The sequence below is a fragment of the Ciconia boyciana genome, chromosome 1 (assembly GCF_034638445.1).
Source record: "Ciconia boyciana chromosome 1, ASM3463844v1, whole genome shotgun sequence".
Classification (NCBI taxonomy): domain Eukaryota; kingdom Metazoa; phylum Chordata; class Aves; order Ciconiiformes; family Ciconiidae; genus Ciconia; species Ciconia boyciana.
This window is the reverse complement of record NC_132934.1, coordinates 17,596,665-17,724,808: the sequence shown is the minus strand read 5'-3', so window position 1 is coordinate 17,724,808 and position 128,144 is coordinate 17,596,665. Positions and strand designations below refer to the sequence as shown.

Below are 128,144 nucleotides of genomic sequence, written 5' to 3'. Positions count from 1 at the left end.
GAGTGAGCTGCAAGAGTGTGAAAGGATTTCAGCCATCATCCAGGCAGGCACGTTGTCACCTGGCTGCTCCGATGCTGGGATGCCAGGGCCAGTAGCCTGGAATTAGAGGGTAAGGAAGCCAAACAGCTGGGATCCCTTTCTAGAGAAGGGGACATTGACAAAGTGATTGGAAAAGGGGCAGAAGCCCTCAGCCTCTGGAGGCCACTCCTGTCAGCTATGAAGGAAAGATATCCCTTCAAGGAAGATGTTGTATATCGCCCAGGCAAATGGACCACCGTGGAGAGAGGTATCCAGCACCTGAGGGAATTAGCCCTGCTGGAGGCGATTTATGGTGACCTGGACAACAAGCAGTTATCCAAAGATCCAGGTGAAGTCAAGTGCACACGACCCATGTAGCAGAAGTCGGTACAGAGTGCACCAGCATCGTATGCCAACTCATTGGCAATACTGACCTGGAAAGATGAAGAGTTGCATGAATTGGCTGGTCAACTCCAGCAATATGAAGAAAGTCTCTTCCTCCCTCATCTTGGCTGAGGAGAAACTGGTCCAGCAACTCACAGAGGATAGATCCTACTCCCCACCTCAGCATCTCAGCTATTAGGAGTCAGCGTTCTTCTGCTCGAGAGAGAGGATATAGAGGGTACACACCATGGGGCACCCTGTGGTTTTACCTGCGTGACCACGGAGAGGACATGAGGAAGTGGGATGGAAAACCTACCTCGACCCTAGAGGCATGGGTACATGAGTTGCAAGGAAAAACAATCACACAAGGGGGTTCTTCCAGGAAAATTGCTGCTCCCGTTTCCAGTGGGCAGTTCCCCAGACAGAGTAGAAGGGCTGATCTTACTCCTGACCTTAATGAAGGGACTCCTGACTCATATGTACAAGAAGCGGGTAACAAATGCTATGAACAGGACTAGAGGGGCCCTGCCTCCAGCCAGGTGGAGGAAAGGGACAACGGGGTTTACTGGACTGTGTGGATTGGATGGCCTGGCACATCAGACCCACAGGAGCATAAGGCTCCAGTAGACACCGGTGCACAGTGTACCCCAATGCCATCGAGCTACACAGGGGCAGAACCCATCTGTATTTCTGGAGTGACAGGGGGATCCCAACAGCTAACTGTCCTGGAGGCCGAAGTGAGCCTAACTGGGAAGGGGTGGCAAAAGCACCCCATTGGGACTGGCCCAGAGGCTCCGTGCATCCTTGGCACAGACCACCTCAGGAGAGGGTATTTCAAGGACCCAAAGGGGTACCGGTGGGCTTTTGGTATGGCTGCCTTGGAGACGGAGGAAATTAAACAGCTGTCCCCCTAGCCCCGTCTCTCAGAGGACCCTTCTGTTGTGGGGTTGCTGAGGATTGAAGGACAACGGGTGCCGATCGCTACCACAACAGTGCACCGGAGGCAATATTGCACCAACCGAGACTCCCTGATTCCCATCCATAAACTGATTTGTCGACTGGAGAGCCAAGGAGTGATCGGCAAGACTCGCTCACCCTTTAACAGTCCCATATGGCCAGTGCGAAAGCCTGATGGAGAGTGGAGACCAACAGTAGGCTATCGTGGCCTGAACAAAGTCACGCCGCCGCCGAGTGCTGCCGTGCCGGACGTGCTGGAACTTCGGTGCAAACTGGAGTCAAAAGCAGCCAAGTGGTATGCCACAACTGATATCGCTAATGCGTTCTTAATCCCTTTGGCAGCAGAGCGCAGGCCACAGTTTGCTTTCACCTGGAGGGGTGTCCGGTACACCTGGAATCGCCTGCCCCAGGGGTGGAAACACAGCCCCACCATTTGCCATGGGCTGATCCAGACAGCACTGGAACAGGGTGAAGCTCCGGAACATCTGCAATACATTGATGACATTATCGTGTGGGGCAATAGAGCAGAAGAAGTTTTTGAGAAAGAGAAGAAAATAGTCCAAACCCTTCTGAAAGCTCCTGCACCGAGCTGCTGGGCGCTGCTGGAAAATCACTCAGCAGCAGCAAAACTCCCAGCACTAGCGAGTGCTCACCAAAGCCGGCTGGAGGGTTTGCAGCAGAAAGGCAAACAGGCAGGTTCTGCAATGACATGATTACTCAGAAAGAAAAAAAAAAAAACAAACCACGTTTATGGCACATGGCAAGCCACCCATAATAAAATAGCTGTGCTGGAGCGAGCACCCTGAAGGTACAAAGAGATACAAGTGCTCTTCAGTCAAAACAGCTGCGTTTCTAGTGCATGCTCATCGGATTTAAAAAAAAAATGAAAAAAAAAAGAACCTACAGCAGTAATTTCATTAGTTATAAAAGCAGAACCCAAAAGACCAGCATGTTTTAAGAGGGGAAAGAATACCTGATTTTAAAGGAAATAAATATCCCTTTCACCTGGATCTGTTCCATGTGATCCCTTCAAGTTAGGAACATCCTGCTGAATCCAGTACAAAAGAGCCGCAGCTGTGGTCGGGAGCCAGCGAAGTGAACAAGTTTCCAGGTGAAGCAGTAAATCAGGCGTTGACTTTGAGAAAAATTGGTACATTTTATTACATGTTTCAATTTTCTGGATAAAACAAATGAGAAAGCCTGGAATGGTTAACTCCTTCACTTCCAGCTGCACAGGAAACCGGTTTCGGGGATGGAAAGGGTTAGGGAAAAGCCCTGCTGGCTTAGGGTTAGGAGTTAGGACTAGGGTTCATTCCGCTGGCATGAAATGGCCAAACTAATGGGAGCGAGCGGGTGGTCAGGAGGGACTGAGCTGCTGGGCCACCAAAGCACGCCTGACAAGCGGCTCTTCTCCACCAGGCTGTCCAAAGGAAAACACTTTCCTGGCTGATCTCACCTAGGTTCTGCCAAGCAGAAACCAAAAGCAGCTTGTATATTTTCTTTCTCGCTCACTGGAGTGACATGCCAGCTTCCCGAGTAGCCATCTGCCCCACGCATGGCTGCGCCGCGGGCAGCGCTCTGCAGCAGAGCCAGTGCCATCGCAACCGAGCTGACCCCAAAGAGGTTTCTGTTGACGCTGGTTCCTCTCGCTGGAGCAGACCAGCAGCAGAGCGCTCCTGTTTCACGCAGAGCGTTTAGCTTGCCTCTGCAGGCGATGCAGATACATGCCACCCGTCCCTCGGGATTTGCCGCAAGCTCCATTTGTGTTAAACCTGCCTCTCTCTAACTGGAGAGGAGCCTTGCCTCCGCTGGGCTGGATTTTCGTAGCAGGTGCTCAGTACAGCAGCATTAGCTATGGGAATGAGTTACGGCCGATACCCATTGCAATTAAGGGGTTCGATAGCTGTGGCACACAGCACACAAGCAGAGCTGCTTGCTCTGACTCCCAGGATGAACCTTTTGTGCTCAGAGAGTATTTGCATGTTCCTTCTGATCCGCCAGTGATGCTCAGCCTCGGGATTCAGAAAGGAGGTAACTTGCAGGGAGCCACCTTAAAAGCCGTCAGTCCCAAATCCTCTCCTCTCAGTAGCAAATTCTCCTGCTTTCTCTGTAATTCAAGCACTGCTGTTGTATTGCAGCGCAGAGAAGACACACCAGATGAGAACAGTCTCTGCTCCATGAAATGGCCATGTGGCTTAAATAAGGTTCAACACCTGGCTACTAATCAGTTCACAGAGATTTTTCTTGTGCTATCTCCTTCACCCTAAAAGCTAGGTGTAAAACTAGCTCAGTGTAAAAATCTTATACCATAAACCACCTTCTTAAATATTTAAAACCAGTGTAGGCTATTCTAATTCATTTCTATAGGTATTACAATCGCAGTAAGTACTAATAGTACATAAAGTGATCTTCAGTTTAAAAGTCATGCCTGAAACCTTTCAAACTTGTAATAAATCGATGACACAGTTTTACTACGTACAGCAAATTTGCTAACAGAGTTCCTCTGCCATGGAGCTGGTTGGTGTGACACAACCTGTAAGTCCTTCACATACTCCCAGAGAGGAGCAATAAATAAAAATGTGTGAACAGTAGAAAAACCCACCTTAAGTAACTAGGTTAAAATAAAAACTACCTTTAATCCAGCACCGATCTTAAATCCACCAGATGCCTCATAGCTAGTTATCTCATTTTTGTGTACCAGTCCTTTTTATGTTTATAATCCATCCTTCTTTGATGTTTATAATTTTATACAAAGCCTCGTGCAGCATAACGAAGCCATACCAGATGGGCTGAGTTCGCTTTGCCATCAGGCAGGAGCTGCAGCAGAGCTGGGGACGTGGCCTTTGACATGTGATCTGTGCTACTACTCATCCTTTTTTGAGATGCAAATTTCCCTGAAGTCCTTCAAATAAGAGAAGAAGTGTTATAGTGCTGGTTCTAACTCCTCAGTCTCTCCTCCTGCGTTGCAGTGAGCAGTGGGCACAGCCCAGGATTTTCCTGCTGTGCTGGCGTTCATCAGCCCTGGAGAAAGCAGCACACTGGGAGACAGAGAGGGAATCTCTACAGCACCTGCCCCAGGGGAGAGGAGCACACCGGGCATCCTCCCCGCTCCAGAGGACGTGAGTGAACCTCTTGTCTCTGTTCTCACCAAATTTCATTAAAATCGGAAGAGAACTGGATGCACAGAGGGATTAAACAGCTGGCTCCCCTCAAGTCGATGCTACGTATCTCTGAGTCTCCTCTTTCCTGCCGAGGGGCTTTCTCAGAGCAAAAGAAGAAAAAGAAGAATTCGCCATTTGTCCACGAGTCCAACTTGAAGTTTGGCAGGACAACCCGGACGGCCCATCCGCCAGGCAGAACTGCGTAACAGCTACCACCGACACTGCTTGCAGAGTACGTCCAGCTCATTGCAACCCCAGAGACAAGCCCCGGAGCCCTGCAGGAACACAAAGCACCAGAGGGATTTCCATCATGAGCCTCCACAGCACTACTGGAGAAATCCAGGACGGAGCAGTCAGGTCACTTCTCCCTTGATGAAACTTCTTGCTGGAAGTAGGTCTCCTGTTGCTTTTCCCCACAGGAACTGATGTGCTGTAATTACAAGGCTGGTATTTTCCTGGGAGCATCCTCGAAAGCTGATGCTACTGAATGGGAGTGGTGCCACTCAATTATCGAAGTCCAGAGCAGGGCAGTGCCTGGGAAAATTTCATTTCTCCAGGTAGGGTCTGATCAAGGAGAATCTCTCCATGTATTTCATTGTTTCTAGGACCTTAAAAATTTCAGAGTGAGTTTGAAGCTCTTTTGTATTGAAGAAATCACTCTATATGCTGTAAAATTGCATAGAATTAGGAGTCCGTTAACTTTTTCCATTCTCAAGTTCCTCTAGCTGATGCCATACATTTAGTAAAACACAAGACATTTTAGAAAATAAAAAAATCCTAGAGATTCAGCAAACCAAACCCAGAAGTTAGTGTTCATCAGACCCCTCATGCACCCAAATAAGTGCCAGAATCTGGTGCTAGTTCTCAAAAAAACCCAAAAAACAAACAAACCAAAAACCACCTCCTTTTTACCTCCAGCCGTTCAAGAGCTAGATGAAGTTTAAGAGTGACCCTGAAAGCGAATGACCAGCACAGCACGGCGCAGGGGACGGAGGACAGGCAGGACCTGAACTCTAAATAAAAAGCGTGTGTTTGCCCCGCTGCCGGGGCTGACACTGGCCTGAATCGTACCGAGGTCGCTGCCCAGCCCCAGTGGAAGTTTGGCTCTAAAAAGCTGCTGCTTCTCAGCCGGCTCATAGGTGTGCTGAAACGACAGTGCGGCTTGATCCCTGCCTTGAGCAAACCCACCGAGTGACAGTCCTTCCAAGGTATTGCCTCAGCAAAAATCTAAAGTAAGGGAGAAACTTCACGACTATGGGTGCGTTAATTGCTCTTCCTATAGCCACCACCTCCCAAGGATGGGTCGTGCACGGCTGGAGGGACGAACGTGATGGTCCTGGTGCCTCCTGGTGCTGAAGCTGGAAACGGCACGCCGCTGCACCGCATCATCCCCGCGTGCCACGCACGGTGGGGTGATACCACACTGAAATCAGAGACATTTGGAAATTCTGGTTTGGGAATAAAGGCGGAAGGTGAAGGTGTATCCTTAACTCTGAAACGGCACGGCCCTGAAATCCAGGCAGCAGAGGCCGCGCTGTGAATCTTCACTGTGGTCCCATCCCCTTACCCGCAGGGGCGAGTCAGCACAGGCGGTTGCACACAGCCACCTCCCAGCTTCCAGGGAGGGCTCAGCCTTGTCCACAGGGGCTGAATTGTGAGATATGTGTATATATATACACACACACACATATATATGTATGAACTTAAAGGTTGCATCCAAAAAATTGTTGGTTTTGCTTTTAAGTATGCTGAAAAGATAAAGCTATTGTAAAAAGGAAAAAAAAAAGCTTCATAAAAACAACACGTCAGCTTTGTTCCCCGCGGTTTGTAGCTAAAGAAAGGAAGCACGTGAACACTTAATTTTGAAGCAGGCTGAAAGCTTCTTTCAGTTCTACAAGCCAAAATGAACACTAAGAGCCAATGCGTTTACTGCGGGACAACAAATACTGAGCTGCCCCAGCGTGAATGAAGCCCGTCACAACGCCTGTGCGACATCTCACCTCTCCAAAGAAGCTACCCAGGTGAAAACAGAATCAGAGGACAACCCTGCTCTCCTTGCATGGGGGACAGCCCTGTCCTGCAGCTCTGCAGAACCAGCTGGGGCAGGAACACTGCCGAGAAGGAACAAAACCAGGAGAGCAATTAAGACAGGTTTTACACAAGCGCTTTTGGAATAAAACTGCACTTGGAGTGCAGTTTTTCAGCCATTATACACTCAGCAACACAGGTTTCAAACATATTCACAGGATACAACAGAGACTTCAACTCAGTCCCAGCCTTTAGCTGACACCAGTCATGGTTTTTCAGTTACATGATCCAAATCTTGTTATTATGTTCTCTACTTTGGAAAGGAAAAGTCCTTTTTTTAAATAGTTATTCACTTGAGTCTTTGAAACCAAATATTTCAAGACCTGAAAAGCTTAATGACAACTTGAAAGTGAAATCACCTGCTTGCAGTTTGTTGCCCAAAGTGGGAGAAAAATGACAAAAAAGTGAAAAGGCAATGAGTTTGGAAAAGCATGTCGATGCTAATCTTCTGCAGTAGAGAAAAAAAGAAAATTCACCTGCCAGTCAAACTGCTCTTACCCAGTTCAAGCCAAACCTTGGCCAAATTCCAGCCTTGGCAAAGGCTGCGTGAGAGATGGTGTCAGTGATGGTCCCTGGTGGGGAGCACGGCTGCCCGACCCCAGGCACCGACCTCGGCTCTCACCTCGCTCTTTACCTTCCTGTTTCCAAGCTGTTACAGCTGTGCCCCTATGCATTTTCACAACCGTTTCGCGATGGTCCGGGCTGGGCTGCAAACCTCGGGGCAGGCTGAAGCATGGGATTCAGGCACTGCTCTCAGCTCAACACTACTGCACGCCGGCTGGGCAGGACTGGTGTTACTGAAACCACTGTCCTCTTTCCAAACGCAGTCAGAAATGGTGATGGTGCTGCTCATCTTGCATGTAACAGCCAGATTTGGTGGTAGAAATGTGCCTCTGTAGGCTGCTCTGCCAGACTCCCCTGAGAAGCTGTGTCCCTGTGCAGGAGAGAATAAAATCCCCCTTGCCAGAGACCCTACTTATGAGAGGAGCAAGGAGCTCACGCAGGAGGTCAGTAGTTAAGTCACCCTTACCCAGGAGAAACACATGGGACGGAGAGAGAAACATAGCACCCCCTCTGAACAGTACAAGCTGTTTGGAAATGCTCTTTTAAACATGCAAGCTTCATGTTGCTAGACGTGTGCAACCTGTAGTAAAGCATCCCATGCAAGAAGCTATTTGCAATTTGAATTTCACAAATGCCTGCTACTTCCTAGCTCCCAGTGGTACGGTGAGATTCACTGGGGGCAATAGCAGCAATTGATTTGTCATGTCAAAGGTCTTTGCTCATCACCACGGCAAGAGGCTGAGCTGCACTGAAGCCGAGAAGAAGCCTCCATCCTTCTCAGACAATGAGTCTCTACTAACTAAACACCACCTGTACTCACCTCTTCCTCAGATGAGGTTTCTTCAGTAGAACCGTGAGGTTCAGCTCTGATGATAAAATCAAAGTCCCTGAGCCTCAAAAATGAATTGAGACCATTGCTAGAGAGGTGTCCACCAAAGAGCAGCATGTTAGCTTATGAATTTTAGCCATCCTGGATTGTGGCTGATTCCAATTTTAAGGATGCTTAAAGAAAAAGAGGGAAGCGGAGCATTTGTTAAAAAGCCCGTGTCCTACAGGAGCTGTAGCAGACGCTCGCTGTACCCCATGCCAGCTACGCTACAAGCAGCATTGGCTAAACTTTCCTGCTATGAGGCACCGGCTCAGCGGCTCCCAGCAAACCTGGGATCTCATGGCCAGAACTCCTAAATTCACCATAACAATGTTAAAAGCACTGAGGACTTCTGCACCGACTGCGCCTTAGCCAAGCGAGCACCCCGAGTCCCCCAGGCTCGGCATGCGCCGGGCATCATACCAGCAATCCAGCAGCAAAGCCTTCCCAGGGATAACACACTGGGAGAATCTGTCCTCAGAATGGGATTTATAAAAACTGAGCTCACCTGATAGAGATAAAAAGGAAAAGAAAGAAAAAAAAAGCTGAGGAAGAGTGAAAAAAGTTCTTTTCTTTTCTCTTTAACGGTTAAGGAAACGCATTCAAGCTGCAGGGAAGCACATCCCCTGATGGATGAGCCATCCCCTGGAGGTAGGTGCTTTCTCCCTGTGCTCGTAGCTAGCAACACTTTACCCAGGCAGTAAAGCAGAGCTCAAACCACCCAGCAGCTCCACCCATCACTGAAGTAATGCTCACACCCAGAAAACCACAAGTAACTACTAAGCCTATAGGGCAGGATGAACATTTTCTTGCAAAAAAAAGCAAATTTATCAAAATGATTGTGGGATTTTTTGTTGTTCTGAAAGTATTTGCAAAGCCTATTCAAATTTAACTAGTAGTTTTTTGCCTATAAAACTTTTTCGGACCAGGTTCAAAAGACTCTCTAAGAGCAAGTGAGTTTAAAACCAGGATGGTGGGAACCAGTTGTATGGATCTTGGTTCCTTCAACCTGAGCTCCAAGCAGAGTTCGGTACCTCAGTGTCCCCCAGCTGATGGGCTTTCAGTGGGTTTGGGCAGGCCCAGAAGCAGCCATTTCTAGGCAGCTCTGAGAACTTACCTTGTGAACACTTTAATAAGTCCAGGGGTCACAGGTACAATAGATAAATTTTGGAGTTTTAGAGCCAAAAGAATGTACGCATTTAAATCCTTGGAGGCATGTAGGACAGGAAACACTGCCTGGTAGAAACAGGAAAACTAAAAGGAGGTAAGGACTTATTAAACAAGATAAATGTTCATGATTGGAAACTACTAGTGTCAAACAGAGCTTTAAGCTAAACAAAATTACCAGCTGGGGGTATCACTGGTTCTGCAGTCATTTACCAGCTCTAAAGATCTGACTTTAATTTCCAGGTGGTGGCAACCACAACAGTATCTACTCAGCAACTTCAGGACTCTAAAACCCAGTAACTCGCATTCTTTTGAAGAATGAGGAAACATTAACAGTGACCTCAACGCAGACCAAGCTCCCGAGGGAGGGTGCAGCCCCCCAGGCCCGGCAGAGCTGGGCTCCTTGCCTGCAGGAGGTGGGCACTGGTGGAGGGTCTTCACCAGGAGCATTGGCAGGAGGCCAGCAGCCTGGGCCACCTCAGAGGTGACAAGAGAGACATTAATTGGACCTTCCCTCAAACCCTGCAGCCTTGAGAGCCCAAACCCGTCGCGGTACCGGAAGAGGGACAGGCAGAGTGACAGCAGCAGGACACTCCCTGCCACAGGGGACAGCAGCTCCAGCTGCTGACCCGCCCTGGCGTCTAGGGAGGTTTGCTGCTCACCAGGCCCTTCGATCCAGGATGGCGTGGGGAGACCCAGTGGTGGACTGGGTTGGCAAGCTAAGGCAGCAGGGTGATCCAGGCAGGAGAGACCTTGAAAACAACAAAACAGGCAGGAGGGGCCTCTCTAGGTGCCCCTCTGAAGCGCCTGTACGCTACACATGCAGCATGGGGAACACGCAAGAGGAGTTAAGAGGTCTGTGTGCAGTTGCACGGGTTGATCGCATTGGGATCATGAAGACATGGTGGGACAACTCACACAGCCCAAGTGCTGCCATGGATGGGTACAAGCTCTCCAAGAAGGATGGGCTGGGGAGGAGGGACATCATCCTGGATGTGAGGGAGGGGCAGGACAGTGTGGAGCTCTAGGCTGGGGGTGGACAATGAGCCAGCTGAGAGCATGGGGGTTAGGATCGGAGGGGCGACCTACATGGCTGACATTGCTGTAGGTGTCTGCTACAGTGTGATCAGGAAGACAGACAAGTGGAAGAAGTCTCATGTTTGCAGGCCCTGGTCCTCATGGAGGACTTAAATAAACCACTCTGATACCTGCTGGAGGGACAACACTGAAAGGCACAAGCAGTCCAGGAGGTCTCTGGAGTGCTGATAACTTCCTGACACACACATGGAAGAGCTGATGAGGGGGGATTGCAGCATCCGTCATACAAGGAGAAGCTGGGAGAGCTGGGGCTGTTCAGCCTTGAGAAGAGAAGGCTCGGGGGACCTTATCAGTGCAGGTTGTGGAGTCTCCATCCTTGGAGATATTCAAAACCTGACAACATGGCTCTGAGCAACCTGCTCTAGTTGCCCCTGCTTTGAGCAGTGGAGTTGGACTAGATGATCTCCAAAGGTCCTTGCCAACCTCTGCAATTCTGTGAATTTTAAAAGAAAGTGAATTTTGAAGACACAGAAATGGCTGTCCTTTTTCACGTCCTCACAGTTGAACCTACCTCTACCAGTACAGTATCAAACAACAAACATACCTGAGAGTGTTGTGAGATGAAGTAATAATAAAAACCACACTGGTATAACACAAAACATTTGTGAAGATTTTAATTGGGACATTGACTGGAAAACTCATATGAGGACAACGTGGAGCATTAACTCCTTAGTAATTAATTCCACATTTTGCAAAGACAGAAGTTTCAGGAAAGATAAGGAAAACATTAGGAAAACCACGTAAAAAGTCATGACCAGGACCCATAATGCAACTAACCTAACACAAATCAGGAGTTGATGTGAAGCATGAATAGTCTTTACAGTTAACCTGCGCATGGACAGACACTCTGAAGACAGGCTTTTAAATCAAATTGATTTTGGCACCAGTGAAAAAGGATGGCTTTTTTCCCCCCTCAAGCAGATCTACTGTTATATCAAATAAATGCATAAGATTTTAACAGTCTAGGTTTTTTCCACAGGGCTCCCCTAACAGTGTGTTTAACTTTCCCAGACTAGCAAGTAGACACTGAAGAGTGTCTTCTCCCCCTTTTACTTCCACACTTTGAAGAAAAGAGACTACCTTTTACTTTTCTTACCAGAAGAAATAAAACAAATTATTAGAAGATACTAAGACAACAGAAAAGGATGTACATGTAATCCAAGCCTTCCGACCTCCTGAAAAGACATTTGGATGAGGTGCTTAGGGACACGGTGTAGTGGTGGACTTGGTAGTGTTAGGTCTACAGTTGGACTTGATGATCTTAAAGGTCTTTTCCAACCTAAACGATTCTGTGATTCTGTTCATGGTACAGCTTTCCTACCACCCAGACTGGATGCAAATCTCAAAATTCTGCACCCATCTGGACAGTCTTGCTCCTGCACAGCTGTACTTTAGGGACAGTTACCTTCTACTACCATGTTGAAAGACAGGAATTAATTTTTGTTGACTTGCTGTAATAAAGTTTCATTACAAGCTTAGGGTGTCCTCAATACGCACCCAATCCTTATAAGCGTAGATAATTTGGACGGAGGTATTCAGCTCTTCCTAATACCACTTAATTTTGACACGCTGCAAGATCCAATTATTATCGGGTCTATATTAAGTTAGCTACATAATAAGGAAATGCAGATGAATTTGCATTTTTCTGAAGCACACCACCACATTCTCTTCTCCAGGAGACAAACCAAACAGCCTCTGCCCTCAGCAGTTAACAAAAAAATGAGTCTGTTGTGTGAAAAAATTTAACAATCAAGACTGTTTTAAAGCCCCTAGATTTGTAATTCTCAGTCACGTAAACATCTGAAACCACTACTTAATACAGCTTAAGAATCCAAAACATTTCTTATAAAACTATATAAAATGAAAAATAAATATCTGTTGCTTGGAGTTCATTCAAAATGCTGAACTTAAATATCATTCATTCCTTTTTCAGAGTTCAAAGCACAAACATACATTTACTGTAAAACAACATATGTACTTTACCTAGGGACAGCTATCTTCAAGTAAGAAAAAAAAAAAGTATTTCACTTACGCATAAAAGATAGATTTATGATTTCAGACATGATTTTTATATTAAAATTCTTGTATGTGTAACTACTATTACAGAACAACTTTAAGACATCCCTTGATAAGTATTAACATAAATATCACCATCCAGTCCAGTAAAATTGTACCAAACTGGCTTTAGTTTTAAACCTGTTCAGTGCTAACAGTCAAGAGCTGGGACTCGATGGCCAACTGACCTTTAAAACATACAGATCAACAAAAAAATACGTTAATTATTGTTTTTCTTATTCTCAGGCAGCAAATTCTCCAAAGTCCTTCAACAAAGAAACCCACGTGTTATGTTGCTGGTTCTATCTTGTCAATCTCTTCCTTCTTTGGACCCTCCTCTCGGTTTTTGCCCTGTTGCATGGTATACACTGATGGGCCCATCCTTAGGATCTTCCCACTGCCCAAGCACTCGTCACCCTTGTAGAACACAGCAAACTAGGAGGTAAACACAGGCAGAGTCTTTTCAGCAGCTGCAAATGGCATGGTGAGCAACTGCAGGCTGTGCAAGACCTGCTGGACAGCGAGTGTATTCACTTATATTTGTTCTGACTAAATCTTAAAAAAAAAACAACAAAAAAACCCCCAAAAAACGAAAAGGATTTGTTGGCTTACATGAGTGTAAATATAAACATGTTGGTGGAAATTCCATCATGAACTCCTACAAGATTATCTCAAAACTCTTCAGTTACTGAGGTGGAATGGATTGTGCTGGAAAGCTTCCTTCCCCAAAGGGGATGACATACATAACATCATCTGCACCTTCACTGGACCTTCCCCAGACAAGTGTGCCCAGGCTACAGTGGCACTTCTCAAAATAGGAAGGAGACCAAGGACCACTGGAGCAGATCATCTGGAAGGAAGTAACTGGAGCTCCCTGACATGCTCAGCAGGTTCTTGCAGGAGAGGAGGAGCACAGACCTCCTGGCCTTGTCTCTACCTTGAGTAAAGAAGCCGGGTACAGGCTCAGCAGCTCCTGGCAGTCAGGGGTTTCTCATGCCTATCATCAGCTCTGGCTGGAGTCTTCTCAGCTCAGCTCACTTCTCTTAAGTGTATTCCTCTCTCCATTACAAATAGCTCTCAGACAATTTCCCTCCTGATGTGTCCCACAGACCCCCAAGTTTTGGGGAGGGAGAGGGAGGGTAGAACGTATACTGGGAGAGTGCATGCAGAAAATGCTTGAGCGCCACTGGTTTACGATGTGATGGAGTATCTTTACATTAGCTGTGTTAAAAGGCATCACTACACAGTACCTCTTCTCAGTACTGTTCCGGGACAATGAAATTCACGGGACACAGATCCTCACTAAACAGATTTGAACACTAAAAACGTATTAAGCAGCCAATTACCAAATTAATACCTTTTAAAATCTATTTCTTGAAGACAACAACAGATTCCATTTCTGCATATACAATTGATTACCAGAGATGTTTTCAAGTATTTCTAATACTTGTAAGCCAGTTTCTCAGACTATATGGATAACAACAGACCATTTAAATCTAGAAACAATCTCCTTCAAAATAGTTGATCAATAGTCAAAACAGAGCTAACTGCTCTCACATGCAAATAAATTAACTATTTTGCTCCAGCTAATAAAAACACTACTCTGCTTTATTAGCCAGATAAGCCAAAACACAAAAAAGGAAAGAAAATAACTTCTAATAACTTACCTGCCCAGGTGTAATAGCTCTTGCTGGCTTCACTAGTGTCACCCACACACTCCCATCTTGATTTAGAGTCAGCACGCAAGGCACTAGAGTAGAAAATGGCCAAACACCTACCCATTAATCCTTATGTTCACATTAAAAAAGAAAAACCTTCATCACTAGGTTAAGCAGATATAGGTCAAGATACTACTACACAGAATTGTATAAAGACACTACAGAAACAGAAAGGCAAGCCAAAACATTTCAACTATTTCTGCAAAACTACACTGAACACACTACCACAGTTTCAAAAACTGAGTAAACCGAAAGAAGATTTGATTACCCAGTGCCATCTGGTGCCGAAACCTGAAATGACATTCCATCATTTTATCTCTAACGAGCTCTGCAGGAGGTTCCTCTGCTATCCAGTGCACTCGGTTTGTCCGCAGTAGGTCTCTGTACAGAGCAGGGTGATCTGTTGACGGTGCCTTAAAATACAACATTTAATGCTCATGTTTTTGCCAGAGAGTCTATAACTTGTAAAGTAAAGCATGAAATATAGAAGAAGCATCACGCCATATCAAACTGAAGGCAAAATGAATAAGAAAGCAAGCATTTAGTAGCACTTAATCAGCTTCCAGATGGAAGTCTTTAATGAAAAAAATATGCTAAAGCAAGCCTGAATTATTTGTCAGTCTTCTACATCTCAGAGTCATGTCACTTCTTGTGTTCTTTTTCCTCCAATCATATTCCTGCCTTCTTCAGGCTGAGTTCAGATATCTACTGTCCTCCTTATTCTACCTCAACAAGACGCTACCTCCCTCTTCTCCAATTTCTCAACTCAACGCCTCCCCAACAAAGGTGCTGCACACACACAATCTTACTGTATGGCATAAAAAAAATTTCTTAGTGGTCCTGCCTGTTTCCTCTCAACTGTCATTTGATTATGATTTCCCCCCCCCCAGGCCCATCAACAAGTAGCAGAACACCTCATTATAATCACAGCAGTATCAAATAAGAATAACAACTGCATGAACAGCAAGAAACATTAATGCCAGCAAGCTGCAGAACTCCCAGCCATCTCATATGATTAGTCATTAACACATCAAATATTTTCAGTATTATATATATTCTGCCTCAGTTTTCAAAATGATAAAACTGTATTACTGGCTACTACTTCTTTTACTAGAAAAAGAAAGTAGCAATACATAGTAAACCAAGATAATACACATTTTATATACTGTGTCATAATAACTACAATAAAAACCCCATGTTTTAGAGTAGAAAATGAGAGCTCAGTAGATTGGCTGATTCTTTTCAGCATTTGCCATTTGTTTGGAAAAGTTCTATGCCAAAATCTAAAACAATTTTCTACTCAAGAAAAGCCAGTTTGGACAAGATGTTTCAAATCTGCTGATGCTGCACTAGTTAGTTCTTGTTTCCCCCAAGAGGAAAGCCGAGAATTCTGCCCAGGTTAGAGTCACATTCCATACAGCAGGAGTCACAAAATGCTTGCATTAGTCATTTGCAATACCTGTGTTAATTAACTCACCACAAAGACGTCTCCAGTGCTGACATCTTTGTCTACAACGAACCAAGCATCCTTCAGGCCTGCTAGTCTAGCCCTCTGGCCTATTGTGTAGAGGAACCAACCTAAAGAAATACGAAAATGTAATGCTGCTAGCAACTTTTAATCTGTTACTTTCAGAAAAATGTTAAAATAATTTCCCCAAAACTTTACCACTAAACAAAGAATAACGAACTAAGTTTTCTTAGAGAAGTGTGCCAATTACAAACTAAACTAACATCTACTTGAAAGTTTTCATCTGTACCTGAAGCACATGATTTCAAACTAATTCGTTTCAATTGTGGTATTCTTAGGGTTTACAAAAGACAAGCATTTATTTATTTCAGCTTCAATTTGTGGTTTTGCTACCACTCAGTCTCACCAGTTTCACTTACTTTTATGTACTAGTAGAACATACTACTTCCATAAATTACTTGGGAGAGGAACTCGGTTCTGGCAGCTAGAACTGAGGCGAGCAAAGGAAGGACACACAGAAGGAAAGGAAAAGGTAAGCTGTCCATGTTTGGTGATGTCCTACTGTACATCACTGAGGTGCATGGTGTATTTTTTCTGCAAACTTTAGGTACTAAAGAATCTGGAACTGAAGCACAGTCATTTTTAAAGAATTAAATGAACAATGGTCTCTCGGTATTAAATTAACAACCACCTAGTATCAACAGAGTAACCCTAATAATTATCATTTACTTTCCTGCAACAGGGAACAAATAATCAAGAATCAGTTGTAGTTCAAGGTTCTACTACTGTGTAAAGCAAGTTTTCCACGATTATTAGAGTTATCAAACTGGGAAAACCCTGTAGACTGGTTTGGAACGTCACAAAACTTGTCCCTCCAAATATAAGCAGTATTGTTTCATTTATCTAAAAGCAGTTATTAAGGTGGGTTAGCCAATTACCTTTGTGTGTTCCCATCACCTTCTTATCTTCAATGGAAACAAAGTTACCTGGTTGAGGTTCTAAATACTACCAAATAGGAAGAGATTAAGTCACAAGATGGCCCAAAAAACCCTTACAGTATATTTCAGGTTCTGTCACTACATTCTCTTGAAGTTGGAAAATAACTTTTCAAGAAGCAAACTCTGCCCAAGCAGCTTACTGCCTCTTCCCTGATGCTGCTTTAGAGAGAAAAGTAGGAAGGGCAGTTCCTATCAGCAGTAATTCTGGGCTTCACTCGCCCCATCCTCACTTATGCCAGGGGACAGCAGGATTCAGCCATTTGCCCCTCTCACATCCCAACCACTTGTCAGAGCCTAGCAGGCACAGGAGTGCAAGTTCACGCACTCCTTTCGCTACAGAAAGTGACTGTTCGCTGGTGGAGGGGCAAGATACTTCCTACAGGCTGTTGGCACTGGCTTCTGGGTAGGCTTGGGACTGCAAAGGGAGTTGGGGCATTGCTACTTAATGTGGGCCACAAGCTGTTGGAGGTTTTTCTGTAGACAGTGTTATAAATTACTGCTGAAAACCAGAACAGAACATAAAGATTGTCATAGATTTAATGTTGCTCACCTCAAGTAGGAAATTTTCAAAGTTTCTTTCACCAATGAAACACACTCCCATACTCTGAAAAGGAAACGTGGTATCGAATCCATAAAAGCAGAGAAAAACATTTGAAATAATGTATATTAATAATCTGTCCAAGATGGATTTCCCCCTGCCCCAGGTATCCCAAACTATGCTAGGCATCTCATAAAATAAACAAAACCACAACGTCTGCTCCAACATAGGTAAACTAATTCTATACAGTATCAGTGAGAGCCGTAAGCACAGAAGAGAAGACAAATAATAGGAAATAGAACACATGTTCAATAAATAAATACATTAACCTTGATGACTATATTGTATGTATATTAAAAACAGAAGTCTCTTTCAGATTAAAGTACAAAAGTAACACAAATTATAGAGTAATGGTACATCTCTTAAAAAAACTTTCAAAAACAAACAGGCTTTCCTTTTCCTTTCAGTTACTGCCTACATTCTTCAAACGCCCATTTACAGTGTACGAATATAAACATTAAAAATGATCAAGACAGCATCAGCAATATAATTGCTGCCTGCATTACATTTTTTTAGGATCAACTCATGAAGTGTTAGTTCTCAGAGAAACAGAATTTTTTTTTCAAAGGAGTAACTGTGGAAAAGCAGTATGATCCAATTTCTATAAAGACATTGAAAAACAATTACAGTGAGGAAGCCTTTAAAAGCTATGGAAAATAAAGACCAAAGGCTTCTCACCTGCTGTGACAGAGAACACTTTCCTTAAGGCTCACAGCATCCTAACCCATTCACCTTCACTTTAGTTCTTCTGAACTACTGAACTTCTGAAGTAGTATATGGTAGACAAATTATCTGCGAGCTAAAATACACAACTAACCACAAGCTCATAAAAGTACTTTTAAGCAAGCAGACAGCTATAAAGCTGCTTCCCAACCTATTCAATGATGGTGCTCGGAAACAGATGAATTGTCACAGATTAAAGTTCAAAACATTTAGGAAAGTCTATTCTAGAGAGAAATACAAATCAAAAGAGTTTAAGTGTTACCATGCCTCTTTTTTCTTTAGCACATGATGAAGGCCATGTTCCGCTGCTATCTTCTTTACAAAACTTTTTGTTAAATCCCCTAAAGGGAAAATGGTTTTCCTCAAAGCATCCTGCGAGATCTGACTTAGAAAGAAGGTCTGGTCCTTAAAGAGGTCAGCCCCTTGAAGGAGTTTCACAGCTGCAAGTGCAGAACACATAAGGCATCTCAACATAACCCCCTTCAGTAGTTCAACTTCCTTTAGTACTTTGTTTGACAATCAACATTTCAGTTTTATTATTTCAAAATATGTGTTAAAGACAGTATTTTTCAGGTTTTTCAAAATGTAATTGAAAATGTTGGGGTATTTTCTCACCACTAAAAAGATCTAGAAAGATTCTCATTTTGTACAACGCAGAATCTTACAAAGTCTTACACTGCCTCATCAATATGCATGTGCATATTGTGGCAATTACAATGCCACAATACTGCATGTGTCATTGGCAAGAACATCAACAATATGAAAAATGAAAACCATTTTCACATTTCATGTGAAAAAGAGAATGAAGACTCAAATATCTTAGAGTATACTGTTCTTCAAAAAGACATTCAGTTTTGCCCTGAAATCACACTGCTATAAATGAATGATTTGAACGATCAGCAGAGTTATTCCCAATGCTCAGAGAGGAGAGTTTGACTTTTTTCTTTAAAATAGATGAAGTCTCCTGATTGCCCAGATGAAATAAAATTGGTATAGTTTTTCATGTTCTGTCCACTCCCTTTAAGAGCTAATAGCTCTGCTGTTGTACAAACTCTACTTATGTGTTTCTTGACTCAAACTAACACTAACTACAGGCCAATAGTTCAGTCACAACTAGTAACACAAAATTTCAGTAATAGGGCAGGAAGCCTGCTTAGAACATCACAAAATACTACAACTGTGAATCAGTCTGTCACAAGTACAGATGGCTGGTCATGCTGGGGCCATTTCAACTTGCCAGCAATAAACTTAAAACAAAGAAACAAATAAACCCCCTTAAGTCCAGAACAGACAAATGAAAGCAGGGAAGCTGTAACACAAAAACATCACTGTGGCAGCTTTGCATCGTGGTAGTTTGCAAGTTTCTTTCCCTTGGGGTATAGCATGCTTCTCATTATATATCAGAGCTTCATCTGAGTTACTCTACTGCGTTATGGCCCACTGCAGAGCTATTTGGGAAACCTCCACATTGCCATCCAAGCCGTGATAGTGCCATGCAGAGACATACCCCAAACAGCATTCATCAAGCTGGCTTTGCTACTGATAACAAGAGACCCACTGCAGTGCTGAGATCAGCCTTTGATTATGTACAGCCACAGGCAGACTACTAAAGTGAAGAGCAAATCCTGCACTGCTGCTACTAGTACCTGTGCTGACCCGAGAATCGTAGCCTTAAAAATGTCTGCACATGCTGCACTTGCACTTTTCAATTGCAATACATGTCTGCATGTATTGCACCTTGATCTACGTGGGAAAACCAAGCTTCTATAGGAGAACAAAGAAATAAGGCAGAAGAGTTGAATTACTGAATGAGAACATGATTTTTTCCAGTAAAATAACATCCAGTCCAATTACTATATAAAAGTATGTTAATTTTCATGTTTCAAAGCCTTAATTCTAAAATTCCACTTAAGCATATCCCCATGATGAATTCTATCTATACTATATACTGAATAGCCAAAGAATACGTTCCCTAAAATAGAACATTAAAAAAGAAAATTTTATGTAGGTCATGGAAATGCTTGAAAAAGATTTCTTGAAATACTTCTCCACAGTATAGAAGATAGCCCTGTCTCCTTAATCCACATTACAGCTCCTCCAGAATGTTGATTACTACTGAAATGCTTATTCTTACCTCTGCACCTGGATTAGAACTCTGAAAATAGAAAATGTAATACTTGACTAGTCAGGGTAATTTTCAGTAATGTAAATCCCCTGTTTTGTGCAATCAACCTTCTACAAAGGCTGGGGTTTAAATGGTAATCATTGTGTGTAAGGCAACGAATTTCCCTGTTTCTGTGACACCAGTTTAAATTTCTCTTTCATATCTAGGATGAAATATGAAATGAGGAAACTACTTACTATTTCTAACTTCAAAACGGTTTCTGAAAAGCCTTTGTGGTCTTTTAATATGTTTCTGTTGAAACACTTCCTCATCCTCTAGTGAGGTCCTAGCATAATGCCCAGTAGCAATTGCATCTGCTCCTATCAAGAAAAAAAACAAAAACAAAACACAAAGACACATACTTGAAATTCACAGTTTAAAACAGGATTATAAACATCCAGTAAGAAAAGCAGAAAGCAATGAAGGAAGAAAACCTATAGAGAAAGTCTTACACTAACAATAATTGTACTCCTGATATTTAAATAATGTACACTATTCATCAGCATGCCAGCACGTGTGCTTTTGTACTTTAAGGATCACATAAGAATGTAAAACTTAATGCTCAGGTCAATGTATGTCCCTGAATTAAATCTGTTCCTACATATGAGCAACCTAATCTAGTGGAAGATGTCCCTGCCCACAGCAGGGGGGTTGGACTAGACGACCTTTAAAGGTTCTTTGCAACCTGAACCATTCTATGATTCTATACGTACAAGCAAACTTAAAACCAAATAGTTTGCAAATATTGAAATACTGCCACAGAGATATGTGAATTAGGCATGCATAGGAATTTGTGTTTTTCCCCACCTTTTCAAGAGTTTGTATCCTTTAAGCATTTCCATGGCACACACTCTGTATTGACACACTCGAAAATGCCTTACCAAGGTTATCCATAGCATAATGAAGAAAGTAGTTGAATTTGATGTGCTTGTTACACACAATATCAGGATTAGGAGTCCTTCCCAATTCATACTCTTTTAAGAGGTCACTGTAAAATAAAGATTCAAAGGTATATCAACATTATTAACACTGCCTAATACTATCCGAGACCGAACGATCTGTTTAAACATGAGAACTTGAGACCCAGTCATACTAAGCATTTCATGTAAGAAATAAAATACCCATTAGATTTTAACCTGTAAAAAACAATGCTTGGAAGATTTTGTCCAACGTGCACTGAGGACATGGTCAAATGATCACTCACAATCTTGTAACTGTTGTTTTATTAAATTAGTACTGCCTCAGGGGAGACATGGCTGCCCACTGTGCACATCCTACTCATCTCTTACGAAATATTTACTTTCAGAATTAAACAACCCTGGTTAATTTTTCAAAGTGACAGTACAGTGGAGTACACACCAGGAGTTACTGTGTCTCAGCTGAATGGACAATAACTTAATCTGTAATAATGCCACCATAAGCAGTCATGGGACTTAATTTTATAGAGTTTTTTTCCTGTCTTTTTTTTTTTCCCTTCAAGAAATTCAATTAGTTTCTCAAAGTCATGCTGTAGTTTTACACTGTCGCATAATTAAAGTGTTTACCATTATTTGCTTGAAAACATTGAAATAATAACTAATGAAATTAAACCAGCATACAGTGATGCACTGAGATATCAAAAGGCCTGATCACTGCATTATTTTGCTTGTCCCCAGTAGTGACTGAAGTCAAGAGGAACTGAGGGCATAGACTGGACTCAAAAGAACACCAGCAACCCCAGTATTTGGTTTTACTTTTCACCATCTGAAACAGAATCAATTGCTTCTTCCTTACCACGTTATACATTACATCCATAAATAGAAAATAAAGCAACATATCTTTTATTTTGTCTAACGCCTTCTTAACAGTTCTGAATTCAACAATTCATACTAATAATTAAATCACCTGGGTCTACCCAGAGCTGCCTCCCTCTTGCTGGCTCAGCACTGTACTCTTACGAGAACACAATACTCCTTTGTAAATACTGCAGGAGTCCACTGGAAGCTTTATAAGAGACCCAGCATAAAGCCAGGCTCACATCAGTTCAGAACTTCAAGTAAAGTACAGAACCAGAGAAAAGGCAATGAAGGCTGCCTACTGAATCTCTGATGTAAAGATCTGAAACAGACTTTGCACAAGCCATGGGAAAGACAAGACCTGGAACAGTTCTCTTGATAAAAGGTGTTTTTTGATTAATAACCCTTTAAAGACCGATCCAGAGGAGTAAATTCAAGGTTAGTGATGACAGTAATAATAATAAATGTTGAGAAGCAAAAGAAAAGCTGATCTTCTATGATCTTTGATTCACTGTCATTTACAGACACCCCACACCCCTCAAGAGTTTCGATAACATGTATTCATTCTCTCATACCAGGAGGGAAAAATCAAGTTAACTTTCCCAGAACAGGGCTGTTTTCTTCACTGACTGTACAAAAGTTTAGTGCTCAACTTGATGTCACTTCAACATGAAGTGGAAGTAGCATGACTAGTTATTCCTCAGTTTCTTCTACGACAAGGTAACAACACCACTACTTAAAGATCAGGGAACAACTTTTATGTACTTATGTTGAGTGCATAAAAGATAAACTACGTTGTTATACCAATACTTCCCTTCTTCTCCCATCTCTCAAGAAAAACTCTCAGCTTTTCCTACGTAGAACTTTCTTCCCTTAAAGGGGAACAATTTCACAGAAAATCTGAACACCCTCTTTAGAGAACAGTTTCAGATTTGTTATACTTTTAAAGAAGCAAGGCTAATTCACGATCACTTTGTGGTAAACTGGATTCAGTATATATTAATGTAAAATGCACTGCATAAATTACACACACGGACAATAATAGCACCCCATTAAACACTTTTTTCTCAAGTTGTGATAAGGCTGGACCAGTATGCAGGAAGCAGAAGAAATGAGCTGCAACAAAGCAATTGCTACGCACTCGTAATAACTAGGGAGGAATCACCTATTAATCTCAAAAATAACAAACATATTAAAACCAACATATAAATTCTGATCTTAAATATGAATGACAGAAAAAATAATTCCTCCAACATTTAACAGGCTTCAGTACTTTCTCTTAGCACTGATAATACTGCAATAAGTTGCCATTACCCATTATCTGTCCATCCTTACTTTTCACAATAACACGGTACTACACCAATATACTGAAAGACCACCTATTTTAAACGTGTTTCTACCTGAATACTTCATTCCAGTATTCTTTCACGTAGGAAACCTGGTGAAAAGGAATATCGAGCTTCTGACAAACCCGGTAAGCATCTTCGCAATCTCTGTCAATGGAGCAAGCTCCTTGTTCATCCAGAGGGTCCCAGTTCTTCATAAAGACGCCTGTCACCTGGTAGCCTGTGCATGAAGGTAAGAATGACTTACGAAGTGAAATTCTTACAGCCTGGACCCAAAGCCCTGCCTTTTTCAAGACCTGCTTGAGTAACTGCTTCCTTCAGAAGATGCGAGTAGCCCTGTACTAAGCAACCGTCCTAAGCCTTACAGTACAGCTACCGTGGGGCTGTTTGTTTTTTTCCTACAGGTAACACAAATCCGAGCTCTTCTGGCAACCTAACCCGACGGTATTTCAGAACACCGAGTTGCGCCCGTCCCCTCCTTTACCGCTCACCGCCGCCGCCCCCCGCGGTGCCCGGCTCTCCGAGGCGCCCTGCCCGAGGTGGGGCTGTTCCACCCGCCGGGGGAGGCGGGTGAGCGCGGGGAGGCACCGGCCGGACTCGGCCGGGCAGGAGGGCCGAGGGAGGGCCGAGGGAGGGCCGAGAGGGGGCCGAGAGGGGGCCGAGAGGGGGCCGAGAGGGGACGCGCGGCCCCGCAGCGCCGGCGGGGGGCAGTGCCCGGCCCGCCGCCCTCACCCACCCCGGCGGCGCAGCAGCAGGGCGGCCACGGCGCTGTCCACCCCGCCGGAGACGGCGCAGGCCACGCGGCGCCCGGCCGCCGCCGCCGCCAGCATCGCCCCCGCCCCGCAGCGGCCGCGGCACCGCCGCTTCCGGCCGCCCGCCCCGCCCTTCCGGCGGCCGCGGTCCGCGGCGGTGCTGCGCCCAACGGCGCCCGGGGGAAAGGTGCTGCCCTCGGGGGTTCCGGCGCCGAGCAGGCGGTCGGGGGACACCCTTTTCTCGCCGCAGCACCGCAAGTAGCGCGGGCGCTGGCGTTAGCACCGGCGCTTGCGAAGGCCCGAACCGGGGAGGGCTCTCGGCGCTCTCCCCTTCACTGCCTAATTCAGTGCGTGCGGCCGGCCTGCACCTCTCCGGCCGGGAAGCGGGGTTCAGGCCGTCGGCCGCAGGAGGGGTAGGGCAGTGTCGGTGTCACGGTACGTTGTTAAACCAAGCCGAAAGAGGGAAAAAGCAGAAGAGCTTTCTGGCCTCCACGCTGCCTGCTCGTACATACACAGCCAAAGTCTCTAGTCTCCCACGATGGGCTTGTGGCTTCAACAGTTGTGGGCTACTACTGTGTGTATTTTCATTTCCATTCACCTGCCTGTATTTAAGATCTCCCTGTATTACCCAAGCGTGACAAATTTGGGTAAGAAAGCATTTTTCTACTCTGAGAGTGAGAAAGTGTGAGTCTAGCCTTCAACTGTCAAGACTAAACCATCTGGCAGGAACAAGCTGTTGTTTTCTCCTTTGAATCACACAAATTCAGCTGTTGCTGTTCAGTGGAATACACTAGCATTCAAACAGTAAAAAGTTGATTTCCAAACTTGCTACATTTTTGTATGAAAAACCACACTGAAGTCCGCTAGCTTTACCTACATCTTAACATTTGATAGTGAAACAGTAAAATAGTCTAACCAAACCCTGTAAAAGGTTGCCATTTTGTACAACAGTTTGGTAAACAACTAATTTATTTTAAATTAAAATCTTCATTGCACACAGGTTATAAGGAATCAAAGGACAATTGGTAGGAAATAAAGAGATAGGCTTTCAATACAGAGAGTATCCCTTTTTGCCTTAGAGGAACACAGTTTCAATACACCCATTGCAACACATCCATGAACAGAACCACTAGACTCAGTTTGACTATATCAAGACTTAGAATTCTATTGTGTTAATGCAGTTCATCAGAATCTATAGCCATCTTCAAAAAAAACCTGTACGAGTGAAGAGTAACACAAACACTTTAGAGATCACAGATGCCAAGAATTCTTCATTTCAACTCAAGTTCAGAACTTTAGTAGAGGGGAATCCAGATTTTCTTTGTTTACATCAGGACTCAGAGTGATAAGAGGCGAACTCAAATCAATTAGCTGAAAGAAAAACAATAAAATGAAGCTCTTGTAGTCAGCTGTTGTACATTACTAGCAGTAATCATCTCTAATAACACAGTCTTCTCAAGTCTTTTTCATTTAGGGTTCCTATTAGTACCCAGAAGACAGATACAAGCGCCACACTCAAGCTTTTAGGTTCAGGTTTTTAAACATCTAGCTCATTCTTAGACCAGCACAAGCTTCTCACAAGGTGGTGACTGCCTGTACTCACCTTAAAAGCCTAAAAGGCTTTTCTAAGTTTCACTACTATGCATATTCAAGTGACACTGTCAGTCATACAGGCAGGGCAGAGCACTTCTGAACTCCTCTGAACATGCCCCCCGAAGTCAGACTTCTGTGATCCTCTTTTGAGATACTTTGAAGGACCTGATATTAAATTGGTCCCAACTACATCTAATGGTGTCAAAGGCTACATCCTCATAGTTACCACCATTCATCTGACAATATCTAAAGGCATCTACCTTCAGTGTAGAAAGCCATTAGCGTACAAGACAGCTGCCCAGAAATGCTTGTCAAATTTAGAGTAGATTCCAACACACATCATTCAGCTAAGGAGGGGATTAGGAGAGGAGTTAAACAGGAGAGGCAGCCTTGCTTTTTTGCTGAAAATGAGCTGCTGCTGCCAAGAACTGAAAGTTTGCAAGGCAAGGAAAACAAGAGTCAGCATGCCTACTCTACTGAAGACAGCATTCACTTCCTGCTTCAGAACACTTTCATTCTTTAAGAACTGCTTTAAGCATTAAGTTCTTTCTCCATCCTCCTCCTCTTCCTATGTGCAGATTGCTCACTGAGCTCTAGTTTAGAGCACATTGTTTGATTTTAAACATTATGTTCTCTTTACTTAAGAGCACCTTAGTAGGTAGTATCATATTGACCATATTGAGCTAATATTAAATAATTTTACAGTATTGTGGAGCTGATCTGCAGAGACAAGTATGACAGCCAGTTGACATTTTTCTGCTAGCGTATTTGCACCAGAAGACTTGGATATAACTTACCTTTACGTGCCCTGAGAATGTAGGCTTTAGAGGAGTAATCTTATTCACTTCAGGAGTATTGGAAAGGTCAATCAGAGGTCTACTTTCACATTCCAAAGTGTGTGGGAGACATTTGTCTACTCCAATATCTACCAGTAAGGCCTTAAAAAAAAAATAGTTCAGGGTTTTCTCCTCTGTTGTCCATGCTTCATAAACATTTAGGCAGTCAATTTAGCTTATACAGCTGTAATAATCACAGGACAGGCTTAATTTACAGGTTGGATATTTTTCAGGCAGGATTGTTTGCACACAGTGTAAAAACCTCAGCTCTTGTTCTGCTGATGGCTAGCATCACAAATAGGGAAACCGCAGTGAGACAAAGCAAAAGAGCTCCTTGGGACATAAAACAATTTTTCACTTAAAAGCAGAGTTAAGCCAAATTTAAAACAGAAGAGTAATAACTTAATATTTAAATGGCTTGACTACAATTACTGTGCAATGTTATTTAGCCATATAAACTGTTCTGTAGAGCTCCAAACTTTAGTTATGCTTTTGTCCAGTTTAACTACTCTATACATGTGCTAAGCAATTCTGTAACAGATACTTCGTGTCATCAAGTAAGCTAACAAGGAAAATACTGATGCAATATCATCAAGTAATTAATCTACAGATTATTCTACACCTGAATATTTGTAAATCAATAGCCACTTTGACAGGTTAATATTTCAGAACTACCAGTTCAGTCCTTTCTCCTTAATGCCTGTGGAGTGCCAACTTTCAACACAAAGCCAGTAGATTATTGGGAGAGGGGAAAAGTGCTCACTGGACTAAGTACGTGACACTTAACTAAGTTTACTGCTACATGGGCTTTGGGGTTTAATCCTCACTCATTGTATGCAGATTTGCACTGCTGTTATGTGATTGAATTTAACTACAGCAGTGCAGTTGTTTTTTTTCAGAAGGGCTTTATGGCTGCAGTAGGAACTGCCCTGTGACACTGCTTTTCTAATCACATCCACAAGGATTTCACAGCACTTATCCAGAAGTGGAAATTTGATATGAAATCTGCAACTATTTGACCATTCAGCTTTGAGATGGGAACAAACTTAGTGGAAACACTGAACAGATGCTCAGTGCTAAAAATAGGCACTAGAGGGTGCACATGCTTAGAGTTAATCCATTTTAACTTTGTGTGTACTGAAGGGATTTTCCTACTTATCCCTCATCTTGAAATAATTTATTTTCAAGCAGTTTACTTAGTAGTTCTGTAGAAAAATATATTGTCATTTCTTACCTCAGTTTGTTTCTCTTCAGCCAGCTGTTTTTGTACTTCAGCCTCTTTTAATTCATTTTCTATTACTTCTGCAGCAGTTTTTTCTGGTGAGAAGTTAAGCACAAGAGGTAGCACAGGTGGAGGAGATATATCATCTTCTGAAGAAGATATCTGTGTCTTACTCCCTTTTGTCTGTTTAGAACTAGGGAAAAGAGCATTGGCAATAATTGAGTTATTTAATCAGCATGAACTATTAAAGACAGACAAGCCAATGCCCTAACCTCATTTTCTCCTTTTTTAGCCCAAGTTTTAATGACCAAAAGGCTTACCATATTTTCATCCAAAAGTATGCTAGTTACCTGCAAAATACAAGATATTTCATGCTGCAATAAATCCATAGCCTACCCATGCAAAGAAAATGAGCTAATGACTGCAAGATGATGAAGAATTTAATCTTAAATTGACCATGAAGCAAGCCTGCATACATATATATGGCACTTGTGAGATGATGTTGGGCTGATAATATGAAGAAGGCAACATTATTTTCACAGAAAACAGACATAATTAACAACAATGTAGGATTCACCCATTCCGCAAGCAATTATTTTAAATGAAACAGAGCTAAACCTGCTCAGAAACTAAAGTTCCATCAACTAACTCCTTGGCTTTTTGACTGATGCTTTAAGAAAGTGTAATTTTACAGAAGCATTGGCAACAGCATAAGACAAAGTTAAGTAATATGTATTTTAACCAGCTATTTCCCTTCATCAGAAAGCAATAGCAAAATAACACCAACGCCAAATCTGTTTTCAGTTAGAGCATCAGAAACAAGTCTTAAGTTGTCCGCTAGCTCAAGAAATACAAATAACTTCCTATTAGAGATTATAAATCTTTAACGTTAGATATTGATTCATCTCAGTAAGACTTATAGTATTTTACTAGTCAAAAAATATAAATCTTTATTAGGCCTATACAGCATCTATGCTCAAATGCTTTACTCTAACATCTAGCAGAGGTCCTTGAAACCTGAAAGTCATCATTAAAATTCATTTAGAGGCAGTTTGCCTACAATACTCATTTCACATATGGAGGTTTCCATCTTACCCAGCTGTAAGAGTCTTTTTGGTAGAAAAGCTGGAACTTTGGCGAACAGATGCAGCACATGGAGAAAATGCCATTCTTGGTGCAGTTTTAGGAGTCACTGCTGGAAATCCCGAGATACAACGAACAGGTGTAGGTAAGCAAGACCGTTTCAGACTGGCAGGAGTCATGGAAACAGACCTCTCAGGAAAACAAGAATTCTGAAAGATCCCATCTTCTGGGGCTTTCACAGGAGTGCTGACTGCCATGGCACTAAAAAAGGAACATGCATTAGCCAGAAGCTTCTAGAAACAGTTTTATTGAAACTATTCTACCAGACAATGGAAATCAGTTTCCCTTTGGTCAGTAAGGGAACAGTCATCATCATAAAGTTGATAATCACAGCATAGTAAGGGCTTTACTTCATAAGAATTCTTTTATGAATGACTCTAGTCTATTTAGCATTGCAAAGAAAACCCTCCTCTTCTGAAGAGAGTGAGGGTGGGTTGTTTGGTTTAAGTTTTGGGTTGTTTGCTTTTTTTTGGTTTGTTTGTTTGTTGTTTTTTCTTTTAAATCAGTTCCAGTAGGTATTAACACAGCTAACCTGGAGGATCTCAAGGGACTAGACAATGAAGTTAGAACTTTTAAAGACTGTTGCAACACCCAACCATGTTGCATTAAGAAGTATGCCTCAGTACATCCAATATCAGTTAAGCCCTACCTTCCAAGTGTGCCACAAAATGTTAATCCAAGAGATGGTGTTGCTTTTGGTGCTGGTTTGTTTGGTGGTGTATCTAGAGAGAAAAGTTTTGTTAATTGCTATCCACTCTGATATTTTTTTTAATAACAGATACCTTTCAGTTAAAATACTAATTCCTTCCAAGAGGTGAACAGAAGTGTAATGAAACAAATAACGAGCATTCAAGGTAATGTTTGCTTTCAATAGCCAAGCTAGAAGACAGGTCATGCAAAGTATGTGCTTACCTCCAGTCTTCACTGGAACCTTAGTTTGACTTGTAGGAACAGACAAAACTCTAGCCTTGGGCTTTGGACAGAGGCTTCCTTTTGTTGCACTTCCATCTTTATTCTGCTGACATAGCTTCTGCAGACTGGGAACAGAGCTCAGCCTCTGAATTCCACTGCCTGCAGCCTCAGATGATGTTGCAGAAGCCGAAGATTTAGCCGAGCTTACAGCACTAGATATTTTGGGAGCACTAGCTGATCTTGCTTGGTTCCTGGATTTCTCAGTATTGGCAGCCTGCAGAGATGACACCCTGGTAGGTCTGACAAGGGCCAGCTTGTTTGTACTAGATGAAAGCTTAGAGCCACTCACACTAGCTTTTGAAGACATGCTTGATTTTCCTGAAAGAGAAAGCTATACTTCTGAATCATCGCTTACTGCTATATTTTTGACTAAGCAGAATAATTATGCTCACACAGGAAAGAAAAACAGCAATTTACAGCATTTAAACTTATGTTGAAACAACTCAAGTTTAAGGAGAACACATACAACTGCTGAAAACTTACTCCCTGAATTCTCTAGCAATTTTGTCTGTTTTAGAAAGCCTCCTCACCAAATTCCTGAATTACTGCAATCAAGTCAGAATATTCTTCAAGGAATGCCAAAACAGCTTGCAGATTCAAGTTACATTTTCAACATTTTCTCCCAGCATAGTTGGCTCTGTTCCCTTAAGCAGGCATTCAAGAAGGTAATAGTTCAAGTTACACTTATTAACACCACAGGCTGAACTACCCCACAAGTGCTTTTCTCAGTTTTCTGTATGGTTCTTACTTTTAGTCTGTAGGTTACTTTCATTAATAGGATGAATCTTGACTAGACACTTCTAGCGTACAAAATAAGAATTATTAAGCTTTAACTTTTACTGATATATTATTATCCGTCCAGAAACAAAGTACAAAATAAAAATTTGCAGTAACTTGGTATCTTGCTAGATCTACAAGAACTGTGGTGCTTACATCTGCCCATATGTTTAGGAGACTATTTTCCTGATCCTTTGAGGCTTACTGAAAGGGTCAAATTGATCTCCTCATTATAGCATAAGCCTCTTGGTTGTATTCAGTTATCTCCCCAGAGTTTTTTTTCCATCTGCTTGCGTAAAGCTCATCCTTTTGAGGCTTACAGAAACTTGGTACCAGGCATTCCACCTTCCTTCCGTATTTCAGTTGTTTTGGTGTTTTGTTTTTTTTTAATTCAAGTTAGACAAGCCTACAGCATTCAGAAGCTCACATACTTGGCAATAATAGAGACGATCATGTACAAAAAGAACAGGTTTCCTGCAGCATTGCTTACTTTCTAGCTGTGTCAGACCCTCGCATGTAGGCATCAGGCTTACATGAATCTAGTTTTTACAAATGATGGAAGTCTAAGATTTATCTTTAGTCCACAGGGATTTATTGGGCTAGCCTACAAAATTTTATTCTCCATTCAAAACATTTCTTACTGCTTGTATGTACTGGACACCATTAAGACATATCTAAACCCATAGTCCAAGACATGCTTAGCTACTTCAAAATTGATTTGTGGCACAAATCTGTAGTAAGAGTGATTACCATTTTTTCCTATGGGAGAAATGGGTAAACTTGAATTCAGACTTGAGTTCAAGCTGGAAACTGATGATGAAGATGTAGTCTTTCTTGTGAGACCACTGGCAACACCAGAAAGTTTCAGATGTGTGATCTTCTTTAGGCCAGGCTGAATCAGAGAATATAGTTTATTCAAAAGCAAAAAAACCCCCAAACTATTTAACACATTTTGCCATGCTTTTTCTTGGTATTATAGCATTTTATTTGTGAATTTTAGAGAAGCTGCTTCCTCAGATTACAGTTTAAAAAGTAAATTCTTAGAAACAGTTCATTATATCTGGGTTAGACAGAACTGGAACATCAGATCTAGGAGGTGGACAGTTATTTTTATTCCTGCCACAAATGTGAGTGTGGACTTAAAGAGATTAAAGAATAAAAGGAGTAACCCCAGGCACCAGTATATGCTGGGCACCAACCAGCTAGAAAGCAGCTTTGCAGAAAAGGCCCTTGGGAGTGCTGGTGGACAAGTTGAACATGAACCAGCAACGTGCCCTCACAGCAAAGAATGGTATTGGTACCCTGGGCCACATTAGGAGGAGTGTTGACAGCAGGTCAAGGGAGGTGATCCTTCCCCTCTGCTCACCACTGGGGAGGCTACACCTGAAGATCTGTGTCCAGTTCCAGGCTCCCCAGTATGAGAGCAATTTGGAGCTACTGGAAAGAGTCCAGCAAAGGGCCACTAAGATGATTAAGGGACTGGAGCATCTCCCATCTGAGGAAAGGTTTAGAGAGCTGGGACTGTTCAGCTTAGAGAAGAGAAGGCTCGAGGTGGATCTCATCATTATATACAAACATCTGAGAGGACAGTGTCCAGTGGTGCCCAGTGACAGGACCAGAGACAATGGGCACAAACTGAAACACAGGAAGTTCTACCTCTGAACATCAGGAAACACTTTTTTACTATGAGGGTCACTGAGCACTGGCACAGGTTGCCTAGGGAGGTTGTTGAGTCTCCATCCTTGGAGATATTCAAAAGCCTTCTGGGCATGGTCCTGGGCAACCAACTCCAGGTGGCCCTGCTTGGAGCAGGGAGTTGGCCCAGATGACCTCCAGAGGTCCCTTCCAATATCAACCATTCTGTGATTCAGTGAAGTAGCATTCAGCATGGAAGTAGGTGTCTAAAGCTTCAGAACAACTCCTGACAGCTGTAGGTTTTCTACTTTCGTACAAGTTATGGCAACCTTTTCATACAGTTAGTTAACTACACACATCAAAAACTGTTTCTTACAGAAAATTGCTGATCACTTACCTGCAGCTAGTGCTATAAAAACAAAGGTAATGCTTATTAATCCAACACATTTATAGTTGCTCTTAAGTATGTTCATTGTGTTGTAGACTTAGAATACACATTCAAGAACAGCAATTACAGAACAGAGACTACATTTCCTTAAAGCCATAATACACAGCAATATAGCCTTAAATTAGAAAGTAAACTTAAATTAGAAAGTAAATTCAGGTTTTTTTCTTTTTATCAGAACTTCATAAAGATTATTTTCATATTAAAAATGCTTGCCATTACCTTACTTGGTGCAGGAAGGGCTTTTTTGTCTTGCGCTGAGGAACTGCCACTGAACGAAGACTCAAAGACATCTGAAGCAGCACTAGATTTATCAGAAATTAGATCTTCAGATGATCCCATGCTGTTCAAGTCTCTTTTTGTAGAAATACTAGTATGTTTTCCTGGTTTGGGCTGCAAATTTCAGTGCAACATTTTAAAAGCTATAGTATTTCTAGAAACCACTATAAAGCTTTTTACACAAATTGATTTTGTTAGAAACCAAGACAACAGTCAATGAAGAAGCCTTTGAACCCAGTCAAGTCCTTAGTCTTTAGACTAATATAGTTTAAAGTTAGTCTATTGAGCGTATTTGCTAAGTACTAGAACATGCTTGAACCAGATACTGGACATCAACGTAAGGACAGTTCTGCCACAACAACTCATCAGCACAAATTTCATATAATCATGTTCACCTACATACTGTAACAGCTGTTTCTTACAACTATGAGATCTCCATTTAATTTATATTCTTCTGCTTTACTCTAGCTTTCCGAAAGATGAGACATTACAATAGTAGACTGCATCATCCAACTGTCTATTGAGACAATGGGGTACAATTTGGCTAATTAAAGCATTAAGACTGTGCCTTTTCTTATAGCACCCAAAATCAATAAGAGATTTATACCACAAAGGAATCAAAGGGTCCCCTATTTTCTAGAGATGATGGTTCCCAAGGAGCCAGTATCACATTTTCAGTAAAATCTGCAGTACATACTAGAGCCTAAGCCATAAGGTGTAGAGCAATAAAATCCAGAAGATATTCTATCTAGAGACTGCAATTTGTGCACACACGGTCACTAACACAACTATCCTAGAATACATTTTCAGTTGGTCACATAGCCACATCCTAAATGTAATACCATTAACCAGTGCTTTTCACAATTGAGACAAGTTGTGGACAGAACTAGAGCTAAAAGATTTTCCTGTCCTATCAAAATAATTGTGGGGGTTTTTCCCCCCCTCACCTCCATTGACAAGGGTTAACAGTAAACAAAGGCACTGCTGCACCTTAAGTCACTAAGAACAGTGCAGTAATTTTACCAGCAACAAAATAGGGTTTAAACAGAAGCTAGAAATGATGGTATTCACAAACCCACAATACAACAGAAAATAAATTCGCCTGCAGATGCTCTAGATTGTCATAATAGATAAACTAGCTGGCTACTATACCATAGCATCTGCCCTGACTTTTCTTTTTTATATATAATAACGTTTCCTGCCTAAGGATCTTATGAGGTAGAGAAACATCAGAAGATTAAAGTTCACTTTTAAAAATAAAAGCTTGTAGACAGTTTAAACATTCCTAAAACACACAAAGGCCACATTTAAAGAAAACATTGCTGCTGAGAAGCTCTCTTTACCTTTTCAATAGTCAACAAATTGCTTTTTCCAAGAGTAGATGAAGGTTTTGCTGTTGGCAGTTTGCCAGTTGCCTTCGTACTTCTTTCCTTAGTCTTCTGTTCTTGTGTCAGAGGTGAACTGGCAATTTTTGTTGGAGATATACAAATTTTAACAGGGCTTCTGTTTGGATTAATATGAAGAGCATGTGTTTTGTCATCTGACAAAAGTTTATCCAATTCCTTCTGAAAACAAGGTGGCAGCTGACATGCTGGGCTATCGCGCACGCAGTATGTCTCCCTTTTAACAGCTCTGGGACTTTTGTCTATATTTTGGTTTCTCAGTATTTTCAATTTTGACTTTGAGTCCTCCACAAATTTTTCTATAATTTTGTTTTCTTGTTCTTGCGATTGGCTTATTTTAGTCTGTTCATTCTTGCTTCCAGTCTCTATTTGCAGTGCTAACAAATGAGCTTCTTTGAAGATTTCCACAAATTTCTCTCCTGTAAGTGGGCTCCACGTAAGTTTATCATCAGAAGCAGGCACACTCTTTTTTTCAGCATTTTGTTTTGCTTCAATATTGACAGCAATACATTTTTCTTTGTGCCCCAAAGGTCCAACAAAAACTTCATCTTCATTTCCACTACGAAGAAAAATAAGTCAGCCCAGCACCTTATATGTGTCCATTTTAAAGGTATATTTACCTGTAGACCCTTCGCTTACCTTGCTGGAGAGAGTGAAAGGTCAAAATCAAACTTTTCGTCAGTCAGAAGAGGAAAGTCTGAAACTATAACAAGGATTTTGTCACAGTGAGGATTTGCAATAAAAATGATTGCATCATGCTTTGACAGTTTGGTGAAGCTGATGTCAGATGGAAAAGAAAATTTTAGCTACCAAGTTTAAATAATTAAAACAATAAAAACATGGTCTGGGTCTAAGAAATTAAAGGTACAGCTGTGAATATGATCATAATTGTGACAGATGCCCAAATATCATGAAAGATCTCAGCACTAATTTCTAAGCATCCATAATAGGAACATGGGATCTGGCTGTGGGAAAGGGTATCAGCAGCCTCCAATTGAGAAAAGTGACAATATATAATCTAGAGCTCTATGATAATGCAGTTGTCCTCTCAGTCAGTTCTTTTCCAGTTCAGACCACCACAGGACAGTAACAGAAGCCAGGAGAAAGATCAGTTTTCCTACTAGCTAAGATATACAGTAAATATTAATTTAATCTCCAGCAGACAGATAAGGAAAAGGGAGGAGCTCAGATTAGATATATAGAAGAGAGGTTGATGACATCTTGTCACTACTACACGTGCTCTAGCACCAGTGCTCCACCAGCTCTTGAGGTGGCTTATAAGTCTGAGACTGTCAACAGCAGCCCATGCAAGGAAACAAGTACACAGAACAAGATATAAAGCAGATACAGGAGGTCTATTGATCTGAACTGTCTTAAATTTTAATAAGTGATACACCAGGTAGAGAATATCCCAACATGTTCTCCACCTACCATTGCTCATGCAAATACCCAGTTTTTCTTCAATCACATGACTTGAGCAATGTGCTGCCATTTCTTTTCCTTCCTCCATAGTGTCTAGAAAATACAGAGTTAGCTATGAAGTAGGTTTAAAGAAACAACAATAAGGTCACAGAATTTTAGAATACTGCCAAATTAGCAAGGAGGTAAACATTCCATTTGAAGACTCAGATATTATGTTTAGGGACAGCCACACAAAGGTGGTTTATGGGATGTCACACATCTCACCATCCTCTCTCAAAACGTGGTATCGAGTTATCTGAGGCTATGTATATGTAAAGTGTTACAACCTCTGTAAAAAGCCTTCAAATAGAGCAGCGATGCCTAGGATTTCTGAAATTCCTTAACACAAACTCTGTGTTCAGCAGCTACACTCCTTGTACGAATACAGCTGCAATGGGCAGCACGGCTAGACAGTTGCAACAGAACACTGCCACCCCACAGGCTAAAAAAAAAACTTTTTACAGCACTAATTCGAGACTGGCATAACCAAGACTCAGCACATCTCTGCTCCACAGAGGAAACGCATGCTGTGCTTAAGACAGCACCTTTCACTGGACAGAAACCCATCAAATACCATCTTCCCGTGAGCTAAGGTGGACTCGTCCCTACCTTAACACAACCTCCTCAGGCTTTGCCGAGAGGTTAGCCAGGAGACCCTCAGGAAGAGTACCTCATGCGGTGCGGCCAAGCCGAAGGGATTAACGCCGAGCACGGACCTACCAGGACTGGTCCCTCACGGGGCAGCTCAGCAGAGCCCACCGGAGCCGAGGGGACCCCCCACCCACACCCGGGGGGGAGAAGCTGCCCGGCGTGCGCGGAGCCGCTCGCAAGCCACGCGGAGCCCCGTGAGGCGCGAGGAGCCGCCCGGGCCGCCCGCCGCCCTCCCACCGCCCCACCTCAGGCGAGCTCGCGTAGGCCCCCCCCGACCGCAACGGCCCCTCTGTAGCCGGGCCTCGGGGGAATGGCCTCCGGACACCACACCGCGACGCCAGGAAAGCGGCTGGGCCGGCCGAGGGCGGTGGCCGCCGCTCCGCTCACCTCCACGGGGCCGCCGAGCACGAAGCAGCGCAGCGATGCGGCGGTGCCGCCTGGACGTTTGAAATCGCGCCCCGCTCACGTGACGCTCCCCGCGCGCCCTCATTGGCCGGTTCGAACGATAACGACCCCCCCGCCCCGGAGCATTCTGGGGCTTGTAGTTGGCCGCGGCGGCCGTTTCCCAGCGGGGGGCCTGCTCCGCGCTGCTGGGCTTCACCCGCTTACCGTGGCCAGTTTTTAACAGAACAGATTAAATCTATGTAATTTCTCACGGGCTGGTAGAACTAGAGATGGGTCTCTGGAGCATCACAGCACCCAAGGCCAGTGGGCCGCGGCAGGTGCCCGTGGGGTGGCTGGATGGCTGCCAGCAGCCACGTCTGGGGCCGCGGCCCCTCCTGCTCGGCTCAGCCTGGCAGGCCAGGCCGCTCCTTTGGCGCCTCCCGCTCCTCAGGTGCAGGCCCCGGCCTTGCTGCTTCATCCCCGCTGCTTGTCGCTGCAGAGCCCCGTTTGCCTGGCTGACCTCGGCAGCCGCGGTGGTGGCAGCGATGGAGGGGAGAGCCTCCGTGCGCCTGCCGTGTAGGGAGATCGGGCTCTGCAGTAGATATCTGCAGACCTGCAGCCAGGACCTGCAGGGAGCCCCTGACTTCAGGGCCCTGCTGGGGTGCAGGGCCTCAGGGTGACTCCGAGCACAGCTGCCGTGCTGGTTATAGTGGAGGGGAAGAGGGACTCCGTGTGTTTCCTCCACACCTTTGCTGGATATGATTGTGAGTAACTTAACTGCACCAAAAGGCATATGTACCTGTGGCTAAGCTGACATAAGGAATAGCGAGATTCCTGGATGTCGGTCGCAGCTACTGCCAATTAATATGGGCTGACTGATAGAATAGTTTTAAAAGTAGACGCGTGTCAGTAAGAAACACCAGGAAAACACCACTCTTCCACATTTCTTCTGACGTTTAATGCCGTGCAGTGCTTAGGGTTTTCTCCTAATGCATGGCCTCAGAAATTGCAGGTGAGTGATGTATTCTGTTCTGAGTATTTTGGGACGACTAACTAAATCACTGGACTGGAATTTAGCAGCTGAATAAGAATGGTTAATCATGACCTGCAGATTTTCATATAGACAAAGTATTTTGTAACCCTTTCTCTACTTGGCCACTTATATTTTGGTATCTTTCATGGAGACTTGCAAGCAGTATATGCAGCTTGAGTATATAGCAAGTATCCTATGTCTTGGCTAATATCCACAGTAAATGGCTGGGACAGATAGGCTACTAGGCTGAGTATTAACATGCTCACCTCCCTCCCCATCACCCCAGGAGTCCCTCCTGGCAGGCAGTGGTCAGTCAGGTGGGGAAGTGTCAGGCTTTGTTGCTCATAAAACAGGCCAATCCTCATTATTACAGTTTCTGTCTTCCACCTTTTTATCTCAGGATTTTACACCTGTTCTCTTCGGTGTTTTTCTCATGGGTCCCTGAATTACTGTTACCGATGTAACAATTTCAGTTCTATGATTTTACCTACTGTTCTTCTCTTGCATTGCTTTAGCCTATAGAATGTCTCACTAATAGCTCCATAGCAATTTTTTTTTCAGTAAGTTGAGCAAGGGTCCCTGGCTGTATTAACGAAATTGGGCCATGGGCATTATGAAGGATAATTTTCCACAAAGAGAATTACGATACAATAGAAGAATAAAAGTTGGAATATATCCAGATTTTATTATATGACCAAAAATCAACAATCTCATGCTTCCAGATGAGGCTTGCACATACCTCATTTTGCTTAGTTCAGTCAAAAAGTGAAAGCATCAATAAGAAATGGAAAACCAAGATGAAACCAATGGGGAAAGGGCAAATAGGCTGTAAGTGCTATAGATCTTAGGACTGAAGTAGAAAAAAATGTATAAAGAAAACTAAAAACATAGAGGAAAAATTCAGTGTACAGCTTTCATTGCGGCATCTACCACTCTGTATGTCTTATTTAAGAAAACAGAACCCAAAAGTTGTAACTGCCAGTGTTCTCAGGATCAGGTCTGAAAAAGCTGGAAGTGATTCAAGTCAGTAATTCTTTACTGATGTCCGAATTTCTCCCTCCAAGTCATTGTAATATTTCTGTTTTCCTATATTTAATATATTACTAATAATGAAGAATGATAAGATGTCCTTGGTAGCTCCACTGGTTCCAGTGACGCAGTTTTACTCACGTAGCTGGTAGAAGTAAACAGCACGTGCACTCTAGTGAAATGCACACTGAGGTACTAGTCTTTTAACTAGTTTACTTAAAGGAAATGGAGACTCAATCAGTTTCCGTTAAATGGTCACAGTCTTGATGAAATTAAAATAGCTCTTTTTGTAAATGTTATTTATGGAAAAGAGTTTTAAGACCGATAAGAGTATGAGTAAACAAGCTCAGTCCTAATTTTCTGGAGTGTAAGTGATGTCCCAAGACATTGGAAATTGCTAATTGTTTTACTAAAACTAAAGGAACCAATTTGGTTTATATAAAACCATAAATGCTATGTGAAGGAAAGGCAAAAGCCTTTAGAAATGCACTAGAAAGAAACAGCAATGACATGTGGCAATAAGCTTAAATTAACATTTAAATGAGAAAGAACTTCTCCTTTTTTTGGCAGTTTAAAGATGATGCAAGATGATGTTCACATTTTGTTTTGGGAAAGAAAGACTTTGGCCTGTTATTCTAAACTACGAATTTAAATGTGTATATTCATGAGCCCTACAAATAGTTGCTGGACCAAATCCAAATAGTTGGATTTATTATACTAAAGCCACCATTAACCCAGGTAATCATGCAATGCCCAGCTTTTGGGAGACCTTCTGCATTGGCACAGCCTCTTGTCAATTATGGTTCCAGGTGGTCAGGGAAGAACAGGACTTTGTGACTTTGTTACTAACTCTAAATTTCCAAATGTTTTCTTTTGTGCTGATATACTGCTTATCGACTGCTTATCGAATATGATTGTGTTATAAAAGTCAACAGCTCATTAAAGAAGGCACCTACTTTTCCATAAAAATATTGGAATATTAGAGCATATCTAAGTGATGGTGGCTTGAAATTTCACTCCAGGCAAGTTAAACCAAATTACAGTTGTAGAAAGGAACTAAGTTTTACCCAAAAATAGCCTGTGATCTAATAGAAAGTAGTTCTAAGTTACAGCTCATCCTGCATTTTTCATCACCAGCACCCTCCATCTGTGCATTACTTGTGTTGCTATGAATTTGGCAACACTTTAGCAGCAAGCTAGTGTTTATAAGAAGGGATCCCAGCAGCCAAAAGAAGCCAGTCGTTGGGATTGCTCGTTCCTTGTCTTTGTGAGTTGCTCCAGGGAATTTCTTGAAGAACTATGTCAAAATTAGCTTTAGAAAACCAGTAATTTGAGAACTTTGATTGACACATCTACAGCACTCCCAGATTAGCATTGGTCAAGTTGGTGGGCTTGGAAGAAAAATTCTTTTTGTTGGTACTGAGTGAAGATTTTCCTCTTTTGTGCAAGGAAATAAGAGGATAAAAAAGGACAACTCTTCTGCAAGAAGAAATCTGATTCACTGGGGACTCGATCACTGAGACACCATGAATGCTTCCAGGAGGTAAGCTGCACATACTGCATTCCACCCCCCAGGTAGGAACAGGAAAGCAAACTACTGACAGGGAGAATATTCCTCTCGAGGTCTTCACATTGTGCTGGCTGATGATCACGAACTATGTTATTTGATTTGCAGTTACATAAGACAGAAGGTAGCCCTTGTCCTAATATGAATGTTAAATGTGTATTTCTAATTCTACAACTACTTTCTGTAAAAACTCGGCTGCAGAACTTCTGTTTTACTGATGAATTACCTTTGCAGATTGCACTTCCTAGTCTTTCATTTTTAACAAATCAGTTTTGACAGCTCTCTTCCAAGTGTGCATAAGTATATAAATATAATTTGTGTTTAAAAGCTCTTTACTCCTAAGCTGTATCTGCAGTACCATTTTTGGTAAGTCCTACTCTTCTGTGATAGTAACAGCAGGAACATGTATGAACCAGAGCTGGAATAGATCTAATACTTCTCAGACCCTTTCCTAAGCTACATGAAAATCACAAGCAGATTGATCTCCTTTTGGCATTCCCGTTCAGATGGAACTGTGGACATTCAACATTTTTTTCTCTTAAAAAAAAAAGAAGCAGGCCCACTGGGGCTTAGCAGGCAATTTTCAGTGGAGATAACAGTAACTGGAGGTCAGTTACCATAGGCTAAGACTTCTACTTTCAAACCCTTTGGGAAAGGTGGCAAAGCAATGTAAAATGTTACTCCAGAGAATCCTGCAGATAGGTTTTGTGTAGTTACTCCTGATTGGTATCTTTGGCTAATGAATAGCTTGACACAGACTGCCGAGGGAAGTCCCCTCTGAAAAGCAAGGAGAGAAACACATTATCAGAGCAGCATGGGAAGCTCACATATCACATGCTGTGCTTATTCCCATAGATTAAAGCTTTGGAAATGTAATTTTTTTTAAACCCTGCCACTTTCATAATATTGCAAAATGAAAGGGTATGTTTTTTCTCATACAATTGATCTGTATCAACAGTGAAGAGTAAGAGCACTGCGTGTCCTCTAACAAGCCCATACCCAGTCTCTCTGCCTGTCAGGGGGAGAGAAATACCAAATGGCTGGTAAATGTTTTGCATTTCCAATTATGGAAATTACTTTATTAGCCCCATAAAGTTTGAAGAGCTCTTTCCCAAATCTAGTCAATGATACATTGCACGCTCTGGACTTCATTATAAACACTATTGAACTGTTAATGAAAAAAGAATAATTTTTAATCTTAATGTTGCTTTTTGTTATGGCAGGATACATTCTGTCCATGCTCACAGACAGAAAACCAATGGGAACAAAAGTGAGAACTGGCACAGCACCTCTGGGTTCAAGCACCAGCATGGAGATGATCTTGCTACAGTCCATACCCTTTACACAGTGATTGTCATGATCCTTCTAATGGCAATTTGGGGAGCCTGGTCAAGAAGGGATCCGTCCTTATAGCAGCAATATGCTTTCTTTGTCAAACGTTTAAAGGAATATTTGTGTCGATTATTCATACCCAGGAGGTACAAAAAATGGTCTCAGCATATTACAGTTTACTTGAAACTGCTTAAACTGTTGCTACTTGTGGAACTGAATCTGTGAAGCAATTTAGCAGGCAATGTACAGAACATGACTTTGTGAATAACATGTACCTGTTTGTGCTGTACACGTGTTTATATTACCCTTCGCATGTATATGAAACTTACTTTAAGCACAATATGCTAGCAAGAAGAAGAGTTCAACTTATGTTTTTATTGGTCAATGTTTTGTATATCCACCCCAGCTTTCCATTTTTGAACTTAAGTTGTCCAGTCTGTACCTCTGCTAAGATTACCTGTCCCAATCCACGGTAAAACATACACTATAAACAGGCAAATAATCTGCCATGTCACAACAACATAGGAAAAAAAAATCAATAAAACCAGCTATCCTGCAGGCAAAGGAAGACCTCTGCACAAGTCAAATTCTCATCTCCATTGCTGAAGAGAGTTTATATGGGACTTGCATCTGCGTATTTTTAACTTTTGGTAATGCCCTTGTAAACTCAGGAATAAACCCATGAAATAAACTGTATCTGTAAGCATCCTTTGTTGCAGAACCAACTGGCTTAGTCTTCAATCTTGTACCAATATATTTAATTCATCTTCAACCACTGCTTGCTTTTCCATAATTCATTAATACCTCATGGCAGTACCAACCTCTACATACACCAGCCCATCCTCGACTGGGGACATTCCATACTCCCACTTTTTCAGGGAAGTAACTCCACTCAGAAAACCTGCAAGCTTTCTGGAAATAGAGCCGGTTGGCAGTCTCTGTTAAACTCTTTGTTAATTGTATGGTTGCCTACTCCTGATGAGCTCAGGTTAATGGACTGACAGCTCTGAGGGGCAGTGGCTGTTGGGAACAATAGTCCAAGCCTACGGAGCTTAAAGTCAGCTTAAACCCCAAATTTCAGCATTGCCTAAACTAACAAACAGTATCCTAATAAACAAAGAAGAACTGTAGGGCATTTTGAATACTTAGGAACAGATAGATACATATTTGTAATTACATAGTACCTGTAGACAACAATTCTTGTATGTATCATGTACCCCATTTTGCTATCCATCCATAATCAGGAGGGGTACATCAACTGAAATGTTTCTGAGAAGACCTATGTGACATACCTCAAGGAGTGTTTACAAAGCACAGTGTAACACCAGAGACACCTGTGTCAGCTCTCAACAGGCGGGTGAGGGTGCTGGAATCAGTGTTCCTGTATCTATGCAGCACTCCGCCAGTGTTACCCTACTCAGGCAAACTCCCTTCTTAAGGTACCACCTCATCATGCTTTAACATGGGAGCAAAGCTTTGATGATGCTCTCTGAAGAACAACACACAAAGGAATAATAATAAAAAAATAGATGATTAGTGCATTGAATACATTGTCATAGGACATAGGGACCTCAGTCATAAACCATACAGCAGAAACTAGTATTACAATTGAAAGCAAAAGGATGGTCCCTCCCTTGTAAACGTACCATTGAAGTACACGAGAAGAGAGAGGGATTTAGACATTCTGACAGTAGTACGAGAAACCCCAGGCGACTGGGGTTGTGTGATGGGCAATGGCGTCAGCACGCTGGAAGCTTACTGCCATCGAGGCTTTTTGCAGGAGAGAGGGAGTTTTGACAACAGGTCAAAGAGTGGTACTGAATAATCATTTATTTTGAAATTGATGAAAGGAGGTTCCCCTAGCTGAAGGAGGCACAGAAGGAGGCCTGAAGCTGCTGCTTTGAAAATACAAGGCAAGAGGGTAAGCTTAGGCTATAGGAGACCGATGTGAACTGTGAAGGGCTTTGGAAGTAAAAGCAGACAGGTAAAAGCATCTCGGGATGACAGAAGAGAGGAAGCCAGTGAACAGAGCTGGGGAACGGGGCATGCTTACTGGTGAGGGGAGAGCTGATGTGGATTTTTCCTTTGCTTAGGATTTTGTAAATCAGATTGGCTATTTGTTCTAATATACGTAACTTTTAGAAACACGCACTTTACTAGTATCAGACACACAGTTCAGAGATGCACAGGCTGCAGCTCATAAATTGAGCTGCCAGATCAGTGAATCTGCATCGCTTGTGCTGCCATGTTCATCACAGTGGCCTGCAGATGTGGCCGCAGAGCACTCAGGAGGAGTCATCCTAATGTGAGGCAGCCTACCCTCTGCTTCTTTCTTTCCCTGCAGAACCTCTGATTGTCCCTTTCACATCACTGTGCCAAAATATACACTCCCTCGCCCATGAGACGGCCACACATCTGATCCTGCACACACACACCAGCCTGCAGGTGAAGGCTGCTGGCAAATCCTGGTGTGCTACTGGACATCCTTCCCGGGGGAGGATGACTACCTCTGTCATGACAGGGTGGGCAAGTTTTCCTTGAGTATATGTCTGCATTCCTGCTGCATACCTAGAGGTATATCTGTTGGATGTGATGGACAGGCCAGCAGTTTGGACATAAATCAGATCTACCTAGGCTGAAAGCTTGGGAACCATCTTTAATTCAAACAGCAATAGCCTGCTGGCTTTACCGCATATTACAAAGTCATTGTAAAAGATGGCTTTGTACAGTCCGTTTCTTGCTTGCCCTGTCTCCTCTTTTTTTTTTTTCCTCCTTTTCCCTAAGAAAGTCATGTATTGCAAAGCATTCAAGCAGGAAAATGAGTTCTGTGGTGGACGAGGTTTTAGTCATCGCCTTTTAGAAGGACAGGCTGCTGGTTTCGCTCAATTTTTGTCATATATACAATGTTAAAAAGGCAGCACAGGCAGAAAAAAAAAAAAGGCAACAACCACCCCACCTAAAAAAAAAAGAAAAGCTAGAACAACTGACCACATATCATACTTTTGGATTTAGTTGTTAAATTTATAAATCCTGCAGGTATAATCCTGCCTCTGAAGCGCTGGAGATCCAAATACGGTGCTGAAAATGCTTCAGCTTCCTCTCTTTCACCTTGTGATAGAGGAGACAAGGTATGAAAGTTCAGAGGAGACAGCAGCGGAACATTAAGTGTTTTGAAAAACCTGTCTTTTTTCCTTAAATTTTTGCTTTGCTGGAAAACAGCAGTGGTTGATTTAACAGTAACATTATAGATCCAAATTTACTAATTCTTAATATGTTCCGAAAGACAAGCGTAACTTTGCAGGGTCAACAAAATCTATATTTATTATCAGTTTTTGTAAGTAATTTGTTTAACTTAGATAATGCAACTAGGACTAGCAGAAACCTCTGGTCTTGCAGGGCAATGGCATAGTCTTTACTGCCAACAGACCCAAATCATCTGCCTAACTGAATGACACTATGGAGGCTTCAGCTCCCAGAATCATTTCCAGTAAATCCATGCATGAAAATAGCTCACTTGGGTCTCACAGTAAATCAAAATTTCATAATTTAACTCATGTCAACAGTAACAAACTATTTACTGTTTCTACACCAATGAAATAGACTGACAAGAATTAGAAACTGGGAACCCAAGTCTGGAACTTGTGTATCAATTGTTACACAGGGATATTTTTATTAATATTTCTCCTATATTAAACAGACCAGACCGACATTTTACACATGTTCAAAAAAGGCCGTGTTTTAAGCATGCCTGTCTGCTGTTATTTTAAGCTACCAAAAACAATGTCAGCAGTTCAGCCAGCAAATCTGATGATACACGCCATGTACCAACTGGACTGTCAGAAAAGGAAAACCATGGCCATTCTCACATGCTGATGTTACACACATTTTACTTCAAAAGACTCAAGCCCTTCCAAGCTCCATTTTTTACTACTGCCTCACATTTCCTTTTAGAGAGGATGATACATTCTGCAAAACCATCTTTAAATCAAGAAATGAGCACAGCCATTTCTCCTGAATAAAATTATTCAGGAGAATAATTTTGATAAACCTTGTAATGCCCTTGTTACTTAGTAAGTATTTTGCCATTGATTTGGTTGGTAAGAAAAGGACGGTATTTGTACTACTGTGTTTTAAGTGAGGGAAGAATTAATCAAAATCAAAATGCAAAACAAGCTAGGGATTTCCATATTAAATACAGACACACAGACAATACTAGGTCTATATGTTGCTGGTCTGTTTACTGTAGTGGATAACATTTCAACTCTAACTCAGACTTGCCTCTCCCCCAAAATATATTTTGTTTTCCCCAACACTGTGTGCAAGAATCTGGGGCATACTCCTCCAAATACCTTGTAAGTACACAAATTGTAATACCTCAGAGAACATTAGGAAAGAAACTCAAAAATGCAGCTATACAGTTTTATACACTTCCCAGAAAAACAATACAGCATAACAATAACAAACAGTATGGATTTCTACCTAATTAGGACAGTAATTTTTCTTAAATAGGATGCCTGCATGTGATTAAATGATACTCACACAGGGCTGCTGGACCTGCTGACTATTGGAAATCAATATTCTTTTTAGTTCCCTTTGACGGCCTTTCCCAACACTGGTTCAACAAAATGAGTTCAATAATCCTTTCACAATGCTATGTAAGTTATATCAACAATTTAAGTGAGTAAATCTATGGTGCAAATTTCTCTGTGAATTCTGCACCTGGAACCAGGCCCTAGGAAGTCAGCATCACCATGCATAATTCAGTGTTATAAAGTAAAAGCACCTCTCATTATCCTTTAACGCCAACATATAAGTACCACAGCAACACACCAGTACCTGAGCAGTACGCCGCATCTGATGACATCAGATTGTCAGGTGCTAACATCACCATAGCATCATCCATACTGACCTTATTCATTGGAGCAGGGGCTCATCTCTGATGCCCTTGCTCCACGTTGTCCCCACCACTGGCTGCCGTGGTGCCGCTCCCACCCCTTCCTCTTCCCAAAGGGTAGGCAGCGACTCCATCCCATCAGCAGAGAGAGGAGCTGCTGAGAGTTTATGGAAGCTTTCCTTTTTCTAGTCCATCAGCAATACTTTGTGCCATGGAGACGCCTTTTCCGACAGTAGTACCATTAAAGGGGTATCATCCATCAGGGGTGCCAAAACAAAACAAATCAGGGGAGGGTTAATAAAAATGATTTACAATGTTTGAATCCTATCTGGGACTAGCACAACATCTGATGAAAGAGAAAAGTGAGTACAGATTTCCAAGCCTTCTGTTTAGGATCAACTTAAGCTACTGGCAAAAGTGATTTTTTTGTCTTGGTAAGAAAATGGACAGAAATGACAATGGCAAATTCTGCTTTGCACGGCAGAATTGCTCTCTGTTTAGAATATAGCTCAGATTACCCCCATATCCAGGCTTGCTCATTTATGGTTAAAGCTCAGATGTCATCAAACTACTCAGTACTACACCACTTTCTCTGAAGTGCAGGATGAATTGCAACGAAGTGTTTTTACACACATCTTAAAGAGCCCTCTTTTTCCTTTAAAAAAAATTTATTTCCACATTTTCATAAAACATCTTTTGTTGACATTCTGCAAACAATACTATCCAATAAGGTGCTGATTTTTTCTTCCTGTGGAGTAACTTTGTACATCTGCAGAAAAAAAGAACAAGAAAAACATAAAAGCTGTATAAGGAGGAAAAGAATTGATGACATATCTTCTAAAAATATGAACACAAGAAAAGACTTCCCCCTCTCCCCCACTTTTTACATTGGAAATTCCTATCTTGTCGTAACTGCAAGACAAAATTGGGACTGAGGAAGCAAGCAAATACTGAAACTGCAAGCCATAAAGGGAAGTTAAGAAACTCAATGAGAGCAGCACTTTCAGCTCCACATGTTATATGCTACAATTTATCCAATTTTACTCATATGTCTCCCATCATTACTTTGACGGACATGATCAAGATGATTTAAGTAACTTGGATTTTATCAAGTGAAACACATATGCTTCAAGATACCTATCTAGCATATGGCAATCTGTTAAGAGCACACACGCCCTAACACACTTTAATGCTAATCAACACATTTTTATTTTAGCCACCCATGCTGGGACTATTTATGCGCTTAAGATTATGAAACTGTTCAGGACTGAAAATTTATTTTTAATTAAATGGATATTTGCCTGAGAAAACAGGTAGCAAAAGTGCCTGAATGGTAGGCAGCAATCTGGAATTTATTTTTATGTTACAACTTCTAGACAATGTTAAGAATTTGAAGACTTAAAATTTGTGATGTCAGGGTGTCACAACTAGAACCTTTTTCCAAGTAAAAAAATTATAAGAAAGAAATAATCAAGGTTCACTTAAAAGAAGTTTCCAGTTGTGCTAAAGAAATACAGACCCTAAGTTAATTATGTCCATTGATATTTAATCAGACAACTAAATAAACTATGCCTTTTCTCTAAGCCAGTCATCTCTTTTGGCTACATACCTTTTTAACTTTGGCAGTGTCTGTTAGTTGGGGTAGTTCATCTAGAGAAACCTGTTGGCCTTCTACCTGAGATGCTATATCTTCCAGATTTACAGTTTTTTCTCTATCCACAACCAGAACAATGAGTACTGCTGTGTCACTGTCTGAAATGCCAAACTTTTTAAATGCATCTGAAATCTAAGAAAAGATAAAAAATATCAAAATGTTATGAGTCACTTTCTTACTACATATAAGCAACCTTTTGGGTTACTGGGTCAAATAAACCAAGAGAATAAATTGACACGTTTTACGTTAGTGGAATTCTGACAAGCTACAAGAGATAACAGCATATTAGTGTTATTAAAAATAACAGTAACTTCTATTAGTAGCCAGGTAAACAGTTAAGTGAATACGTATATTTAGTTTGGCTGCACAGATCTTAGCAAGCTTCTCTGGCAAAAAAGACATTTGTTCAGTAAATCTTACATTGTTGTTTGGTGAAAGGCTGAAAATAATTTCTGCATAGAGAGTTCTGGTCTTCATTTTACCTATCTTGTGTAGATGAACTGCTTTGTTGGCCGCCACAAGAATTTGAAAAGGATCTACAATCTGTAAAACACAACAGAAGAAGTTAAACAGAAATTTAACATACTATTTTGAACTCTGAAAAAATCCTGACCACTTAATTTTGATAGCCTAAGCCTGCAATTGTAGGAGTGAGCAAAACAGTATTCTGCTAGTTATTTTAGCAATTCTTGCTCTTCCAAAGTCAATGTGATTATTTCCTGCATGGGGTAATACTTGACATAAAAATAAAGATTACACTCGCTCAATCTCGTTACTGAAATCTTTTGAAAAAAGAATCACATTAATAAATCTTCTGTCAGTAAATTGCCAGATTAGATTCTTTTTTTTTCTCTTCCCTAACTACTGCTTTGCTAATTCTAACCAAAAAAGACTAGCTTCAGAAACTAGTTATGGGGTTAAATGAGAACAAAGGCTCCAAATAGTAGATTTTTGACAGCATTAAGCAATCAGTACTACATTTTACAGACGGAGGGAGTTTTAAATAGCTGCACCAAGTAGGATGTGAAGTGAATCAAGACGACAACTGTTTTGGCCGATCCTGCCAAGGCCCTTTCTTTTGCACAGATGAACCCTTATGCTGTACGACACTGTAAAGAAATCAAAGGAGGGGCATTTGCGCAGAGAAAGCGAATTACGTGCATAGCAACTCGAGCGACAGCGATTACAAGCACAGGTCGTTTTTCAGAGAGTTCCCACAGAGAAGGACTTCCACACTGCCTTCAAAACTGTAAGGCCGTACGAACAGGCCGACACAAGCATTCGCTCACCATTGCAGGGTTTATTAATGCTCCTTCAATGGATCCTTCCATGGCTTTTTTCCTTAGAGCAGCGGCATTTTTCACGTGGTTAAAGAGGAGGAGGGTCACGCTGCAGTCAGGGAACAGCTCCAGCCGATGCGTTAACTCCATCCCGCACCGATGGCGCAGAGCGGCCGCGGGCAGCGCGCGCCAGCACCGGCCCTACAGCGTCTGCCGCAGTAGCCGCTACAGGAAGACGCGCCCGCTCTTGTCTCGTATAAGACACAATTTTAATAACGCCCAACCATCCATATGCGGTTTTCAACGCTTCTTAGAGGGGAAACCCCGCGCCTGCGGGCTCCACGGCCGGAGGCAGGCCGAACCTCCCGCCCGCACGCCCGGCCCGCCGCTCTCCTCACCCCTTCCCGCCCGGCAGCGCCCGCGCCGACGGGAGCCGCCGCCCGCGCCTGGCTCCGCCCGTCCTTCCGGCCCGGCCGCCGCCGTACCCGCCAGGCCCTCACCGCCGCCCGGCGAGCGCCTCTGCCGCGGCCCCGCGCCGCCAGGCCCCTCCTCCCCGCGCCCGGCCCTTCCCGGAAGAGCGGCCCCTTCCCGGCCAGCCCGGCGGCGGCGGCGGCGGCGGCGGCAGCAGCAGCGGCAGCAGCAGCAGCAGCAGCAGCAGCAGCATGGAGCGGACCGACGCCCACGGCCTCTCCGCCGCCATGAGCGGCACCTTCCTGCTGTCGTGCCTGCTCTTCGCGGCCATCAACCACCGCCAGCGCGGGCCCTACATGGACGAGGGCTTCCACGTCCCCCAGGCGCAGGCCTACTGCCACGGCCGCTTCCTCCAGGTGCTGCACGGGAGCCGTCCCGGCTCGTGTTTTCCAGTCAGGATCGATGATTTCTTTAAACATACCGTGGGCGCTTTGAAAAGGGAATAATTTGTGGTCATTGTTGTCCAAAACGCTGGTTTCTGCGTTCTGTTACTTGGTGGTGCAGTAGTGCGCCGGGCAGGATACAAAGTGTTCAAAAATTTCGGTCTAATAATGCCAGAAATTTGCTAAACGTCCAGAGTAACAAAATGGGCCGTGGGTGGGGATGGTGTATGGTAACCCATCGCGCGTCCCTGGTCCCTTTTTTGTGTGGTAGCAGCTCCGTAACCCTGTTTCTCTCTCCACCTTCCAGTGGGACCCCATGATCACCACGCTGCCGGGCTTGTACCTGGTCTCGGTGGCAGTAGCGAAGCCCGCAGCGTGGCTCTTCGGGTGGACGGGAAGCGTGGTGTGCTCTGTGGGAATGCTCAGGTTTATTAACCTCCTTTTCAGCACTGGGAACTTCTATTTACTGTATTCACTTCTGTTCAAGATCCATCAGAAAAATAAGGTATGGTCGAAGTAGAATAATTTTATGCCCTCGTACAAGCGATTTTGATGGCTCTGTATTCGCTTCACTACATGTGAGGTGGCCTCAGTTTTATATAACTGCAAGTACTACTACCAGTTTGGCCAAGAAGGCACATTCCTTTTCTCTAACTTTTTTTAGTATCTTTTTTCTCTCTCAGGGTGCAATCCTCTAAACATTTATTCTTGTGCATAACTGTAAGTAGTCCCATTGAAATAAAAGTCAAAAGTATGCATATAGACTTACTATCCAAAGATCTGAATGCTCATCTAGTTGGAATTGCTTAAGACTCTCCACAAAACTTCAACCTTCAACCAGTGAATCCTGAGTGAAGCCCTATGAGCTGCGTTCTTTAGAAAGATACCAGGTTTGATGTCAGTATTTAGAACCGGAGAATAATTCAAGTTGGAAAGAATTGGAGAATGATTCAGGTTGGAAGGGACCGTAGGAGGTCTACCTTCCAGCTCAAAACAGGCCAGCCCTGAGATCAGACCACATTGCTCAGGGCTGGGGCCTGGAAAACTCTCCAAGGATGGCAAGTGACTGTACAACCTCTCTGGGCAACCTGCTCCATGCCTGACTGGCCTTACGGTGAAGAAGGTTTTTCTTAACATCCAGTCTGAACCTCTCATTTCAGTTTATGACTGTTGTCTCTTGTCCTCCCACCATGTACCACTTCGAGGAGCCTGGCTCCCTTTATCTGTTGACATCCTCACAGGTATCGGTAGGCTGCTGTTAGGTCCCCACAAGCCATCTATTTTCCAGGCTGAACAAGGCCAGCTCCCTCAGCCTCTACTCTGAGGGCAGGTGCTTCAGCCCTCAACTGTCTTGGTGGCCCTCTGCCACTGCTCCAGTTCACCAGTGCCTTTTTTGTATCACAGGGCACAAAATTGGACATGATATTCTAGGTGCAGCCCAACAAATAGCGTAAAGAGGGATAATCATTTCCCTTGATCTGCTGCTATGCTCTTGTTAATGCAGCCCAAGACGCTGTTGCTATTCCTTAGTGCCAGGGCATGCTGGAGGCTCATGTTCACCTCGCTGTCTGCTAAGACCCCCAGGTCCCTTCCCACAGAGCAGCAGCTCCTCAGCTACTCTGTGCCCAGCCTGTATCAGAAAGGGGATTTCTTCCTTTCCAGGTGCAGGCATTTGCATTTGTCCGTGTTGAATTTCATAATACTTCTGTTGCCCCGTTCCTCCAGCCTGTCTAGGTCACTCTGGATGGCAACTCTGCTCTTTAGCATATTGCCTGGTCCCCCCAGTTTAGTGTCATCTGCAGACTTGATGAGAGTGTACTCTCGCTGCCTTCAAGTCATCGATAAAGGTGTTAACCAGGACAGGTCCCAGTATAGATCCCTGTGATACTCTGGTTGTTACACTCCCCATTGGATGGAGCATGACCAGTTAACCATCCAGCCAGTTTTTACCTGTCTAGCTGTCCACCCATCCAGACCATAACAGTTCAACTTGGATACCAGAATATTGTATGTTTAAAGTGGTGGAGCATCCACCACTGCAGCAAGTAAATTGTTCCAGTGGTTAATGTCCTATTCAAAATCTTTCACCTTAGTGAAGTTCTTTAGTTTCACTTTTAACCATAAGAATATTTTTTCCTGTTCACTGATAACTGAAGGATTTCCTTACTATAAACAAAATTTATTCTGATGTATTTTCTTACTGGAGACTCTTCATGTTTAAGCACTGATAAGACTTTAAGTCATGATAAGACTATACAGAAGTGGGTCAAATTCAATAAATTGTTTCCACTTTTGGAACACTTTTAATTTTATGCCTGGAGGTGGAACTATAAATGTAAGAAAACAAAAGGTTCCATGACAGTAGTCTAAGCATTAGAAAATGTAGTTTTATTGTTGGCACTTCTCTGAACTCAGCATTTTCTCTCTTCCTCTTTTGTGTAAGGTGGTGACTGGCTGTTTCACCTCATGCTACATCATTCAGAAACATCATGCAACATTTTTTAATGTTGTGAATTGCGTTGCATCATGTAGTGAGTGGGATAATTGGGAGGAGTTTTTAACTGCATGGTCTCCTACCTTCTTTAAAGTTTCTTTTCTAACTCATGAATTATAATGAAGATAAACAATAAAAGCTGCACCAAAGATTATAAACTTGGAACTGCCCGCTCTGTGGAGAGGCTTCAAAAGAGGCAATAGTATAAGCATGTAATGATGTGTTCTGCTGTCTCACAAATAAACAGAATGTGATGATGAGATTGCAGGGGCATAAAACATTGAATTTTTTTTTTCTTTTCTTTTGCCCATTAGTGCAGCTCTTTTATCCTAGGTATGGGAGCAGTTATACTCCCACAATGATTTTAACGCCACAAAGATGTGAACACCTGACATATGAAAGAAGTTGGTGTATTTTTATTGCCATATTTTTAACTCACCTGCAATAATGTTCCATACTTTCGTTTGTCTTTTAACATTGTATAGTCCGACACTCTGTATTAACATAGCAGGAGGTTAACAAAAATATAGCATGTGTGCTTGTGCAGTAATGGAACCAAAGAGCATAGGACATGTTATATTGTGTTAATGGAATTCTCAAGAACGATACTCTTTTTTTTAAAAAAATTATTTTAGTTTTATTGGACATTGCTAACCACATTTTTCTGCTTCTTCTCTAGGCTGTGTCTGGTTTCCAGAGAATCTTGTCTACATTAACTCTTGCAATGTTTCCCACTCTTTATTTTTTTACATTCCTTTATTATACAGACCCAGGATCAGTATTTTTTACTCTCTTTGCCTATTTAATGTGCCTTTATGGTAACCATAAAACTTCAGCTCTCCTTGGATTTTGTGGCTTCATGTTTCGTCAGACGAATATTGTGTGGGCAGCTTTTTGTGCTGGAAATGTTGTTGCAGAGAAGCTAAATGAAGCCTGGAAGACAGAGTTACAGAAAAAGAAAGATGAAAAGATTTCTTCCAGGAAAGGATCATTTTCAGACTTGATCAGAATATTGCAGTTTCTTACTGAATATGTCATATCACCTAAAAAACTACTTACACTTACTGCTTTAACTTGGCCATACATCATATTAGTAACTGTGTTCTTTGTTTTTGTCTTCATCAATGGTGGAATAGTTGTGGGTGACAGAAGTAGCCACGAAGCCTGTTTGCACTTTCCTCAGCTGTTCTATTTTCTGTCCTTTACTGTATTTTTTTCATTCCCTCATTTACTGACCCCTACTAAAATCAGGAAATTCCTTCTGTCATTACGAAAGCACCCTGTACAGTACAGCTTAATTGCCATCATCTCTTTATTCCTCATCTGGAAATTTACCTATGTTCATAAGTATTTACTCGCAGATAACAGACATTATACTTTCTATGTCTGGAGAAAAGTCTTCCAAAGACATGAGCTTGTAAAATATGTATTAGTTCCAGTCTATATATTTGCTGGCTGGAGTTTTGCTGATACACTAAAATCAAAATCAATATTCTGGATCTTAATGTATTTTGTATGTTTATTAGCAGTCACAGTTCCTCAAAAATTGCTAGAATTTCGTTACTTTATTTTGCCATTCTTAATATATAGGCTCAATATTCCGTTTCCATCTCTATATAAACAACTTCTGGAGCTTGCTTTTTATATTGTTGTGAATGCAGTAACTTTTTATCTTTTTCTAAACAGCACATTCCAATGGCCAAATAAGGATGAAATCCAGAGGTTTATGTGGTGACTCTTTTTTTTTTTTTTTTTTTTAATACTTTCATACCCTTAGGAAAACCCAGTTCTGTGTCAGGACTGTGGACTCTGGAATGAAGTAATATGTTTTGCATTATGTAAGGACTTTTTTCCCCAGTTGGAATTGGGGAAGTAAGCTGTTTGCTTATTTCTTGGAACTGAATGTGAGATCTGATTTGTTGTAATATGAAGATATTCCATATATTGAATTTGTGAGCTTCTGGAATTAACAAATTCAATATGAGGGGACATTTGAGAACACCTTTCTGTAATTAATGTGAAATAAAGGAGATGTTTACATTAATTTTTCATTCTAATAAAATATTATATAATATGCCCTTGAAAGTAATACAGTTTCAGAGGTTTCTCTTTAAAACAAAGTATTTGTTGTGGTTTAGCTTCAGTCAGCAACGAAGCACCATGCAGCCGCTCGCTCACCCTCCCCCCCTCCTGGTGGGATGGGGGAGAGAATCGGAAGAGCAAAAGTAAGAAACTTGTGGGTTGAGATAAAGACAGTTTAATAATTAAAAAAAAGTATAATAAATTGTAATGAAAAGGAAAACAACAAGAGAGGAACAAAACCCAGGAAAAAAACCCCAAGTGATACAACCGCTCACCACCCACCGACCAATGCCCAGTCCGTCCCCGAGCAGTGATCGCTGCCCCCTGGCCAACTCCCCCCCAGTTTCTATACTGAGCATGACGCCATATGGTATGGAATAGCCCTTGGGCCAGTTTGGCTGTGCCCCCTCCCAGCTTCTTGTGCACCTGGCAGAGCATGGGAAGCTGAAAAGTCCTTGACTAGTGTAAACGCCACTTAACAATAACTAAAACATCAGTGTGTTATCAACATTATTCTCCTACTAAATCCAAAGCGCAGCACTATACCAGCTACTAGGAAGAAAATTACCTCTATCCCAGCTGAAACCAGGACAGTATCCACCCCTTATTTTATACTATCCACATCATGGTGGGTCCTACCCTTTCCAATACATTCCAATTAATCACCATCACTTTCCCTGTCTTTTGGTATACACACACAGATATCGACGGTTGGACTAGATGATCCTAGAGGTCTTTTCCAACCTTAATGATTCTATGATCATTCCCTTGGTCTATGGGCCATCCCTCTAAAATGTCCGTTGAGTTCATTTATTCCATGCCTTTGGGCTCCACCTGTCATAACAGTCCTTCAGGGCAGGAGAGATGGTCTGTGGTGTTGGATTGTTGCATGCTGAAGCCAGTTCTGGTTCCATCACTGCTGCACTTTGTTTGGTTTCATCAAAGTTCATTCTTCATTAATCTGGGTGATTCTCACTGAAATACCGTTGATATGGCATATAGCAACCATAAAAGTGATGACATACAGTATTATATAGCAATTGACATCATACCGTTCAGTTCATTGGCTATTCTCACCCAAAATCAAACCCCCTTGAGGTACACATGGGACTTCCCCATCCTTTGGCATTACCCACCAAGTGCACCCAGGTCCTTGAGCAAAAGCAATCCCACAAATGGGCTTTCCTTTGCCCGAGGCAGGAGTAACCCAGACTGTCTTCCCCAGCATATTTTTTATGTGCACTACAGGGACTTTATCCCCCTCTGCAGTACGTAGAAGTTTTGATTGGGCAGGGCCAGCTCGACTGGCAGATCCCCTAGAGATGATTAACCAGGTGGCTTTTGCTAAATGTGTATCCCAATGTTTGAATGTGCCAGCACCCATTGCTCTCAGCGTAGTCTTTAACAGCCCATTGTATCGTTCGATTTTCCCAGCGGCTGGTGCATGAGAGGGGATGTGATATACCCACTCAATGCCGTGCTCCTTGGCCCAGGTGTCTATGAGGTTGTTTCGGAAATGAGTCCCATTGTCTGACCCAATTCTTTCTGGGGTGCCATGTCCCCATAGGACTCGCTTTTCAAGGCCCAGGATAGTTCTGGGCGGTGGCATAGGGCACGGGATATGTCTCCAGCCATCCGGTGGTTGCTTCCACCATTGTAAGCACATGGCGCTTGCCTTGGCGGGTTTGTGGCAGTGTGATATAATCGATCTGCCAGGCCTCCCCATATTTATATTTCAGCCATCGCCCTCCATACCACAGAGGCTTTAACCGCTTGGCTTGTTTAATTGCAGCGCATGTTTCACATTCATGGATAACCTGTGCAATAGTGTCCGTGGTCAAGTCCACCCCTCGCTCACGAGCCCATCTATATGTTGCGTCTCTTCCTTGATGGCCCAAGGTGTCATGGGCCCACTGAGCTATAAATAATTCACCCTTATGTTGCCAGCCCAGATCCACCTGCACCACTTCAGTCTTAGCAGCCTGATCCACCTGCTGGGTGTTTTGATGTTCTCCAGTGGCCCGACTCTTGGGTACGTGAGCATCTACGTGACGTACTTTTACAACCAGGCCCTCTACCCAGGCAGCAATATTTTGCCGCAGTGCAGCAGCCCAGATGGGTTTGCCTCTGCGCTGCCAGTTGCTCTGCTTCCATTGCTGCAACCACTCCCACAGAGCATTTGCCACCATCGGTATCACACATTTGCCACAATCAGTGTAAAGGTAGAGCACTGGCCACTTTTCTCATTCGGCAATGTCTAAAGCCAACTGGATGGCCTCCACCTCTGCAAACTGACTCGATTCACCGTCTCCTTCAGCAGTTTCTACAACTTGTCGTATAGGACTCCATACAGCAGCTTTCCACCTCTGGTGTTTTCCTACAATACGACAGGACCCATCAGTGAACAGGCGTATTGCTTCTCATTTTCTGGCAGTTTATTGTACAGTGGGGCCTCCTCAGCATGCGTCACCTCCTCCTCTGGCGATATTCTGCGATATCTGCCTTCTGGCCAGTCCATGATCACTTCCAAGATTCCTGGGCAACTGGGGTTTCCTATTCGAGCCTTTGTGTGACCAGTGTGACCCACTTACTCCAGGTAGCATCAGTTGCATGATGTGTAGAGGGGACCCCCCCTTTGAACACCCAGCCCAGCACCGGCAGTTGGGGTGCCAAGAGGAGCTGTGCTTCAGTACCAACCACTTCCGAAGCAGCTCAAACCCCCTCATATGCTGCCAATATCTCTTTTTCAGTTGGAGTATAGCGGGCCTCAGATCCTCTGTATCCCTGACTCCAAAACCCTAGGGGTCGACCTCGAGTCTCCCCCGGTGCTTTCTGCCAGAGGCTCCAGGTAGGGCCATTCTCCCCGGCTGCGGTGTAGAGCACATTTTTTACATCTTGCCCTGACCGGACTGGCCCAAGGGCTACTGCATGAACTGTCTCCCAGGTAATTTGTTCAAAGGCTTGTCGTTGCTCAGGGCCCCATTTGAAACTGTTCTTCTTCCAGGTCACTTGATAAAGAGGGCTTATGATCAGACTGTAATTGGAATATGCATTCTCCAAAAACCCACAACACCTAAGAAAGCTTGTGTTTCCTTTTTGCTAGTTGGTGGAGACATGGCTGTTATTTTGTTAATCACATCATTGGGATCTGATGACGTCCATCTTGCCATTTTATTCCTAAAAACTGGGTCTCCTGTGCAGGTCCCTTGACCTTACTTTGTTTTATGCCAAAACTGGCTTTCAGAAGGGTTTGGACTATTTTCTTCTCTTTCTCAAAAACTTCTTCTGCTCTATTGCCCCACACGATAATGTCATCAATGTATTGCAGATGTTCCGGAGCTTCGCCCTGTTCCAGTGCTGTCTGGATCAGCCCATGGCAAATGGTGGGGCTGTGTTTCCACCCCTGGGGCAGGCGATTCCAGGTGTACTGGACACCCCTCCAAGTGAAAGCAAACTGTGGCCTGCGCTCTGCTGCCAAAGGGATTAAGAACGCATTAGCGATATCAGTTGTGGCATACCACTTGGCTGCTTTTGACTCCAGTTTGCACCGAAGTTCCAGCACGTCCGGCACGGCAGCACTCGGCGGCAGCGTGACTTCGTTCAGGCCACGATAGCCTACTGTTGGTCTCCACTCTCCATCAGGCTTTCGCACTGGCCATATGGGACTGTTAAAGGGTGAGCGAGTCTTGCCGATCACTCCTTGGCTCTCCAGTCGACAAATCAGTTTATGGATGGGAATCAGGGAGTCTCGGTTGGTGCAATACTGCCTCCGGTGCACCGTTGTGGTAGCGATCGGCACCCGTTGTCCTTCAATCCTCAGCAACCCCACAACAGAAGGGTCCTCTGAGAGACGGGGCTAGGGGGACAGCTGTTTAATTTCCTCCGTCTCCAAGGCAGCCATACCAAAAGCCCACCGGTACCCCTTTGGGTCCTTGAAATACCCTCTCCTGAGGCGGTCTGTGCCAAGGATGCACGGAGCCTCTGGGCCAGTCCCAATGGGGTGCTTTTGCCACCCCTTCCCAGTTAGGCTCACTTCGGCCTCCAGGACAGTTAGCTGTTGGGATCCCCCTGTCACTCCAGAAATACAGATGGGTTCTGCCCCTGTGTAGCTCAATGGCATTGGGGTACACTGTGCACCGGTGTCTACTGGAGCCTTATGCTCCTGTGGGTCTGATGTGCCAGGCCATCCAATCCACACAGTCCAGTAAACCCCGTTGTCCCTTTCCTCCACCTGGCTGGAGGCAGGGCCCCTCTAGTCCTGGTCATAGCATTTGTTACCCGCTTCTTGTACATATGAGTCAGGAGTCCCTTCATTAAGGTCAGGAGTAAGATCAGCCCTTCTACTCTGTCTGGGGAACTGCCCACTGGAAACGGGAGCAGCAATTTTCCTGGAAGAACCCCCTCATGTGATTGTTTTTCCTTGCAACTCATGTACCCATGCCTCTAGGGTCGAGGTAGGTTTTCCATCCCACTTCCTCATGTCCTCTCCGTGGTCACGCAGGTAAAACCACAGGGTGCCCCATGGTGTGTACCCTCTATATCCTCTCTCTCGAGCAGAAGAACGCTGACTCCTAATAGCTGAGATGCTGAGGTGGGGAGTAGGATCTATCCTCTGTGAGTTGCCGGACCAGTTTCTCCACAGCCAAGATGAGGGAGGAAGAGACTTTCTTCATATTGCTGGAGTTGACCAGCCAATTCATGCAACTCTTCATCTTTCCAGGTCAGTATTGCCAATGAGTTGGCATACGATGCTGGTGCGCTCTGTACCGACTTCCGCTACATGGGTCGTGTGCACTTGACTTCACCTGGATCTTTGGATAACTGCTTGTTGTCCAGGTCACCATAAATCGCCTCCAGCACGGCTAATTCCCTCAGGTGCTGGATACCTCTCTCCACGGTGGTCCATTTGCCTGGGCGATATACAACATCTTCCTTGAAGGGATACCTTTCCTTCATAGCTGACAGGAGTGGCCTCCAGAGGCTGAGGGCTTCTGCCCCTTTTCCAATCGCTTTGTCAATGCCCCCTTCTCTAGAAAGGGATCCCAGCTGTTTGGCTTCCTTACCCTCTAATTCCAGGCTACTGGCCCTGGCATCCCAGCATCGGAGCAGCCAGGTGACAACGTGCCTGCCTGGATGATGGCTGAAATCCTTTCACACTCTTGCAGCTCACTCAGGGATAGGGATCGGGTGGTTACCGCCTCGTTCATGAGTTCTGCCTCTTCCTCCTCCCTGAGCAGCAGCCGCCTCTCTTTCTCCTCCTGTTCTCATGATGGCCCTGCTTCGGAGCAGTCTGCCTCGTCCACTTCTTCCTCCTGCTCCCTCTTAGGAGAAGCTTCTTCCTCCCTTACTAAACAAGCTGACTTTCACTTCCAAGATTTCTTCTTGTGTATAGGGACAACTGATACCGGCACAGGTTGGTTCCCTGGTTCAGCCGCGGTGCCTGTCACTGGAGCTGGAGTAGCCACCGTGCCTGTCATGGGGGTTGGAGTAGCAGCGGTGCCTGTTGCTTTGTCGTCAGATCCAGAGACCTTCTCTTCCCCTGAGGGCACTGAACAGTGTTGACCAGGGCTTGGTAGACATGAGCCAGGCCCCAGCACATTGCAGTGATTTGAGTCTCCCTAGAGTTGCCAGGGTGACAGCATACTTTTTCCAAATATTCTACCAATTTTTCAGGATTCTGCACTTGTTCAGAGGTGAAGTTCCAAAACACTGGAGGTGCCCACTGTCCTAGGCATTTGCTCATGCTATCCCACACACCCTGCCACTCATAACTATCCAGCCTTGGGGCAGATCTCTGGATGATACTCTTAAATTTCTTATTAACCTTAGACAGAACTGAAACGATATTCCCAAGAAATACCAGAAGTATCTTAACTACCCAAGGTTGTTCAAGATAATGAAAAGTTATGGTAATGAAGGAGGAAACATCATAGAAGAAGGTAGTGAAGGTGCCATTCTGTATTTCCTCCATAAAAAACCTCTCAGAGGAAGAAATTTAATTGCTAATTGTCTCCACGAGGTGGTACTCGAAGTACAGTAATGGCTTCAGTACAAAACTCAGATACCACATTAAGCTCAAGGACAGTGTTTTAATAAAAAATCTCCCAGGCAAAACATCATTAATCACTGCAGAGCACAGCACACTATGAAACCCAACACCAGTCTGTAACATGCGCAGCAAAAAAATGAGCATGGTGCAGATCAGATAAACTAATATTGAGAACACATGAATCAATATTGTGACCTGCAACTGTTAACAGATCTAAATTCCTTAATAAGCTCTGGTTAATCTGTTATTATCTCAAACCCTTCGTGCCCCACGTTGGGACCAAGAAGGACTGTCGTGGTTTAGCCCCAGTTGGCAACTAAGCGCCACACAGCTGCTTGCTCACCCTCCCCTCCTCCTGGTGGGATGGGGGAGAGAATGGGAAGAGCAAAAGTAAGAAAACTCGTTGGTTGAGGTGAGAACAGTTTAATGATAATAAAAAAAAATTGTAATGAAAAGGAAAAGAAGAGAGCGAGAGAGGAACAAAACCCAGGAAAAAAAACCCCAAGTGATGCAACCATTCACCACCCGCCGACCGATGCCCAGCCCGTCCCCGAGCAGTGATCGCTGCCCCCCGGCCAACTCCCCCAGTTTCTATACTGAGCATGACGCCATATGGTATGGAATAGCCCTTGGGCCAGTTTGGCTGTGCCCCCTCCCAGCTTCTTGTGTGCCTGGCAGAGCATGGGAAGCTGGAAAGGCTTTGACTAGTGTAAACACCACTTAGCAACAACTAAACCATCAGTGTGTTATCAATATTATTCTCATGCTAAATCCAAAACACAGCACTATACCAGCTACTAGGAAGAAAATTAACTCTATCCCAGCCGAAACCTGGACAGTATTTAAGTGTCTAACCTTTTTATTACCTCTGGGTGAATATTTACTCCTTGGATCAGGCCACTTCCATCTAGGTTTGCTAGCGGTCAAGGTATGAACCACTGCTAAAGTATAATGTTTTCAAAACCTCCTACATCCCACTGAATTTTCATGATTTTTTTTGTCAATAAATGCTTACATTAGTTTTGCAAAGAGAATGTAGGCTCTTAAATCATTAGAGCATTTTGAAAATTGTATTTCAAACTGATATTTAGAAAATATAGCGGAGGCTATGTGCATGTACCTTCTTTGGGGGAATAAATGTTATGGTACAACAAAAGATGAATTGCAGTTGATAATGTGACCTATTAGAAAGGGAGTAATTTACGTGTGTCAGACTGAAACATGTTGTTACACAGTGGAATGCTGTCTAATTAATACCCTTTTAAATAATCAGGCTTTTATGTCCTGAGGTTCTGTGTTCAGAGGTTTGTATTGAAGTAGGATATGAGTGCAATCCCAAGTTGAGCTGAGTGTTTCTAACATCTTTGATGTGTAATCTTAAAGAAATACTCATGGCATTACCGAATTGTTCTTTTAATTGTTTTTCGTATATATACAAATCTAACGGAACTAGGGAGTATGTATTTTGTTTTACAAAGGTAAAATACAATGTGTGTGTGTATATATATATATGTATTTTTTAAAGCATCTAGTGAATTCTCATCAGAATAAAAGAAGGCTGTAATGGTTCCTGTCAGTAAATGACTTTAATTAGACTAAAAAATATTTGATCACTTGAAGTTAACTATTAAGCAGTTTTGTAAATATAACTAAATTATGTGGCAGGGAGGGATCCAAAACTTCACATGCTGTGTAGCATCTTTAAGTTCTTTCTTATTCTGTAATGAAAATACTGCAGCCAAATCTATGCAAACATATCATATTATTGCCACTCCAGTCACTCTGAAATGGAATTGTTTCTCAAAAGGTCAGTACTGTGGAGTTATTACTTACATCGGTACTGTTACTGTTTTTTTATTTTATAGTATGCAGATCAATGTCCTGGCTCTGATCCCTTCCCTGTACTAACACTATGAAGAGTGTGGTTAACTCAGATTCTCCTGTCCAATGTTTTTGCAACCCTGTTTCTTCTAAGGAAACCTTAAAGCCACTCTTCAATCAGTAGGTTTATTTGTATTGAATTTAAGACGTTTGCCAGGTCACTGTTTGCTTCTTGGCCTGTTGGCAGTGTGGTAATTTCTTGAGAATGTGTGTACAATAGGGAAAGCCATTTTTGATCACTCCCTATTTGCTTATATGTAAGGTGAAGGGGCAAGAGAAACCTGAAATGGGTTGCTTTTCAAGAATCCAGCATGGTTCTTGCGGAGTCCAGGTTGTTGTCTTGTGTTGTGATTTTTAGTATGACAGGTTTGGGGGGGGGAGTCTTGCATGCCTTCTGCTTCCAATTTTGTTTTTGTATACCATGCCAGTAAAAACGTAAACAAGGTAAAGAGCATATGTGTGTTTTAGTACAACTTCATTTGTGTCCTCAAATTTTAGTACTGAGTTGAAATGGTAATGTGGGAAGGGATGGGGCTCTGGCTAGAATTCTGAATTGTCTTCTAGATCTGTTTTTTTTTCCTGGCTTTATGTAGGTGCTCATTCACTTGACAAGATGCAAAAATTCCTGTGCTTACATAGTCCACGAGTGTTTTATTTTATCCAACATGTCTATTGATACTGGTATCTGAATGCCTTCGATTATCAACACTGTTAAGAAACAGTGTTTATGCTTCCTACTTATTCTTAACAGAGATAGCAGCCATGTTTCAAATGAAATAACAGAGCTTAAATATATACAATTTTAATGCATTTCTTTTGTAAAGAAAAGAGAATGCAAAATGTCCCCCAAAATTTAGAGCACTATACCTTCTAATGAGCTCCACTTCACAAGACACTAGAAAAATTACATGTAGAGAGATATCTGTGAACTGTTTGGGGTTTTTTAACCAATATCATAAGATGGTATAATATTTTATTATGGGATTTATCAGTATACTTATATTTTAATTTAAGAGTACAATTATTCTCAACATATTTTGCTAATTTAAAAACAGACTGAGTTAATATAAGTTTAAATTAAAGAGGAAAGTCCATGAATTATTAAAACATGAAAGGAGAATTTATTTTTAGAGTAAAGCTATGTTTTCACTTTTGCTGATGAGCCACAGGGAGTTTGCAGGTAATATTCGATGTTAGCCTGATTCAGTCTCAGAAATCAAGATGGTTGTAATTATATCATAATTAGTCATAAAGAAAGGTCTCCAAATTCCATCAACATCTCTTAGAAATTTGACAAGTAGCAGTAGCATTGTTTAAATCTAGATATAAGAATTAGTTTAACATACTTTATAATCTTGGAGCAAGTATCTTTTGGAAAATTGATTTTAGTATTTTGCTCCTGAAATATTTCCGTTGAAGTTGTTCATAATTTATTAGCTATTTGTCTTAAAGACATGCAGAAAGGACTATGTTTATGCTGGTTTATGTAGCCAAGGTCTTCTAGTTTCGGTACAACCACAATTGCTTACTTTAGGTTAATTCCTCAGCAGGTGTCATTTGGCAATGAAATACTTACAACAGCATTAAAATGATAATTTATTGTAAATTTTATTAATCAGCTATCCATTTAGAAAAAAAATCACGCTAATTTGTTGAAATGTGCACGATGAAAACAAAAATGGCGTAGTTAACATTTTTGTAATCACTGTTTAAAAATAAAGGCTCAGGTTCAGTTTTTCTCAGACAGAAAGAAGATGATGATTTTTCAATAACTGTCAGAATAAGAAAAATAGTGAGCTGAACAGCTACAGCATGGCTGAATTGTTTGGAGGTGGAAAAAAAAAGACAAATAATTGAACACATTGTTTTTTTCTTTTAGTTAAAAATAGGTGGTTAGTTGGGAAGATAGGAAGCTTGTTTGATAATCCTATATGCTTAGAACTGCATTTTCTGTTATTCGTGAGCATCCTGTATTTCGTTTCTTTTAAGTTCTTTGACAACATATGTTCATGTCCAAAATTAGCATGAATTTTACACTGTAAGCAATATGTGCATGCTGAAATATTTTTTTATCTGTTACTCTTCTTGTGAGTACATAAATCAGATGGATTGCTTCTGTTAAAAATATTGTAGTCTCTGGGGACAGACAGTTGATTTTTGTCCTGTTAATGCAGGTCTGACTTTTTTTTGTTTTTCACAAGGTGGCAGTCTTGTGCCATCTTGTTGAGGTGGCCAGCTGCTTACTGCTTGAAGTCATAAAGTCAGGGCTTTAGCAAGACTATGTCTGAGAATTAGAAAACTTCAAGTTCTGTCATGGCTGACTGCTTGTTTTAGTAACTGGTTTAGCTAAAATATCCTTGTATGTAATTTTAAATATATATTTTATGTTAAGTTTTAGAAGAAAAGCAAGTTTTGCTCATCTTTAAAATATCTTATTTTGATATTTTTGGTATTCGTGGAATTTTCATGCCTGGTCTGAGAGAACAAAATGAAGCTTGAAAGATTACTGTTGAAATGATGTCATTGTTTTAAACAGTGTAGTTGCTTAAAAAGTTAGCAAATTTCCCTCTGCTGTTACATTATTAAATTCACAAGATTCTTATTTTCTTCACATATTCATTCTATTCGTTGCTGTCTAAAAAGAAAAAAAAATTGGAGGACAAATTGAGGAAAGCAAAGTAATTATACTTTTGAGACTGACACATGGTGATTTTCTGAAATATTCACTGTTTTTAATTGGATGATGCACATATGAAATATAAATGCTCAGATGTCTGTTAGCCCTATAGTAGTTGACATACTGCATTTTAAATGTGTCATCTAGTTTTTGTGTAATGAAAAAGTGTAAAGTCAGAGTCCGTGAAAATGACTGCTTCCAATTATCTCAAATTCTTTGTCTATATTCACCATCCTGATTCTTTTCTCCCTGAAAAGCTTTGCTTTCCTTGCTTATCTCTTGTTAGATAGGATATGCTTTATATTTTCAATTCAGTGACATTTGTATGTCAGCTGAGGCATCTTTTGTAGAAAAACATCCTTCTTAAAAGTGTGCTTTAGATGTATGCAGATAATTGGTTTTACTAACAAACGTAACTTTGCAAACAAAAAGAGTCTTTCCATGAGACAGAAATGCTAACCTAGCTAGCAATGTGTAGCTAAAATGCCCTTCATTTGTGAGGTTTTGTGCTTAATCTTGGAATACGCTCAGGGCCTCGTGCTGTTCCTTCAGCTTCAGCGCTAGCTGGGATATGAGGAGCAGGAAGGAAGGGGAAGAAGGCTTGCACAGATAAATGCGACTGCAGCGCGGCCGTAGCGAGGAGCGTGCAACGCCACCAGGAGCAGAAATGAGTGAGGTGCTTTGGGCGGTTCAGGGACACTGCTGTGTTTAGCAGTGCACTGTGGCTTGCTAAAGTATGTGGTGGTACGGGAGAGTTGTTTGCCATGCACGAGTGGAAATGTCTTCTCCAGCTGGAAGGAGAAGCTGCTTGTTGCTAGAGCTGGCCTGATCACTGTCAGAATGATCTTGCTGAAACCTGGGAGCTAACTGGTTTATCGAAAGATGTTTTGGTGCTTAGCTGTGGATCTGTAAATAAAACCTGTTCTTCCTGTGTTCAAGAAACGCTGTGAGCTCACCTGAAATGCAACTGTGTGTCAGTAATAGGGAAGGGGTTGCTTTCACTAATAGGGAAGGGGTTGCTTTCGTTTTCAGGTTGTTAGTTGCCCAGATACTCTAGTCTTTTTATAAAGCAAAAATTGTCGCAACTTAAAAAATAAACACTTTTAAAACAATGTCTTCCCATGTGCTTTATATTCTGGTTTTAAGTAGATGTAAATTAGTATCCCATGCATTTGATTCAAACTGGTATGAACATGTATTAATAGTAGCAGCGTACGCCTTTTCAAACATGTAATCGCAAAAGTTCGTGTCCTTAGCTACCTTCACATCTTCTCTAATGAGATTAGATTTCCACGTTTTCATATCAGCCCTCCTAAAAGTATTGTCATAGAAATAATCTTGTGAATATACAATGCAAAAGGAATGGTTATGGTGATTTTCACTGACAAGAGTCTCTAATTTTAGGGCGCCGCTTCAGACCTGTGAGTTTAATACCTGTAAATCATGCTGCATTTTCCTGTGTTCCCATCAAATCTCAAACAAAGCGTTGCCTGGCTGAATGGAAATTTAAATGACAAGCTTCAAAAGAACAAAGGAGACGCAGTCAGGAATATTACCGATTTCAGAGATAGCGCTTCACCCTCTGGGTCAGTGCTGAGCAAATGCCACAACATTGTTAGTGGGTGGGAGTAAGCACATCGTAACTATCGTCCTGGCGAAGGGCAGCGTGGGTGTTTTATACCTAATGTTTTCTTTGTTGCGTATAGGATTCCTTACTCGCTGCTCTGTGCACTTCTGTGCCGCTATAGCATGATATACTTTTAATTACAGAGAGGATTATTTTATGTTAGTAGTCCATTGAGATAGTTGTGAAGGTGGGAATTCATCTGCCAGACATCTTGTCAAAACTACCTTCTAGTGCGACCTACTTTCTAGAGCACAGCCTGTTTGGGCAGGGCACTCACGTGAGCTGGGGAAGCCTCACATCTGAGATTTAGGCCAGAAAGACCCGTGTTTGAGCTGATTTTCCTGGCAGCCACTCTGCTAGCTAAATTTGAAAAGTTTCAGCCCAATACAGTGTGTTAACTTGCTTTAAAGTCTCAAGAAGCCTTGTGGAATAACCTTCCCTGTCCAGGTCCAGTCCCCCAGGAAAAGAACTGGGAACATGTCAAAGGAAAAGGAATTTATTTGCTGGCTACAGTAAAGAGTTGTATGTATCCTTGCTAAAAATGTACCGGTGCACATTTGCTTCGATAACAGTGAGTTTCGTTCAATTAATTATTACTAAGATGGAATTTTCTGCATTCTTTTCTGAAACAGGGAAGAATAATAGTTTGCTTAAAACTAAAAAGAAATGAAGTGCTTGCACTTCTTAAGAAGGAAATGTATTTCGGATTTTGGAGCCATCTGTTGTCTGAGAGGAGCTTTAAGTTTGCCTTCAAGATAAATACTAGTAATTTCTCTCCACCCTCCTTTACTGCTTATAAAATATACACTGCTTAAATTTTGGAGGGGGTGGAGGAGGGGGTAGCATTGCAATGGCCTGATCCGGCTGTTTGCCTGATAGGAGGCCACAAAACTTTATCTGGGAACTTCCACCAAATAGGGAATTAGTTTCCACATTATGTAAATGAATCCTGTAGAGTTTAATATTTTGTAGCTGAAATGGAGCACATCTTCTAAAATACACTCTATTTAAAGCCATCAAGTAGTGATGAATTTGCTATATCCTTTGACAAGTTTTTTCAGAGCTTAATTACTTTTATTCTTGGGAAACTTTTTTCTCTAGTTATGAGCTTTATGCTACATCTGCGCAAAGACAATTCTCCCCATTTTCCTCTTCTACGTGCGTGGATACACACCATTTATACTGGTATGCGCAGATCACAACCCAGCAGCCTCTTAACCTACTGACCTACAGAGACATGAGGACTCTTGTGCTCCAGATTGTTTTTCTTTGGCTTTTTTTTCAACATGTGAAGAAGTATGATCACCAGAATTGAAGACTGCACAACACTTTTGAGCTCTTCTTTTTTTATAAGGAAGAAGTATCATCTGCCTAGACCTGTGTACCTTGCTCTGTTTAGCCAAAACAAGCCCTGTGGCAGCTTATATGGGTACCCTGTCGTGAATGAGTGGAATGCACCTCACTCCAAAGAGAGAGAAGCAGCAATATGTTTTATTGAGGTAAAATAATAATTTGTCAGAGTTCAATGAATTGGATGGAATTTAACAAAGTTTAACAGGGGTTTGCCCAGGTTCAATAAGTTTGATGGCAAGGTTCACCTTATTAACTACTGCATGGAAGAAACATACAAAGGAAAATTGAGTTACACTCGAGTTAGAATGATTCAGAGAGAAACCAGGGACGCAAAAGGGTAAGGAGGACCTTCCCGTTGAGTCACGAGGTTCAGAGTGGACCTCCTTGCTTTCTAAACTCCTCCTCAGAGAGGAGTCTAGGTGCAGTTAGGTCCAAACCTAGTCTCAGACTTGGTCAATGGTTTATGCCTAAGGGATTATATATGCAAGATTCATGTAATGTTTCATTAGCATCAATTCAGCATGCAATCAAATTTACCAAGACAAAATCAAAGTTACCATACTACAAGGTTATGCGCAATATCAGTCACTTACCAAAGGTCTGCCGTTGGTAAAAGTTTTCTCTGCCTCGAGGAGCAACCTTGAGAGGCGTCCCAGCTTAAGGGGAGATCACCACCATGCGGCCACGCTGCCTAGCAGGGAGAGCTCAAAGAAGGCTCACTTAGGCTGTCATATTTATGGGATAAAGTGGTTGGCTCGTAGTTAAATTATATGTGATGGAAAAGGTATGCATGAGACTCCCTGTACCCACAACTTTCTTTGTTCTTTGATAAATGTCTTGGAAAAGCCACCCGCTATTTATGTGTTAATCGCATGATGGGTGTTCCAAGCTCATATGCATTGATGCTCACTGTGTCACTCTGCTCCTTTGTGGGTTTTGAGAGAACAGATTGAAACTAGAGGCGTTCATGGCCCGGCTACAGCTCAGGCCCTTACCATTTCTGGAGCCTGCACCAAACCACTGCCGGTCTGGTCAAGAGGTCGAGCGCACCCGTCCCATACCCGTAGTTTGAAGAGCATGCTGGCTACCTTGTAGATGAAGCATCACTTTTTGACTTCTAAAGTCACGCTAATGGAAAAATCAGTCCAAAATAAATATATTAACAGTTCCCAGAACAACTGCTTTCATCTTTGTCAGTGAAGTGGCTAGAGACGTACACATCAGTTTGTAGGGAGTTCACATCAGGGAGAAGCAAGCAGCGTTAAGGCATGTGAAATTTCAGTTTGGCTGAGCAGTTTATGATATGGCTGTTTCCTGTAGAGCTTCTTGAAGTTAAATGCTTATGGAGGTAAATTTAGTTGATTGACTACTGTCTTGGTTTGTAAAGCCAGGTCTAACTTGAGTACCTTGCTGTTGTATCGAGAGGTTGGCTGTGTTTGCCTTGCAACATGATTTCTTTGTGGAGTTTGAGCACAAGAATTTTCCTTTTCTGTCTGGTTTGAAACAGAGGTATTCAGACTATGAGAATGGGGTGGCTCTGGAAGGAGGCCCTCTTTCCTTTTCCTCATGTTGACTAAATCAAATTGCAGTTGCCCTGATGGGGCTCTAGGTACTCTCTAATCCATGGAATCAGTCTGCTTGAGGGCTAGAGGGCTTTAGGCTTTGTTTGAATAAGCTATCAGATCAGCTAACTTTGCAGGAAGCCTTTGATTTCTAAAAACAAATGAACATCACCACCACCAAAATTGGTGGGCACATTCCTCTTGCACTTTAAAATCCTAGCTTTATAATTAAAACTTCTTTGTGAATAAAGAGCCTTCCTGGAAAATAAATGTCAGTCCTACTAGCAATTAAGGCTTCTATAAACCTTAGCATACAATTATGGCAAAGATCAGTTAATGTAAGTTGTTTGTGACTGAATCTGAGTCAAAGATGTTAAACACCTGCAAAGATTCTACCTTGCTATTTAAGTTGCACATAATAAAGTACACGATGCTCTTGAATTTTCTTGCCCATCATTTTGTCAGAGAATAAGCAAACAAACAAGAAAGGCCTTTAATTCAGTTATAACGTCTTGATAGTCTGCAGTTACTTGGCAAAAAACCAGCATGTCAACATCAGCTTGTAGTCAACACCTTTCCTTTAGTAAAGAGCTTTAAACGATTGGTAATTTTTGCTGTGTTGGATCTCATGATAAATGTTCTTCAGGCCTTTTTGTGTTTTCTTTCACAATGCAAGACCCTCTTTCCTGAACTTGGCTTTATTGGCTCTTAGATTAAAAATTGATTTGGGGGTCTTTTTTGTTAAGTTAAAGAAGTGTATACGTTTACATGAGTAGTGAGTAGTACTTGGACCAAATGGACTTATACTCTGCAGTTAAAATGCAGACCATGGTATGTGTTGACAGAATACATTCAATACTTTATTTTCTCATTAAATCTAGCATAAAGTAAGCAGGATAATTTGGTATCAGATTTGACCTTTCATGTTACTCTGCAAGTGTATAGATATTGACAATTTCTTTGGTGCTTTGAACATATACTTCCAAGGCAGAGTTGAAGAAGGTAATCACAATCTAAATCTCTTTTCCATTACCCACACACCAAGTTAATTGAAATTGTACTAAGTACAACTTCATGAGATGGATCTATTTTCATTTCAATACTGCATTCTCCGAGGACACTAGGGGATCTAAATCAACGGGAACTACACACCAAAGAAAGAATAATGCCCTCCTGAAACACTTCAGCCACATGCCCTCGATCTTACAGCCTGAAAGAACAGGCATAAGGACCTTAAAGATTTTTGTATTTGGTATATTCAGTAGAATGCATAATGATAAAAAATCAAATAAAACTCGCAGCAGTGACTACTTTTTTGCAAAACTACCATTTGATATTTACAACAGTGAAACAATACAGGGAAGCACAAAGCTGAAAAGATTTTTTATAACATTTTCTGTTGCCAGCTTGTATAAGATAGAAAGCAGCTGTGCACCAAATCTGAAAAGGTAGGATCGAGTTGTGCAGGTGCTCATCTGCATTTTTATGGTCCTAAATACCTTTATAAATCTGATCTTTTTCTTTGAACCTTCGTTAGGACTTCTGTATTTTGATAACACATAAAAGAACAAAGTGAGGGGTGTGCCTGGTAGGTTGTATGGAGGAGAAGAAAGATAAAAGTAATGCTGCGTGTGTTTGCAGGGAGCTTGGGCCAGGAATAAATTCCATGGTAATGGTAACCCTACTTCACCCTGGTCCCTCAGCCTCCAGTTTCATCCCCCTCTAGGATGGGTGAACCCATTCCTCCCACCATAGACTGTTCCTCTTTCTGCTTGGCTGTTCTGCCTTTGGTGCCACCCTCTCTTCTTCACGTAAGCACGTGCTGCAGACTATCTGCAGTTGTAACTGCCTTTGGCCTGGCCACCTGGCAAGCTGAGACTGTTCTTTTGCCTCATTCTTGGTGCTGAAAAACAAAACTCGGCACTCATTCCGGCAAGGATTTCAAGAAATCTAAATGTAGGCTGTACTTATCATCAGCTTGGTGGGATGGCACCAAAAAGACTTGCCTGGAAAAAGACGGAGTGTGTGATAATCCTACCCTGGCTGTCAGAAGCAAAATTTGCAGAGGGCAGGTTTCACTCGTCTTGATTTTCATAGCCATAGGGCCTCTCTAGGTGATGGATCCTTTTTAGCTAGGATGAGCTAATAGCCCTTTTGCCTTGTCCTGAGGTAATGGTTACAAAGCGACTGAGCTCAGCAGACTGTATTGCTCCACCCTCAAGAAGCGTTAAAGACAGCCCTAAAGTTGCACGTCACTTGTTGGCTCAGCCTGGCTTCCTCGTCTGAGATGTTGCAGTATCAGCATCTGCTCAGGCTGGAAATGGGTGGCTTTTTAGCAACCAAAAGCAACCAAAAGGTTGCTTTTTGATGTTTTCTGAATTTATAAACTATTTGACTCTTATTTGAGCTAATATAAATTGTGTCACTAAATAACCTATGGAAGATGTTTTCAAAGGCACAAATACAGACCTGCCAGTCGCTAGCACTTAAGTATTATGATTCAGGCTCTAGAAGTCCTGAGATTTAAAATCAAAGGAAGGTACGATTTCTGTCATGCTTTCTTAATTTCTCATACTCAGAGGTACACTAAATGTAGTTTTGTTACAAGTGAAATGGATATGGAAAACCAAAGTATCCCACTTGACCTCGTACCACTCTTGCTCTGTTCCGTTCTTTTTGTCGCGTAGTTTCCCATTGAAGGTAGTGGTAACTGGATGAGATAATGCACAAAAAGATATTCTTTACTAGACATGTGGCTACAGAATAAAATTCACTTTTCACTGCTTTCCATGTACATGTGTCCCTGTAAAAGATTAAAAGACCTTACACTGGTCTCTGCTCGTGAGACAGGTTCTTTAGTGGCCCATTATGGCTTGATGTCCTTCAAAATGCTTGAGTGCAGCTGGTGTTAGTGGTCAAGAGGCACTTGTGAATGACTTTTTTCTTTCATTTCCAATTGCTTTCTTTTTTTTGTATTTCATCTGTGATATGTGACAAACTAGTCTCATTGGCTTTCCTCTTGTTGGATAATGATATTTTTCCAATTTTGTGTGTGTTGCCTGTATTTTGTCCCTGCATCTTATGTCAAAAAAGCTTTTTTAAAAAGAGAAGATAAGAGTTAATTAAGTAGAACCATCCTTGTTCTCTCATTCTGTAATTTATTTAATTTGCAATACTTAAAAATTTCTCCAGATAAATATATTTCCAATACACATAACCCAACAAAGAATTATAACCAGTGTTTTTTGAAGGAAATGTGTTGGATAGTCCTCTTTCTTTGTAGGTTTTTTAAAAAAATACAGGTCCTCACAGAAGGAAAAACGTTAAACTGAAGATTAATCTTTTATCATTAATGATAAAAGAGACTTTGCTTTAAAATAGAGTTGTAAAAATTAACCTTTACATTTTGGCTCTACTCACAAAGCACAGATTTGTATTATTCCCCTCTTGGACAGTGAGATTCAATATCCTCTAATTTCTGCTGCTCCTATTAAACCTTCCCATTATTGTTCAATTTAAATAAATCATTTGCAAATAAAACATAAACAAAAATAACTTTTCTAGACAATGAAAAACCTGAAGTGGGTAAATGAAGAGGAGAAGCCAGGGTACTAAGTATTTATCAACACCAATCTTTAAGTTTCCAAATTTTTAGTAAGGTAGTTGCTTCCTTCTGTCTGAAGAGGTCCTTCACAGGAGTGAGTGTTGGTGCCGTGATGGTGTGCTCAAGAAGTCAAGGCCTCCATTGCAACACTTTCTGTATTTTCTGAAGAGCTGAGCTCCCATCAGCTGAGCCCGGACCTTGGCTTTTCTGGACATATGCCCAATTTGCTCCCCCTCACGCCAATTCGGGGAAATTACTGATTTGGCTTTTTTATAGTAGCTTCTGATCTGGTCTGGCATACTGTGCCATCATAGCTAAGCACTGGCCAATAACACAATCTGCTACTGGAACTGGGCCAAAACCAGCACCTGGAAACAAGTCACTTGGTGGTGGTGATGGGGTCTCATACATGACTCTGGGGTTCATATCAGGCTCTACAACAGCTGAGGATGGTGAGGAGTGCAGCAAACTATCGGAAAGGTTCAGGCAAGCATTTGATCATGTTTATAGGTGAATGGAGCTACTGAAAAGGAACAGCCTCTGTTGGGAATTCCACATTTATCAGAAACAAATTTTTTGTCATGGATTTTTTTTAACAGAGAAATAGTTATTCTGGATTGTTATTCCTGCTTTTCAGAAATAACACTGCTAGAAAGTACTCTAGTAAACGAGCAATTTCAAGAACGAAATCTGTATTTACTAGCATGGCACACCCATTGTAGTGATGGCAGACAGTAAATAATGATTTGACTGTTAGAAGTTAAAGTACTTAAAGTAATGAATGAGTGCCCAGGCTATCCAGGCTTGTTAAAAGAACAACTGTAAAAAAGGTAAAAAAAATGTTAAAATGCCTGATGAACATTGCTAAGAGGACAGCACCTTCAAGGCTTGGGTTTGGACTTGTTGAAATTATGGCAAAAGTGGGCAATGCTAATTCTTATTAACACTGTAATGAAGTCAAATACAAAATGTACTATATAAATATCCATGTGAATGAAAGCCATTGCAACTGAAGACAATGCATATGTATAATAAAGCAAAAGATGGGTGAAAAAGGCTGTCGTAGGTAGTAAAGCTGCTCTTTGCACCTTTGATGTCATTGCTAAAGAACGTCAGAGCATCACAGAAATGGGTGACGCCTTCAGTATCCTGCAGCCGAAGGAGGAGCAGAAGATCCAAGCTCCAAACCACACCAGTCTGCCACAGAGTGAGGGGACTATGTAGCAGCAATTAAAAAGACCAGGGGGAGTAAGTCGGTAACTAGAACTCATCAGACCCCGAATATTTACAAGAAAAGGAAACCTACTTAGAGACAGACTGATGTTTGCTAATATCTATATGTAGAAGTGGGACATATAAAAGGAGGAGAAGTGGGAGCCTGGCAGTGCTGTGGTTTGAACCCGATGTTGTTGGAGCTGCTGGTGGCAGCCCGAGAGGAGAAACACGTCCTGCTCCCTCCTGTGCTCCTCCTCTCCTCTGACATTTGTCACCCAAACTTTCCCTGTTAAAAACTCATCATGGTTATAAGCTCTGGCACAGATTTCTTACAACCGTCACCTAAAAATGCTGCAATAGCTCCTGAACTGCTGCTCTCAGAGCATGCTGGCTGTCTATTGATAAAAGCATATAGCTACTCCATGGGGTACAGGAGCTACCCCTGTAGCTGCTATATGGGTAGCTGCATCTACCTGTTATCACCACTCACCTCACAAGTCAAGTTGTAGATGTGAAATGTGAATGTTTTTGGAAGGGACTAATATTCATGCAGGAGCCAGATGAATGAGGAAGCAGAGCACATATCTGAATTTTCCTAGGAATGTCATCTTTCCCCAGTTGAAAGTCTGGCTTACATAGGCCAGAGGATTTGGAAAAATTAGATAGGATTTCCAGGTGCTTTACAGCCCACTTGGAAAAACAGCTGGAAAATGGCTGGAAACCTCCATACGCTGCACAGATCAACCCCACAGTGCACAGGCAGTTGGTCAGGAGCATCCCAGGCTCGCTGGGCTTACAGCTCTGCCCAGTGAGGTACAGATGCACATGTTTCTGCTTGGAAAGGCAGCGTGGAGACGTGGCAATCGCCATGACAAGGTGGGGGGGAGAGGTGGAGACGGCTCTGCTTGTGCTCGCAAGGACTGTGGCCTAGGGTGAGGGGCAGCAGGCGGGCATGGGGTAGGAATGAGGAATTTCAGTGCAGGGCAGTAACGGGGACGCCGCTCCCTGATAATATGGCAGCGGTACGACCCTTAGCGAGAAACTTAATGTGTAAGTGAAAATTTTATTTAGCCCAGTGTACAACCACCAGTGAAAAAGAGGATTCTCGTCCAATTGTTATTTTAATGTCCATACAGGGATAACATAAATCTGATGTCTAGTCAAAGTGAATACAAGAAACTCACGAAACTGTACAATGCAGTGGTAGCAAATGTAAAGTTTTCCTTTTCCGTGATTATCTGGGGCAATTTTCCTTCACAGAAACTTAAAATAATTGCTGACAATTTAAAACCTGAGAGCAGGTAGGTGACCTACTGATGAAAGCCACAGCTCTGAGAGCTCCTGATTCAAACAATGACATTTTTCATTCTTCACTTCACCTATTACTGTACAACACGAATAATAAGGAAAAAGCTGAAACCTTAGCACTGACTCTGTCATTTCAGTTTTTCAGTTCATTGCAAACAGGGCTGTGTTGCTCTTAAATGCCCAGCATTTCTATAGTATATTAGTATTAGAAACTTACTGCATTTTATTATAGCATTTATCTAACACAAAGAAATTCTGCCTCAACAAGTAATCGTTTTCTGTCTGAATGAAAATAAAATGCTGGTATGCTTGGAATTAGGTATTGCCTAAGCAGAACATCTTGAAAGATGTTCCTTTATAAAGCTGTTGCTTGTTTCTTCTTTTTTTCCCTCTCCTGGAGAGTATGAGATTTTCATTACAAGTGGCACATGTTGCAATAAGTCATATCTGCTCTACAAGTATCGATGCTAACCATAAACATGACCCAAGGCGTATTAGTCAGCCAGAAAGAGCTTGTCAAATAAAGCCTGTCTGCAGGAGGACAGAAGATGCTTATTGGAATTCAGTGAGTGTCAGGGGTGGTCCCTGCTGCCACTGCCACTGCTCCTCTGAAGGCATGTTAATTAAACAAGATGCAAAGAAAATAATCTGTCATGTTCTTGTGGTCAGAATCCAGGGAGAGTAACAGCCAATGACTTAACTGGTTTCCAAAAGCTTTGGTTTGTTTTTGGTTTTGTGTTTAAATAAATTGTTTAATACATACCAGGTTCCTTGAAATTAACTTTAAAGGATAATTTAACTTTTTCCTTTCGTTTAGTTCCTCCTTTACTGCATTAGACATGTCAATGGATCAGAAGCTGTTCCAAGTATATCCATCTCCCACAAATAATTGTGAGTATGCAGCTCGGGGAGGAAGAGCTTTCTGATCCCATGGGATTTAAAACAAGAGAGTATACTCTTACTCAAACTTTGATTAGAATCTCTATAACAGTTAGTTGAAGGCATGCACATTTTTCGTAGCTAAAATCACTGATTTTGATCCACCTGACCAGAGACAAATTATTGTAATTGAAGCTGATGGTGACACAGTGATCAACAAAGTCCTAGAGTTTCACTGTTAATGTTATGAGCATTCATCAGAATCAATTTGCTGGAGGCTCGCCTGTAAGGATTCAGAGGATATTGCTGTATCTGGCTCAAACTGTATCTAATTCTAATTTATCTATTTTATCGCAAGTTCTTATGTGACCCTTAAATCTAGTATCAACAGTAGTGCAAAGAGAAACTCTATGGTCTATAATTAAAAAATAATTGCATTTCCATGTTTATTTATCTTTCAAAAGTATAACTTCTCTTTACTATAGTGTATGCCAAAATTTTGCCAAAGTATTCTTTTTCTACAGAGCACACCTTCCTCAAAATAATAAAGAATTAGCCTATAGCATTCAGGATCCCAAAGGAAGACTTGGGTAACTCTAAAAATTGTATTCCTAATATAAAATAACACAGACTTGCAGGAAATATGAATTCATGTATAAATGCTGCCTAATAACTGGGAGCCTGTGTATATGCACTAAATAAGCCTTACTGGGTTAGAAGATTGCAAAGTTATTAATGACTCTGGTACGTCTACAAATTGATTCACTATTTTAGTAGCAAAGCCTGTAATTTACTTTGGGGGAAGAGAGATGTGTCTTTGTGTGGGAGATTAAAATTATAGTAAGTAGCACTTTGGATCTTCTATTTTAATCATCTACAAAACAGTGAAAAAAGTGCCCTGTATTGTATCGTGTCATCATCTCTACAACACTTAAAAGCCACATTCCCAGAGCTATTTTTAAAAGCATGAAGTGGAGGAAAATGGGATCGGGTTTGACGAGAATGCGTGAATAAGGTGGGGAGCTGTATCAGAGAGACCGGATTTTATATCTCCGTTTCCTAATCTTTGCAATAAGGATGGAGAGAGGAGTTTGCTTTTCATTTTAGTATTCTTGCTAATGAGCGTTTACCTGCTGAGCATCCCGGTTCCCCCTCAAGGTGCAGGAGGTGCGACCCATCGCCCCTGTACTGGGGCTCCTGCCCTGGGGGTATCTCCTGCGAGAGCCTGATTGGGATGGGAGAAGGCGCCGTCCTCTTCCCGGGCCATGGGGAGGACATGAGAAAAGGCTGTGCCAGACTGAACATCCCTCCTGGTCTTCATCCCAGTGCCCTGAGGACCACATTGGCTTTGCCCCATTGGGACAGGGGAGCGATGCAGGGGCTTTCCTGGAGCAGGAGTGCTGGGTGAAAGAGGGAGAGCAGAGAAGGCGTGTTTTTAAATTACCTCCCCTCGCCAGCGTGCCCGTTGTCTGTAGATCTTGCCAAAGTGAGCTTTAAATAGCATCAGACAGCTTAAACAGACTAATGAAATAAGTCTGTGTTGATGTTGGCACTTGAGCTGCTTTGTTTCTAAAGGCTGCTTCGTGTTCTCCACGGGTTGAGATGGGAATAATGCAGTCACTGGGCACTGGCTTCAAAATATGATGATAGACAGTGAACTGACAGGAGAAATAGGTCAGGAAGAACATCTACTTGCATAGATATCCTTCATTTTGGGAAAATGAGTCAATACCTTGTGTGAGTCTACAGCACAGTTCGAGGGGTTTCATGGTCTCTGTCTTTAGGGTTCCAAACCGGGGAAGCAGATGGAAAGCTGGTCTTGGTGAGCTCTGATATGGTCACCGGAGACAGGGTGATCCCTCCTTGGGGGTGTTTAGGAGACTTGGGTCAGTGAGTGCATTTCTGGATTATTATAAAGTTTGAAAGTGGCATTTTACTGTAAGAATTGAATGGAAAAGAGGAGAGAGATATCCTGAAAGGCAACCTGTGTTTGGCAATGACGATCTCTCTCCTGCAAAGAAATCAAATCACCTTTGGCCAGAGACCTAGTTACCCTTGTTTAAGTAAGTGAACTACAGCAAATTCTGGATTTTTGAAAGTGTATTCAAATATACATACTTTATTTCTAAGACCGTCTGTCTGGGTCACTGTGAATGTCTGGCTGCCTTCATTCTAGAGGTGGTACACGTCACCTGATTTTGATACTCAGCTGAATGGTCTGGATGAGACACCTACTAAAAGGCCAGATAAAAGCCACTCCTCCTGCTCTTGGTTTGCTCTAGTTGAGCCTGTGGTTGCAAGTCTAAAATAAGCACTCTGAAACCAGCTTTTCTTTGATCTGTAGTGAAGTGCATCTCTTCCAGTTAGAGACAAAGGCTACATGTGATCTTGTAAAACATAAACAAACTGAAGGGTGGCATCAGATTTCTAAGTAATATGGGGGAAGGAAGGCTGAATATACCAACAAGCCATGTGTTATTATTCTAGTGAAGATCTTCCATTAAGAAGACCAGGGAAACAAACTTATTCCTGCTGATGTTGGCATTTGGTGTTGTTTATGTGCATACAGCAGCAGCGGGATTGTAGAGCCATCCATTTACAAATCACAATTTTTAACGTGGGTTTAGTCACTCAACTCAAGACTGCCATAACAGAGACAAACTATTTACGCCCTTGTGTTTGATGGAAACGTGTGCTCTTTCCATTCCCTCCTATTCTTTTCCTAGTTGCTTCGCATCTCCTCCTAAGAGCTTGTTCTACTACAAATTCTCTAAAGCAGATCATTTAGTGTTTGACTTGGTGACTTGGAGCTAGGCGTTTTGTCCTAAAAGGATGTAATTTGTCACTGGTAGCTCTCAGGTTTACCAGATCCTTCTAAAATTCAGTTTCTGAGCTGACTCCAGTATCCTGGCATTGCAGATCTTGCAGAGCACACTAAGATGGTGCCCCCCTCCCCTTTCCTGTGCAGTGCTGATGTTTCACCATGCTCACTTAACGCTTTCAAAACCTGGGTGTGCTACATCTTGCACATTTCCGTGCATAGCTGCACACAGTGCATATTAGTACAAATATTTGGCTGCCTCTGAGTGTACAAGAGAAGAAGAGGGTCACCACAATTACTGCATTGTGGTCCCTCTGGTGAATTTTCTCCCAAAGAACCACGGGTGCTTGGTCCACTTGGGGCTCTCAGTGACAACCTGAGTAGCTACTGGCTTCCAAAGTTTTCACATCCCATGCTCAACTAGTTCCAAGATTTTCTGACTTTTGTTTTTACAAGTACTTTTCAGACAAGCCAGTGGGCATCTAAGACTACAAGCATGTATTTGCAGAAGAAAAGAGTTCCTTTAAGCATGTTTGTACAGAATGCAAAGATTTCATAGACCTTATAGTAACTGCCTTGTGTTAAAACAAATTCAAAAAACTGTCTATGGGATCTGTCCAAGAAATCATAAAGTTATCTTTGGATTTAGTTCTGGGACATGCAACAGGGTGGAATAATTTAACTTGATTTGACCCACTAGCCTGAAAGATCAACAATTGGACTCATACTGATACACTTGCATGGACCGACAATCAGCATTTGTGTAGTCAGTCCTTTCCTTGTACTGCCCTTCCTCCTCTCCTTTTATAGCCTTTAATTTCCTTCTCTTCTACCTAAACTCTGAAAGCAATCTTTTATTAAAATAAGTAATGACCAGATGACCAGGAAGACGTGTCTTAGCACTCAGATGGAGTCATCTAGTCCAAGGGCACTCTAGTCTGGCTGCCTCTAAAACCTGATTTAAATCTCTTGGTATTAGTAGTACTAGAGCTTAGTCACACCTGTATCTTGTAACACCACCATTTAAATTATTTTATGTTAACAGTAGTATTATACAGCTCTTTTACTGGAGCTATCACACCTTGTAATATGTGGAACTTCTCTGCAATTTAATGAAAAACAAGTTTTGAAGTTTCAACAATTGTCATTTTCTGAGAAAATGAAATACTTTGTCAAAAACTTTGCCCATCAGCGCAGCCCGTGACAAGACACTTCAAAGCTCCCTTTCGTGTTTCTCTTGACATTAACTGCTGGTGAGAACAGTGTGATTTGTGCAAACACTTGTGGTGTGATGGCACTGATTCACCAGAGGCAATCTGTCTGGCTGGGTGAGCAGTGACATTGGCCTGGAGGGAAAACGCGCCTCTGCTTTCACAGCCACAAGCCAAAATGGCATTCAAACAACTCATTAAAAAAATGAAAACAACGAAAAATTGCAGGTGGAATGAAGCATAATGCAAAAAATAAGATGTCTGTATTTCTGGGCTCACCCAGTCTAGCAAGTATTATTCATTTGTGACAGAATCCATGTAGAAGCTGAGGAGGTGAAAAGACCAGAAAATATATACTGTATGTGCCTATGTTTGCACCATTCAGTGTCATTCAGCTATGACAGACATGGTAATGGGCTGTATATTTATGTCCTCCGTAGCCCTGCTCCCAGCAAAATAAATGCCATCCTTTGAGTAATCAGAATATTTATACTGTAGGTGCTTGGTAAGGGTACAACAGGAGTTTAGTACCTTAATGAACATTTGAGCTTTTGAGTGCAGAATTTCTTTAAATATTTTAAAGTAAAAATAATTGTTTTCTTATGTCTCAGACCACTAGTTAGTTTTTTTAAAAAATCATATCTTCTAGATTAATTTATTTCACATTTGACAAAATGTTGGAAATGTCACCAAGAAAAATATCTGTTAATGAAATCAGTAACATTTCATTAACAGTGATTTCATTACATCAAGAATCGCCTGCTTTCTCTGCCGTTTATTAATTCTTTTATTTTCTAAGCTTCGCCTTCTCCCGGAGTCATCATCAATGTCTTGGGAAACTGTCTTGTCTTCACAGAATTGTGAAGATGCATCAATGAAATGTAGGAACTTAAAAAGGGATTGCCTAGTGAAGTAAAATAGAGGCAGCCGTGTAGCATCACTGCAAAATCCTCCATAATCCTCTGTGCTTCCTCATGTCCTGGAAGTAAGGGCTGGCTCTGATTATTATATGGTAAAGGCAGAAGATCATGTTTTCTATCCCATTTTTATAATCTTGTGGTGACAGGCAGGGACTTTGAGTATGTGTCACAGTCCCAAGGGCACTCATGTCCCTGCCCACCCCACTGGGGCCTCCCCACACCCTGCCCATGGCCCAGGACCCCACTTCAGCCCAGCCCAGGGCCACCAGCCTCTGCCCCAGCAATGCTGTAGGGTGCTGGTCTCCAGCCCTGCCACAGCACTGCCTGAACAAGCAAACGAGGGCTTTCCTGGTTCACTGAATGCATTGCTCAAGTCCCCTAGGCTTTGAGGGGGCCAGGATGTGGTCCATGGTGTAGTTCCAGTCATCTACTGTATGGTGTAGCAGGTGATCAATTTAGCTCAAAACTTATGAGTTTTTTGAGCATCTTGTTTCCGTAAGGCATCTTCTCTTTTTAAAATATGTTATCTTGAAACAGACACAGCCTCTAGCATTTATTAAATATGTTTTTCCAGTTAATCTGCAGTCCATAACAATGCTGGTAGTCTCAAAGATGATCCAATATATATTAGTTGTCTTCTTGGTATGACATGGTAGAGGAGCTTTGTAATCTCTCCTGTAATATACCCAAAAGGGGTATGTTTTTCACTGCTGATTGAAAAGCTCCCTGAATGCCAGAAATGCACTCATCAGCATTTCAAGTGATGTGTTTATCTGAAGTAGTTTTCTTCTGATAATTTCATTTGATGAATAGAAAATGCAGCTTTCAAATCGCTGTAAATCAAGACAAGAATTTTTGGAGAATGTTTATAAAAGCAAGATTGGGTCAGATATGCTAGCCTTGGTTGCTAGTGGATGTTTAATTTTCTTGTGATGTTGCCACCTCATAGCAGCCTGTTCAAATCCAACATCAACTTACTACAGTTCACTACTCAGCAAAAGATACAGCTGTGTTGCTTGTGTGAAGAATATGGCCATATAATTCAGCTGGCTTCAGCACACAGGGACCTACATCAAAATTACACAAAGGCACAACTCTCTCAAAGCTTTTACTGCTAAATTGTCAGCAAGAGGGTTCTGGTTTGTATTTCTTTCTGACACTGGGAGCCAATTATTTGAACGAAGCTCAGTCTCTCTCCCTCCCCATGCTCTCAGTATTTTGCTTTCTCTCTTCCCCACTGCTTCTGCTCTGCTACATCTCAAAAACCAGCTTCCAGCATTCCCCACAGACTGTATTATCCTAAAAGGAGGGAAAATAAACATTTTATCGTATATATTTGATATGTGCAGATAAATCTGTGAAGTTATTTGAAGTTTCCAGCAAAAAAGAAAATGCTTAGGATGGATAATGAGCAATTGAAGACAGTAATCTTACAATATTAAGCTAGAAATCTGCATTTACAGCCTAGCTTTCTGTAAACACAATTACTGAGATATGCAGGTTGATTTTATTAACTTCCAAAAACCCCAAGGCAGATGAAAACAAAAAGTAACTGCCATAAATTATTCTAGGAATTTTTTCATTTAAAATTACATAAAAACCCAAGGAGGACTCAGCAACTACTGATAAACTAAACTGTACTTACAAAATTTTGCAATACTCTTGCCAGTTGCTCTGTCAAAATATATTTCAAGTTGCCAGGAAAGACAGCCATTACCCTTCCCACGTACTCTGCTGTGTCTTCATGTGTTGAAAACCAAAGGAGAAGGTTTCCTAAATTTTCCTTGAATAGAAAGAGCTTCAATAGCAGCCCTGTAGAGAAATCAGAGGAGCCCACTGAACTGATGCTTTTCGTTATGAATTCCTCTCTCTCCAGCCTAGCCCTGTGCTAAAATTATGCCATTTGTTTTCACCACCAACTCGACCATGGACAGGATGCCATATACACAGTCTGTCTGTCTGCGGTGAGACGTGTTTGTGCTGTGCTTTCACGTATAGCACTTCAACACTGCCTTATTAAAGCCAGCCCAGCCCAAGGGTTTGCATTTCTCTCTGTCTCTGCCAGTTCTCCTAGGGCTGTCCCACAGCAGATGGGAGAAGGGAGACTTGCCTGCACCCCTTCATGGTCAGTGGCTGGTTGGACCTCGGGGCAGGTTGGACTCTTGGTGGTGTCTGCCGTTCCATCAGCCTTTCCAGCCCACCTCCACGTGCATGCAATGTAGCATCATCTGAATGGGCCTTTTGCCCTCCAGGATATGACCCCTTCCAAAAATGCAACCATTTCCTGCTGGTGAGCCGGGCAAGTGCTGGGCAATCCCATCGGTGCCATTAGTGCCTCTAGTTAGTGAAGGATGCCAGTGTGGTGGGTCTGCCACCATGAGCTGCCCAGGCACATTGGCAGCTCCTATCCCACCTCCCCTTGTGGACCAGAGTAGCGCTGGTGACTGCATAAAATTAGGGATGCCAGAAGGGCATATTTAGTTAGAGAAGCATCTGGTAATTCACTAGAAACATTCACACACACCAAAAAGCATTGTTTACTGCTGCAAACCCTTCTGTGGGTCTGCGTTCTTGCTATGCACTGGCAGTTCCTTCATGAGCCTGGAAATAATTCGTGGGGTTATTTTTGGTAATGTCCCATTGTCTTATTATGCCAAGATTAAATGGGATAACAGATGCAGTAATTAAAAATGAAAAAGTGACAGTTATTTTTGGCTCAAATAGTTACTATTAACTGACATGGTAGATGGATTTTTAAAGCCAAAAATATATGCAATAGCAATTAGAATAGCTGTTATTTCCCTGCTGTTTATGAAAGGCTTATGAATCACGACCTACACCCAGCCAATTGCATACCTTTATTTCAGATGCTATTTAAATTACATTTAATTTAAATGAAGAGATTGAACTAAGGAAATATCTGAGGGTTTTTTCAGGCTTTGTCTGACATAAAAAATGAGATGACTGTGTATCTTGATTTCCAGAAGAACATACGAGACTAATTAATAAACCAAAATAAACAGGAGACGTACCCCCATGCTGACCTGTAAAAAGACCATGTTGAATGATTCTGCATATTTAAAGGCAAATTAAATCTGTACAAATACACCATTTGCTTACTTTGTTTCTAAAGCGTGCACTCATTTTGAAGTCTTAGTTACTGTTCAAAAAATTGCATCAGAGAAACAAGCTGTGAAGAACAGGTGAATACTAACCAAGAAACACAGAAAACAAGAAATAACGATGCCTAGCACTCCTCATATTAAAAAAAAAAATCACAGTCAGGGTGGTGTCTTACTACTAGTTAGCCCTGTGACTCATTTCTCATGTAGTGTATTGGGATCTGATCACAATCCTTCATTTGTAAGATTCTTGGAGATTTTTAGAGGTGAGCACACTGTCAGTACTCAACATATAGTAAATAACAAAATCTGTTGTTTCTTTCAGTGCACAGAGCTGCTTTGCCTTTTTCTTTGTGTATGATCTAACAGAACCTGGAAGACATTCAGACATTTCGGTAGATTGCATGCTTGCCAGCTGAGTATCCTATCATCTAGTAGGAAGTGCTTTATCAGTGCTTACTCCGATACTTACCTACCCACAATAGCAACAAGCATTGCGTATGTGTGCAGATATATATAAAATATTTGTAATTATGTACCTCTCTATATATGCACACATATATAGTTAATTATTTTACTACTTTAAAAGGAATTGCAAACTTAAAAACTATTAAAAACCTTAACATTTTAAACTTAATAACTTAAATATGTTAGACTTTAAATACAATTATTTAGAATTCATATTATTTATAACTGTAGGACCAGGTCTATGCCATTGAGGTGCCTAAACTTAGATGGAGAATGTCTTCCTCTGGAGGCTAGCAAAGACTTAGGTACTTCCTTGATAAGGACTGATTCATTTGAGAGTGAATTGTGGTAGCAAATGAAATGTGCTCAGAATCATCCTCTGCCTTTGATGCCAACGGCGTGGCATCAAGAGAGGAGCACTGACTCTCCATCAGCCACGTTCCTTAATTCCACATTCCTGCTGGCTCGCTCCTGGCTCTGTTTTGGGCCACTCTGCCAGCTCTTTCCTGGACAACCTGGACATGGTTGCTGGATAGTTCCCTGCAGGAACAGCTTCCTGGTGGCAAAGTGAACAGGACTGCAGCAGGTCTGACTCCAGCTACCCTCCTCTCTTCTCCAGTGCTATCTGTGTGGAATTTGCAACCTCAAATGCCCTACATGTCTCATGGCATCCCCTGAGCATTCAATACGTACTGATGGTGCTGGGATATAGCAACGTGAGTGTGGCAGGCAGCAGCACAACTCTCACCTTATTTCAGAGCCTTTGAACTGAAAAAAACAGAAACACAAAAGAATAATGATGTTTTAGGTCCACAGGTGCATGACACTGGGGCCAGCAGGGAGTCGGGGCTTGGAGTGACGTGGAGATGATGTGGCCCCAGAAAGATCTGGACCGAATAAAATGAATTGAGATAATCTGCATCACCTGGCTTCAGAGCCAGGAATCAGACCTGCTTTCATTTAGCAATACAGACATGCCCTCGCAGCTTCTGAAGCTTGAATGGGGTGGGATGGATCATGTCTCTAAATGTTATTGACAATCCTCTCTCTTCCCAGCCCCAGACATTTGCCAGCCAGGCTGAACCCACCCAGAAGAATCTGCATCCTGAGACTGATTGGCACTCACATCATTTAACTTACCTAAAATCAAGTTAAATTCGTCAGGATCAGCCGCAGTACTGATGAGGTCCAAATGTGGCTGCTAGTTGGTAAAACAGGTAGGCAATGACCAATAACTGTAACTTTCACCTTAATCCTCCCTTGGAAGAAAGGATAACCTCTAGTATATGGTGCTATTCCTGCACCCAGACAAATATCATGATTCTTTAACCATCTTGTAGGGTATAATAGCCCTTAAACTTCTCTCTGTTTCCTTAAACCACCTTAAAAAAGTTGCAAAAATGTGTGGTGAAAACAACTTCAGAATTCATAGCTGCAATGTCAGAGTTAATTTGTATTCCCATAAGATCAGTACTGAGAATGTACTTGTTTTGCTTGTTAATATTATGTGGGAGAAACCTGTCTCTTCTTATCCACCCATCATTTCGAGAGTTTGTATCAACATATATCAGTAGTAACTGCACCAAATTCGTTCTCACCTAAAATGAGAGCAAGAGAATTCAGTTCTGCTTCTTACATGCTCCTAAATATAGCCCTAGAAAGAAAAATAATGAAAAAAACCCCAACTGTTAAGGCATATCCTATGACTAGACTTCAGGGACATTCCTTAGCTTAGGACTTGGCCAAGGACTGTATATTTCTGAGCTCATTTGCACTGACTGCGCATAAAACAATCCTCACTGCAAGCCCTGGATAACGTATTAGTTTTAAAAAAAGGTAACCATGATATTAATTTATCCCCTTTGTCTATAATGCCAGGTAATGTATTTTGGCAAGCATCACTTATAGCTAGAATTATTCTCCCCTGGGTAGCTGCAAATGGCTCCTCTTCATCCAAATATGTCTTGCCTGTATGCACAGAGAAGCACAGGCTATCTTCCAACTTTAATCAATATTACGATCAACACTGAATCAAATTAAAGCGTATTTGCTTGGCATTTCAGATGATGAAGTAATGCTCTTCCCTAGCTCCAGCAAGACACCAGGGAGTTGCAGAGGTAACTGGGAAGATCGGACTGTGCTGCCCCTCCCAGGAGCTGTTGGGGTCACTTCATCACACGCTTGAGCGTGGTGGACGATGCCCATTTTGGCTGGCAGAGGACAAGGTGATGCGGGTGAAAGCCTTGCGGGCACCAGCCTGTGGAGAGCTGCAGTGCTACAGATCTCTCCTTGGGGAGAGATGCAGGCAGGCGACAGAAATTTATTGCAGTGCCTTTGCAGCCTCTGTTGGGGGAGGTCTGCCGCAGATGAAGCCCTTGACTCCCCTGGTCTCCTCTGTTCTCATGGCTCTGCGGGGGTAGACATGATGCTTCTGCTCCTGCAGCAGCTGCTTCTCCTGCCCACGCTTTGGCAGGGCCGCTTGACTTCATTTTAAATATTTATTGGACATTTGGTCTAATGCCCATTACTTGGGAAGTGTTTTATGTGATGGGTATAAAAGCAAAGCCCAAGTTTTTTGCAAGAGGCTGGCCTACAAAAAAGCAATCTCTGACTGTTTGTTGCTGCGAACACCATCTCTGGCTGTACTTCAGGTGTTCCCCTTGGAGTGACATTTCTGCAGTGCTTTGCTTTACTTTAAGTGAGGTTTATTCTTCAGATCCTGCAGAGCAGCTCTGCTAGATTAGCCTTGAAAAGTAGACAGTAAATGAGAATTTATTCTTGATAAACATTTGAAAATTTTATATCTAGACTGAACACTTGTGACACAAGAACAAATATTCAATACCTCCTTCAGGACTAATTGGAGGAGTCCAGTTAGAAAGTTCGCATAGAAATCAATCACTTCCAATTCTACACGAACGCTCACATAAATTCTGTGCTCTACAAAATCAGGGGAGCGAGCACATTTGTTACCATTAGTCACACAAATGGTGCTCCACAATATTATCTAGAGAAGCTGGAATGAGTCTTTGTGCCAGAGCAATAGCTTCCAGCTCAAAATGCAGATCACGCACCATGGACTTTATATATGGCCTTTATCCCCACTTCCTCACAAACGGCAGGGCTGGATGGACAACATTTTAAAAAGAAGTATCAGAAATCTCTGGAAAGCTTAGGAGAGCTAGTGTCTTTTATCTGGAAATCCTCATGCCTATGTTTCAGCATTTGAAAGTTATTTTTTTAAAAGTGTCCGAAGTCCAATTTTCATGTCTAAATGGCTGAAGTAGGTTACTATACAGCTATACTAATAGCATGCACTAAACAAGTACCAAAGTGGGTGCAGCAAAAGGGAGCAGAGAAGCATTTCAGTGTCATACGGTGAAGGACTGTCTGGCACCTGACATTTTTATCTCAACTGTCTGTCCCACGCTCTATGGCTGACCTTCAACACCCACCTTACAGAGAAAAAAAGTGTGACTCTGAGAATTTAAGCAAAACCACAAGAGCTTGATTTTCTACTGTTTTGTATGCCTTGCGATGATTTATGGCTCTCTAGAAGGAGGGTAAAGTTGCTCTGAAATGTGACCTGCCTCAAAAAGAAGCAGTTTTCATGAATTTTGTTTCCCTGGTGTAAAATGTAAATCACTGCACGATGTGCAAGGCAAGCTCTCCTAGAAGACATGTCATCACTTTCTGCTGTTCTGTTTTAAGCCCATTTCACAGTTTAATTTCCAGCCAGTGCCACTGAGAAGAGCAGAAGGCGAGGTGGCTCATAGGCACTTCTCCATGCTCTGCTGGCTTGAGACCAGGTAGCAGCTCCAAGTTAAATCAGGGGCAGGGCCAGTGGAGAAGATGGGCATCATGGGGAGCTGAACCACATTTGTGTGCCGTGGGCCGTCCCCAGCTCCTGATGGGTATGTGGAGCTTTGCCAGGCACTCAAAGGTACACACTTCAGCTGTTTGTGCCCCCTGAGAGCACAAATTATAATGATTTTTGAAGACATCTGTGTCTCTAGACATTGCCTACATAGCTTTTCCTATAATTATAGATTTGTAATTATGTACTTAATGATGACACCCCCTCTGTCTGATCATAAATATATTTTTACATAATAACACTTAAGCATTACATATTTACTAATCAAAAAGAGATTCTTACTGCAAGTGAAGAATTACAAAATAATTATACCATACCTTTAATTACACCATAAATAATCTGGATCACTTCCCAGGAAAGCATATGAGAGCTCTGGTAAGACAGTTACCCTGGGTGCCTGCAATGGTCCGCATCGCATGCTTACCATGCCAGTGTAAGAAATCCAAAATGTTACGTTTTCATTACTACTGCCTCTGAAGTAACTTCAGTGCACTTAAAATAGATGAATAAAATACAATTCATGAATTGTAATTCATGAAAATTAATTATTAAAAGGGATTGAATTGAATTGTGCCTGGCAGATGTTGTCACACACATTGCTGAAATACTTAAACACTTCTTCCAGCAAGTGACGATAGGATGCTGGGCAGCATAATTATCCCATAGCCAGAGAAGTAATGCTTTTCGTGCTAATGCAAGAAGGGCTTCATAAGAAACCTTGTGGAGCTCTACTGCACAGTGACGATGATGCTCCTTCCTCATCTGTGGGATAGCTCTTGGGCAAGGCTACAGCATCCTGCCCACAGTGGTCCCACACCTTGACCCTGGAAACATTGGAAGTTGCAGTCAGAAGGATGCAGAGGTCCCGACTGGAGGCTGCGTTGCTGGCAGCTGACGCCGGTCTGGGCTGAGCTGTGCTCCTTCCCCAGGGCTCTGTGTGCAGCCCTCCTTGCTCACCTGGCTGAGCTGGTGCCTGGGGCTCATCTGCCTCTCTGATCTAGTAGGGTTTTGGTGGGGTTCATTTTTAGCCACACAAACCTGAGTGGGGCAGAGAAGGAGGAAATCCTGGACAACAGCAGTCAAACACTGAGTTGGCTTAAGCTGGCCAATGCTCTGAAAATAAGGTTTTGAAACACATGATAGCTTTCTGTGTCATCCCTGCTGAAGAGCTGGGTCAACCCCAAAGTGCTTCGGGAAGTATTGTATTTGCATGGTCTGCAATGGCTGGTTTGCGTTGTCTCTTTGGGTGCGGACATTTTTGTTAAGAGGACTTGATCGTAGGCACATCTAGAGGGTCTCCAAGACATTGCTGGGAGTTTGATTGAACCCCATCTTGTGTGAGTTCATTTTGGTGTTTAAATGTGGCAGGTCCACACCAGACTCTTCTTCATGTCACACATGGTAGATGCCCAGCCATCTTTCTGTGATCCAGGGAAAGCGGACTGATGGGTAATTCCACTCACATGATACAAAAAATCTTTTTTTCACTTGTCCGTTAATGTTTCCCCAGATAAGACTAGTGTATGGAGGGGTGAATCTTTACTGGCAGGAAAACATTTTGGTTTGAGGCTCATTTTAACTTCTGGAGGAAAAGGGCCTTATCAGTTTCTTCAGCAATTGAACAAAGTATGCAGTCTCCCAGCTTATCGAGGATTTGAATAAGATCCACGCTAACTGCTGATGACTTCAAAGGACATGGCATAAAGGACTAAACATACTTTGACAGATGATTTTTTTTTCTCTATGTAACTGAAAAGACTACACCCTGGCAGAGGAGTTTATCAGTCATTTTAGCCTAGCTAATTAGCTTAGTCTTCTTTCTGTACTGCTGAAATCATACAGAAGAAGTGTCTGCCTGAAGGACGCATATTGATCAAATCTTGCTTCAGCTCTGAGCACTGAGAAGCTCACTCACTCCGATCTTGCACGTGGAGGTTTCCTCGCCCGCCGCGGGGTCTGCCCGGAGGCCGGGCTGTTTGCTGCTCCCAGTTCAGCTGTCAGCCCCTGGTGATCTGTGGCAGGCTGGCCAGTTAGCCAGGGAAACAGTAAGTGGCTGGGTAACCTGAACCTTTTTTCCTTGCATCACCCATGCATGAGGAGGAGCAGACCTCCAAACTGAGCATCTGTCTTATGACAGATATCCTTCGTGGCTGAATCCCACTCTGTTCGTGTAACTTCAAAGATGCAACTATTCTTGTTATGAGATCAATCATTCCTTCTGCCTCTGGGTCAGTAAGCTTTCTGATGACTAGGAACCACTCCTCATTCGGCATTTTCTATTTCAGCATATTCAGAAACTGAATGACCCATTTTGCAGTATTTTACACTATTAATTTTGTCCCCTTCATTTAGAGTGCACAAATGGTAACAGCTTGAGCGGTGAGGAGATTCTGCAGCCACAGCCTCTCTACAGCACACCATCTCTAAGCAGTGCTATCAGCGCTTCACAAAGCCTTTGCCTTTTGTTTTTCCTTCTGATGAAAGGTCTGTTCTGTTTCCCGGGTTATGAATCCCTGCAGAGCCTGTCTCAGTAGCTCCCTAAAGCTTTCTCCTTTCTCAGAGTAATTGCTGCTGTGCTCTTTTTATATAATACCACCCAAAGGTGATTTTTTTCTGCCTGAGCACATAGCGATGTTTCTAGTTCCTCTGAACCTGTGGCCCATCACCCTCCTCCACAGTTTCACCAACATCCATCAGCGTGGCATTGCTTTTGGAAAGCTATATGGCCTGGCCTGACAGCAGCTGTGTGAACTGCCCAAATGAGATGGGGCATTGGGCTCATTGCGTGTGCACATGGCCGACTGCCACGGCTGGTGGTGGGGTATGTCTCTGGGTAAACCCAAATCCCCTGGGTAAACCCACATCTAATGAGGCAGCCAAGACTTGTCATCAGTAAAGCAGCATTTGGTTTCTCTCTTCTTAGCTATGGCACATCTTGCCTGAAGCCCCTTCTGAAGGTGAGGAGAAACTGTGGCAGCCTGAGAGCATATTTAGAAGAATTAGAAAACGAGAGATTGCAAAATGGCTTTTTCATCCTACTGCTGAGCACACATTAACCTCATTTAAAAATGCAAGTGCTGCATGTGTCATGTATGCTAATATGGTTTTGCCTTTTAACTGAGAGGCCTTCTTTCCTGTAAAGCTGGCAGTAGGGATGTCTGTTGAAGGATTGGTTGGTGTCTTGAGCCTAAGAAACCCATCTATTTATATTAAAAGATTGAAAAGTTCCTCTCATTATTGGAGCTCTGTAACTGACTTCCCCAGAGAAAAAATGAATCAGAGAGCACTTGTATTTTCCTGAGCACAAAAAATAACGAAGCTTTCAGGAGACAGCTTTTTTCAGGAAAGGAGCCATATTTTTAATAATTTTAGGCAAGAAAAAGTATGAAAGTGTTTGAGATTTCAGAGTCACTCCTGAAGGAATAACTAGCTCTTCAGAGGGCTGGAACGCAAGGCAGCACCCCGGGGAATACCCTGGTTTCAGAAAAACTGGTGTTGGTTGCTGTTACCAGCATCACAAAGAGCCCTAAAATGTTGTTCCTGTGCCCTGTGTAAAGGCACATCAAGTTTTGCTCTCCAGTTCAGAGTCCTCACTAATCACTACAAATTAATAATACCACAATTTGCTTTCCATGCCAGGGTGAATTTAAGGTTCTTTACAATTTGATGAGAAAACTGACATCCCTGTTTTAAAATTGCCCCGTAATTTGTTTCTGATGGTATTCACCCAGTACGTGAAAGCCCCAGCTCCAAATCCCTGCTCTCTCTTACCAAATACTTGCTGAAGACGCGACTTGTCCCTAGTGAGAGCCATAGCACATGTGTGACTCGGTCAGTGTTCGGCCACCAGCGCCAAGCGAAGCAAACCCCACCACAGAAAGGTGAAGGAGACCCACCGGCCGACCCGGTGGAGACCACGTATTAGCCAAGTCTGTAAACAGTTCAGAGCAGGAACTGCTGTTTCATGACTTGCATTAGGCCTAGAATATAATTAACGCTTAACAAATAGCACTAATGATAACAATTGCCCTCCTGCACTATTAACTTCATGCTTCTCTTTACATTGAGTTGCACCATAGCCCTTACCCTGGTTTTAAACCACGAATCCCGATCATTACAACACACAGAGAGGAATTATATCCTCCTACATAGTCAATGCTGCAAACAGAGTGACTGCCCGAGGTGCCTCAGTAACAGCATTGTGAACGCACAAATGCCTTTAATCACCCCTGCGCTGCTCCCACAGCGTCTTGTTCAGACTACTTAAAATAACTTCCCGAAATTATGAATCTTTGCTTAAGAAGTGATGTGTGTTTCAAAACACAATGAGGCACATTCTGCACAAACATTCGTTGGGAAGCAGGAGTGGGATGCGGGCGTGAGCCTCCGCGCAAGAGGCAATTCAGCAGAGAACTTGCATTGTCTTTAAACACTGCAATTAAACTAAAACATTATACTTGTAAATAAAAAAGATTTGCTGTGTGGCCGCTGCCGTGGGAAGCTTTTGATGAAATATTTAGGAGACCACTTTCTGAATGCGGCTAATTTTCAGAAGGCATATTAAAGTTTTATAGGGGCACTAATTTAATCACGGATGATGAATGATTTTATTTTTATGTTGGGCTTTAACAAGGCCGGATGAATGCGGGGTGGCTCAGCGAGTCTGTGCGTGCCGCGGGCCACCTGAGTCACAGCTGTCAGGGAGCTGTTTCCCTCCAGCCGAGCACATCGTGTCACCCTTAACGGGGCTCTGAGCCCTCGTGCCCGCAGCTGAAACCCAACGCAGGGAAACCTGCCAGTTATGAGAGGACTTTGCAACCGCGGCACAGCCTTTGGTTGAACTCTCATTAATCACCTCTACCTGCCCCTGGCCCAATCTCTCCAGACACAGACAAATCATGTTGAGGGAAAAAAAAAGGAAGCAGGGAGCGTGTTTCTGCGAGGCACCGGTTGTCCCTTTTGTATTGCCAGGTTGTCCTCACACCCACCGAACCACGGCAGCCGTGGTGGGAACTGCGGTAGTGGGAGTTTGCAGGGACAGTCCGAGGTGCAGGAGCAGCACAGCTGATGCTGACGCCCCACACTGCTCCTACGCTTTCATTGCTGTGCTGCAAAAGATCTGTTTCTCCAGCCTGGTCTAGAAGTTCAGGAAAGTAGAAAAAATTGTCTTTTTAAATTGCAAGAGAGAGTGATGTGGGGTGATGTGCGTAACGAGCTATTTAGAAGATGGGACAGTGGAAGCAATTTCTTCTGATCAAATGAAGCCTACATGGAAAATTCAAACATGTCGTATTTCTCCATCCAATGAACAATGACAACTTCATTGTGATCCGAAGTGAGTGGCTGGACAACACGAGCAAGTCCCCCAGACTCGAGCCCCAGGGCCGCCTGTGCTGCACAGCTACACGGCGCTGGGGGCACGGAGCTAGCACAACCCTGTCCTTCACTTCCCTCTGATCCCCTTCACCAGGTGGAGCACGTTTTTGGCAGCAGAAGTGTTAACCGGGAGATGCAAACAGGCATCAGCATTGCTCAGGGCACACGGAAGCTGCCCTCCCTCCCACCCTGCCTTGCCCAGGGTCAGCCACCGTGGTGTGGCATAAGCAAGGTTGCTCCCCGAGGGCTGTGCAGGAGAGCGTCCTACAAGCATGGGGGACATCCTGCTCAGACCACCGGTGCTGACCACTGGGCCCGGTTACACTGGGAGAGGGCACGAAACACCAGGATGGTGCTGGAAAAGGAAGGGGAAAATGCACTGCATCGGCTCTGGAGTCACAATTTTGCAGAGCAGATGAGTGGTGGCCCTTTTGCATGCAGTGAGTTTTCAGCGCTGCCTCCGTCGCGCTGGGAACACAAATATTTTGCTGTTGTGCCAGAGCCAAATTGGTTACAGCATACGGCAGCTCTGCTGGTGTATTTTGACCCGAGACACCACTTGATGTCAGCATAAAGTAACTCATTATCAATCCATTCATCCAAATGCATATTTAAGATATTCAGAAATTATTACCATGATATTAAGATATATGTTTAAAGCTTTGCAATTAATTAATATGCACAGATTAATATACAACCCAGACTCGGTCTTAGGTACTGGGAAAGTTTCTGATGTAATAAAGCTAAAAGCACAGTGACAGAGACATATTACCTTGCCAGATGGCACAGTTTGTTAAAACAAACCAACGCATTTCTAAAAGAGTGTCCTAATCTCCACTTGAAACAAATTTTAATTTAAAATGGAGGGACATTTGCATAAAAAGAGTTCAGAGAACAAATATTTCAGAACTTCACTGTTAGACAAGGGCAGTTCTGTTTTAAGGCAATAGATGGTGGGAAAACATAACCTAATTAAAATCATTCTTAGCGCCGGAATTTCAAGCGTAACATTGTTGGTGTGAGGGAATCAGATCGTTATGGAAAGCTTTCCTCTGGCAGGTGACAGCCAGTACAGTCTGCGTTCAAGAATCATCAGCAAAACTCGGGTACAGAGTTGTGTAAATAACAATTAACCTGATGGGTAACCAAACGTTTCATTTTGGAAGACTGAATCCTTTAAGGGTTTTTCAAAACCCTTGGAGTGGAAATGCTGTTCTGTATTGAAATTCAGAATATGCTGGAACAAAAAAATTGAAAAGAAACAAACCTGTTATTTTTTAAGGTTTTATGATTAGGCCAATTTCTGTCCGAAAAAAGAATTAGCATGTCTTGATGAATTCACTATTTGACGTAAAAGAGGTTCCTGGATCTCTGGATGTCATGGTAGTAGGCGACAAATTCAAAGGTGGACATAGGCAGTTCGTCTGATTCACACCTGTGGTGTTAAATCCAGTCCCTTGGGTTTTTTTCTTTCTTTTACTAATCTGAGGCCAGATTAAAGTCACAGGGGTGCCTAAATCTTTGTCACTGTAAGACCTAGGGAGGATGGCTAGGCCCTGGGATCATGCTCCGAGGCTCTCCGTACCTCTGCCAGGAAGCATGGCTGCCTGGGCTGCCTGCACAGGGCTCCTTGAGAGTAATAGCACCTGAAACCCCATTCCTGCAGCGTCTCCCACAGCCTTTCCAGATGGTTCTCCAACAGAGAAATGGAGAAGATGACAGAGACAATGTCTTTTCTTCCAAAAAGGGAGCAGAAAGTAGTTGTGATGCTGTTGGCCAACAATGTGATAGATGTGGGAGAAGGTCTGGTTTCCAGCCTGCCCAGGGCTCGCTGGTGTGTCACTTCTGTTCAGCTCTGATCTTTTGGCCTACAACGTGTGCAAAGTTTGCCTCTGACCTGTCCTTCCTCTGTTCTCATACAAAAGGTAAGAAACTCTCTCTTGTTCCCTCTTTTTTAATTTCTTTCTGCTGTTTCCCCTGCCTGGTCTCCCTCGTTCCATCCTTCTGCTGCCCAGCTCTTCGGGCAAGAGCTGTCTTTTGACTGTTTCTGCCATGACTAGTACAGAGCGGCTCTGATTTTCATGGGAAACCTTTAGCACCTTCATATTACAGATAAGAAAGAAGAGCATGTGTTTTCTACCTTGTTGCTGAGAGGCAAACCACATAGAGACACATAGTTAAAAGACATTTTAATGCAGAGGCCTTTTTCACTACATATGAATTGCAATATTTTTGTGCTCTCCATGAAGAAATGATGCACAGCAGGGTAATTCAGAGAGCTGACGTTGGGCTCCCTATGCCTTCCTTATGGAAAGACGCAGCTCCAAAGGGAAAACTGTAGTGACCGGGAGGATTCAGAAGAGCTTGACCAATCTATACACCCAGCAATAGGACATGCAATGGGAAAAGATTAGGGGTAAAACTTTAATGTTATTGACAGGGGTCTCACTGGGAGAGAGCAGACCTGAGCTTTCCTCTTGATTCCTCAATTAGTTCCTGACATTTTTTAAAATGTGAAATATAAAATACATAAACAGTCTTGATGTCTGGGGCCAGAAACAATCATCAGAACTTCAGAGATAAATGGTATTTTGCAGATGAGCAAGATGTTGCCACTTACTGAATAACACAGGTAGCTTTTACTGCAGCTCACCTCTAGGACCTCCTCTGTCCGTAGCACCTCAGCATCTTGGCTGTATAGCACCCACCCTTCTTTTCATTTTTTGGTATCTCCTACATATTTTTTATATTTTTTCTTAAATATTTAATATAGGATTCAGAATCAGCACATCCATATGCTGACCACACTTCGCTTACTTGAGAAGTTATGCTAAGGGAGCATTATTATTTGGCCCTGACAACAGGCAGATATCCCAAATACTTGAAGTTCCTGGGCCTCATAGAACTCATCTATTTTGAAAGACTGTGAAAGGAAAAAGAAAGCCTAAATCAAAGCAAGTACCAAATGGTGGGTGCAAAGGTAGCTAATCAGTTATCATCTCAACCTCCCTCTTAGTCTGCTCACATCAGCAGTACAAGCTGTACCTGTTTAAATAAAACATGGGCAAGTATTCACAGTCCAGTGTATCCAATAAATTCACTTTCCCATCTTCTCAATAGCTCTTAGGAACATCACAAGGAAAAAAAAAACCCCACTTATTAAGTGGTCTTTAAAATCAGGTAGAGTTTTAAAAACACTTCCTTCCCTCTCTCTTTTTATATGTTCTCTACACAGAAAAAAACAAGATACAAAAAAATCAGAAAATAAATGAACAAAAATGTGAGATAAGGTAGTAAGTGTATTCAGGAGCTCAGAATTATTTCAGAGAGCTGCTTTTCACTCCTATCAAATGCATTATGTATAAGTTTTAAGTCAATACTTTTTGCCAACACTGTGTTAAGCTAGAAAGCTGTCTGCTATACCTTTTAGCTGGATGCCAGGTAAATAAATAACTCACTGGCTTAAGCAAATTAAGTAAATAGTGTTTGTGGGCAGGTGTTTTTGTTCAGCATGTGGTATATAAATGTTTATTAATGCTGTTAACTTTGAAAAATGTTGAGGTAAAGGAAGAGATTATAGCAAATGTACAGATTAAAACAGAAACATTTGTCAAAAACAAATGTGCATAAAAGCAAATAGTAAACAACTAGATGAGTTTGCTGAAGCCAAATGCTCCCATTTAATAAATGAAATGCTTCATTAATCCTTCCTGACAGGAGTAATGCTTGGAATGGAGAACAGATCCGAGAGAAAACATTTAGCTAAGTCACGTTCCACGCGTCTTCCCTGGCAGCCTGGAGAGGAACCACAGCCGGTCCCCGCTGCCGCCGGGCAAGGAGGGGTGTTGTGGAGGCAGCCCCCCGCTGCTCCCAGTCCTGCAGCCTCCGCCTGCTGTCAAAATGTTTGGGGCTGATAACAGAGCAGCTGGAGGAGCTCTCAGTTGTGTGGGTTGCCTTGATCCATGGCCTTCTTAGAGATGCTCCTGGTCCCTGTGTGCTGTGCACCGGCTGTGATCCAGCTGCCAAAAATGTGGCGTGAGAGAGTTGTCCCCATGTTGTGTCCTACACTGACAGTAAGACACCCACTTCCCACTGTGGCACTTTTGCTTTAGGGGCTACCCAGAAACAAAACACATGGTGGTGGCAAATCCCCTTACTTCAAGTGAGCCGTCCAGCACTGGGTGCATTTCTGAAGGAGCACTGAGCTCTGTGATTACCTGCATGCCTCAGCTTTACCTTAAAACAATACGTTTCTGTTTCTCATGGTTGGGAAGAAAAGCTTAGAATTAGGTCTTGAGTCTCCCAAGTGAGTTGCTTAGGTCTTGAGACGTGGGTTGCCAACGCAACTGGTTTCATCTCCTCTGAGATCTAAGCAGGATGGAGGTGACAGGCATAGGGAAGTATTTTGAAAGAAATATGTCCACACGCAGTGCCTTTGTCTGAAGGTACATCTCATGGCGTGAACCTCAGCTGCAGTAACTTCTCTTGTGTTTGCTGTCCATGTCCATCTCTGTAGCAGCGCTTAGGAGCAACACCCTCCTCTTTCATTAGCAAACAACTTTACACAGCAGTGACCTGGCCTCAGTAACTCAGGCCTCTTGGCTTGCCTATAGCAAAGCAACATCCCTGATGTGAAGCCTAAAGCAATCCTTGCACACCATTTGGCACAGAAGGCTACGGCATGGCTTGCCACCATCATCCTTGAAATGCCTTCCCATGGAATTGCTCACCAGCATCCCAGTCTCTGTGCCTCAGGCTGCTCCATGAGGAGGCCCATGTACCCACCAGATGAGCTAGAGGACCAGGATGAAGATCGCAGAGAATGACCCTTCTCAACTGAGGCAGTCCATGGCAGCAATGAAAGAACTCATCTGTGTGGCAAACTGTAGGCAAGGTTTACCTAAGAATATGGGCTGTTACAGACCTCAGTAAGGTGATATATGAAGTCTTCTTTACCAACAGTTGGTGTCCTGGAGCCAAGGTCCCACCATCTGGACCGGGATGAAATCCTGCTGCAGATTCTCCCTGAGATAAGAGACGAGAGACACTCTCGTCTCTCTCTTCTGCCTGGCCCTCATCATAGCACCTTGTTTTCAAGACCATTGTCCCTCTGTCAAGTTAGATTGAAAGTGAGCAGATGGTCTGGTAGTGTCTGGGGTGGGGAAATGACATGCATAAGCCCTGTGTTAAGAAAATCAAGCTTAAAATAAACAGGCTCAAAGCCAAGATACTCCTTTGCACACACTTCTTCCCCAAAAGTGCGGAGATGTGACAGGTGCCAGTCACTTTGCTTCATGTATTTCTGGAAGGAGATTAGATACTGCAATGAGAAGAACAAAGTAAGAACTTGAACTAAATACTTATGTTCTCTGCCTTCCTGGGAGATGGGGTGAGGGAGCACCCTAGGGAGAGATCTGGGATGAGGAACAGGCAAACACCTTCCCCTTTTCTCAATATGGAAAACACAAGGTCTTTCCATACTGAGGATGCAAGATCAGCAATGAGTTTTCTCTCCTGAATAAGGGAAGCTTTAGTAGGAAAAATGGTAAAAATCTAGGACGGAAGAAGTACTGGGCTATCGGCTGAGAAATGGATCAGAGGAAGTTGTTCCAAGAAGCCAGACCAACTGAGGAGTCCAGGAAAATGTAAAAAATAAAAAGGTAGAGAAAGAAAGAGGCTTTGAAAGATAGCTGTAATCCAGGTAGTGTATCCTGGGTCGGTCGAAGCTGGGGAGAGGGAGATAAGGGTTGTGGCCATCCTGGGGACACGGGAGACCAAACCACCATCCCATCCTGCCATGGAGCCAGTCGAGCTCCTGCTCACACTATGGTATGTGCTATGGTGTCCCGAAGCAAATACAGAAATGTCGGTAAAATGCTTTGTTTTTCTGCTGAAGGGAGCTTCAATAGATTGGTTGACTTCTTACACATTTCTGTACAGGGAAGCGAAGAGTAATGCAGATCCCACTGGAAACCTTCATGCTGCAAGTTGATTTTGCAGCACATGAGGGCTAACGCCATATGGCAGTTGGGGTGTTGACCTGAGCTTGCAGTTTTTTGGTGTATGGTGAAGTGAACCATGAGACAGTCAGTGCTGCAGCAACTGAGTTGCACTAACAGAAGTGCCTCTGAGTCTGGCAGCTACATTTTTTAGTTTACTTTGTGCTGCAACATGCAAAAAGAATTTGCTTTGCCCTCTGATGTTTATTTTAATTTTGCATGTGTTCACAGCTCATAGGAGAAAATGACAAATTGAGAAAATATTTGTTTTCACAAAAGCCAAGAGACTATTACAGCAGACAGCCAGACAAACACAGTGTAAGTGCCAAAGCCTGAGCTTTCCTACACTCTGTGCCATGTACATGTTCAGTTTCACCTGCCTAAAGGGTAATAGGAAATTCAGCCAATATGCTGGCTTAATCCTTGCAGTTTCTCTGCACGAGGACTACCTGTTGCATCCCATTGCAGGGTTTTGGAACGCCACCCAAAAGAGAGGCTGAAATCATCAGCCACATTTCATTTAGCCCTGCCAACTGAATCTAAACAAATTGAAAAATGACCTGCTCGCTACACTTTGAGGCATATAGCAGAAAATAACTCTGAAATAGCCACTTACATTGACTGGAGAAAGATTTATTTCTGATCTCAGAGCATGAGTTGCAGAGGTAAATAGAACCACCTATACACCATTACCTGCCATGCCCCACTGCTCTGATATGAAAAAACACGCACAGACATTGCCTGAAGTGGAGCTGGTCTAGTAAATGATCAGGAAAATGGAATGGTTTCTCTCAACAAACAGCAAATGAAGAGGAGCTGCTGCATCTGAAATGATGCTACCTTGTTTACCTGGAAGGTCCCAGCTTTTGGTGAAAGGCCCGTGACGCTAGAATTTGCTTTCTCTCCTTCTGTGGTGCAACATGAGTCACTTCGCCCTTCACTTCATACTGCAAGAGGGGTTTTGGTGGGGAGACAAGCTGACTTGTTGTACAAATGATTTGAAAGGGCTCTGCACTGATGAATAGCCAGAAGGGAGAAGGACTCTGTATATTACCACAGCTAATTGTCTTTTTACTTTATTATAATCTATTTATTTAAGTTTATCTCAGTTTTGTATTTAATAATTGATTTTGGAGCCATAAGATTATACATTTAATGGAAATCCCTGAAACAGAGAACCTTAAAAATGTCTGCTTTTAATACTGAGTTACTTAGGCCCATGGTTTTGTTACCAGCAACCCTCAGCGTGATCTCCATCCATGGACAGTGCCAAGGTTCCCTGGTCCGTGGCATCCTAGCTCTCCTAGACAAACACAACACAGTGTATCTCGCCTGAAGGCATTTCTTTAGTTCCACTGTGACTTTAGCCCGGTTTCCTAAGGAAACAAAACCATCTGAGCATGTCCTCTTTCTTTCCCTCTCCTCTTTTCTCACAATTCCTGAGCCCATCGACTGGCTTAACCCCCATGAGACAGGGGGCTGGAAGCCTCAAAGGTCAGTCTTCCCCACAGATTCTGTGAGAGCTGGTGGGGAGGTCTCTACAGAGCCTTTTAAAAAAAAGCCTTTTAGTGCTCCCACCAAGGAAAGAGGACAGAAAACTCCAGGATTACCCATTGCTTGGCAGCTCCTAGCCAACCAAGCAGTAAGTGCGAGGCCACAGCACCCGCTTCATTTCAGACTAACCACAGCACGTGTTGTGTCCCGCCAAGTGGGAATGCCATAGAGGACAAAGGGAGGAGTGGAGGTTATGGAAGGAAGGAGGTGTTTAGGGGGCAAAGGATTTGTATTAGTAGGAAAATATGTTCTACTAGCTTGGCTGCTCACAAATCTGCTTTTTGGGATATATTTTAATTTGCTCTCTCTTCCTTCTCTGAGTCCCGCAGGCAGCCATTGGTCCTTGGAAGATGTGATTACAAGGAGAAAGCACTTCAGTACCTATAGAGAATATAGAAGTGAAAAAACACCTCCCAGGGTCTCACCCTGAGCTGAAAGGAAATGTAAAAATACTGTTTCCACATCCACACTGCCTACTGCAAAAAGAGCACAAGTACGTGATCCTGCCCTGGGATTCCATAAGCAGAATGAAAAGAAACCCTGAGGGGGGAAGTCAGGAGTGCCAGCACCTGGAGCTGCGGGGTTATCCACGGGGGAACGGTCTGCGCAGTTGGCACCGTGTGCCCCGTCGTTTCACAGAGAGCTCCTCCTGAGGCACTGCCAGGGTGCTGGATATGAAAGACAAGGTGGTGGTGTTGGCGTATCCTGGTACCTCGGTGCTGCCATTGGTAGCTCTCCATCGCTCAATAGCCCTTCTGCTCTCCCCTGGGCCACTCGATTCCATTAGCAGCGTGTCAGGCATTTGTTGCCACATGCCTTTCTTTTTCTTCTGGCTTATATATAAGCCCTGTTGACCTTGATACTGGTGTGACACACAAACAAGTTACATAAATACTCTCCAGGTGCCTTTTCACAGATCACAGGTCCCCTATAATTCATAGTCCAATATTTGAAGAGGGTGGCTGGGTTCAGCATTGGGTCAGATCTCCTTTGAGAGGATTAGATCTTACGATGCTGTGGTACCTATGTCTCATTTTGATTTAGTCTTCTCTGCTGTCTTCCTACACAAGAAACCATATATTTCTTGTTTGAATGCTTTGTTTTCGTATTGAGGCTTAGAAAAAAGCAAGACCCAAGGTGGTCTGGGCATGTGGGAACTGGGCACATGCCTCTTCCATCATGTTGTGCCACCAGTTGATAAGGGGAAATTCAGGCATCGCAGTTACTCAACTCTGTTCACCACTGATTCCACCACCAACTTTAAAAACTGCTTCTTTACTGTAGCATACAGTGAAATACCCTGTGTACTATGTGAATTATTTCAAAAATTGTAAGAAGTTTTCCACAATAAACTTGCATGTAGGTGGCAAAGCAAAGCCCAGTCTGAGGATGCTGAAGACTAAGCTGATCCTGTCCCTCTTCAGTGCTGTTCAGACTCTGTGACTAAGCACAGAAAAAATAAAAATCAAGAAGTGTTTCAGGGTGGGGTCAGGAAATGTTGATGCTTTTAGTGGCTCAGCTGGACCTGTAGCCTCACTAAACTGCCTCTGAGCTCCTGAGGCTACTGAACCACAGACCAAATGAACCATTGAAACAAGGCTCCTTATTGAGATGCTTTTATTTACTCAGGCATCTCTATGAATCATTAGGACAAAAAGCATGCACATAATTCATTCCCAGGTGCATTTCAGATGCACGGTCCTGTTGAAGCAATATCAGCAATGCGTGGGCTGAAACCCCCCACATCCCTGTCTGCTCGAGCAGGAGCAGGTCTGATCCCTAGCAATGGGAAGCTGTTATGTGAATTTTACAGATCCATGAGAATAAATTGATCTCAGTCATTTCTCACCAGTTTTTCCCCAAACCAAAAGTGTTTTAATTATTTGAGTGTCAAGCAATCAAATGCTGTACCTCAGACACAGCTATTCCAGGAGATAATTAGAAGCACAGAGGAGCAAACAATATGCCACAGAAACGATCGTTGCAGTGTGATCCGAAGGATAACTTTAGTAACGTGTTTCTTTGCTGGATGACTCACAGAAGGAAGCAGGGGCTGGGGCTGCTGAAAAAGGAGCCTGCTCCATGGGAACATGAGCGAAGGTCAAGGATCAACTGTGTAAAAACGACTTTTTGTTTGATGTTAATAATCTTAAGGAAATGGATGGAGTGAGAGCAAATGTCAGCTCCAGTAATGACTATGTAACTCTGGGACCATATAGAAAAGCGATAGCCCAGCTCACATGCTGCTGGTGGAAATAATGGGGAGAGGTGAGCTGAGAATTCAAGCCTTGCTTTAATGTTTTCTTTTTAGTTTCTCCGTGAATTCTCATTTATCGAAGGGACAGGCAGCTCCCTTTGGTATTTAACTCTCTCTGTCTATATAGCATATATACAGTATATATGCATTTTTGACTATTGTTTGTCATCTGTGCAACTTAAAAACTTCCCAAAGCTGTACAAGAAACATTATCTCAGTGACTGAGACTGTCACTTATTACATTTTTAAAAAGCATATCTAATAGTTTTGATGTTAAGGTCCAACTGGCATGTCATAACATTTAATGCAAAGCATAAACATGTTTGTTATAATAATATACCTATTATGTAAGAATATGTGTTAAATTGTTAAATTTTACACATATCACTCAGACCCACCTTACACATATTTTTTTCAGTGGTAATTTTCACAGTATCTTCTTTCAATAACAGATTGTCTAAGCCTTGTTCCTTCTGTCTCTTGCCAAAGTAGCAGCAAGCTTAATTTTGTTTCTGTCCCAAATTGTGGCACAGCTGGCAGTGTGTAAACACCCAACAGCCTGCTCTACATTTGTGACTGTGCTCCTTCCCTCCAGAAGAGGGGTGCCAGCTCTGTAAATTCAGTGGCCAGGTCACAATCTGGCCGAAAATCAGATTATTAGGGGAGAAGAAGGTGCCATGCCACTCTGCTGTCGGTTATTTTGAATTTGGTGGCATTTATTTTTAAATGGAGGCTTGTTGGCGTTTCAAGATATGATCCAGCTCTGCTTTGCATTGATGAAGAGAATGTCACTTCCCCAGACAGCCTGCTCCAGAGCTTTGCTGTCCTTGTGTTGGAAAGATTTCCTGATACCAACCCAAAACGCCCCTTCCTCCGGGCAGGTCCGTGGCTGCTTGTCCTACTCACAGTGAACATGAAGGTCCTGGTTGGGAAGTCTCCAAGCTGAGGACGACTGGGGGCTGGCGTGTTTGGGGAAAGTATTTTTCATATGCTTGCCCTGTTTCCTTACTTCTCCAGACATCCACTTTGGTGCTGTCAGAGATGTGATCCTGGGAGGCAAGCTTTTGGTCTGATGCAGCACAGATATTTTTAGAATACAAAATCCAGTTTATTGCTTTCTTCTTCACTACAGCCTTTTCTGTCCTCAAGGCGTGTTATTAATGCTCCTCTCCTCCAGGTGACACAATACCAATTTTTTTCAATTTTCCTTCACAGGACAGGACCTCAGACCTCTCATCTCCATCCCCTGAACTCCCTCTTGTCTGCACCATGTCTTCCCGGAGGCACATTACTCACAGCTGAACACAGGGCTGCAGCGGAGTCACCGGCAGCACTGGGGACCACGGAGGGGTTAACCCTTCTGTCCTGCAGGCTAAGTTGTCTGTCCACCCCCACAGGGTGTTTGCCCTTCTCCGAAGTGGGTCAGCACAACTGACTCATGCTGGTCTCTGATTTACCCTGGACCCCTCCCTGCAGAGCTGTTACCCAGACACTTCTTCTCCATGCCGTATCTGTGCAGCTGGTTATTCCCACCTAAGCGCAGAGAAATGTGTCTGCTTAAAGACGTGTATGGGTGCAACTGGTGCAAATCCACCTCAACTCTCAACAGCCTGATACCATCCAGGGGGACTCTGCCAGGCAGGAAGGGTAAGTAGAGAGAGGATGCAGAAAGATGAAACGAGTGTGTTCCCCAAATTCAAGACTTGTTAGTGAGTCTCCCAGCATGCAATACAGGCTTTGTTTATTGTTTTGGAATTTGTTCCTTCTTTTGTTTTTACAGGTTTTTATTTCACATTTTTAATTTGACCCCATCTTGCAAATCCAGTTTTTCTCACACCAGTTGTGGACACTGCAAATCCCCTGAACTTTGAGGTCTGAATTAGTAGATCTCCTGGACTGAAATATTGAAGCCATAATGCTGACTCCTAAGACTAGTAACAAAAAAATAGGGAAAATCAATTAGGTGATTAAAGTTAATACCAAACTTAATCTTCATTTCAGCTGGAATATTTTTAAATGAAAGGGTAGAAAAATGCACATCCTTTCTGTCAACAAGTGTAAAACTGTGTTCTTACTCTTTGTCAGTGCTTGAAGATATAGGAACAAAGTGTGCTTGTGACTCTAGGGAGGAGACATTTTGGTAGTAGTAGCAAGGCATGTAATAAAAATGACAGGTTGGGCTGTTGGGGTGGTAGGAAAAACACAGAACTTGGGCATGAAGAAGAGAAGGAATCTGAAAATGCTCACATGTCTGTGGTTGAGCCAACCTTGGAAAGACTGAAAAAGTGGTCCTGTGGCCAGCTTGCACTGTGTGCGTTATTTGAATTGCTCAGTTCTCAGTTTAGGCCAACCAATGTGAGTATTTTTTGTGCTCTCTACCACACAACATCTCGTCTCTCTGTAGCTTTACAACACAATTTGCTTGACTCTCGTAAAAGAGATCAGTGAAGGGGCAGGACTGGATGCAACAAAATAGACTAAACAGATTGTGAGCTGCTGGAGTAGAAGTCATTTTCCAAAGGACATCTTACAGCAGTGCTGTTTCCATTGAATTTAATTGACTTTTGATTTAATTACCTGGTATCATTTTCCCTTACAATCTGCCTGCTTATATTCTTGAGAGTTTTATGAATTTTGCAATAACTATTGGACTAATACTAAGTGCAGAAATGCTTCCTTTGGATCCCTTATTCTAAGGTAAGCGGGACACTATAGATTTCAGGGATAAATACAGTTCTGCCTAAGACATTAGTGTCCCAGGCTGAAGAAGCTGAACTCCTAGAGTATGAGATTAAGGAGATGACATACTCTTGTGTTCTAGTCATGTGGGACAATGCCAGACCGGGTCCCAGTCATTTGAGTTTTAGGTCTGTGAGACAGAAGACTTTGCCCTAGTAGGAGGCAAAAGCCTAAAAACCAGTGCAAGGAAGGGGGGGATTACATGCCAATTGAGCAGGTGAATGCAGTGAAGCATGGCCATCAACTGGTTTATATCCAGCCAGCAATGGGGTCAGAGGGATCACAGTTTGATCTATTGACCTGACGGAAAAGCTCTATATGATGTAGTAGATTATATACTTCCTCTAATTTTTTTTCAACCATTTTAGACGGTTTCAAAGATGTTTACAAAGACAGTGTCTTGTTTTCTACTGTATTCTGTAAGTTTTGAGGCAAACCTCTTTACAACCCTTTTCACTTTCTCTATAATCTCTGAATTGTATTACTTCCATTGTGACTCTTGAAATAAACAAAAGCTATATCTACTTAAGAGGAAGGCATGAAAATAAATTTGAATTTTAACCCATATTCTTGTTCCTACACTTCTGAGAGATTCTAAGAAGATCTGAAAATAATTTTAAATGTACCTCAAAAAAGCAGAGCTTTTATTATCTGTATCTACTGCTAGATGGCACAGGAAATCCTTAGAAATGTAATGAAACATAACACATAAAACCCACTAAGCCAGTGTAAGCCACCATCTAATTAAATGAGCAAATTCATAACGACAGGACACCATTAAAAATCCAGACAGAAAACTTCTCAGTACTCTTATTCTGCATTTCTTTTTGTTACTTTAGGTCTTCATTTAGGGAGTAATGGAAGTGAGCTGAATAATGAATACAGTTAATACAGTCTCAAGGAGCTTTCCTTCCAAGATTTCTTTCTGTTGAGCTGAACTGAAGGTCAAATAACTTCAGCATAGTAGAAAGCATCAAGATTATCCTTTTTAGACCCTTTTATTGAGTACAATTTAATGGTGACAAGGCATAATAATGCATAAGGAGAAGTGGGATATTTTAAAGCTTTATTTTGCTTGCAGCAAAGTAAGACAATAATGCATTTCAGTTACCCGGGCAAATGACAATAAAATAATCACTTTTCCAATTTTAGGTGGTGCGGCGAATGCCTCAAATCAGGAGTATAGACAATTGTTTTTTCCTTAATGGGTTTATCCCACTGATGAATGACGACGAATCAAACGATCCAGTTATTCCTCCATTAACCGGGTGATCATGGCTTATTACTGAATATAACCAATGCAAATTTCCATATATCTAGACCGTGGCGGGAGCCCTGCCCTGAGCTGGGCACCTTGTTTCCCTGTAGTGTGCCTGGGGAATGAGTTTGCAGAGCATGGGTGTGAATCAGCAAGCACACTGCACAAGGAGACCTGCGGTGTCATGATGGCAATGTATAGCCAGACAAAAGAGGTGCATATATGTGCATATATATTTTAATATATATATACATAAAAGTTATGTTATGTACGCATATAACAGTTACAACTAATGACTATAACTAGTAGCTAGAACTACAGGGCAAAAGCTAGAGAAAATATTACTTTATTCCTCCTTCAAGTTTTCTTCTGTGCCTTCAGCTGGGCAGGGAGATGCTCTGCTGTGGGTGTGAACAAGCATGGGCCAAGGAAGGGTTTATAAACTGGGACACGTGGGCTTGCTCTCACTAAGATCATGGGAGGAGGGAGCAGGAGGAGGCTCGGTGCTGGCACTGAAGCTATTGAACCACTGAGGCAGGAATTGTGAGGAATGGACAGGAGGCACTGAAGGCTTAATTTGCAACCAGGATGAATGTTAATTGCAAATCTGGAGGGGATAAGTCACATGAGTGGATGTGAAGCTGTCTCTGTACCTCCAGATCTTACTGCAATGCCATGAAGCCTTCAATATGACCAAGAACCAAGGGGATGCCACGCGGCATCATCTGGATATCGTTGTTTCCAAAACACAGCATCTTCATGGTCAATACAAATGTATGAAGTTTTTCACTTCCTTTTTATACATTGACCAAAACAAGTAACGTATTACATTTCTCTCTCAAATTATCCTGTACTTTGTACCTGATTTGCCCTCATATCTATATGTTCACATTCCACCCTTATCGTACAAGCACTGTGCAAGCCTTGGAAAGCTTTTCTCCATTACTTGCTTTTTCAGCAGATGGTCATATTTACCACTCTGTTGACCTTGTTAGCATATTTACCATTGTGTAAACAGTTTATACTCTGCTCAAACTATGAAGTCTATTTTTGCCAATATTTTAGCAAAGACTTAGTGTGAGTACGTGCCTACTAATCAGTGCACCAGAGAAATCTGCATATTAAAAGAAAGGATAAGAAATAGAAAGCATCACAAAGACAATGCAATTAAATAGTGAGCTTTTCAGTGATCTCATATAGATGGCATATTGAAAGTATACAGAGCTAGATATTAGGTCACATGTCTAGGGAGCTGCATACAAGAATAGCACAAGCATATAAGGAGAAAATTAGAAAGACCATGCATAAAATGTCATACAGCTAGCAAGGGACATGAAAGGTAACAAGAAAATACTCTAAATTTAGATTAATAGTGAGAGGATTATTAAAGGAAGAGTTGGTCTTCTACTCAGAGGGAGAAAAAGCTATTTATAAATTATATTGAGAAGACTGAAGTGTTTTGCTTCTTTTTGCTTCAGCATTCTCTGGAAGGCCAGTGAGAAAGGGTATGAATTCAGGTTAGAAGAGAAAATCAGCTGAGAGCACAAATCAGTAAGTTAATTTTTTTCCCCAAAATTCTCTGGAGCTAATGAAATTCCACAGGGAATTTTGAAAGCCAGATGAAGCAAATCTGAGAGCAATTAGAGGCTTATCACTGAAAACTGGGGAGGATGGGTAAGGTTAGGAGCCTGCTTATCTTTACAGTGGGGATAGGGTAAGCTGGGGAATTGCAGACTTGCCCAGTTTACCTTATCCTCCCAGAATAATCCAACCATCAGTAAACACCTAGAAGATAATGAGGGATAAGTAACAGCTAGCAGGGATTTTTTGGGAACGTATGATCTTTAACAAAGGTCATTTCCATGCATACCAGCACAACAGGCCACACGAACCATGGGAATGAGGTAGGCGCTGTGTTTCACAAAGGCTGTGACACTGAGCACCAGTTTCTGCAGTTCCACGAGCCGGCTGCAGGACCATGGTCCGAGCTCCACAGCCAGCATGGACACACCAGCTGTGGTTTCCATGGGCAGCTCTCTGGGGCCTTGTGTGACTCAGTATTTTTGCTGATGACTCAAATGATAAACTAAGAACCAGGTTTATTCAATTTTCAAATAGCAGAAAGCTAGTAAGTGTTGTGAGTGTACTGGGGGACGGGGTGAGATCTGAGAATGGTCCCAACTGAGCGAATCGTCCGGCCAAAATAAGATGCATTTTCTGTAATGCCTTATAGCTGACTTGGGTGGCCTCGCTGTGCCAAAAGCCCAAGCACTGAGCTTGCACTTGAAAGCAAAGGTCTCCTTGCTGGGTCCTGCCAAACTCCTTATGGACTCAGCACATGGCTCATGGCCAAGGTGGGCTCAGCACCTTGCCTCCCCCACTCCTGCCCAGGGCTACTGACGCTGCCAGCCTGGCTGACTCCTGGTTTACACCAGGACCTCAGCTCCCTGATCAGCCACACAGCATACATGTCACTTTGCTACCTAACCTCCACCTGCAATGATCTGGCTAGTGCCCTTCATGAGGAAACCAGGGCATGCAGGAGGAGCATCCTGTCCAACGACCACCTGAGTCCCCTCTCCAGCTAACCTAGAAGCACCGAGATTTTCACCAAAATCTCCTCCTGCAACATGGTCGGCATGGAACAAGGAATGAGCATGGCCGAGACCAAGCATCGTCTCCTGCGAGCTTGCTTTGCTGCACAGTGGTCCTGTGGATGGGGCATGTCCAGGCAGTCCCTGCTGTGGGACCTCCCCAGGAGGGGCTGTCAGCCCTGCATGTCCCCCAGCCAGCCCACTGCCACAGAGACAGCCCCAGGGTGGGACTCAGTGGAGCCTGGAAGGCCTCTTAAAATGCAGATTTAAGTATATTTAATAATGCATTTTACTTGCTCTTGGAGTTGTGCGTAATCTTTCTGTTTTACAGGGGCATTTACTGTTGTCTCCTCTGCCAAGCAGCAGCTTTGTGCGTGGACGGGCAGCTGCCCAGGTCTGCAGCAGAGGGGTGCACTCCCGGACCCAGTACGCTGCTGCGAAGCTGCCACCGTTGGGAGCTGGAGGGAGGAAAGCAGGGCTCTGCTCCGCCTGCCAAGCTGCTTCGTGCTCTCATGAATTCCTTAGAAAAATGAAACCAGTGAAAAATTTCCAAGCTGCCCTGGAATAAACTTTCTAAACGTGATGCAAACTTTGAAAAATTTCAATCTTTAGTTGTCTCAAAGTCATTTTTTTTAATGTTAAGTTCCCACTATTGACCTAAAAAATCATGCATTTAGACAACCCTGCTCTGTGCAGGGAGGATAAAGCTTGTCACAGAACTAAGCACAATTCTTCAGGGGCTGCTGGAAAGTGGAAAAGACCATGCTGATCACACTGCTTGCCGTTATAAATTCAGAGCACATTTCTTTGACCTGTCCTCCTCTTAGGATAAGCGTAGTGCATATGCAAATAGCAGTAGTAAATACCTTCAACAACCAAATGAAAAATAAACCGCTCAACTAGCTAAACTAACAACTTAAACTGAAACATTGCTCTCTTCTGGGGAGAAGATAAAAGAACAAGCAACTGACAGCATGTTGGTCACCTCACCTTGCTCTCTGAAGGGTATGGCACGGTTAAATCCTGGAGCGAGAGCTGGTGGGACACAGCCATGGGGGACCAGCTCCCGCTGCGCAGGACCAGTAACGGCACTTTTGCTGTCCCCCGCCATTAGCAGTGGTCCTCCCTGAGGTGGCACCTCACAGCCATCCCCTGGTCACAGAGCACAGCAGCGTCCATGCAGCCACATCCTCTTTGGGGACACGGGCGAGGAGAAGACCAGCTCATCTGTCTGCTTGCGAGAGACTGAAAGAGTTAACGTGTCAAACATTGTGGCGACGGCAGGTCGGCGAGCACGGGGTGGGGGAGAGCGGGAGCGGGACGTGTGGGACATGGAGAGCGCGTTGGAGGACGCGCGGTTCCGGGCTCCGCCGGACCTGACCATGTACGGCCAGAGGTCACACAGGGTTGATCTGAAGAAGGGGCTTGCCACCGCCCAAGAGACCCCTCGTGACCACTCCCCTCCCCCAGTGCCTGCGCAGAAGATTGAGAACTTTCTAGAACAAGAACCATGTAAGTCCTGAAGGGGCGTACCTGGAGGCAGGGATTAGCCTATAAAAGACACGCCCTCCAGGGAACCGCGCGTGCACCCACCACCGGAGGCTTGCCACGTCTGTCATCGTCATCGTGGGGTCCAAGGGTGGTGATACTTTTTCTTTCTCTATCCTCCTCTCTTTTCCTTTCCTTTTCTTGCTTCTCTCTTCCTCTACTCTTCCAATATATGCAAATTCGAGATAAATTGTGACGGATTGCCCGGAAAATAGCTCCATTGCCAAACCGCCTCTGTTCGTTCGTTGGGCTCGCCAGTTCGTTAAGTTTGTCCGTTTGTTGAATTCGCCAGTTAATAAAGTTGCTGGCCAGACTGTTCCTCTGGGTCATTGTCATGACTCTACCGACCATGCGGCTCTGCCGAGCAGAGATCAGCCTTTGTTGGTACACAAACCGTTGGGGAATCAAAAAGATTTGCCCATCTCACAACCCACCGAGTGGGATGGGACACTGCTTCGCGGTGAACCCAGAGAGCCCAGCACCGCCTTGTGGGCCCACGAGTGCCAGGGCAGGGCTGCAGCGCTGGACATGGACTCAGGGTGGACATGCCACATGTCCAGAAAACATCCTCCAGTTGTTCATCACTAGTTCTGTTCAGAATAAGATTTATTCCCTTCAGCCTTCTATCTACAAACCACAGTTTTGTTAAAGGCAATTTTGAGCACTTGGTTAAAAATCCACACCTATGCTTAGTCTGTATTAGGGGAAATGTGTTGTTCAAATGGCCACTAGCGATACCCATCCTTACTGAAAACACTGCACAGTAGCGCACATTACCAGAGCTGCGTGCCTCAAGGACCTCTTGTACATCATCCTGTGAAAAGCAGATTTCCCTTTATGCAAAAATGCTAGCAAGAGGCTTCCTAAAACCTCAGAGTTATATAAATATTTGTAATTTCCCCATCTTTTTCATCCCAAGCCCCCAAGGTTGGAATTTAATACCAAAGGGCTCGTGCCTATTTCTGCAGGAGCATAAACATCCATTCCCAAAAATAAATCTGTGCGCTAAATATATCCCACGAGCTGAAGGAAACTTGTCAAGATGCATTTAAAATGGAAGTCTGATATTCAACAACAAAGAGAGCGGCCTGCAGTATCTGACCTGCAACTCTGAACACTTAATCAAGATATGTTAAAACAGGAATGCACAGCTTGCCATCAGCTTTTACTGAGTCAAGAGAGACTATTGCTATGGGATTTTCTGAATGAAGGTTTCCAGTTTTCTCAGAAACTTACCTCTCTCCCCATCTGAGCTCTTGTATTTTTTTTTTTCCCCAGTCATTTTAAAATGTAATTACAACAATGAAAATGCTAACAGATTTCAAACCACTTCAGGACATTTTGCCTACTAGGAACATGTTGACTTTTTAAACAAATGGCTTGCTTTCCCTGTAATTAATTTTAAAAGATTCATTTTTGCACTGACAGACGACAAGCAGCTGTTCTGCAGCCGTCTCAGGATTCTTGAGCTTGACCTTAATAAATAATACAACGTTTTCTTAATTTGAAGAGTAACATATGCTTTTTCTCTTCCCCACCAAAGTGGTTCCATTTATTTTTTCTGCAGCCTGTGTGTTTGCTGAGGCAGCATATGCCTTTTGCACAGTGTGATTACCTTCATGTGGGCAAGTAGGCCACACCATTAACAATTAAATATTTTCAGAATTTTACATTTAAACAAGATAAAAATTATTGCGTATCGCCTTTCCCCTTACATGGTGGGGGAGATGTAAACCACAACCTCAGAGTCCTCTTTGGCCATGGAGGTGCTGTGCTGCCATGAGCAGCTGATGGCTTTCACCCAGCACATGCACATCCCCACGGGCAGTGGCGGAAGATGCAGTCAGGAGCCCAACCCAGCCATGTCCTTGGGAGCGGAGGGTCACACAGAGGCACTGCCAGCTTCTGGGCTGCTCCTGGTGGATCCCCTCGGTGGGATCGGTGTATATGTGACCCTGTGGTTTTTGTCCATGTTAAGCATCCACCAGCCTCCTGGGTGCAGACCAAGGGACACAGCCCACCAGTGATGCCAGCATGTGCTGGTGGCCTTGTGTGGACCTGGTGGATGCTGAGTGTCCTGAGTTCATTGGTTTTGTGGATTTAATGGGTCTGCCAGTCTCCAGAGCCCATCTGTCCTTGGGAAACCTCCACAGACTTTTCCTCCTGGTCCTCTCTTCAGCCTCTTGTTTTCTGGTTCCTATTTCTTCACGAATGTTCACAGGTACCTCTAGAGCCCATTCACCCAAACTCACACAGGGGGGACCTTTATACTCTAGCGCTTTTTCTGTATGCTACTTTGAGGCAAAACAAGGAGATAGGCCCAAGTTTGTGGTAGACACCCAGGAGTCAAAGCCAAAAGGGTGCAATGTATCTTTCATCTACCTCTCCTGCCATTGTTGCTCAGTGCTGAACCTTCTCCTTGGCATAACATCTGCTCCTGAGCTGCCCGTAAGCACGGTCTTTGTTATGTGGCAGACTTATCGGTCTGAAGAAGCAGCGTATCTTGTTGGAATACGTCACAGCCTACAAGCATCAGTAACCAGTGTGCATGTACAAGATCTCAAATCCTGTTGTGAAGGATTTGTTTCACCTGTTTATAACATGGTGAAACAGCCCCTTCTCAAGAGGTCTCACAGAGGCTTCCCCTCAGGGACGACAAACAGCAGCTCAGGATATGCCTAGCCAAATGCAGGTCTGAAGCCCTAAACGTTGCGGCTGAGTTGGCGGTTTCCACACAGGACACAATTGCTGCCATAACCAGCAATTTAACTTCAGTTCATTTGTCAGACAGGTGTGAAATGTTTTGAAGACCCCTTGGGGTCGGGCTTTTTAGGCTTTGCTCTCTGGGGCATTGGAGGACATTGTCACAGAGGCTTTTGAATACATTTTAAAGTGCAGAATCCATAATAATAACCATACACAAAATAGTCTGTCCCCCTCACGGTGACAAATGTACAGGACGTGGGGAGGAGGAGCACAATAACCCGCACCAACATTTACGTACATTAAACTGCATTCATCTGGCTCCTCAGTTTCCTTTGCAGGGAAAAGGTTTTGGCACCAAAGGAAATATTATTGATCGGTGAAAAACAATTGCATTTGGAAATGATGAGATCTGCTTGCATTTCTGGTCCCCAGTCCCCTGTAATGAAATCACTGGGCCCGTTGTGCCTGTCAAGGCAGTGGCCTGGATTCTACCATGCTGCCCAGTGCCATCGCTGGGAAACACCCGCTTAAGGTGTGTAGTGAAACAGCTATAATTTTGTTGAAATTAAATTAACTTTATATTTTCTTTTTGTTTCAGACAGGATCAGACCCTCCAGATTTTCTAGTTCTGTCAGTGAGAAATTTGCTTAGAAAATATTGCTAGGGAAGGCCTTGGATTTATTGTAAGCAAAATAATAATCAGCAACAAATAAAGAATAATTCATTTGCTGAACAAATCCTATACGTCTTTATGGACAGTAAAATTGCTGGTAAAATGAAAAACACATAAAAATAGCCTAATGGAAAAGAATGAGTGCTTTAATAAAAGCAGAGGTTTACTGCATTGAGGAAGTATTTATATTATTAAACATTAGTAAAGATGGGCCATATTACTTTGTTTAATTATTCCTCAGTCAACTAAAAGATTACAATCTAGCGCTCTGGCCGACTAACTTGGAACATAAACCCAGTACTTTGCAGGATGCAATTACTCTGTGCCTTCGGGTACCTCCCGGGGTCGGCAGCAGCACAGCCCCTCTGGGAAGGCAGGGTAAGAACAGGCAGTCACGGCTGCTTGCATGTTTCTCCACTTTCCTGCAACCGAGCTCTTGCCAGCAATTAAGGACTGCCTAATGCAAATCACTGAGTTAGTACATTTTTTCCTGCACTATTACTACTCCTTTTCTCACTGACCTGCAATATAACATCCTGGGATCATCCCTTGGCTCCGTCTGTGACTCCCCTGCATCCTCCTTAGGGCTCGTGACCCACAGTCATGGGGCAAAGGCTGTTGTAGATAGGTAGTGCCCAGTCGAAGGTGTATCCCATGGGATGCCGAATGCTCATGGTACCTGTGGAAGTCCGAAGCCAGCCTGCAGGTTTGCAGGGGGAAGGTAATGCTGGCTTTCCCTCTGCCTTCCTGCAGCATCAGAAAAAATATCTTCCATTTTTTTTCCCTCTGCAGCTCCTACAGTGGTTACATTCCACACTATGCAGAGGGATCTTGACCACTAATCGTAACGGTGAGGATAACAACAATCAGTATAGTAATAATGTGCTAGGGAGTGATTGGAGGTAGATCCAGAACCAGAGCCAGAAAAGGACCATAATTTCTTAGCTGTTAGGTCCTTTTCCTTTATGCACTGATGTTTTTAATATTAACAAATCCTATTAAAATAAATAAACCCGTAAGCATTCTAGGCCTTCAAAAGTCTGGATATAAGTCTTCAGTGTGCCTGCAATAACACCAGACCGCAAACAGTTGTACCAAATAAAGCAATTTGCAATGTATGAGAACAGCCACCAGCACATAAGCTGTGATTCCAGCATCAGATAAATATTTTCTCATGCTCATTATGCCCATTAGGCTTGCAGGAAACTTAGCCATGAGGAAAAATAAGCTGATGCTGTTGTTTCTACAAACTAGGAGCAGAAGGGACTGAAGGCAAGAGAGCAAGGGCTGGGGAATCAGATCCAAACCTTTTTTGTGTGCTGCAACAGCCAGGTGAGCAGGGGTAGTGTTGCCCCAAGTACTGATGCTCAGCTGATAGCTCAGAGAGGGCTTCGCCACTTCCAGGGCACTGTATTTCTTCTGTCCCCGCGGTTCCCTTGGGGAAAGTCTCACCACTCCAGCCCAGCTGTGTGACTGTGACTGGGAACCTGAACACTCCATCTGCTCATGCGTGCATTTCCCTAAGGATGTGTAAAGCCCTGTGTTAATCACCTATACCCCGTTAATCTCCTGTGATGGCAGAGATTTCGCGGCCATCACGAGCTCTCATTTAAAGGGGTTAAAAATCAGCAGATGACCATGGGATCTGCAGGACAAAGAGGCATTTTGGCAGCACACTGTGAGTGCTGCCCAGGGAGCCGAGGACTGCCGCGAGGTGGGGAAGGCAGCATCGTCACCCAAATGTCAGCACTCGCATCCAAGGAGGTTCAGTACTTCCCTTAAACTAGCACGCTCTGGGTTTGAAGGAAGGATCAGCAAGTGGCATTTGGGATTAAAATAGCAAACTATTTTTGAAAAAGACCTTCTGTAAAGAGTAAATGCAGCCGGTGGTCTCAGTGGGAGCTAGGAAATATTGACAGGCATAGTTCCAACAATCAGTATGGAAAGATACAAACCACAACCCCCTTCCTGGTAAGCTCCTCTATCCCATTTTGTGCTTTAGCAACAGTTAGGCACATCTGATTCATGATCTGCCTTTAAACCATCACTGGGTTTAAAGGCTATGTAGATTTCTTTGTTACTGGTGGCTGCTACCACAGGAGGTGCTGTTGTGACATTGTTCATTAGTCTGTAGAATGGCTGATGGTGTGACACTGCTTCTCACTGAATTTGGGCATGGAGCGCCTTGGTCATGGTTTATACGAGGTCTGAGGAGACTTGAAGAGCTGCTGTGGATGCTTTTCCTCCATTTTCTCCCTTCCACCATGCTGGAGCATTCAGATTTCGATGTCATCGCCCGCTCTGTTGAATAAATTTGTGTTGCTGCTGACATAGCGGAGGGCTTTGGAGGGAAACTGCAGGATGTTGTGGGTACTTGAGCCTTCTTTTCTTTTCTATCACTCAGGCTTTTCATTTTCCCCATTATCCCACTGTTCTCTGGACAAGGTGGTAATAACAGTGCTAAGAAAAAGAAAACTGTGGCAATGGAAAGGGTTGGGGATTGCAGCAGTGGTGAAGACAAAAGCACTCCAGTTTTGTCTTATCTTGCTGTCTTAAACACTACCACAATTCACCAGCATGGATCGAACTGCATTTTATCCCTTGTAGCTGGACATATATCCAGACTTAAGAAACAATGGAGGAATGAAAGCCTGAAGTGCATGCAAAAGGTGTCTCCAGTGTAACAGAAGTCTAGAAAATTTATTCATGCTTTAAATTAAATTTAGAAGTTTGGTCCACCTCTATCTTTTATTTCCCAAGGTAAGCATTACACAGTGCAATTGAGCTTTTGCTGGAATCCAATTTTTAATCATCATTGACAAGAAAATACTTTTTGCAATTTTAGGATCATGCACAGTACGCCTCCCTTTCACGGCCGTCTCCTCTCCGCTGCTGCCTCTCGCTTAGGAGGCGGCACTGCGGCGGTGAGTCAGCTGCACAGCACTCTCTGCTGCTCTCTCAGGAAGAGCGGCTCTGCCCCTTCTCAGTTTTCATGTTCCCAGTGAAAGAAAACGTCTTCGGTGGCAGACTGAAATGTGACATTTTCTTACTCTAGTGAAAAAAGCCCAGTGCAGGATTCCTGGTGCCTGAGCCGCCGGGTGCAAGGCAAGCCCCGTAGCCACAGAGGCGGTACGAGCGTCCCAAAGGCCATCTTCCAGCATGTGCCTTGTCCAGACTTTTTTTTTTCCCCTGTCTCTCTCCTCCTGTCTAGGATGTGAACTCGAGGGAAGAGAAACCTGTTCATTAATGAGGCTGGAGCCGAGATGCTGCCGCTGCAGCTGGCTTGTACGAGGGGACAGATGGATGGGGTCGTGGGGCCCTGCTCCACCCATGACAGGCTCCATCCCCTTTGCCCACGCAGTGCCACCGCTGCTGTCTGGGCCTCTGGAAAGTGGACAGGAGGGGAGCTGGGGATAACGCTGGTGACGGAGTGGGAAAGCAGAAGCAGAAGCAAAGAGCATCAGCCACAGAGGGAGGACGAGGAGCTGAGAGACAGACCTTGCCAGGAGTTCTGCATGTGCCACGTAAATGTGAACCAGGGTCAAGAAGCCACAACAGATATTTTTTCCTGTGGAAAAAAAGTATTTCTTATATCAATGTGTAGCTTAGGGAGCTAAGATATTAGTTGCCTACCATGGAAGGGTGAATGATGGAAATGAGCCTTTGGGAATCTAAAACTTGCAGGAAATCAAGGTGTTTCCCTGTGTATTTTTAAACACACGGAGGCTACCCACAATTTAAAGAAATCCTCCAGGCCTCCAAGGTACAGGCACACTCAGGAGAAGCAGGTTAGAGCATCACACTGGGCCTCAGGCAAATGCAGCAGGTGAAGAGGTGGCAAGAGCGTTTTAAGAAAGGGGATCGAGCAGTGAGTTCAGGGAGGTTCCCTTTGTGCTTACACGTTTGGGGAACTTTTAAGAACTACGGAGAAAAATTACCAAGAGAACTGTCTCCGAAGAACTTTGCAGCTCTATCATTTAAGGTCAAGAAAAACCAGGAAACTAACATTGTCTCTTAAATCTTTAAGATGTCAGTAAATAAATGATGTGGTTTTCAGAACTGTAAAGCATCTCATATCTTCTGCTGACTTCAGCTGGAGCACTGGGTGCTCAGCACTTCTGGAAATAAAAATCATTTGTTTGCCAAGCCTCGGAAGGAAAAGCTGAGAAGGCTGACTTGAAGTTCTTGTTCTTGCAAATATGAATATGAAGCAGGATATAAAAATATGAACTGAATATGAATTGAAGCAGAATATGAAACTTAAATCAGTAGTGTTCCCTCAGGAAGATCGTTATTTGGAAGAAAAGAAAAAGTGCACATAAAGACAAATTTGTAAACACCATAGGAAAGGAGGAAGGATGGAACTTGCTTGGCATTCTTACTTCCTGTCTTGGAGCTTGTCTGCCTCTGCCTTCACTTTGTGGTATTTGTAGTAGTTCTGCATTGAACTAATTGCTTTAAGCCCTGGGGGCTGTCATGAAAATGTAGGCAGTGCTAATGCCTTAACTGTTAATTAACATGATAGCAAAGCAGTTGAGGAAGGGACTAAAATGTCAAAGTGGAGATAACTGGGTATGAAAAGTGCCGCACTCTAGCGCGGCGAGAGGCCGGGCAGGCTGGCACAGATGCCGGAGGAGAGGGGCTCCTCCGCCGCGCTCTGGCTCTCGTCGCCCACCGCGGCCGCCGCGGGAGCCTCCCCCAGCCTGCTCGTCACAGCACGGGTGAGATGCTGAGAAGTCTTTCACAGCGCTCGGTTTCTGTGACGTGTTTCTATCAAGAGTTCCAGTTAACAGATAAAAAAATCTTAAGCAATGAGAAAATGTAGAAATCGTGTTATAATACAGAAGGGGTTACAAAAGTGTTTCACAGAAACTGACATTTTCCACATGATTTTTTCCCCCTGTAATATTCCACTGGAAAACAAAATCCCTTGGTCGGTTAACCTGAAATATTCTTGATTCATTTCCCTTCCACTGCAGTGTCCCAGCAATTGGGAAAAGGTTGAAATAGCACATGAGAGGTAAACCTGTGGCATGCCAGTGCCAAAAGGGAGTAAAAAGACTATGAAATCCCAAAGTATAATTTATCTAATATGATGCCCACTGGGAAATTCAGAGATTAATGCCCCATGAAGTGAAAACATTTTGTCCTGGCCGACAGAAAAAATTAAGTTCAGGAATGTTTGATGCATTGATTCCTTGGTTCTAATTTGGAATGAAAAAAGTGCCAAGATGAGAGGACTTCCTACAATGCAAAAATATTGCAATGATTTTTTGTAATTTCTTGAAAAGACTGATGTTTTCTTTTTTTGAGCAGTAATTCACACATTTTAATTCAAACATCCTGATAGAAAAATGTTTATTTAGATATTAATTTTAATAAGAGTTTTCATAGTACTAATCTTCTACTGCAGAGCACCATTCAGAATCCCTTTATTATACAGTTTGCCTAGCAAAGCATTTCATCATGCAGAAGTGAGAAAAGCCTAAATGCACTGTTCTGATGAAAAGAGAGAAAAATAACATTCAAAGGCTGAACAAGATGGTGAGGCTATGGTGAAAAAAAAAAGGCACCTAAAAGCTGCTGAAGACAAATCACAGATAATGCAGTCGAGATGATCTATGATGAACTTGTATGGAGTTTGCTCGTTAATACATTGCAAAAAGCTTTACAAAGGGAGGCTGATATCGGTGTTACGGGCAAGGAAGGTGAAGGGGAGCACGGTGAGTGACTCTCTTTTGCTCACCCTGAAAGCCAAGAGCAGAGCTCAGACTCTTCAAGCATGGTTGAACATACCTTTTACAAGACTAGGTCCTTTTCTTTTGTGACATGACATGAAGCCCAGAGTGGCTTTTCTCTCTGGGCCTTGACACAAGATATGAATCAGAATGATCAAAAACAATGATTCATCATATGGACTTTTTCCTTAAATCAAGCTATGATGTGGTGCATTAATTTTTCTGCAAACCTGTTTGGCAATGTGTTGTGAAGCCACACTCAGGCTGTGGGCTCCACGTTCCTTGTCCTGGAGTACTATCTGCAGTGACTTATTGTGTGCTGCTCAGTTACCTGTATGATCACTGAGCTTTAAATGCCAAAGCACCAACATGTCCCACCAGTTCCAGCTGTTGTCAAGGGAAGAGGGATTTAATGAATTTGAGAACTGGATGCAATACTACTGTAAATTTAGGGACAGGAGGGACCACTGTGATGTTAGTTGACCTAATTGTTAGTTGACACAATTTCACTCAGTATAAGCAACGCATAAAAATGTTCCTCTTGCACCACAACTGATCACCGTCAGGCCACTGACTTGCAGCTGAACCAAAGAGCATCTTTTGGAGTAAGGCTGCTTGGTCCTGCGCTCAAAGGTACCATGCTGTTCTGTTTCCAGTACTTAATGAACTTTTGATTTTTGAAACCTTAATTCTCAGTCTTGCTTAGAACTGTGATTTCTTCTTACCAACCTCCAAACCAAGGTGAGCCTGTGAAATACACTTCAATTTTTATGCTCTTTAATATAGCGTAAGGTGCCTAGCCCAGAATTACATCCTGTGAAACATTGTTGTAATTTCTAAAAAATCATATTTATGTCTATCTGTATATTTTCTCTTTTGGTCATCTATCTAGAATTATCCTTTCAGACTGAAAATGCTTTCCTGAAATGTACCAACATTTTTTGCAGTACTTAACAGATCACCTCCTGCCTCCCACTTTCCCTCTAGGACCTCACAGATGGGGGCTGCAGCAGCTAGGCTGAGTGCTGGGGCAATCCCAGACATCTGCCTTCTGAGCAGGGAATTGAAGATGCTCTACTTTGCATAACCTTTGCCTTAGGGTCAAAATTACTTTTTTTTTTTTTTTTTTTGAAGCCAGACAGGGTTGTCTTTCTGGGGCACCGCTCCCATTTAAACCTCCCACTTAGCATTTGGTTTTATTTTGGTGAGCATGTTGTTTAGCAAAAGTTGCTCAGGAACAACTAACTTTCCCATCCAGCTATGCTTTTTATTCTATTTCTCTATGCTATGGGATTTCACGTGATATGTATTTTCATGGGATTAATATCAATGTGATGTACTATATCCCTAATGTATCTCAGCTCATTAAGTACCTTAATTCATTTTGTAAGAATGTCTTTTGTCTTCTACTCAGAAGATGTACCCATTTGTGTATCATCATTTGTAGGCTGTTCTCGACCCCAGAGCACAGAAGAATTCTGCTTTTTAAAATCCCACTCAAAAGTAATGGCTCTTATACCTACATGCTAATATCTTTCTGGTAGATCAGCTTATGATGTACCCACTGTATAAGGCAAGCTGAATTCTCTGCCTTAGCATCAGGCTGTCACTAATTGTTTTTATATGTTTGCTATGATTACATTGTCCTCATTTCCAGTATCTGTTTTGAAACACAATATTAGTATATTTATTTCCTGTGTCACAAACCAATCTCATGGTGAACATTGCTTTGCAAGTTTATTGAGATAATGTTTCTCATGAGAGCTTTGTCCTGCTGTTATCTTTGCACTTTTTTTTTTTTAATAGTAGAAGTGTCACCCTTTCATAAAGTGAATTGCTTTGATTGCAAATAGAAGAATTTGCCCCTTGTGCTGAATACATTTGGGTCTTATTGCGACTGCTGTCTTGTTTATGGCTTCTGGACCTAGCTGTGTGTTCACCCTGGGTTCTGTCTTTGTTTTTCTTTAGATGCACATCAGCGCTCCTGCTGCCTGCTAATCCTTGTGTTTGGGAATCACATTATAGCTTTATTTCTGCGATGATTCAAGTCGAGTCCCTTTCTGACAGCACCTTGCTATGTCCAGCTGATTCATAATATCCAAAATGCTTTCAGTTCTAGTTAGTCCATATGGTAACACGGCTCAAACTGTGTGTGTCCCTTAGCATCAGGCTCGCCCACGTCTGGTGGCTTGCTTGCTTTGGGTCTCCACGAGCAGGTGTACGGGGGAACCTGTGGGAGTTCAGGGGCCAGAACAGTTTTTTTAAAAAGTGATATGAAGAGCCTCACTGCCTCTTCAGATGCTTAAATGGCTTTTGAAATCCGTCCTCTGACATTAGTTCTTCTCATTGAAATGGTTTTGAGAATGTAGTTGTTGCACACACAAGGATTTTAATCTGCGAAGTTTCTCTCCTGTGCCTCTCAGAAGCCTTGAAAGCTCCTAGTCATCTTCTCAGCTGCTCTGTCCAAAACCTGCGGCTTTGGACTGAGCAGTTCAGAGGACCTCGTTGCTCCTTTTTTATCCAAAGGCTGACCTGACTCTGAAGTAGCGCATAGGAGAAGTGACACACAATGAGCTTGTTGGACACTGAAGTCCGTTCCTTCCCTCAAGCACTATCCACGTTGCTCTGCTCTATTTTTAGCACTTGGTCTCAGGGAAATTGCATCCTTCAAGACCACAAGGGACAATCTTTATCATGTACAATGCTCTTCACACACAGCCATGGGGTTTCACCAGTGTTCCTGCACCCGCTCTATGTCCTTCATTGCACTAGGAAATATTATCTAGACAGACACTCACTTTTCATTTAAAGATCTCTGCTGATAGGGATGTTGCTGTATTCCTAGGTATGTGTTTCTGGTGGCTAATTATTTTCACCTAAAGATTTACACGTGGTGTCTTGCCTGAGGCCATGGCAATGCTTTCAGAGGAAATTTCTGATGCTGAGGCCAAGAACAAGGTACTGACAGAGGGGTGACTGGTCACTTTGCTCCAGGGATGTCACTGGTCCTTGGCCTTTTCACTCTGCTCATTGTTTTTGTTGAGCTGTGGAAAATTCCTCTTGTGTCCCAATACCCTCTGTTTGAAGGCTTCCCCTGGAGCAGGCACCTGTGCCGTCCCCTCAGAGGGTACCGTGGCTCCTCCAGGGATTTGACCAAAGCCAATCTTTCCCCACTCTGAAGATGACAACCATGGGCAGAGGCTCCATGTTTTTCCGCCCATCACTTTCAGCAGCTGCTCTGATAGGTTTTGCTTAAGGTAGCTGAGGAGGAAAAGTCTTCAAGTCTATGTAGACAAAGAGCATGGTCTGCCTTAACCTTACTTCACATAATTTTAAAAACTGAATTTCTTTAAGCTCTCATTAATACACCATTTATTTTAGCTATTCTTGGAAACATATTTGTAATTTTTCAGTAGCCTTTTAAAAGCACTGAACCCGGGATTCAGCTAAAGATAAACGGTGATAGTTTACCAAGTGAATTTGGGCTGTCAGAAGGCGTAGCGAGCTCTGTATGACTCACCTCTGCTCACTGGACTGGGGCTAACTACAGACTTTCCCAGGAACACTTCTAATGTTTTGGGTATTTTTTTCCATTTTCCAGGTTATTGATAAAGATATTGAATAGCACTAGCCTTAGGCAGGATTCTTGTGGGAGTCCACGAGATGTGTGGTTGAAGATGTTGTGAGTGCCCATCTCCCAAGCTGTGGAGAGGACTTTTGAGGGTCTGTATGGTCAGGTTTATGTTTAGATTAGCAAGTGAGAATTAGTGACAAACCAGGTGCTGTCCCTACACTTGCATGTCTCTCTCTATGCCGAGAAAGTCACTGTGCCCATCTCTGAAGGATGCTGCCATGGTGGAGAGCAGCAGCTGTTGCAGGACATGCACGCTCCCAAGTGGCAAAGTACATGAAAGAAAAATGGGCTGAGTGTTGCCCTCCCTCTTCAAATTATAGAGCAAAATGTGCAGGTGAAAGTGAAAGTGCCCTATAGCAGAGATTAGCCTGGGTAGCCCTTTTCTTGCTGTAAAATTCAGCATGGGATTTTCCAGTAACATGGCTCAGCCAAGTGTACACCAAGACCCTTGGTGGCTGCTGGCTCCGATGCTGTCTGCAGCTCTCTGCTTCTGCCTGGGGCTTTCTGACCCCAGCATTCAGCTGGCCCATCCCTCCAGACCTCAGCAAGAGGTGACGAAATCACCGCATGACACGTTTCCCCAGGTGGGGATATGGGATGGAGGCTGCTTCAGCATCACACGAATGAGTCACCCTCCCATGTCAGAGTGTGTTTCTTAATTTAGATGTACCGGGCTACGGTTCCTCCAGACGTTCATCCCCGTGCCCAGCCTCTAGGCACCAGAGAGCCATTTGCTTTGTTGCTGGTTCTCTGATGCCCTCCTGTGACTTACCACAGGTGACTGACAGCACTGCTGGGGCACCAGTGGGTGAGGAAGAGCTCTGTCATGAAGGGAAACATTTCCACAGCATAAGCAGACAAGCAATATAAATTGCTTTAGAAACATCATTGCTGGCACTAAGCTTCAGAGCTTGGTCCACGTGATGCTTGTATCATAGAGGTGTTGCCCAAATGATTTTGGAATCAAGGTCTCCGAACATGTCCCACCTTAATTAATACACATTAGGGGCTAAGATTGCACTCACGTTGTTATTAAATTCTGTTCTTTTAAGTAAGTAATGGGTCTTAGTACTGAAGGTCCCTCTTGCTAGCCACTGAGGCAAGAGGTGATGATTTTCTTTTCAAAGTGAAATCTTAATAATGTCCCACAAAGGATATGATGGGTCTCTCAAAATAAACCCCGTCAATCACTGCTTGAAGTGGGAGCACGACAGCAGTCAGGTGTCCACCCTGTTTGGCTTACCTTGTCTCTGGCTGCTGTTCTCTTGCTGCACCTTCAGACAGGTTAATAGTGAACCTACAGAGCAAGCCATGGAGAGAAAGAAATGACATTTTATTATTTTTATTATTATTATTAATTATTTTCATTATGATAGCTCCTAGCAGCTGAGGCATAGAACGGGTCCCTGCTGGGGAAGGCACTGTGCAGACACAACAGAAGGCAACCCCTGTCCCAAGCAGCTTAAACATTAAGCAAAAAGATTACGAGAGCAGACACTAAGTCTCAGTGTCATAAAGCTCTACTTTCCTTCTGCAACTGTGAAAACATGAAAATCAAAGATTATTGCCTGACAGATGTTTCCATAAAGCAATAAAACGAGCAAGGAGAAAAGCAGTCTTGCATGAAGACAATAATTTCCCTTTGGATGCTTGATTGCTGCTTCACCGGGAAGTTTTCCACATCCCTCTCCACCCCCCTGACTGGCAGCCGTTCCTCTCTGTGGGCAGTTTCTTGAAGCCAACAAGGGAAAGCCCTGGGACAAGAAAACCTTTTGAGTGGGAAACCTCCACAACACACCTCTTCAACCCTGCACGTGCTCTGCAACCTCATCCACCTCCCGCAGGGAAACTGCTTCCAAGGGGCTCTTTCAATACTCAACAAAAATAACTTTCCCATGGTCTCCGCAAGGCCATGTGTCAGAATTGCTCCACATCTTTTATTAATAGGACAATGCCCACCTGCAGTGTAATGCTCAGGTCCAAAGCCAGCTCTTAGCCTCTCCGTACCAGGGAGGACGCTTTTGTAAGGGTGACTCATACCCTGAGCAGCTACAGCTCTCGGATGCTATTCTCTCCTCAACAGCAGTACATGTAAGCTAGGGTCTGGTTTTGAAGCTGAAACTGCTTATTTCATCCCCCAGCATTTCTGTGGCCAGTAGGGAAAAGGCAGTAATGCAAACTTCTGTTTTGTAGTAAAAAAAAGAAGAAATCTTCATTTAGTAATGCCCCTGTATTGTTTAAACATTTATCACTTTGCTCTTTCTCAGAACTAGTTCTCATCAATTTATCATGTGCCTTACATTTTGCTACCTACATTTTCTTACTTTTGGTAAAACTTTTAAAGGCAACGTGAAAAGGTAGAATACCAACCGCGAGCCACTTTGCAAGTTGGTGACTGGGTGTCTGAACACCTCTGCTTCTCAGGACTGGCAAAAACGTGTCTGAAAACCCCGGAGTCCTCTCTTCTGATGGCAGCATACCTGTCTTCGCCCGCTGCCAGCACCCTCCCTTTCCACCAGGGCAGCCAGCCACAGACCAGGCACTGAAATAAGATCCCAGGGAGGTGGAGGAA

General features: G+C 42.9%; 4 protein-coding genes and 1 long non-coding RNA gene across 7 annotated transcripts; 2 read left to right on the top strand and 3 right to left on the bottom strand.

The window, feature by feature from the left end:
• Positions 1–10,904: 10,904 nt before the first annotated feature.
• On the bottom strand, positions 10,905–24,011 carry TRMU (tRNA mitochondrial 2-thiouridylase). 2 transcript variants are annotated; one of them, XM_072860103.1, is made up of 11 exons: positions 23,887–24,011; positions 23,205–23,370; positions 20,911–21,017; positions 20,227–20,349; positions 18,133–18,305; positions 17,095–17,148; positions 16,485–16,551; positions 15,556–15,656; positions 14,347–14,491; positions 14,028–14,110; positions 10,905–12,795 (listed from the first exon to the last, which is right to left on the bottom strand). In XM_072860103.1, the coding sequence occupies exons 1-11, from the start codon at positions 23,978–23,980 to the stop codon at positions 12,649–12,651; spliced, it is 1,260 nt and encodes a 419-aa protein (XP_072716204.1). In that variant the 5' UTR covers positions 23,981–24,011; the 3' UTR covers positions 10,905–12,648. The 2 variants fall into 2 exon arrangements, with proteins under 2 accessions (XP_072716204.1, XP_072716210.1); XM_072860109.1 differs by having other exon boundaries at positions 20,227–20,343.
• An 838-nt stretch (positions 24,012–24,849) lies between these two features.
• Positions 24,850–36,824, bottom strand: GTSE1 (G2 and S-phase expressed 1). Of its 2 annotated transcripts, none has more exons than XM_072860077.1 (12): positions 36,707–36,824; positions 35,639–35,722; positions 34,847–34,910; positions 34,148–34,766; positions 32,748–32,918; positions 31,196–31,337; positions 29,609–29,986; positions 29,346–29,418; positions 28,649–28,897; positions 27,566–27,746; positions 26,293–26,433; positions 24,850–25,273 (listed from the first exon to the last, which is right to left on the bottom strand). In XM_072860077.1, exons 1-12 carry the CDS (start codon positions 36,807–36,809, stop codon positions 25,190–25,192), a joined length of 2,289 nt encoding a protein of 762 aa, XP_072716178.1. In that variant the 5' UTR covers positions 36,810–36,824; the 3' UTR covers positions 24,850–25,189. The 2 variants fall into 2 exon arrangements, with proteins under 2 accessions (XP_072716178.1, XP_072716184.1); XM_072860083.1 differs by lacking the exon at positions 36,707–36,824 and adding an exon at positions 36,278–36,533 and having other exon boundaries at positions 24,851–25,273.
• Positions 36,825–36,940: 116 nt separating this feature from the next.
• Positions 36,941–42,293, top strand: LOC140651047 (uncharacterized). Its single transcript, XR_012042237.1, has 3 exons — positions 36,941–37,715; positions 40,215–40,308; positions 41,556–42,293. It is a non-coding gene; the product is annotated as an uncharacterized lncRNA (long non-coding RNA).
• A 4,914-nt stretch (positions 42,294–47,207) lies between these two features.
• TPRKB (TP53RK binding protein) lies at positions 47,208–49,889 on the bottom strand. The gene is made up of 4 exons (XM_072860067.1): positions 49,502–49,889; positions 48,633–48,755; positions 48,168–48,344; positions 47,208–47,327 (listed from the first exon to the last, which is right to left on the bottom strand). The coding sequence occupies exons 1-4, from the start codon at positions 49,640–49,642 to the stop codon at positions 47,241–47,243; spliced, it is 528 nt and encodes a 175-aa protein (XP_072716168.1). The 5' UTR covers positions 49,643–49,889; the 3' UTR covers positions 47,208–47,240.
• A 95-nt stretch (positions 49,890–49,984) lies between these two features.
• Positions 49,985–54,917, top strand: ALG10 (ALG10 alpha-1,2-glucosyltransferase). Its single transcript, XM_072860052.1, has 3 exons — positions 49,985–50,319; positions 50,654–50,851; positions 53,520–54,917. Exons 1-3 carry the CDS (start codon positions 50,155–50,157, stop codon positions 54,573–54,575), a joined length of 1,419 nt encoding a protein of 472 aa, XP_072716153.1. The 5' UTR covers positions 49,985–50,154; the 3' UTR covers positions 54,576–54,917.
• Positions 54,918–128,144: the final 73,227 nt, after the last annotated feature.

Excerpts from the sequence above, each read along its gene's own strand:
- ALG10 (XM_072860052.1), top strand. The coding sequence starts at position 50,155 with ATGGAGCGGACCGACGCCCACGGCCTCTCCGCCGCCATGAGCGGCACC. Across the intron at positions 50,320-50,653 it reads GCCACGGCCGCTTCCTCCAG|TGGGACCCCATGATCACCAC; the intron begins GTGCTGCACGGG and ends TCCACCTTCCAG. Across the intron at positions 50,852-53,519 it reads AGATCCATCAGAAAAATAAG|GCTGTGTCTGGTTTCCAGAG; the intron begins GTATGGTCGAAG and ends CTTCTTCTCTAG.
- GTSE1 (XM_072860077.1), bottom strand. The coding sequence starts at position 36,809 with ATGAGGGCGCGCGGGGAGCGTCACGTGAGCGGGGCGCGATTTCAAACG. Across the intron at positions 35,723-36,706 it reads TGCTCGGCGGCCCCGTGGAG|ACACTATGGAGGAAGGAAAA; the intron begins GTGAGCGGAGCG and ends TGTATTTTCTAG. Across the intron at positions 31,338-32,747 it reads CCCTTCCTGCACCAAGTAAG|CCTGGCCTAAAGAAGATCAC; the intron begins GTAATGGCAAGC and ends TCTCTGATTCAG.
- TRMU (XM_072860103.1), bottom strand. The coding sequence starts at position 23,980 with ATGCTGGCGGCGGCGGCGGCCGGGCGCCGCGTGGCCTGCGCCGTCTCC. Across the intron at positions 15,657-16,484 it reads GGTGATGGGAACACACAAAG|GTTGGTTCCTCTACACAATA; the intron begins GTAATTGGCTAA and ends GTATTTCTTTAG. Across the intron at positions 14,492-15,555 it reads GCACTGGAGACGTCTTTGTG|GCACCGTCAACAGATCACCC; the intron begins GTGAGTTAATTA and ends TTGTATTTTAAG.
- TPRKB (XM_072860067.1), bottom strand. The coding sequence starts at position 49,642 with ATGGAGTTAACGCATCGGCTGGAGCTGTTCCCTGACTGCAGCGTGACC. Across the intron at positions 48,345-48,632 it reads GCCTTTCACCAAACAACAAT|ATTTCAGATGCATTTAAAAA; the intron begins GTAAGATTTACT and ends ATCTTTTCTTAG. Across the intron at positions 47,328-48,167 it reads ACACTGCCAAAGTTAAAAAG|ATGTACAAAGTTACTCCACA; the intron begins GTATGTAGCCAA and ends TTTTTTCTGCAG.